Source organism: Echiichthys vipera (genome assembly GCF_963691815.1).
Source record: "Echiichthys vipera genome assembly, chromosome: 11".
Taxonomy (NCBI): Eukaryota; Metazoa; Chordata; class Actinopteri; order Perciformes; family Trachinidae; genus Echiichthys; species Echiichthys vipera.
The window spans coordinates 5086162-5218047 of record NC_139836.1 but is presented as its reverse complement, the minus strand read 5'-3'; the positions used below and the strand labels follow the sequence as shown (position 1 = coordinate 5218047).

Sequence of the window (131886 nt, the reverse complement as noted above, 5' to 3'; positions counted from 1 at the left end):
TGTGTGTGTGTGTGTGTGTGTGTGTGTGTGTGTGTGTGTGTGTGTGCACAGGGAAGCCGTTATACATCAGATATTTCCCATCTGTAAATCTTCTCTTAACATTCCCACTAACCATGTGTGTGTGTGTGTGTGTTTCTGCAGAAAAATGGACACGGCCGCGACTGTATCTTCACAGAGATTGTTCTGGAGAACAACTACACGGCGCTGAGGAACGCCCGCTACGAGAGCTGGTACATGGCCTTCACCCGTCGCGGGCGTCCAAGGAAAGGTTCAAGGACGCGCCAGCACCAGCGCGAGGTCCATTTCATGAAGAGGCTGCCGAAGGGGCAGCAGCCGGCCCACTCGAGCCACCACCGCCCTTTCGACTTCATCCACTACCCCTTCAGTCAAAGGACTAAACGCACGCGCTACTCGTCAGAGCGCTGAGGAGGGAGGAGATAGGAAAGACAGGGAGAAAAGAGGAGAGACTGACAGACTGACACTCCTCTGCTCTCCACCAAAACCTCTAAAGACATTTTATACTGAGCATTACTATATCTTAATCCGTAGGTTCTTTTCTATTTTTCTCAAAGTCAAAAAAAAGCTGTACATAGACAAAAATGTGAGAAATCTATTTTTGTATTCCAGACTTAGTACTGACCTGTGTAAAAAAACAAAAAGGTTGATTTTAGATGCACATGACTAATTGTCTGACTTATCGGGACATCTTAGTAGAGTGGGTTGTGTTTTTGTTTTACTTCATTTTGACCAGCGGAGTCTTTTTCTGGCTCTCGCCTGCTGCTCAAGGAGACTTGAAGGGCCCTGATGGACGCACTGCCAGGAACACAAAATGTCACACGCTGTGTGGCGCTAACACTGCAGCGTTTAATGCCTGGGATCATTCTGTATCTTCCTCACACAGTGATGGAACAATGTGGCAGCTACATTTGATAAACACAGGTTTCCTGTTCTGACTGTAATGTTGATGTGTACAAAATGCAGTGTGTAAGGAACCCCTCACCCTCTTGTGTTCTTGTTGCCCCCTGAATGTCTGTTTTTATACATATATAAATATATTTTTATTTGAGGATGTGTAAAATAATTTTAAGGATGGAATATTTATTTAAAATGTGTAATAAATGTACATTAAAATACTGATATTAAACTCTTGTTTGGTAAATGCTTGTTTTGGGCCCATTTGTGAGTCTGTAGAGGACGTAAAAAACAAACAACTTCTTTCACTTGATATATTTGTGCTCTTTTACTAATGGGATGTCAAAGATCACACGTTTGTAGCAGCAACATGTGACCATGGACAGCCTCATCTAAGTAAGCAGAGTACAAAAGTTCATATTAATAGTAGCCTACATACTTTCCAGTTACAATACCATTTCTTGACTATTTCTTGGCGAACATCCATCCATGCACACTTTTGCAGAATCTCCTGCTGTAGCGCACTTTGCCAGATATGGCTGCTGAGCCATAGACTGTATAATAGAGATGGACGTAGCTACCCTGACGTCACCCACTGATTTGTGCGCCACCATTTTAAAACCTCTAGTTTGGCTTTTCGTCCGTCACCATCTTGTTTTTTTTAAACCAGACATGACCGTATTTGGAAAAGATGGCGGAGCTGGGCGCCTAACCAGTGTCGTTTCAATGGCGCTGCACTTTGCTAAGCGTTAAAGAGAGAAACTGCGGATGTTTGACCAGCTGACGGGACTCCTGGAGTGGACTATTGCCAGCGGGTGAGCAGGGAGCTCTTTGTACTGTCCACACAGAGCTGGTTGAAAATAACTCATTTCCCTTAAGTTACCAGCTGAAGCTAGCACTTGTGTTAGCTGGTAAGGTGTTAGCCTTTTTAAATGGCCATAATGTTACAATTAAGTATAATCAAGCGAAAAGGCGTGAGAGGGTCAAAGTTTTGAGATTTTAACACCCAAAACAAGTTCACAGCTATTTTAATGTGCACGGCACAGAAATACGTTACCACAGTGACCTTTCAATTCGGGGTCATCCCCATATTTCCCTGGGTCCTATGTTCCCCGGTCACATAAGCCTCTGCCTCCGCTAATTTAATTCAGCATTTTGTTAGGGTTAGGGGTTAGTATTAGGGTCTACATAAGCCTATGTGCCGGGGAATTGGGCACTGATTGTGGAAAAAAATAACAGCCTGGGGATCATCAGACCCGTCACATACAAAGTGGGGGACATAGGACCTGGGGAACATAGGTATGCTACGGACAATTCAGTTAAATTCAATTCAAGAAACTTTATTCTATCTATCTATTCTATCACACTTTTCAGAGCCAGATGCTACGTCTGTCTCTATTTTACAGTCATGTCAGAAACGTGTAGAACGCTTGTTGTGGTCTCTGTACAGGATTGATGGTGCCAAACCTGACCACCTCACTGTGACTGCACACAGCCACTGTGCCCTGCTATTGTCTCCGCCAAGCGAAAGCCTGGTAGGAGATCGTATTTTCAGTCTTTGTGTGTTTGCATCTGTATTTCCATCCACACTTACTCTCAAATTCTACTGGACCCATCAGCCCAATGTTTTTTTGCACATTTATGACCACATACTCAAGGACCTCTTGTGGTTGTGGTGTGTTTTATTGACTTTTTTATATTGTCAATGACTGCTAATTCCTCTCTGTAGATGTATTCTCCTCACTCCCTTTAAAGCAGCTCGAAGGGGCTGCAAGCGAATCGACAACTGCTTCAGTAAAAGGCATTTCCAGATATCTGCTCTGATGAAAAAAAAAAAAAAAGCCTTACCTTCTCTGTCGCAGGACACATTTTGTTGTGGCTCAAAAACATCCTCCGAAAAGTTTGATCTTTTATGATATATGCTATCATCCACTAGCCAAATCTACACCAGTGATAATGCATGCAGTGTTGACATCATGTCAGCCTGCTTGTTAGTTAGCTGTATGTGGTCAGCTATCCATCACTGTCGTCTTGTAATGTCCACAGAAGCACCCTTTTCCGATTTGTAAATACTGTGCCTGAAAACTGAAGAAGCCATTAAAAAAAACAAAGCCAACTTGGACAGAGCAACATTATGCAGAGCATGTTAATGGGAGCCAAAAGAGCTCACAGTTTGCCGATGTTCTTCCTCCAGTGACTGCAGACTGAAGCACTCGATCCTCTGCTTGTTCGCTTGGAAAACCTTGAATTAAATGTTGGCTGCAAAGTACAATAAATGCACTCTCTTCCTCCAGTGGCATCTCTCCATGCAGATAGTTCACTCCGATTTGTTCAGGTTTTGAGATATCTTTCAATACAATGGAGATAAATGGAATGTGTAGTGCTCACAGTGTTGAAGTATGCCGAATGACCCTTATGGCAATATCAAATTTAACAGTGATGCTCGTTCAGTGTGCAAGATCTTGGTGGGTCTGACGCCCTTGGGTGTCTCATAATTAAGCTTTCTATTCTGTCTACTGTAAGTCTACAGTTTATCCCAGCTCCATGGCATTACAGACCCAGGTTGTGGTCTTACATTAAAGTGAAATTCCAGCGTAAAATCATCTCATGCTCTTTTTTGACACTTTTACACATCAAATAAACCATCAAGACAGTTTTTTTGTGTATAATCTATTTTCAGAGATATCCCAGAGAGTCGTTAACAGCCAGATGTGGCTAACAGTGATTAGCTCGGGGCATTAAAATGTCTTTTTTAACCACTAATACTGTTAAAATAACACCAAACCTCTGCAGTAGCATGAGAAGAGTCCCTACACAGAAAACACCAACAACCTACTGGACCCTGTACCAGCTCCTCTCATAGTAAAGTCCATTCAAGTAGATTAGCAAAGTCAGTCCAAAAGGAAGGAGCCCATTGGTGCTTTGTTTTCGGTGTAAGGACTCTTCTCATGCTGCTGCAGAGGTTTGCTGTTATTTTCAGCAGTATTAGTGGTTAAAAAAGACGCTTTAATGCCTTCATCGTACTGTCGTACTGTACTGTCTTTTGTGTAGGTTTATGGAGAAACAAATTTGCTCCTTGTCTTGTGTTGGCGTTCACCTTCTTACACCTCCTAACTGAACAGAAAGGAAACGCTGTGGCCTTTTGTGTCTTCCCATATGAAACCTGACCAGGGAAAGCTAACAGGGAAGGTATTCTTAGTCTGATCCTAACAGGGATAACAAGGTCACCCCCCCTTCCTTTTTAGTAGATAGCAGCATGTCAGTGTCAAAGCGCTTTGCTGTTGTGAGGATGATACCACTGTGTTTGTTTTTAGGATTTAGCTTCCATCAGGTTCTGTAACTCTCAGTATCTCCACTGTTATTCTTTCATCTCCTGCCTTTTAACACCCCAGCGTTTAATCTGATTGGACAAGGTAGGTTTGTGTTAAAGAGAGTAAGATCACTATATGGATTTGCCACTCTATGGGTCAGCTTTTGGCCTTGTATTTGTCCATTTAGCTTTGTTTATCTCTGACATGATGATGTGATGCACTTTGAGTGACAAAACACTTTTGTGTGAACGATCAAACGACATTATTATACTTTAAGATGATTTCTATAACAGTCTAACCTCTGCTGAATCTGTGTGTGTGTGTGTGTGTGTGTGTGTGTGTGTGTGTGTGTGTGTGTGTGTGTGTGTGTGTGTGTGTGTGTGTGTGTGTGTGTGTGTGTGTGTGTGTGTGTGTGTGTGTGTGTGTGTTTGCGTGTGTGTGTGTGCGTGTGTGTGTGTTTGTTTGCCAGCAGGAGAGCAAATAGTTCCAGCACTGTTGTTTGAAAGTTGGCCATATATTTCTTTTGAGAGGACATTTGTTGCAGAGTGTTGGTTCTCCTCTCTCACACTGTCAGACAGGAGTTCTAAGGAGCAGGAGACTTATGCAACTGGATGAACATGTTTCCACAATTAATTGCAAAATTTAATACAAAAACACTATCTACTAACTATAGATCAATTCAGAGCACCCGCAAAGCAGTTTGCACTGTGGACAACTATAATGATAGCCATGATACAGGCTGTTGAGTTGAATCAGGATTTAGATGATTTGTAATTAAAAGTTGAATATGTAGAATCTTTATTAAAAAACACACCCACGGGGCGTTCTGAGGGGTACAGAATGAAAGTATTGCTTTTCCATAAAAAAAATATATTTAGTCTGAATTAATATTTAAAAGAATGTTTTGCTGGGTTTGACAATGGCTTTCTGTCTGGTTCTGTTTCCATGGTAGCAGCCAATAGCGTTGGGCGTTGCTGGTTGCCATTGTTGTCTGTTGTTAGGTGCAGCTACTGTAGGCTGGCACTGGGTGAAATGGAGTTTGCCAATCCTGCAGCTGCTTCGGAGCCTCAGTGAAGGGGGCGTTCTTTGTCCCAGCAGCTGAGTGAGCGGAGACGGGCAAAAACCAGAGACACTATAGGCCGAGCATTCACTCCATGGACTGAGAGAAAGGAGAGAAACGCCATTCAAACGCACGCCCAGATGGCTACGCTTCTCCTTGATCGCTAACATCACTTTCATCTTTACTTAGCTGGAACGGCTAACGCTAACGGTTAAAGGTAACTGTCAGTCAAACTCCTCTAACACTTGTTTTTATGGTGCTATTTGTTGGAGGGGATGGGTTTCAAACGGGCTCAAACAGACTCCCGGTCTCCTCGCAACAAACCTGGCAACCCAACTGTTGGAATTATTTTTGTTGTCTTGAGACACTAGATGGCGGCATTCTGCTCATTCTTCATATTCAACCCTTAAGTGCATTTCCATCCAACTGTTTAATGCACATTTTCTTGGCTTAGCGTGAACTCAGGTCTCCCGTGTGAAGGTCCCATGTGTTTCTGACACAACCACCACGCCAACCTGCTGCTTCATTATTATTTCCTACCATCATTCATAATCACTCAGCGCTGTGGTTAAGCCCTTTGCAGCTACGTTGATGGTTGATCCAGTTTACAATTACAATATATGGTAACAGCCTTCTGAGGCAACTAGCAGGTAGAGTCGGGCCATACCGCCTCATATATAATGCAGTGATAACAACTAATAATGGCCATTCAATCAACTCACAATGGACGTATTTTAGGCATATTTAACTTCGGGCTCGGTCAACGTGGGCATCCACGTCGCTTCACCAGAAGTGTCAGTACGGTTTTATTTTGTGTTTTTTTGTGTGCCTTTCCTGTCTGAGATTGGTGCTCTCTCAGAGTGGCACCGGCAGCCAGACGTCTCTCTTTTCTTTCCTAGATTTTCTCCAAATTTGGTTAAAATTTGCCATTCATTTGGATGGAAACCCATATTGTGACTGTGCTGCTCATCCTGCGTCGCTCCAAAACATTGGTTGTGCCTGTTTTCATAAATGGTTGTCCGGCAGTATATCAGGAAATCAGTAGTAATTTCAGCAGAGAAGATATTAATATTGGACAGATGTTAGTTTCCATTTTTTTTCCAATACCAATGTCCTAGAAATTATTTTAAAATTGAGCAGAATGTGTTCTACATGCAATAAATACACTATGGCTAATGCCAGGTTCAGACTACACAATATCAGCCTGAGTGACATCACTTCAACTCTTCTCACCTAGAGTAAATCTTTGTAGTTTGTATGGGTTCACCTCCGTACTTCAAAAAGGTTCCCAGTGCTCAGTCTGAACTCACCTCCCAGCAGTCCTGAGGGCCCAGGGTGACACTAGAAAAAGCTAGCAGCGCAGCCAGAAGGGTTTTATCTTCTTGGACATATGAATGTTCACTGTAAAGTCAAAGGGTTATCAGCCTGATAGCTTAGGCTGCAGTGAGAGAGGACGAGAGCTACAGAACAGAACTGACCCAGGCAGAGGATCAAGAAGTTTAAGAAGAGTAAGAATCTCATTTTTCAGTACTGACTGACCTTAGCATACAGCTGATTAGGTCTGCACCCAACCGTTATTTTCATTATTGATTAATCGGGCAATTATTCTATTGATTAACTGATTCATTGATTAGTTTAGAAAATATCAGAAAATGACAAACTTCCCCCGAGCCCAAGGTAACATCTTCCAATGTCTTTAGTCTGACTGACAAGTCTGAAAGCCAAAGATATTCCATTTGCTACGACGAAAGTAAAAAAAAAAAAACTGCACGCTCAGCTTCATCTTTATTTGTTGTCATTGAAATCTAATGTCATGCCATATCCGTAAAATGATCTTTGTCACCGTTAAACCTTTTGTGACTCTGCACTTCTGGGTGAGTTCCTTCAGTTAATCCTGAGGGCTGTCCAACCCAAAGCACTGAATTAAATGGTCTTGACAATACTTGACATTAATCTCCTCAGCTCCTTCCACATTGGATTAACTGAGGGATCTGTCCCTAAGGACTTCCCATAGAAGCTCACAGACACCAAAATCAATCAACTAAAGCCAGGCCTTTGTTATAACTCAATGATGTAACCTGAAAGCAATCAAAATTACTGATAAAATACACTTTTCCAAAAGAGTATGGTTGTGCAGGTGATAGTGTTGCTTCTCAAATTGCGAAGCGTCTGGAAGGCCAGTAGACTTTTGTGTAAATTGATTCAATTAGGGCACTAGTCTGCCCTCTCTATTACAGCCCCCACCACTGCCTCCAGTGTCTGTAAAGTCAGAGTGAACCTCAGCGAACCTCAGAGAATCGGCTTGTGGGAAAAATCACACCTTCTGTGTCGCCAATGCTGCCATGCAAATGTGGAGCAATTCCAGTGCCGAAAAACGGGGGTAACATCGCTTTCATCCATTTTATTGAGCCGCAACCGTCATTCTTAACCCCGGATAAACAAACAGAGCTACCTTCTTCATTTGCTTAGGGAGCAATTTAACCCCTGCCTTGACCCCCCCTGTGGAGGCCATAGAATAGCAGGGGTGACCAGAGAACGTGACCCTGCCTCCCTAAGCAGCCTCGAATGCCACAAGCCGACACAGAAGCCGCCCAAATCAAAAAGCACTTACAACCTCGAGCCACTTGTATACCCTCAGAAACATTCGGCAAGATGAGGATTTTCCCAGGGAGCAAACATCTTGTTAACCCTCTGCACCGAGCGTCAGAATAGTAATTGGAACGTCTGTAAGGACCTTTGTCAGTAATCAGTAATCATTTGCTCATCAACTCTGGAGATACCTCCAAAGTTGCTGTTTTTTTAAAGTATATTTGGGACTGTTGTTGCCCCCTCAGAGATAAAACTATTGGGGTCTACTCAGACTTGGTCTTGAAGTATTCAGAGATTATTTCTTTTAAGAAAACAAGTCTATTAAAGTCAATCAACTGCTTCAAACTGGTTTCAAAGGAAATGAAGATACACTTTAAAATATTGAACAGGTTTTTAATGGATATCCAAGTTTTATTTGTTTTTTATCTGAGTCTGACTTTCATCAGTGCAACCTGAGTGACTTCATTCACTCACATGAATATGACCGACTGAATTAGAGTAACCTGAATCACTTTTTGTGTGTTGGATTTTACAATTTGTGAACCCTAAAAAGTGTTTTCCTTTTACACAGGAGGATTAAAACCACACGAATACAGAAACATGCTTTTCAAAGATGAATATTTGAATGTTACAAAAAATTAAAAAACTAGCTTTTTAGATAGGTTTAATAGATTCCAGATTTTCCTTTTTATTATTTGTTCCATTGCTCATCTTTATCTCCCTTTTACTGATGTAGTGTTGGTTTTCCTGTTCTTTCTCTCCCGTTATTACATTAGGTTTGTTAATCTCATTGTTTGGTGCCGTTCTATACCTGTGATCTCTACCACTTCTCATACATTTACACTGTGTAAAACATAAAGATGCTTCATTTACAAATAATAAAAAAATAAAGTAAATCATATCTGTATATACTCTCACAGTAGACATGTAGTTTTTGTGTCAAGTGTCTTGTCAGGCGGGCTATTGCCGGCTATAAACACGATATCTGAGTTTCAGTACAGTGCTTTTTACTACCTCATTTTGGAAAACATAAAAAACAAAGTCAAAAAAGTCATATCTTCTATATTTTTATTAGACTTTGGAGGTTTTAACAACATTTTACAATGGTACAGATTACACACGGTGTCTTTTTTATGCACAAAAAGCAAAAACAAAAAAAAACGTCAAATAAAACAAGGATTTCTTTTTTTTTTCTCCTGTGGAAATGTGATCCTGGCAGAGTAGAAGAGACTTTGAAACAACATTTAGACTGTCTTACAGAGATAAAACTTACAGGCTAGTTAGTGACTTGTCACACTTTCCTTAGGAGGCTGCAATTCAGCTGAGGGAATGTGCACTCCTGTCCTGACCTCAGTATTTCTAAAATCCTGACTACACCTCTGAATGTCAGACCCATTACAGCCTTAACTTGCTATACTGAGGTTGCATAGAGTTTTGACCAATGTTGTGACAGTTGTAGGGAATCAAGCAAAAAAAATGCGTGCTCAAAAAGGCTAGTCCTGTATGGTTCTTTCATGTCCATGACCCATGAACTACATGATAAGAGTAGAAATGAGAAAAAATGACAATACACCAACTGTAAAATTGGAAAATGAAGGAAAACTATACAGATAGTATTGGATATCGTATCTGATTAGTGACTGCCGGCAGTGATCTCATACTGTACTGCAGTGAGCTGCTAACAGACACATGCACAGATGAGTACAGAAGCAGTAAGGTGGATGGATTCTCTATCAAAAATGACAGGCAGCCCATTAAATCCAAGCCCCCATTCAGCAGTGCTAACAAAAGCCACCAGTCCAACCAGGCTGGATAATTGAAACGCAAACAACTGATCAAAGTGAAGCTCCAGCTCGACAGTTTCATTGTTTATGTACGGGCCTTATGCGAGACCTGTTGACTTTTCCAATTGGAGCTGTAAACTTTTGTTTGTCCATGCATTTCCAAGACTGATTGTCAGTCTGATCTGAACAATTACCAGCTAAATGTGTTTGCCAGCTCAGGCAGAGCCCACCCCCCCACCCCTTCCTCTTTGCTGCCCTTAAAAGATCAAAAGGGAAGATCCCCCCACCCATGCCCCCCCCTGAAACACCCCCGCCGCAACCCCCAAACGTCCCCTCCACTCCCCAAAACCCTCCTCCCAACCTCTTCATTTCCTTTTAGCCATGACAGTTCAGCTGGAAAGCCAACCATAAATGATTTTTTTCGACGGCCCAGTGTTTGGGACATGGCCTTTTAGAGAGCGCAGCTTTCAACGACGGGACATGTCTTTTAAAAAAAAAAGGGAAGAAAGAAAAACGATCTGCATATTTCAATTATGTGCGGTTGTGCTCAGCTGATCAAAGAGCTGCAGGGATGCCACTCCTAACTGAAGGCTTGAGGACCCTCATGATGTGAATGAGCACAAATTGATGCTACTGATGCTAAACGGTTAAGCGCCTCACAGAATGTCACAAGGTCAATCAACTTTTGGTAGTCATTTGACCGTGACACAACCTTGGCAGTTTTAGTGGCTAAACAGACCTCAGGGCTGTGCTGCATTCCACTTCGATTCTGTTGCACAATGCCTGTATAAATCACATTATGAGGTGAGGAGAGAGAGCTGAAGACATTTTGTTCAAACTGAATTTGGTGTCATTGTCTGGATTATCAAACACTGAAAAGCATCACACTGGCATTTGTTTTACGTTCAGTAATAAATTGCATAGCCATACAATCACTTCTCTCTTTCTCCTCCTTTCCGTGTACATAGCTTCTCTCCATTCCACCATTTCCCCATGTATGTAGCTTATTTATTGCTGTAGTCTAGTATTTTGTATCCCCTTTTAACTGTTTTGATTGTTATGTACCGTAATTTCCGGACTATAAGCCGCTACTTTTTCCCCTCGTTCTGGTCCCTGAGGCTTATACAACGGTGCGGCTTTTCTACGGCTTACGGTAACCAGGGGCGCGCACCACCGAGGATGCGCGAGACCGAGGCAGACATCTGGCGCCAGGTAACGAGAGCAAAACAAAGAGTAGGAGAGCTTCAGCGACAGTTTGCGCGAAGGAAGTGTTCATGCAAACACCCTCAACATGGAAAACAAACGGAGAAGTGCATTTGATGCTGCTTTTAAGTTAAAGGCAATCGATCTGGCTGTCAAAGAAGGAAATAGAGCTGCTGCACGTACCTGGTTGGTTATTATGATAACGTAAACGGCCGCGGGACTGCACTTTTACTGCCGTGTTACAGGCGAGCACTTTGTATTACTTTGCACCGTTGTATTATTTGTACTCTGCACGAATGCTGTTCGCCATGTCAAAGATGTGAAAGTTTGATTGAATGATTGAAAGATTTATTGTTAATAAATGGGACGCTTTGCGTTCCCAAACAGTCATCTCTGTCCCGACAATCCCCTCCGTGGTAGCAGGAACCCCTATATACTACGGTAATTACACATCAAAACGCCTGCGGTTTATAGTCGGGTACGGCTTTTATATGGAGCAATCTGTATTTTACCCTAAATTTAGCTGGTGAGGCTTATAGTCAGGTGCGCTTTATAGTCCGGAAATTACGGTAACTGTTTTTAATGCACTCCACATTTCGTTTTAATGCAATAACAATGATAATAAAGGCTATTATATTGATAATAAAGGGTATTCCATTCTAAATAACAATCTTTTAATTTGGGTGATTTTACCCTTTAAAACTTCTACTTGTCGTTTTTTACAGACCCATGTTAGAATGTGAAATGATGAGTTCAATGAATCTCCGGCCAAGTGCATGCTGAACTAATTCAGTTATTTGAGTGTGGGTTTCAACTCTCCTGGAAGCCATCTCTTTCTAGATTGAAGATAAGTCATGGTTGCCTCTGATAATTATTTCTTTAAAATACTCCTATCTTTATCACAATGCCAACCTCTATTTAGTACTTCTTGCTTGTTTTCTCCTGTTCAGATACCTGCTATTCTCCCACCTGCCCTGTAGCTGCCCTCAGTGTGTTCCACCACCTGTTCCCCATTAGCTCATTAGCTCCCTTGCACATATACCGGCCCTCTCTCCCTAGTCTTTTGCTGGATCATCTACAGTACAACCCAGTCCTATTCCAGTATTCGTTACTGTTTCTTACCTGCCTGTTCTGATTCCACCTCCCAGTGCCTTGCCTGCTTAGTTGGCCCTTGCTGATTGCCCATCTGTTGCTGGACTCTGCCTTGAACTCCTTATCAACTAAACATTTTTGTTTACAACAAAACGTTTGTGGACTGGTTACAGTATGACGTAGTCAGAATAGACTCAGCAGACTCAGCAGACAGAGCGCCCGGTTCGAAAAGTGCTCAAAGCCCAAGGGAGCAATAGTCAAACCTGCAGCAGAGGGCAACCATCACCTAGTTCTATTTTTAAGCCAGTGGTGGCGTGGAGGATCCATTGCACCTGGGCCGAGCCAAGTTGACAACTGAAAGTGTAATTCCGGTGTAAAATCATCCCATGGTCTTTTACAATTGCACATATCAAAAAAGCCATCGAGACAGTTTTTTTGTGTAATAAAGGAGAAATCCGGTAGGGTCGCTAACAGCCGGATGTGGCTAACACTGATTAGTTCGGGCAGTACGGTGAAGGCATTCAAACGTCTTTTTTAACCACTAATGCTGCTCAAAATAACAGCAAACCTCTGCAGCAGCATGAGAAGAGTCCCTTCACAGAAAACAAAGCACTGATGGGCTCCTTCCTTTGGGATTGACTTTGGTAATCCACTTGAATGGACTTTACTATGAGAGGAGCTGGTACAGGGGCCAGTAGGTAAGTCTTTAAAACACTCTTTTAATAAACTCCAGGTTCTACGTTGTTGGTGCCTTGAAAAAGACCATGGGATGATTTTACGCCGGAATTGCACTTTAACTTTTTGTCCACAATGTGGGAGGTAATATGTTTGCCAAACTTGACCTCAGAAAGGCCTATCATTTGGTTAGGAACCAGGAGGAGGCTGAGTGGAAGACAGCCTTTAACTCATTCAGTGGATAAGTATTGTGTCAGGCCATTTGGCTCAACAAGTGCCACAGCTGTCTTGAGGGGCTTTGGTCACTGAAGTCCTGCAGGACTTGTTGAGCGGCTTTCTCTCTACTTGGACTACATTCTGATCTTCTCCCAGAATGAGCAGGAACATACACTACATGTGCTTCTGATGAAGAACCGACTATTCATTAAGACTGAGAAGGGTGAGTTGCAGGGCGGGAGTGGCCTATGGCCAATAAGCTCAAGTGAACCGTCCGGTAGACTGCCATGCGCATGTGTGATGTTCATGACTGGACCATTGAGTTAAAACTCTTCAATATCAAGCACGTTCCTGTGAAAATCTCAGACATCTCTATGAACCATAGATATGGAGAGTCCAACCACTATATCTAACACTTGTTGTGTCTCTACATCTCACTCATGGTTGCTACAGTGTCACACTCACTCTCATTAATCCAGCCTACGGATTTTTGTTTAGCCTCCTATCTTGATATAATAATTTTGATTCAGACGTTACATAACTTTCATGACCACAAATATAAAATGGCCAATGATTGAATTTGTTTTTTTGTTCATAAATTAATGTAGAATAGTCGGAGCCTCTTGGGAAATAGGAACTGCTGATCGCTCCAATGATCGCTCCACGTTTATCCAATGAACGAATGGGGATGAATGAGCGGCTGTCAGACAGAGAGAAAGAGGGCATGGTTAAAGTTGTGGATTTTCTTACAGTGGAAAAGGAATCGGATTTGAGTGTTTGATTTGCTCAGTTCCACCTGATGGAGGGCAAGAAGAGAAAAGGAGGGGCTGAAAAGGCCAGAATGAAGAAGAAGCAGATGCTGGAGGCGAGTGCACTGGTGAGTTCCATATCCGGACAGTCTTCTTCCTGGGCTTCAACGTTTCTGCTGGCAGCCTCCAAATGGACTTTGCCAAGGAAGGCACCGTGACAGTCACCAAGCAGCCTACACCCTGCAATAACAACAGCTTTCTAATGTCTTTAGACTGTGTCTATAGCATTTGTAGCATCCTTACTCTACAATCGTGTTGCTGCCCCTTTACATTCCCTTACCCCTTGTAGCTCCTCTTTTCAGTATTCTCCCAAAGCCTAGGAAACTTTCCAGACTCTCAAGCTGCTTTACCTCAGCTTCCATCCTGATCCTAAAAGATGTCAAATGGCAATTTGTTGAAAAGGCCGACATTTATGATGTGGGAGTAGGAGCCGTGTTGTTTCAGTGCTTGGTCAATGACTAAACACTTAACCCGGGTGCATAACTCTCCCAAAAAATTCCAGCAGGGATGAGTTACCTTTTCTGGTATGGCTTAACAAGAAGAACCTGAAGTACATCTGGACAGCCAAGCAGCTAAACTCCCAGGACACTCACCTGTCATCCTTTCCTTCACCACACTCTGGGGTCTCTGAAATAGCAGTTCTGGTGGTCCGCCAAGGGGTCTGTTGGGGGAGTTCATCACTGCCTTCAGTGTGTGCCCAAAACAAGATCCATTGACACCTGCGGTTGGCCTGTCCAGGCTTTCGTCTGCAACTGGCTGACTTCTTGCTCTGTCCTGCTTCACACATCTGCCCGCTACTGGAGGACCACACTGACCAGTGCAGCACCCCAGCCAGGACAGAAGGTCACTTCCATTGAATGTAGAATCTTGCAAACTGGCACGCTGATTCATTGACCCTGCTGCGGACCATGAGGATTCACCCTACCCTACTTTAGTCAAGTCCCATTAGTAATTTCCTAAAACATTGTAGTTTTTATCCAAATAATATTTATTTATTATCTTCTCAGTGGTGGATTAACGCACATTAAGTGTCACAGTTATGCAGGCAGGTGGACCCAAAATCAAATAGCAGCAGGAAGACAACAGGAGCTGAAGAAAATAATAATTTATCTCCAAAATCTGGCAAACTCAAACCTAAGCAGGGCTACAGGAACACATAAGGAACACACAGAGTAAAATACACATGGAGCTAATAAACTGAACTAATAAATGGGATACAGGTGTGGTGGGGAAACACAAAGGCAGGAGATAAAACAAGACATGGCAAAGAGACGAATGGATTTTCAAAATAAAACAGGAAACAAACTAAACCAATGCCAAGGTAATGGCACCTAGTCAGTATTTGGGGCAGCAGGACGGTATATGAGGGATGAGGGATTATTGTAGTATAATACTGCGTGTGTGTTCATGGTAATGAAGCCACATGTCACACAGTGCAACAGTGTGGCTCATTGAAGTGCGTTTGAATGGTGTTTCTCTCCTTTCTCTCAGTCCATGGAGTGAATGCTCGGCCTATATTCACTCTGGTTTTTGCCCGTCTCCGCTCACTCAGCTGCTGGGACTAATAACGCCCCATTCACTGAGGCTCTGAAGCAGCTGCAGGATTGGCAAACTCCATTTAACCCAGTGCCAGCCTACAGTAGCTGCACCCAACAACAGACAACCCTGGCAACCAGCAACGCCCAACGCTATTGGACATTTTAAAATGTTAATTCAGACTAAATATTTTTTATGGAAAAGCAATACTTTCATTCTGTACCCCTCAAAATGCCCTGCAGGTTTTTTTAAAAAAAAATAAAGATTCTACATATTCAACCTTTAATCAAATACTCAAATAATAAAAAAGAAATAAAAAATCAGTCAAAGTAAAAAGTGGTCAGTCAGGGCGGCAGTAGCTGGTTCAAGTCCCTGTGTGGACCATAAATGGAGCGTGGACTGGTGGCTGGAGAGGTGCCATTTCATCTCCTGGGCACTGACGAGGTTGTACCAACTACTCGAACCCCCAACTGCTCAGGGCGCCGATCCATTTGGAAGCCCCCTCGCTCTGACGTCTCTCCATCAATTGCATGTATATAGGTCCTGTTTGTGCATGTGTGTGTATTTCGGGTGTGTGTAACATGAATAATAATAATAATAACAGAGTGGAAAAATTGAATTACCCTTGCGGGATAAATAAAAGGAATTCTTCTTCTTCTTCAGTCAGGATCCAAGGTACATAGATATTCATACAGATGTAGGGCTTTTTAAGTTTAACAATATTCTTCATAGTATCATCTCATTTATAAATACATCAAAAATATGCATCGTTTTGAAGAAACGACATTTGTACATAAAGTACTTTGTGTTCCGGGGTATTTGGACAGAAACAAGAGAGACTTCCACAGACGCAGAGAGAACCCAGCACATACGTCATCACGTCCAGTCACGTAGCGCAATCGTCATCCCTTGTCATCCATCATAGCTGGAATGGCTTCCTGTTGTCTGTGTCCTGCCTCTGCTGCTCTCTAAAGATGACACCTTTACCTCACCGTGTTCACCCCCCGTGTTTACAGAGGACCACCGTGTCGCGAGACTGCGGGTCAACACAGAACCGGACCCGGAAGCAGCAGCAGAGCTGTCATGCTGTTATACCAGCTGCCGGAAGATGTGCTCTACCATATCTTGGCTCATTTGGACTACAAATCTCTGAGTCGCCTCTCTCAAGTTTGCAAAACTATTTACCACTTTGTAAATCGGGACGCTGTGTGGAGGAAGATTGCTAAAGAGTTTTTAAACACCGGAATTACTCGGAATGGGACGGACATGTAAGATAACGGTAACACAAACATGACAAACATGCTTAGCCTAGCGTTAGCCTGGGCTGTGTTATGGTGACCATTAGGCAGTTTGCCTCCTGTGTATGGCCTCGGGGCACACTACACCCACAGCAGCAATGGTTCCACACCGCAGCCAACGCTGGACCTGCCCTGAAGGTTGGCTGCAGGCAGTCTGAATAGGTTGTGGTTGTCTCTGTAACTCATTTGGTTCAGTTGTTCACTCATTCATCAGTTGAATGAGTAGTCTGTTATTATTTTTTAGCATTCAGCACTATAAATGACATCCATTTTGGTGTTACCTGAGAGTTATAGTTTATATCAGGGGTGGGGAACCCTGCTCCTGGAGGTCCACTGTCCTGCATGTTTTAGGTTTCTCCCTGCTCTAACACACCTGAGTCTGACCATTATTAAACCCCTGACGAGCTTCAGCTGCGTGTTAGAGCAGAGAGAAACCTATAACATGCAGGACAGTGGCCCTCCAGACCCCTGGTCTATAGTGTACTGGAGCCTTCACGTCCTATGGGAAATACGGTAAATACCAAAAGCCAACGTGAAACTTGCACACGAATGCCCCCTCATGGGGTAATTTCCACTGGGAAGCTTGTAGAATATTTTGATACACGAGATAACCTTTGACCTTTTCAAAAACAACACTGTTTTTGAGCTGGTGGGGAAGATAATGTGCTTCAGATTAGTGTAGACCAAGCTTATGTAGCTTAAACGGAAATATAAACTTTCTCTTTTGTCCTTTAAAAGAATCCACTGTTCATGACCTATAACAAATACAGTGTATTATTTACCGTTTGTGTTTTGATAAATCCTCTTCTTTCTGGAGCTGATGAATTTAAAACAGTTTCCCCCAAGTAACAGTTCAGGATCTGTGGATCCGCCATGTTTCATTTCACTATGACAACCAACGCACCTAAACACAACGCACTGGTAATTTCCAGTTCACAAGTGGAAAGGACCATCTTTTCCATAGCACGTGAAGGCAGCATAACAAACCAATGACTACATAACCTGACCGGAGTTCCTCCCACTTTGTTTGCAGTATGCACATATTAGCTTCGTGTTCAAATTGAGGTTTTTTTTAAACTCAGATCTGTTCAAACAACAGGGAACACAGCACTGCTGAGTTGTAGAAGTACAAGGCTTTGGACCGGCTTACGTCAAGTCTTAATAGCCGTATAGACTCAGGGAGGAAGTAGGTCCTTATCTCGTCCTCTGGTACAAAATATCATTTTTCTGACTAGAGTGACTTGTATCTGAGCACATTTAGTCACTAGAGGGCTGCTAAAATCAGCCGGGATTTGAACCAGGAACCCTCTTGCTGTGAGGCCACAGTGCTAACCACCACACCACCGTGCTACCCTTCCAGAAACCATAAATGCTATATCACGAGGAAACTTTGACACAACACCGGCAAAGAAAGCTGAGACCTCCAACTCAGAGCGTCTCTCAGTACAGAGAGAAAACACACTGCCATCATAGCTGTCAGACACTGACAGTTACAACATATTCCTCGTCTGAGTCGGTCTGACTGACACCAGGTTCAGGACCCTGAAACCATAACTTGGGCTATTTGCAGATTGTCAATATTAGCTCAATATAGCTCAGGCATGTAGGTCTATGGCAGATGTGTTTAGTCATCTTGATGATCCGTCTGCGTGCTTCTCTTTCACCTCGGGCCTGCTCATCAATGTTGTCACTGAAGAGTCTTAACCGATCAGCGGGTGACAGGGTGGGGCTTGATCCAGAATTTACAGCTCCTTCCCTGAGTGTTTTATTTTCTATGTTTGAAAACTATGATAAGCAACATATTAATCATAGCAGAGTCATTTTTACACAATTTAAAACATGTCTGGAGTGGGACTTTAAATGAGCCCAAATCAGTTGAGAGACAAGAAGCCCGAAGCGTTCTGGCCCCTGGGGCTCTGGAGCCCTGGGGGTGTTGCATACTTTGTAAATACACTAAAACAAATCCTTTTGAAACGTGATGAAATTAAAAATGACTAATGTCTGATTTCTAAGAATATGTGCATATCAGTTTTGTCCTGACCAATATTTGAGTACATATGCTTCATAAATAAGGCCCATGGTCTCAATTATCCACAGACCTCAGTGTCAGCAGTTCGTCAAGGGGCTATTTCTTTAATGAAGTATAGTTCCAATGAGTTACAATTTTTCAATTATCTTGAATTAGGAACAAAGGTTTTGAAAGGAGGTGTTGTGATTTTTATGTCATTTTTCAATACTGTGAGCACCACGGATGAAATTCCATTCACCTCCATTGGACCGGAGTTGACCGATATCTGTAAACCTCAGAACTGTCCGAAAAAGCGACGTTAATATATGTAGTTTGTTTTTCATGTAATACTTTTTTTTAATTGAGAGGTTTTCCATCAGCACAATAACATCCAGCCTAGTAACGTTAAACCGTCACTGTCATTGCAGATATCCTTCCATCCCATTGAAGGAGAGAGTGAAGATAGCTCAAAACTGGTATGATGGAGTGTGCAAAAGTACAACTCCTCTCAAATGGAAAACAAAGTGAGTATTTTGCCTATATACTGTTTATTGGCTGAACTATAACACCTCTTCGTAACATGCAGCGAGCGAACTCCGGCAGATGGAAACGTGTCTGACGTAATTTTCTTAAGTTTTAATCAAAAAGAATGCTGTGTGGATCATATACGATGTGCCGCTTCCCATCCTCTCTTCATTCATCATGCCTGCCGACTGGAGGGTGAGGAGGTGAGCGTGGCTGGCATTCAGCTGCAGGATAGAGAGGTGTTGGGACGGTTCATGAGAGCAGTGCCGAGTGGAGCGGTTGTGCAAACCATTGCAAAAGTAGAACAAGGGTAACTGTCTTCAAACAAGCGACACATCACTTAGCCTGTTCGCTGACACACGGAACAACACTCGGTGTTCCGCAATTCCTCCCCCCGAGCTGGTATCGCCCTCCCTCGCCTCCTAATGACAAGCCCCCTCTGGCAGAGCAAGAAGCCGGCCGCCTAAATATACATGGCTAACGTGTTGGCATAGGCATTTATCAGACCGGGGACGTTCACAGTCATAAGCCAGCATTGGCACAGACTAATGCAGGTTATTTTTGTAACATCTAACACAATAAAACACAAAAGTGACCTGTTCAACAAAAAGTCTGCTGTCTCAGCCTCTTTTTTCAGTCCCAGATCTTGGCGTAGCCTTCTCCACCGCTCATAGGAATCCCTGATGTTGACTCGTCTTAGGTTCCTGTATAAGTCACATTTCCTCTTGGTTTCTTCCTTTTCCTCAGTCCACTTACGTTTTCTCTAACCTTCTTCGTCGGGGTGAGCAGAGGCAGCTTGTTGGTATCGGTCTTTTCCATCTCCATGGTAACAGAAGCTCTGGTAGCTGAGCTGCTAAGCTAATCACTAGCTGCTCAGAGTTTACAGAGAGGGAGTGGGAGTGGGAGGGGACGAGGGGATTGGATGGAGGGTACGAGCCTTCCAGACCGGTTGGCTCCCATTGGTCAATTTCTATGCAGGCCTACGGCATATAAACGATGTTGATAATAATTACCCATATTCCAAATGGTAGACCATAGCTTTAAGACAGTCATTAGATTAGTGTCTGTATCTTATCTAACTCTCCCAAAGAAAGCACATAAGCGTGTGTCTCTCCTTAAACAAACATAATTTCTTCTTCTTCTTTTACTGAATTCAATCATAGGGACTTTACTATCATCATTCCACTTACATCACTTGCGTTTCTCTTAAATCACATATCATGTTTTGTCTTCAGGCTGTTGCCGTGGTTGCAGCTGGAGAGGGACGCACTGTTTCTGTCTCAGGCCGCTGATATCAGAGCGTACCGTCTGCGCCAAGACTCCGGGAGGCTCCAGCGTGATCCATTTGAAATCTACTCGGGCCACAAGGACGATGTCTGTCGCTTTGTTCTGACAGACTCTCACCTGATCAGTGGTGGAAGGTATACCTTATGCCCAATTTGTTTTCCTTGTGACAACATGCATTAGTCATTACGTAACAGTCGGACGTACTGGAGTAACAATTGAGCTTCGTTCACACATAGTTATCAGTTAATTGCTGGGATAACATTTCAGGCACTGCTAGTGGTTTCCACTATTGACACATACACTACAGTCAGAAGTATTGCCGTCTTGCCACGGCAACTCACAAATGCAACACTTATGCATTAACCGTCCAAAAACTCAACAGAAGAAGAAGACAATTTTTGGGGGGAAATGATTTGATATCAAATCCCATGTAAAAGCATTGGCTTAAGTGCTAAATCGTAATCAAGTCAAAGATTTAATACATCATCAGAGGAGTCCTATGATTGGTTCACTCATTCCACATGTTTTTCATTGGATGTACAAACCCTTTCATACAGCCCAGTAACTATGGACCTGAACTGATGAAGGTCATGAAACATGTTTCATTACTTGTCATTCAGCTTTTTTGAAAAGAATGAGACCAGATTACTCACGCACATCCCTCATTTTTACGAAGCCCTTCTTAGGTGATTGAAAAAGAAGTTTTCAACTTGATATAAAAATGTCTATATATCTTTTTTATTTTTATATATATATATATATATATTGATTATATCCTCCTGTTAAGAAAGCAGCAGCTGAACTGTGTTACAATGATACTTATGTCATTTAGATGACGCTTGACATTCCAATCTTTGCACATTATATTCATTTTGCTCTAAAGTTTTAATACAAATTCAGTATTTCTTATTTATCACGTTTTAAATTCACACATCTATACAAAAATAGGCTTTACCATGTGGGTTTTGCATTTAGACTATGTATTTATTGAATTAACGAAAAACAACATGTCATGAAGATATGAAATTACCTTTATCGGGATAGAAGAAGAAGAAGAAGATTTTGGCCATATCGCCCAGCCCTACTTCAACATGTGCTGAAAGATGACTTGCAAATATAAACATTTCTATATATTTTCAAGAAAGACTAACATCCTCCTGATATTTTGTCCAGCTAAGGTGTCAGACTAGTCTTAAAATAAACCCCTTTTGTGTGCGTCAGTGATGGCAGGATCCTGGTTCACAGCAGGAGCAGTGACGTTTCGCTGGAGCTATCAGGCCATAACCAGGAAGTCAACTGCCTGGACTCTAAAGACGGACTCATCATCAGTGGATCCAGAGACCGAACAGCCCGGGTCAGAACACCTCTACATTCACACTTAATGTGATGCACAGTGCCATGACCAGGAAAACTGAAGGGCCTAAACCTCGTTGCCTTTTTCCTCAGTCACATTTCCCTTCAGTTCGTCACAAGCTTCATTGATAATTCAGCTGCATATGTTGTGCATAACATGGATGGATGAATGGTTAACATAGTATGTCTGTTTATGTGTACGTTATTAAATGTGCTTACCGGAGACGTTTGTTTCTTCAGATTTGGACTTTGACTTCCAGCTGCCCCAGAGACACCATTCCCATGTACGACAGAGTGTGGTCTGTTGCTATCAGTCCCACGTTGCGGTAAGAATTTTCTCAGAATCCCTCACAAGATCTCCAGGAATAAGGAGATGATGTCGTAGAGTAGTCTCAGGGTCCGATCACACCAAGGTGCGTTGCTAGAAACGCATCACCGGTAAAACCATTGTTTTCCTATGGTACAGGGTGCCTGGCATGTGCCCCTCTCTGGTTTCACACGTCCCATTTTTCCTAGCTGCTTCAAGATGTGCTGAACAGTTAAAATATTCTCAACTTTTCAGCGCTAGGCGTGGAGCAGCACCACTTATCAATATCACAATTGGCCCAGGCAGCCAATGAAATCAAGCCCTTCTACTCTACCTCTTCTTTCCTTTTTAGTTAGCTGTAGGACCTTTATATATATCTATATTTTGGACTGAGAGAAACTAGTATGTGAGACAGAAGCACGAGGGGGTTGTTAACGGGATATTAGTTTGTGTAATCTCATTTGATTGTCCAGTCACGCCTGCGGCCTCTTTCCATAGGCACACCACGTCGTTTTCCGCGACCCACTTTGCCATGATCTTTTTGAAGCAGCTGCGCCTGTAGTGATGCATCTCGGTCTAATCAGCCCCTCACTCATGAAATATGTGAGCTTTGCTGTGTGATGTAGCACCTCTGCTCTTTTGTTTTTGAAGGTGGAAGTTATAGTTCATAATAATAACTATAAGTCTTAGTAGCCGTTCTAGCAGGTAACCCACGTTTGGCTGCTAAGATATTTAACACATCACACACACACACTTTTCAGTTTATTTCATTCATATGCATTTGATGTATTGAAACCAGCCCAGTACTGGTGACTGATATTGTCACAGGTGTTTTTTATTGTCATATTAGTTTGGTTTCCTGTTTTTCAGTTTGGTACTAAACATGTCTTTCTTCATTCATTTAACTCCTTAAACTTCAGGGCATGGCAATATTTTCTCTCCAATCCAACACGATAGATTTGTAGAGTAATAGTTTAACATTTTGAGAAATGTTCTTGGCATTCCTTAGACATCTGTTAAAGGGCTCAAAGTGTGTGAGACATGGTACTGCACTACTAAAAGCCTGCTGTAGGCTTGCTGGGTTTAATGAAGCTTACCAGCTAACTTGTGTGATGAATGTCTGGGTTATTCAGCCAGTTCCACTCTCCAGTCATCATTGATTCAAATATACATTTTTCAATGCACGGTATGTTGTTCTTTGCTTGTTCAGTTGTCTCACTCTTGCATTGCACGTGCACTAATTTGATTTGTGTTTTAGATTTTAATTCTTTGTGTCAAGTAAGTTATAGTTGTATCTCAGTTTGTTTGTCAGCAGCATAATGAAAAACTAAATGTGCTATTTCCATGAAACTTGTTGGAAGGGGGTGGTAGCATGGGCTAGGGAGGAATTCATTCAATTTTGGAGTGGATCAGAATCAGGGAGCAGACACACAAATTATTTTTCACATTTGTTAACATTGCGAGATAGGGCATATGAGATTATATGCTGGGATACAGGAGCGGGAGGTTGTAACAGAGAAGGTGTAGAAACTTTGCTGTGGGGGAGAGCCAGAGATGATGTCGGTGAGTGGGAGGGCAAAAAAGGTAAACTGCAGTTCCCGTGATTTAGCCGGCGCTAACTGGAAGGATGGAGTCAACACATGAAGTTGAAAGGAAGATTAAAGCATGTCCTGGGGCTGGTGTCTATATGAGCAGAACTCTGTTGAAAAAAACTAGGAAAATAACAATTACCAACCTAATGTACCGCTAAAGTTAGATTCACCATCTTTCCTGAATCTGTCAAAGCTTCTCCTGTAATTCGACAAACAGATAATCCATTCAAACCCCAATTAAATGAAATTATAGTGTTAATTCTGTCCAGGTATTCACATGTCCTCTATCCGAAAACAACTGTACCACTGCACTGTACACGGTGCTTTCTGCACGTACTCTGGTGTAGTCCGGATTTTAGCAGCTTCCCCTCATCAACTTCTCACAGACTTTCATCTGACTTTATAATCATTTTGTGGGTTTTCATTTGGAATTCCTCTCGCCAGAGGGTGCTTTATTTTTTTTATATCAAACCACAAATGTCACTTAAAAATTATATAAAAATAAAATTATATTTTTGTAGGTGCACAAGCAAACCTGTCCTGTGCGGGGCTCTAGGGTATGGCCTTGGCAGAGGTCTGAGCTTCTTATTGTTTAATCTGGTTTTGTAGCACAGCATTTCTGACCTCCTAGTAGAAAGTTACGCCGTACAAGAAGACTTTGTCCAATAGAAATAGAGCACACATGTATAAGAGGGTAAAGCTTCCGCCACAGTGTCAGGTGTGAGGTGCTCAAATATCCATAGAGGAACTGACTGAAATGGGCCTGAGAGAGCAGAACCAAACTCTTTGTAGTGGTGGTTTAGCGGTGCCTTTGATTTCTCAGCCATGTTTACACCCAGACACTAAATAACACACACTCACCCACAGCATTAACACACCACCTGCTAGTCCAGCAGAGAGGCAGGGGATTGTCCATCTGGCTGCAGAGTGGAAACATCACAGGTCACAGGATTCAGGATTCATTCAAGCACAGTAGTACAGTAGTACAGTAGTTAGCTCTAGCAGGCTGCTCTTTTTCACTTAAAATATCTTCTCCAAAAACAGTTTCATAGACAAAGACAACTGTATTATTGCGGAGTTAAATCATTCATGCCAGGCATCTATTTTTGCAGCAGTACCTGTGTTGTCTCTTGGGTCCTAACACACCTAATCTTTGGCACACCTGCCTATGTCGATGGTGTAAGGCACAGCCTGAGAATTTGACTTTCTCAAAAGTCTTCAATGGTGGAACAAGATTCTCTGAAGGTCCACTGGATGGTGTTCTGGTTTCCCACAGCTCTGTCCCAGCTGAGTTGTTTTGCCAATATTTGTAGCAAATTGAAAACAAATTGTGATTTTGGTTTGAAAATAGGAGCATTAGTCACCTAATGTTAGGTTATGGTTAGGGGAATATGGTGGTAATGGAAAATAAACTAGACAACCTAGAAAGTGATTTAAATGAGACCGCTGCTGGCAAAGCGTGGAATCAAATCCATGCAAATGAACACTTCTGATAAAATGACATTGAAAGTTGAACAGTGTATTTCTCCTAGTGGGAGGACACGTCGTAATGTGTCACAGTATGACGAACCACAACATCGGATTACTGTTGGGAGGTGACGGGACAGAGACTCGGATGCACTGCACTCCCATCCATGACCCTGACCTCCACACCTGGATTTTCTTCTTAGCTACATAAAGCACACAATTCTTTCTCCTAGGGCTGCACAATAAATTGTTGTTTTTTCATCGCAATTTCAATGAATGCACTAAACACATCAAGACAGACACTGGGGAATTGTGAGTTAGTTGAAAGAGAGTAACAGTAGAAAAATGCACTTTAAATAGTAACTAACTTTTTTAATGGTGCCTTTTGAGTTCAGTTCATTATGTTCAATAAAATAAAGTTGGTAAAAACGATCCTTTCTGATATTTGAATTCAACATGTAATGTGTTGTATTTTTAGCAGCATACTGAAAGCAGCAGAAAAACTGAGTATACTTAGTATCGGTTTGTTTATCGCAAGTGAAATCGCTGCAGCATAATCAACAACGTTATTGTAGCTTTTCCTCATAATCTTCAGGCCCCCAGGAAGTGTGCCAGACTTTGAAGGCAGGTTGACATAGTGGTCAAATGGTGGAATAACAAATGCTGTATCTGTCATGTGATGCCCTATGGCCCAAAAAATACTTTTTCTCATTGATCTCTGTACATCTGTGGATATACTGTATTTTTTTCGAGCATTACAACACCTGAAAGTTGACTTGTGTTAATGTCAGAATTTGATTAATTTTGATAGTTAACAGTTAGTTGGACAAATGATTAAAATGGACAGAATGTCTATTGTTCTCAGCTGTTTTGGAATAGCTCTAACTCTAACCCATTGTACAAAATATCGAAAAAAACAACTTTATCAGCATGAATTCCCAAACCTTTAATCTAATCTGAATCCTTAAAACCCAATCGTAGTCCAGTTAGAGCTTGGTCCTTAAGTGTAATTCCTGCTTAAAATCATCCCGTGGTCTTTTTCAACACTTGCATACTTCAAAGAAGCAAAAGAGACAGTTTTTTTATGTAACAACTATTAACGGAGAAATCCCGGAGAGTCGCTAACACTGATTTGCTCGGGGCAGTACGGTGAAGGCATTCAAACGTCTTTTTTAACCACTAATGCTGCTGAAAATAACACCCAACCTCTGCAGCAGCATGAGAAGAGTCCCTACACACGAAACAAAGCACTAACAACGTAGTTAGTGAACCCGGAGTTCCCCCCTAGGGCGGGGGCATGTGTTGAAGGGGCTACAGGTAGAGGTAGCATCAGACATAGCTTTGGTAATCCACTTGAATGGACTTTACTATGAGAGGAGCTGGTACAGGGGCCAGTAGGTAAGTCTTTAAAACACTCTTTCAATAAATTCTGGGTTCTCTAACTATGTTGTTGGTGCTTTGTTTTCTGTGTAGGGACTCTTCTCATGCTGCTGCAGAGGTTTGGAGTTATTTAACAGTATTAGTGGTGAAAAAAAGTTGTTTTAATGACTTCACCGTACTGCCCCGAGCTAATCAGTGTTAGCTCCGTTAATAGTTGATACGCAAAAACTGTCTCGATGGCTTATTTGATGTATGTGTCGAAAAAGACCATGGGATGATTTTACGCCGGAATTACACTTCAAGCCCTAGAAATATGTGAGGAGCAGATAAAATGTCCTCATTTTCAGTCTAAAGTTATGACTGTCGCTGCACACAAGGAAAACATAAATCCAGTATTTTAGCATACAAGCTTGGTGGCCTCGTCTGTGTGATACAGGCCTGGCAGCGTCTCTGAGATCTGAGAGGAGCAGGCAGATTATCCACATCATTAATTCTCCAATTTGCTGGCTGAAATAGCAGGCCGTGCCTCAGCCCGCTGCCCCCTCATAATGGAAACTACCTCTCACTGACCAACAGCCTGGTTAATTAAAATTCTTCTGGAAACCAGGTGTCAACTCACTGATAAACCTGTTAAACTAACTTCTACCCCGTACACCAAGTATTTCCATCGTCCTGTTTTTCAGCCCAAATGTTTAGGCACAAACCCAGCTAAACATCACAAAGAACACAACAGAAGAAACAAACAGAACTCAAACAGTTGAGAAAGTGCTGTATAGCCAGGGGTGAAAGCCCCACCACGGGCTGCAAGACACCATTCAGTGTGAACGCAAACAGTGGGGTTGGACATCCACCAATGCACCTCATAGTTCTATGATATGTCATTTTTTTGCTCTGATACCGTGTTGAAGTAATAGCACTTTACATTGAATGGTCAGTTTCCACATTCAGGTCCTTCTCAGGGACATTATTTGTCGAATTTGTCTTAAAATATGGCCTGATGATCTTCATCGAAGTTCCAACGATGAATGACCACAATCTGTTTCAACTAATAATACTTACATTATTTTATTGTACTGGTCCATGTCGAATGCATCATTAAAACATTCAAAGTGTAGGTTGAAAAAGAGTGAAGAAGTTCACAGCATGCACATTCAGACAATACGTACTCAGTTCAGGACAGAAGAACATGTGTCTGCACACTAGATAATGATCTCATGAAACATACATTTATTACTGTGACGTTTTTTCAGCGTCCAACTCTTCTTCTGAGGAGAGGGAGAATGAAAGAGAATGCGTCTTTAAACTCATATACCATGTACCAAACCCACATGCTCTGTCCTGGTGTGCACATACAGTATAGGCTTGAATTAGTTTTTATGCATAATGTTTGTTTGTCTCATCCCCGTAGTCTTTTAGATACTAACAATACTGCTACAACAATAATACCATTTATGGAATAAAATGTTGATTTGTAATGTAATTCTAAAATTATGTTTTAAAGATCTGCTGGATATAGATATAGCATTAGCAGTGGAACCCTGGTCTCTAGCAGCCTACATGGTGTCCATTCAGGAGGCTGATTCTCTTCCCAGATGTATGACTGAAGGCAGGTGTCAAAATTCACTCTCTTTAACAGTTTGTGACATTTGTTTGTGCCATGTGCCACTTTGACAGATTTTGTTAGTTGTTTAAAGGTCAGTTCAAAGTGAGTAAGGTGAACTCTGATTGCCTCCACAGCATGCCTTCCACCAGCAGGTTGAGAGCAGCTTGTGTCAGAAATGTAACTGTCCCTGCTGCACACTCCTTTTCTGTGATCACTTACAGGGGCTGGATAGTCTTCACAGAAACAGCATTATTCCAAATGCATCCGATTCAATTAAAGTTTAGCCAAGTAATGTATAGAACATTGTGTGTGCTTAAGTTCAACAACCAATTCCAATTTAAGTAAACACAATGATTCAGACTCTTCTGTACATTGTAATATTTAAGTTTTGTTTTAGAGTGGTTCCCAACCCTCTCGGTCTGAGACCGATGAACATACCCCGTCTTCAGTTCCTAGCTTATGTTCCAAATGGCAAACATATGACACTATTTATTACATAAAAGTGGATATTTTTTATAATCCAACGGAACAGTGAATATTTAGGTTGATTTGGTCAGCAATCCTACTACTACTAGGCCTACTACTTGGAGTGAAGCTGAATGTTTTAGCTAGCTAACAGTTTATCCATTTTTGGCTAACTATTTGAACTGTCAGTGGGCCTACTTTGAACTAACTATCATTCATTTTGACTATTGCAACTGTTTATCCATTACTTTTAACTAACGATATCAACCATTACTTTAGCTAGTTAAGCTACTAAGCTAGCAAGTTCATTTGACTCTGACTGTGAGTAGGCCGTTACTGTTCTTTCCACCATCTATTTAAACTTCTTTGCTAGCTTGCTTACTAGTTTTCACATACTCTTCCATGATGTAGGTTTTATGTGTCATAGTTTATATAGACTATTCTTTTAATCAAATCTTAATTTTTATTTTTTCAAATTAGTTGCTACATAATCTTTCCATGTAACCCCTGGCAACAACAGAAGTAACCTCTGGGTTACAAGTATCCCTGGTTGGGAATCACTGTTTATAGAGGATGGTTGGATTTGATAATGACTAAAATGAATTGCACTGTTACAGTGGGTGCTACAGGCATTGTTGAATTGTTGAGAAAAATCAATTTGAGTACAACTGATAATCTATACAGTTAACAATATTTCCTCCACCACACACATACACACACATCTCAGCCCACCTCTGTTTCCATCCCTGTGTTTCTGTTCTTCCACTGGATATCATCTCAAGGTCTGTTAGTGAGGATTATTGTGACTGCAGTGAAATGCCAAGGCTAGTGCAGGATGGCTGCCCCCGTCCTTGCTGCCTCGGAAAAGATATTGATCCCATCAGTGGCCGTGGACAATTCAGATTGCTTTTCTCAATCATGTTTCTTTTTCCACACCATCTTGTATGCTCACACTCTATGCCCACTAGTGATGGAGCTCATATTGGACAAGTTCAATGAAATATTACGAGGCACTACAGGAGGTAACAGGGTTAAAATGTGGTCAGATACATTTTTCTCACACTGTGATCTGCGTTTTCTCTGTCTGTTTTAGACCCCCATGAGTAAATCTCTACAGGGTTTTCAGTGGTTTCTTCAACCAAATAGTTGAGTGACTCTGACCATGCCAGAAAACAATAATATTATAGATACATTTATAATTCTGATTTACTGTATAATGGTTGATATAGAACAGTTGTCTGAGAACTTTAAGCTCCAACGATTATTAAAACTTATGTCATTCAAAAAAGACGATGAAAACAAAGAGTAGGAAAGAAAACACTCCATCTTAAAATTTACGGTAGCTGTCAAAAAGTGTGTGTTAGTGACAGACACGCTTGCACCGGTGCAGAGGACGTTATATTGCCTATCTACATTCATTTTGTGCCCTTATTTGGACAGGGCAGTTGACAGGAAAATGGGAGAGAGGAAGAGGCAAGAGCGAAATGCAGCAAAGGGCCGCAGGTTGGAATCCAGTCCAGGCCGCTGCGGCACTCATTTTAACAATGCACATGCACTGGTTCGCGTGCGTCATTCGCACGCTCCGGTAGTAAAAAAAAACAAAAAAAAACAGTACGCCACTGGATAAAAGTGTCTGCTTCGCCGACTTCTTAAAATGGCCCGTGTTGCTGTGACGTCGAGTACCTCCTTCGTCATATCCCGCTTAGCATTATGTCCAATCAGCAACCAGGCTTTTTTTCAAGGGAGAAACAAGTACCTGCTTTTCGGCAGGGTCAACAGAATGGACTAAATTAGGGGTGTTTTGGCGAGGGAGACCAGCCTTATACCAGGTATTTAACTGTAATGGAAATGCACCTTAAAAGTTAAATTTCCACGGCAACAATTCCATCAGTACCACACCTCTATTTCAAGTGATGTTTCTTCAATTTTCTGATGTTTTAGGTCTTTCAACATCATCCAAGCCTCAGACCTAAACTTGTGTCCAGATGATAACCTAGCTAGTCCCATGGCTCTGCTCTTGTGCATCAGCCATCTCTAGGCTCTCTCTATGGTGTTGGCTGATCTTCTTCCTCCCTCGAAGCCCACCTTACTGTTGGCTCTAGGCAAGGATTGTGCTGCAAAGCCCCTGCATACATTATGAAGGAACGCTGTCAGTTTTCAAATGCCAAATTAACAGAATCAGCAACATAATACATCACTGTGTCATCTGCATACAGATGGGCGTGACCATTTACCAAAGATGAAACAATATTATTGATGTAAATAGTAAAAAAGGACTGGACCCAAAACTGAGCCCTTTGGAACGCCTTTTGTTACTGATAAAAACTGTTAGAGCAGACAATAATCTACAGTATACAGTGTCTAGAAGCTACAAAATGTTTATTGAACGCTGGACAAATATCTTTATGGTCAGACAATAAACAGTGCTTTTTAAAAGGAGCATGTTTGTTTATGACTGAGAGGAAGGTCTTGATGAAGTAGACTGAAGCCAACTCATTATCTGGAATTTCATGTTAGATGGATATCACTAGGATTGAGATAATATAAAAGGTCTTGTTCGTTAAAATGTCTAAAGTGACGGTTAACAATAATTTGGATTTGGGATCTCTTTAAGCGAGTGCTCTTGATACAGGCCACCGGGCAGTGATCTCTGCCTTGAGTTACCACTCCCACCAGCTGGCTTTGGTGCAGCCTAGTCTCTGCCTGTTAAATGGCTTCCTCTGCTGGTCATTTTCTACCAGTCGTAAACTTGATTCCAGCTTTGGCCACCTTTGGGGAACACCTCCCTGGCTCTTGTCACCTTGAATTTCTCTTCCAAGTATCTAATCGGCAGTTGTAGCTTTTGTTATGGCCATAGAGTCGGATGCACCACCAGCCATTTTCTGAGGTGAGAACTTACTTTCCTCTCCAAGCTTCCAACTCTCAAGACTGGCCTCTTGTAGACCATCTGTGGTTATGGGATTCTGGGCAGAATGCCATGCCGATCCAGCCATATTTTAAACTTTTGTCAATACTGACCAGTCCACTGCTCTTTCCAGCCAACTCCCTAAATCAATGCAGGTGGATTAGACTGATGATGTATGCCTGAGGGTGCTGTCAGTCTGTGACTGAACCAACACATGAAAAAGGCCACACCTTGGATCTAGTTTTATCATATGGCTTATCTGTTTGTGTAAATAAGATATGTGCTACATGTATTTCAGACCCTTTGACTGTTTTATTTACTGTTTTTTTTAGGCCTAACCCGTGTGCTCCCGTACACTGCTACAAGTGCATCGCAGTTCTCAGTGATTTTTAATGAATGTTTGATTCATACACTGGATGAAAACTGTGCTGTCAGAGCTGAGGAGCTTATAACTAGTTTTGACTATACATGTATGTAAAATGATCTTGGATTCTGCCGCTCCTCTTAGATTTAAACGCACTAAAGCACTTTCTGAGCCATGGTTAAAGGACTCCACCCACGCTCTCAGACGCTCATTTCGGCGTGCTGAGAGAAAGTGGAAGAAGGGCAAACTCCTCGTCCCCTTAGAAAGCTGAAAGGTTTGTTTATCTGACTATCAAATAGCTGTTAAAGAGGCTTAATTTAAGTATTTATCTAGCCTTGTCCTCTCTTTTTGATGTTTTTAATTATCTTGCAAATCCCTGTGAGGTCTCTCCCATTGTGCCATCACCTACTCTCTGTAAAAAAAAAATCTTACATTTTTTATTGATAACATTTTTGCTCTCAGTTCTGATGCTCACACCTTAACTGCCCCAGACCTTATTGTTTCTCCTTTGTGCCCTGCTGTCATCGACCAGCTTGAGCCTATATCACTTGCATTGCTTTCAGATGTCGTCAAGCATCTGCAGCCAACAAACTGCCCCTCAGATAGCATTCACTTACGTTTTCTCATAGAAGTTATTGATATGGTTGGTTCAAGTGTTCTTGTTCTTATAAACACTTGGCTCAGCTGCCTTTAAACATGCTGTAGTACAGCCTCTTATCAAAAAGAAAATGGAGCCTTGTGGGGTACCACAAGGCTCCATTTTGGGCCCTATCCTGTTTTTATTGTACTCGCTTGCCCATGGGATCTATCTTAGCGAAACACAATATTTCTTTCCACTGTTTTGCTAATGAGGTACAAATCTACCTCCCTCTGTCCTGGATGGACATAAGCTCTCTCAATTTAAATGAAAATAACACTGAGATAATTATGTTTTGGTATGATTTTACAGATTATCCCGCTGGTATTCTGGGCCTAATAACTTCTAATACCTGCTCTCCTGTCAAGAACCTTGGAGTAACTTTAGATAGTACCTTCAAATTTGACAAGCAGGTTAGGTCAGTCATTAAAACTATTTTTTTTCCAGTTAAGACTCCTAGCCAAGATTAAGGCCTATCTTTCTCCCAAAGACCTTGAGAGGGTAATCCATGCTTTTATTGCCACGTGGCTGGATTTGACTTCTCTGTATGTTGGTATCGACCAGTCGTCACTTTGTCGCCTGCAGCTTGTACCAAATGCAGTTGCTCGTCTTCTTACTGGTAAAAAAAAGTACAACCAAATTTCATCAGTTTTTGGCCGCTGGCTCCCTGTCCGCTTCATTGATTTTTAAGCTTTGAATGGGCTGGCCCCTCTGTATTTAGCCGAACTCTTACATACTGCAGCTGTAAATCCCCAGGACAAGACTCAAAACCAGAGGTTACCGAGCCTCTGTGGTGGCTGTCCCTAAGCTTTGGAATAGCCTGGCCTCACATATTAACTCTGCCCAGACCCTGGAGAATTTTAAGTCCTTATTGAAGACTCACCCTTTTTCCTTGGCCTTCAATTCAGGCTGCGCAAGACAACCTCTTATTGTATTTCTATTGTACTCTTCATTTGTATTGTATTGTTTGTTGACCTGTACATCCCTTTGGTCGGCCGTTGGTTGTTTAAATGTGCTTTATAAATAAAGTTTGAATTGAGTTGAGTCACCACAGCTTTTACCACATGAGCCGTTATAGCACACTTGCCATACTTCATTCGAGACTCAACCATTATTTGGATATCTGCTTTAATATGAGAATCTACTGTAAAGTCTACTAATGATGAGTCTCCCGCTTGTGTATACCTCTCTTTCCGTCCTCCCTGCCTCACTCTCCCTTCTCTTTGTCTCTCTCCTGCTGTATATATGGTGTGTGTGCGGGTCTTAGCAATAGGAAATGGGGCAGGTGGTTAGCTAATAGTTGACTGAGGTGTTTCCTGCAGACCCTGCTGTCATTCAAGCAAGACCCAACAGGTTGAAGTGTGGGCTGGGAAGCTGCAGATGTGTAGCGGCAGGTCAGCTCTCACACTGAGTCACGGCTGATTAGGTTTCTTGGACAAGGCTGGCTTTGAGCTCAGCGCTCTGCTGGGTGCTTGTCCAGCTCATAGTTGAGATCTGACATGAGATTTGTGTTTGAATTGGGAGATCTCGCATTAGCTTTTTCTTTCAGAATGTTGGTCTGTCGGCTGCTAGCTGCTGCTTAGTAGTTGCAAAGTATAACGGTTGGTAGAGATGAATTGTTTACAGTCCTGGAAAATAAGTAAAGGTGGATTTCTTTCTAAACATAATGAGGAAAGTATTTGCCTGTTACAAAGGCTTTGATGGTTCCTCATGCCAAGTAGTAAACAGCCAGAGTAGGAGGCTGCATCCACACTACTACGATTTCACTCTAAATCAGCGTTTTGAAACAAGAATGATCTCCTTCCACACAAGCCTTTTAGCGCCGTATCAGAAATCCTCTCTGTCCATGCAAACGCATATCACATAACCATACATATACACTGGGAGTGCACATGAAGGTGTAAAAAAGAAGCAGATTGTCTAGCATTACTCTGCGGTTGAAAATTATGAATGTATATGTTGACAATAGGAGACTTTGATGGCTGCTTCATGTTTCCAAAGGTCTCTGTTTTTACCAGACCAGACTAAAAACACAACCCTGGAGTTTTCAAACCAAAAAGGGCTCAGCAGTGTTTCCAAATGTCCTTGTTTAAGGGGTCCAAAAACGCCAAAGTAGTGTGAATGCAAGGTGTAAACATCGCAAAAGATATGCGTTTTTAAATGAAAATGCATACCTACCGCACCCCACCCCCCACCACATGACACTGCATTTGTTTCCAAACAAACTGCACAACATAGACGGTGATAAAGGCAGAGTGAAGCACACTGTATTAATAAGTAGGTATGTTTTGTTACTTACTGGTCTAGCTTAAAGAAAAGAAAGGTTCTAATCACTCTCCCTCTTCCTCTGTCAGCATGGCTGTTGCTGGGTATCCTTTCATTCTCCACAGTTACTCCAGTTGTTCCACCGTTTGTCATTTAGGCTAACGTTACCTGACGATAGCTTCTGTAGACTCCTGTGTTGAGTTGTGTCGTAGTGAAATGCTCTCTGGTTAGCAGTGATGCAGTTTAATGTAAAATGTAAGATGGCAGTAGTGAAGCTGTGAAGCGCTGCGGTTGCCCGATGTAGAAGGCGAAATAGTTTGCCGTCTTGATTCAGACTATGAACAAACATTAATTTTTTTACCTTCACAAGTACAGTTATACCCCAAGTGCTTTCCTCCTCCTTTGTGCCGTGAAGCAAGTCATCATTTTCCTGTGAGTTCATACCCGGACATATTTGCATAGTGAAAGTTAGGCTTCATCCGTTCACAAAAAAGTTATCTGTATGACAAGAAGCCACTACTTCAACAGATAGATGTAGACAACTATATTACAGGCCCCCCTCCTAAAAGAGGATATTTGGGTGTAAAATATTCTTTTTCACTTACAGTCCTGTGAAAAAAGGAACATTGAAACCCCTGTCACAATAAGAAAGCATGGCTTTGTCTATGAATTTAACTTTAATGGTCCCTCAAATAGCATAGAGCCAGTAATGTCGGCACGTTGCCCTTTGCCAATTTTCCTGACAGACTAGACGGGTACCCTGACTCGGAGCAGGGGTGGGGTTTGGTGTGGGGGGTACGCTACACTGACCACTAGTGTAGAGAAGGGGGGCTGGGCAGAAGCCAGTGAAGGGAGAAGCTACCCTGAAGAGAGGTGAGAACAGGGAGGGGGGTTACAATTGTTTTGTCTAGAATTCTTCAAGCACAACTACAAAGATGTTGCAGGGGCCAAAAGCGCTTTTGAAAGTTCCCAAAAGGAGAAAATGATTGTTGGATAAACCGTCCCCAATTCGCCACTTTCTCACCACCGCCGGGGGAGGACGACCTTTGACCTCCAGTATCAAAGTACAGGGTGACGCCACAGCAGCCACCCAGCCAGCCAGAGCCAGCCCTCTCCGACTGCACCCCCCCACCACCGCCACCACCACCCAACCTCACACACTCCAATTTCACCCCCACTGCTCTGCCCCACTCAACCGCAAGAAAAAGCCCGAAATTCATGTCTTTCTCTTTGGTCTCTCCCGAGCCGTCCCTGTGGCTCAGGAGTCAAGAATTCAATTAGTTAAAAAAAGAGAAGAAAAGAGCGAGGCTGCAACAATGCAGCGATAAGGGGGCAGAATGTGCGTTCCCACACGCTAAATACAGGGCGCTTTCCCTGGGGCCCACAGAGCCAGAGGACCCGCACCGCAGGAGGCGAGAATAATCACAGCTCCCTCTGAACCCCCTCATTACACACACACTCACACACACGCACCTTACATTCCTCACACACACAGATAGCTTCATGTAGACAAGCATTACAGGCAGACATTCCCTTGAAGAGAGACACACCTTGCAGACGCCCCCCCCCCCCCCCCCCCCCCCCCCCAAAAAAAAAACACACACACACATACACACACGCACACACCTCAGCACATAAAGACCTCTCATTACATGCTGGCCTCATACAGGTGTTCTCAGGTCTCAGGTTTACCAGGGAAGAGTGTTTTCATGCAAGACACCAAGACAATAAAAACACAAGCAAGTGTCCAAGTCCGCTTCCAAGTGTTCAAAACACCTCATGTGCAGAATATATATATAGATATATATATAATCTATCATAGATAAGCAGCCATGCCATCCAAGCATGTACAGATGACACTTGATTCTCAGCTGTTAAACTCCGATAATGAAAGCTTTTCATTAAAGTCAGATTAGTTACACTTGTATTTGAATATTCTGGTAGATCTTTAGCTAACTTATCATTATCTATTCATTTGTTGACTTGTTTTTTTTCCCATGAGATAGGATTAACGATTAATCGTAAAATGAACAACTTTAATAATTAATCATTTCAGTTATTCATAACTGTTAATTGACATTCTTTGTGCTTTTGATTGTTAGTCAGACAAAACAAGACATTTAAAGGTCATGTGGACTGACTACATGATTAATTGGTGAATGCGTTTACAATCACAATATTAACATGGTAAAAGTGTGAAAAATCATATGTACAATGACTGAGTTGATGCTCAATGCAACAAACGGTTCCATTGTTATTCCTTACATGTGACAAAGTAGAGCCTTCAGTATATTAACAAACTATAATGTAGTTGTAAACAGATAGAAGTGATTATTAAAATAATAGCTATAACACATAAGTAGAGGCTGCTGTATTAACAGATAAAACATAGTAAAACAGTTATAGTAATGGCGTGATGGCAATAGTTATGGCAAAAATCCTAGTCATCATTATTTTGGTCCATATAGAGATCATGATTATTTAACACAGTTACTGACTGACTTTGGAAACATTTTGCATTTACAGAACCTTTTTTTAAATTGTGTCTTTTTTAACAGTGAATTTTCTTGAACTTTATATATAATTCAACTGAAAAGCTAATAATACATTTAAAAAAAGTTTAAATAATATGAGGAGCTCTTTTCCAAAACGCTTTAAATCCATTTTAATAGTTTTCAGGAAAATGACATTTTTTTACCTAGACCCACACATTTGGTTAATATTCAATTTATCTTGTTTATGGCTCCGTCTGAACATGTTGAACGTACGGATGAAACAAAAAACTCTCCTGCTTCAGAGCGCCGCCATGTTGGATCTCATAGAACGCTCATTGAATTCTGATTGGTCGAGAGGACGTATCGCATTTAGGCTAAAAATAGGTTTGGCGCTGGTCGCGGTTTGGAAAGGAACTGCATCTTGAGACCATTTTAAACAAGGAAATATAGTGATTTGGCTTGAAACACTGATGAAGCAGTGAAAAGGTTCTGTATACAGCAAAGTAGCATGAAAAACTCTTTTTTTTTAAATTTGGCTTTTATCTCGTTTTGGAAAAGAGCTCTTCATATATAAGTATATATACATTTAAACAAATCATATACAAAATAAATAAGATCGATGTTTCCACAACCTGGTGAAAACTAAAACATAAATTCAATATTTAAAAAATGAAAATAAATTAAATTGGACCAAAGTGAATTATACAAAATTCAAATATGTTGTGGTGCACTGCCACACCCTACTGAAAACATGCTGGTTCCCTATATCAGTGAAACAAGTGAAAGCACACAGCTATGAAGAAAGGGGTTCAAGACAGAACCGGAGCATCGTTTTATCTTGAGTATCTTGTTTTCAGAATTGGAAGCCAAAATTGTATTCAAAAATAAAAAAGTATTTAATGGCCCAGCCCTAAAAGATACTTCGGTTTCAATCGTGGTGCACGCCTTCACTAAATAAACGATTTAAATGATTGTTGAACTACCAGATTTGTTGTAGATTAATTTTAGGGGCGGCAGTAGCTCAGTCCATAGGCGACTTGGCTGGGAACCAAAGGGTTGCTGGTTCAAGTCCCTGTGTGGACCCAGTATGGAGCGTGGACTGGTGGCTGGAGAGGTGCCAGTTCATCTCCTGGGCACTGCCAAGGTGCTGTTGAGCAAGGCACTGAACCCCCAACTTCTCGGGGCGCTGGTCACTGGCAGCCCCCTCGCTCTAACATCTCTCCCTAATTGCATGTATATAGGTCCTGTTTGTGCATGTGTGTATTTCGGGCCTGTGTGTGTAACTTGAATAATAATAAGAGTGAAAAAAAAAATTCAATTTCCCCGTGCGGGATAAATAAAGTAATTCTTCTTCTTCTTCTTCTTCTTCTTTCTCATTGTGTAATCAATGAATTGTTTCAGTAGTTATTTAGTGAATGTAGGTATCCCAGGTCATAATTCATAGTTCTTTTCCATGTGTTTAATATATTTCATTAACCATGTTTTACATTTGAAGAACTCAGTACCCAAAGTGTTAAAGCATACGTGTGTGTAGTGATGCGGGAAGCGTGGAGCCCTAACAGCGTGGGAGTGTGTGGTGTGTACTGGCGGCAGTGTTATTCATACAGCACATTATCCTAATGAGCGTCACTCCCACCACATTTTGAGCAGGAGAAAGCTCTGTGATCACTGGAGCTCTGCTTCTAGTGGATCCCAATATAAAAGTTGTCAGTCGCGCTCCTCGCTGACACCCGACCATACAAACACTTGTCACAGAGACCTCCTCACCGACTCACACCCGAATGTCACCAAACGATTGTGACTTTAACTTCTTGGCTGTTTTCTCATTAGTTTCTAAACAAATCCTTTATCGACATCTATTCATTGCTCTAGTTACTTGTACTGAAAGAGGGAAGTCCAAATAGTTTTGCTGTGCTCTGGTTCTCATAGTGCACTGAAGTGTGTTTCCTCCTGACGAAGGCCTTAGGTCAGTTCTAAGTATCCATATATTAGTAAACCAGTCAAAGTATTCATGATCCATCCCAGATGAGTCATTTATTTATTTCTCACTGGTTTAATAAAGCCTTTTTTCAGAAGAGACCTGTGATGCACAGAGTCAAGAGCCGTAAATACTGTAGTACTATAATCAGTTGTAGATTGTAGCATCGTCATCCAGCTGGCAAAAGAGAAGTAGAATATAGATATATAAACTTAGAGTAAAAACTCTCAAGATCAAAATAAATAATGATTATATAATGGAATAAGTAGGGCAAGCTGTTTTTACATAGGGATGAAGCATCTGACTTTTTCTGTGCTGATGAAGCTACATATACAATACCAGGGCTTTGGGTATTGGCTATAATACTGATCCCATACCAATGTTAAGTTATATCTTGGCAATTTTTGCACATCCTGCAAAAAAACTGTACAGCTTCCAGTTGTAAAAGTAGTATATAATAGTAGTATAAAATACTTTTTTATATATGTATGGTAATATTTCCAGTTGCAATACTTTTGCTTTATTGTTTATTGCCTTGAAATGTGTTAATTGTGCACACCAAACACCAAGGCAAATTCCTTGTATATGCAAACTGATTAATAAGCTACCTCACTATGTGGATGTGACTGGGATTTTTCTTTTATTTGTAACAACATCAGACTTATATATATATATATGTACATATTATTTTTGTTAATTAGTCAGCTGGGATAGGCCCTTGCAACTCTGAACGGGATAAGCGGTTGCAGATGATGGATGGATGGATTTTTATTTATTTATTTATATATATTATATTTTTTTATTGTTATTTATATTTAAATAATAAGTAGGAATTAAAAGGGCAGTATATAATGTATATATGTCGACTATCTGCACTGCCTTTGTCCCAGTTGAAGTAGAGAAATAGTTTTCTGTCTGAGGTCTAGTAACTGTCCTCTGTGTTGTTGTCTTATAATCATAATCATAAGTTAACAACACAACGTGATTGGTGGATGTCTCTATTTGCGGCGCTAACGCCCCGAAAAATCAACTTTGATCTGGAAAAAACAAACTTCTTTTGCCATATGATAACCGCGGTCTATGTGAATGCAGTCGGAAAGAAAACAACAGTTAGAAAAAACTATATTGACGTGCAAATTAAAAAACACGACCCCGGTTTGTAAAGACATGACTTCTGTAATCATCTCTCTCTCTCTCTCTCTCTCTCTCTCTCTCTCTCTCTCTCTCTCTCTCTCTCTCTCTCTCTCTCTCTCTCTCTCTCTCTGTCTCTCTCTCTCTCTCTCTCTCTCTCTCTCTCTCTCTCTCTCTCTCTCTCTCTCTCTCTCTCTCTCTCTCTCAACTGGATGATATTTAATAAAATTCTGAAGCGACACATAGAATCTCGCAGCCACCGCCCCAGGATGCATTTAGAGGAAACCCTGTTCAGTATATGGTTTAGATTTTGATATACCACAATGCACAAGTCATGATGATTACAATGTGACCAGCCCAAATAATAATCTCATCAAACTATGTTATCATGTACTACCCTGACATGTCTGTAATGCATTCATGACTCGTCCGATGATGATATGTGTAATTACGTCCTGCTGCAGTCACTTAAAGCACTGCATCCTGTAAATGGCACAGTGGCCACAGTTCACCGACAGCGACATATTCTCTCGATATTATTTTTACAGCGTTATCGCGGACGGCCAGCTAACATGAGCGTGTTGTTGTGTCTGGTGTGTGTGTCCGGTGTGGACGGTTGTGCTGGGTCTGTTCCAGCCGGGTGCACAGAGCTGAGGGGCCGGCTGAGGAATGTCCTGGTGACCCTACACACAGGAGACACAAACAGAAGCCAAAAGGACCACAGGGGGGTGGGGATGGGACAACAGGGTCCATGTGTGTGTATGTGTGTGTGTCCATGCATAACAGTGTGAATTTGTGAGAGAAAGTGCATGTTTGTGTGCATGCATATGTTTGCCCATGCATATCGGTGTGTAAGAAAGGGCTAGAGGGAGCAAGGCAGAGGAGGCTGGGAGTGAAAGAAAGCAAGAGAGAGATAGAGTGTGTGTGTGCATGTGCGTGTGTGTGTGTGTGTGTGTGTGTGTCAGCGGGGGTCAGCACTTGTACCCTTTGGCCATTGTCTCCTTCCCTGACCGACATAAAAGCATCATAACCCTTTGAGCTCAGACATATTTAGAAAGCAGATAAAAGCACTTTTTACAAACTAGATACACGTCAGGCACAAAGCCCGGGGTCAAGCGCAACAAATTAACAACCCTCATTCTGACGGGAGGTGGGGGGGTGGGGGGTGACGGGGCAAAGCTAAACCACCCCTGGAGTCCATAGCCAAATGCCTCCACATTCCCAGAGCGGGGATGTGGGCTGTTCTCTTGCATTCATGTGTAATTGGTCCTCGGGGCAGAGGCTGAGATAAATACTGACTTACTTTTTGTGTTTGTATTATGTCCTCTTAATAGAAGACTTGTTTGGAATTCCCTAATTCCAACAAAAGTCAAGACGGCCATTATTGAAAGAATTTAAATCATTTGTTACTCAGGGACACAAGCGTCATCACAGCTAGGTCCATTGAAATTCCAAAGTTTTTATGTTAAGCTGTTTAGGTAGGCTTTAGGCAAGCAAGTTAAAAGTGAAATCATCATCACAGCACATTCACATTAGGGTTGAGTGTAAAAATGTCCTAAACGGCCACCCTCAGCCCTGCATCTGGCTATTGCCGAAGTATTCGCCCAGGTGCGTTTCACCTGGGAGACATGTCCGGACGGTGAGTTTGCTACGCTAATAAATAAGCAAAATAAAGTGACAAACTGGATAAGACAACAGGACAAGACATATCCTTACACTAAGGGTCTACTCACACTTACCATATGTACCGTGCCCAAGCACGATTCACGGCTAAAGTCTAGTTTGTTTGACCAGTGCGAGTGTAACTGTATCGTGGTCAGGCTCAGCTTGCTTCCCGGCCATGGCCCGGTTGAGAGAGGTGGGCTTCAGCATTGCAACATTGCACATGTATGAGCACAATCATAACAGGCACTCCTGACCACTATCTATATACAGCTGTTCCCCTCAACGGACATGCAAAAAAAAAAAAAGCCAACAAAGGCTTCACGGTGGTCTGGTGCGACGGTGGAATGTTTACTGCAGATTTGGTCAGATGAACATATTCAAAAGCAGTTGGACATAACACACAAAAACTCAGAGGGGTGATGACGTATAAGCAAGAAGCACTCGTGCCGTGGCCGGTATCTTTTGGAGTAATCTGAGTGCAGGCCGTACTTGGGGAGTAGGGAGGGGGGACAATCTGGCTTAAGTACAGCACAGATCAACTGACGGTACGAATGTAAAGTGTGACCCTTATTTTCCGTATTAAACAGAAAAATACAACCATACACCTTCTGAATACAAGTTTCTCTTGTTCAACCAACTAAAGAATGTTAGCTTAATTACATCTTCAACTAATCAAAACACACTTCATTCAAACTGGACAGAAACAAAAGAGGCTAGCTGTCACTCAAGAGGCCCGGCCCCTAATTATTAAACTCATAAAAAACTTTAACCTCCAATAAAATAAAAACTAGGCTGGTACAGATAAATTCACCCCCTCAGTGTTGTCATGGAGATATGACCCTTAACATACAGACTAGAATGTTCTTTTGTCCTTAAACAGGTTTAATGATGCTGTGAAAACGGCCTGTTTAACATGGGGGTCAATGAGAAACTGCTCTATTATGAAACCTGCCCCTAGTGGACACTCAAGGAACTGCAGTTTTTGGCACTTCTCGATTGGATCAACCAGGAAGTCACTCTAGTTGGGACTTGGTGCAGAGCGGTTGCTCATTCTTCTGAGGCAGACTATCAAATTAGCAAAATAAAATTCTATCAATGGTTCAAAGTTTTCCCCTCGAAACTAATATGTATAGCTGATATATTCATCCGATTGCCCAACTCTAGTCCCCACAATAAATCTATGACAGCTTGAATGAATTTTTGTTCTTTTTTTTCTCTTTAACAGGTTGACACAATTAGTTTAATTTAATCCATCCATCAACAAAAATGTACTTTTGCACTGTACGTTCACATTTTTCAAACTACTGAATCAGTATAAAATGACAACAGAGTCATGAACTTTACCTACCAAGCAAGGCTATGGAACATTACCCTTCCCTGTCTTTGACGGCTGACAGTCAGTCTTCAGCCTTCTACCATCTTCACTTGGAAGTGTTTTTTTTATTCTTTGGATATTTTCATCAAGAATTTGCATTTGAAAAACAAATTCTGTGTTCCAAAATGCAGACTTAAGCCCCTTTCACACATGCACTGCAAACCACTAACAAATGTCTGAATCCGATGGACCACACATCAAACAGACTTTACCGTGCAAGCTACAAAGTACAAAGACTGTTTATTCTGTGAGCCCATGTGTTATTTCAGATGCTCTTTGTGCAGTGTATTCATGGCAAGCAAGTAGGCGTGTTGCTCGCCGGGCTGTAGTTAGCGCCGTCGGCTTGCAGCGAAGAGGTTCTGGGTTTGAATCCATGGACCAGCTGGGTCCTTTCTGTATGTGTCTGCATTTGTTTCCTTTCACAGTCCAAAGACATGAAGGTTAGGGTAAATGGCAACTCTAAATGGACCATATAATGTGTGTGAACGGTTGTCTGTCTGAGTCAGCCCTGTGACTGACTGGCTGCAGGTCCATGTACAGTGAGAAATATCAAATCAAATCAAACTTTATTTATAGAGCACATTTTAAACGACCAATGGTTGACCAAAGTGCTCTACGGTTCAGCAAAACAATACAATACAACACAACTAGAATAAAAAGTACACATAAAACACAGTAGACGTGTCATGCTCAGCCTGAATTAACAGCCACGAAGAACAGGTGGGTCTTCAATAAGGACTTAAAAACCTCTAGGGTCTGGGCTGATCTTATATGCCAGGGCAAGCTGTTCCAGAGCCCAGGGGCAGCAGCCGCAAAGGCTCGGTCCCCTCTGGTTTTTAGTTTGGTCCTGGGGACTTCCAGCAGCATTTGATCTGCTGAACTCAACCATTACCAACCCCATCAGGGGCACTGACGTGGAGGTGGTCACCAACCACACGTACCTTGATGTGCAGCTTGACAGTGAGCTGGCTTGGATGAGTCATATGGATGTGGTTTACAGGAAGGGACAAATGCAACTGCGTTTACAAGCACATCAGTAACCAGAAAATGGCCTCACCCCGGTTAAGGGACTAATCGGATTATTGAAGTCTCCCATAGATGCATGAAAGTATAACTCAGCCTCTGGTACAGTAGGTGGTGCTCTGCAAACATACGGCTTGTCGGAATACAGCTTTTTTCTGGTTCAGCTTTGTCAAAATCCCGGCCTACTTTTGCGCAGAATTACAACCAAAACGATTCTTCTTGGTAGTGATGTTACTTGCCGTTGTGTAGCCCTCCCTCGGTTTAAAGATAGCGCTCTATTGTTGTTGTTTTTTTCACAGTGATTTCGGCGCTGTTGCTTCCTGGTTTATTCTATTTCCAGGTCAAAAGCCACTGCAACGGAGTGGGGAAGGAAGTCATAACCCAATGAGCATGTGCAGACGCAAAACCCGATAGTAACCCGGAAACGCTGTTTACATGCACAAATAATCAGGGTACTGAAGGAGTTCTCTAGGTCTGTTAATCACGGTATGAAAACTCTGATTTAACTTCATACCGATAAACACACAACTACCCCTCTCTCTACCGAGTACTGCACACTTGCTAACAATATGGCAGAAGTCCTGTATACCCACTATGAAGAGAGCGGACGTTGTTTTGTGTACTGATCTGGGATCAGAGAGTGGTGGCAGTCTGGGGAGCAGAGTGTGTTGGTGGTGGTCTTGGGAAAGTGTGGTGCTCCCTGTGCAGTCAGCGTGTTGATTTGGAGCTAACAATGTTGGTACTGTTGGACTCAACTCCCAGCAGGGGTTCTCACACTCTGTGTGTATGTGTGTGTGAGAGAGAAAGATTGCTGCCTATATGAATGAGTGTTGTGAATGTGTGTAAATGTGTCTCTTCATATCTGTGATTTGTGTGTGTGTCGGGGGGGGGCTGGGTTCCCACTGAGGACTCAGTTAGTTTGTGTGACCCTGCCACACAGGCCCTTAGATAATACAGCCAGCTGATGAGGTTACCCAAACGGCAGCAGAGGCCCAGCATGCTGCTAATGATGAGAGGGGGAGTGAGGGGTCGGGCGGGGTGGATCTGAGATAGTCAGAGATATGACTGTGTGTGTGTGTTGGTGTGTGTGTGCATATGTGTGTGTTTAGGGGGGACACCTGCCCCACATTAGGCGAGAGAGGCTCTGACCTTAGCAGCTATAATATCAGTGCAAGCTCTGACCCTAGATCGGGCCTGGTCAGCCCTTCAGCGGGGTGAGAGAGCTAGGGGAGACGAGGGGGGAGTGGTTCTTTCATTGTATGGCTGGTGTCCTCTGTCCTGTCTCTGCCAGCGGCACGGCCCAGTGAAGGGTGAGTAATGTGAGTAATGGAGAGTAATAGGGTCCAGATAGTGAGTGTGGCCGTAACCCTATTGTATCCTGTGTCAGCAGGGTCAGAGGTCACCCACCACGCATACTGGTCCCGGCCCCACCCGACCCATTTGGGCCATAAATGAGTTTACCCAACACTAATTACCGAGGGCCTGCCAATGGGCCGCACTGCCTAATGGGCCTGACAGCTGCCTGTATGCCGCACTTAGACGTGCTCAGCACCCCCAACTCCCAGCTCTGTCCTGCCACTGCTTCCACCCTTCCCACCTCAGGACGCCATTACTCCATTATATCCTTATGTAGATATTGCCGTTTGTTGCTTTATTAATGTTCGTAACATTGAGTACACCTTTGAAGGGCTTTGTTGGGGTATTGTATGATAATAACTACAGCAGGGTAACTGAATAGAAAATGTGCAAAACGTTCACACAAACTTTTGCCCCAGGAGGCCCTGAGTGGATGCAGTCCAGGTTACATCCCCAGACCATTTCTGTTAAGGGCCCTTGGGTTCTGTTCAAGATTTTGCGGGCTAAGTAGTATCAGCAGATCTTCCATTTGGGCAAAATTTTATCAATAGGGGGCACCCTGGTTGCCTAGGGGCTTAAGGTACTGACCATGAACTGCAACATGTTGCATAGATGAGAGTAGCACATGAGGCCACGCCCCCATTCCGGTGAAAACAAACTGCCGGCTTTGACTGGCCGTAAATACAAACCCTGCAGTAATCTGTCCTGATCTCAGCTATTTTACGCTAACCGGCCCGAAAACCACCTGAAACGACTAACGTTAGTCAGGCAGACAGCTATATTACATTGTTGCTGAGCGATGATCAGCGTTATATGGGAAAAATTAAAGAGTTAGTGAATGTTTGTCCAGTTTACTGGAGGAAAAGTGGGTGAAGAAGCGGACACCAGTGTCCAGAGGTGACATCCCCACACATTTATTCCTACCTCACTGAATCACCCGGTAATGCAGAACTATGACAACCATCCCTTTCTCTGTCCTTAATATCCTGTCGTTTTAGTTTAGCTCTGTGAAAGAAAACAAACAGCAAAGGCTTTGTCCACATGAGGTTAAAAAAGGGTTAAAATGTACTGTCTCTCTCTCTCTGACACACACACCCACTGCATCTTTTTGACATCATTGTCATTTTTCTGCTATCATTCAATCAATAAATATGGAATTATTACTTGTATTTCCTCAAACGTAATCAGATTCATTTTTATAAACTGAGTACTCACACGTGTTTTTCGCCTTAGTGCCTAAGTTTGTTCTCACCGGCTAGGAGGTTGCCTTGTACGTGACGTAGGGTTACTGTCTTCTATGTCATGCCCTCACTCCCTAATTTCCTGTCAACTCTCTCCATGTAAAAAAAATCTAATAAAGGCAAGTAAATACCAAAAAATACCAATCAGAGCAGCCAGTATGTGGGCAGACCTCCTGATAGTAATGGTAATGTTATTTACATAGAGCAAGTTACAAATAGGTTCAGACCAACAATGGCGCCTCGTCCATGTCGCTTTAAAGTTGCAATGTGTACTTCCTGGCCACGTGCTCTAAAAAAAAAACTTAAACTAAAACTAGGGGTAAGCATTTCACCCTACACCTGCAGTGTCCTCTAAAATGTAAGTGATATTCCGCACTCAAGAATTTAAACCTGCTGTACCCAGTGACTTTCTTTCCAACACCGGCTCTATCGTCAACAAGCTGGACGACATGAGTCTGTGGATTACCACCCACAGCATGGATAGCTGCGTTCTGGTGCTAACGGAGACCTGGCAGTTCTACTTATTCGTCCGCTCATGTAGGCAGCCTGGATGCCGCAGTGTCTCACCACCACCTCTCCAGGTCCAAGCAGTATTACAAGACAGGGCAGGCCAGGGCTAGCTGGTTAGCATGCTTATTCCAGTAGATATGTCTGTAACAATTCAATTCAATTTTATTTTATTTACAGTGCCAAATCATAATAAAAGTTATCTCAGGACATTTTACAGAGTAGGTAAAGACCACACTCTATGACTTATTTATGATTTACACAGACCCAACAATTCCCCCGTAGAGTACGTTGGTAACGAAAACCTTCCCTATTACAGGCAGGAACGTCAGACAGACCCAGCTCTGTGGAGGACGGACATCTGTCTTGACAGAACACACCGACGTCCTTCACATAACGTCACAACTGCTACTTCCTCACACTCTGTTGATAATGTTGGCTCATTTCAATCCGTCCATATATAAGGGTCTGCTCACACTGTCCTCCCGGACCGAGACCCGGACTTTAGGGTACTTGTCCCCCCTCCCTCTCCCCCCCGCGCCCCAGCCCCGTTTGTACTCACACTGCCTGGGCCTCGGCCAATGCTTCTTGCTGTCCATACGCCATCACGCCGTAACACGTCACACGCATTGATCGCGTGTGTGTGGCTTTGTTTACAAATCTTTCCATAGACCTCTGAGTTTTTGTGCGTCTTGTCGACTGTTTTTGAATATTTTCATCCGACCAAATCTGCAGTAAACACTCCACCTCCGCACCACACCAACGTGAACCTTTCACCACCATTGTTGTTGTTGTTAAATGTCCGTGCATGGTCTGTCCTTCTATTTACATGTCCGAACAGGCGGACATAACGCTACTGCCGTAGGGCTCGTGCTCGTACACGTGCGCACGCTCGTGCTCGTACATGTGCAAACGGCTCCGCTAAAGCCCACCTCTTTCAAGCGGGCCGTGGACGGTCCGCTGGCCGCAGTTGAGCGCGGAGCGGGTGCACTCAAACTGCTTAAAGGTACTAGGCTTTAGCTGAAAAACCGGTTTTGGCCGCGGCCAAAAGCACAGTGTGATCACGCCCTTAGACACTGCTCCTTTTAAGAGCCTGTGAATATTCGATAGAGCACTAACAAAGTCGAGACCAACTTCCCACTAACGACTGCCACTCAAACGACGGCCGTTGGCACTTGGAGCACAAGGGTTCCAGTGACACCATCGGCCTTGTGAGAGGTTAAATACCTGGATCTCCACACCAGTTAGTTGGTTGAACTGATGAAGCCTCTTGGATAAGAGGTGAAACGTCTTCCTAGACAAATAACCAAGTCCAGTTGCTTTTGACTCAAATTGCTTTGAGGATCCTTTTAAGAGAATCGGCTTTATTTTTGGTACAATGATACATTTCATTATCACTATAAGTCATCGGCATCCGCGTCCCAGGATGGTGTCACAGTTTCTACACAGAGAAGACAACAGGACAGCAGCACTGGTTGTCGTGTTTAAATGAAGGGCCACATCCTGACCTATGCTCTACCACAGCTGGAGCCAACAGCTTCCTTCCCTTCACTGTGGTTTACAGGCGGGGAGTTAACCTTGGGGTCAACATAAATGTGGTTTCTGCACTGAATATATATACAGTTAGTGCCTGAAAGAATCTCTGGGATGCACATGACTTGATGGCATGCAGGCTAAATCCTCGGTTTTTGAGCTCTATACAAGAGATACAGACACATATCTCAGTGTTTTCATGTTGACTGGCCAATGAAATGAAGGAGCAGATTTGGATGTCCTATCCCTAAAATATCTTTGTATGTGTCTTTGTGTGTATCTGAGTAAGTCTTTATTTAACCACTTAACCTTCTGTTTAGTAGCACTGGAATTATATCAGTTAATGGTTCAAATTGAAGCAATGATCATTCTGATTATTAATTCATCATTCAAGTAATTTATCAAGTAAAAATCCTCTTGTCCTCTCAAATGTGAGCATATGTTGCTTTTCTGAATTTCATGTCATTTTAAATTGAAAAGGTTTGAAGTTTTGTTAAGTTTTAGAAACAGTTGATATCTCTCATTATACATTCATAATACAATGAGCTGTGTTTCCTATCTCATGTAGATTGCAAAGGTAAAGAATAAGTGGAGAACCATGTTTGTGTTTTCTGTCCTGTTATGGCATGATGGCTGAATGTCGGCCTGGCAAAGTGGTTCATGCTGGAAGTTCCAACGTAAATGTTGACTGGTTTCAGAGGTGTCAGTGTTTAAAGCCTGCAGTCAGAATGGCCCAGCTTCCTGCAAGAATTCAACAGATTGTCCTCAACAAAAACACGTCTGTAAGTCGTCTGTTGTTAGGCGGCGACCTCTAAGCCGTAGTAACTATGATTGGAGCAAAGGAGGAAATCAGGTGACAAACGCAGGAGACAGTTGTTGGTGTCCCATGTGAAGCCAAACGGAAGCACTGACTTTTTTAAGTTAACCAATGTGTAACATAATGGTAACGTCTGCTTTTTTTAAAACAAAAGTTAGGGTTTAGATTTGATTCAATTCAGGGGGCTGTGATAGATATGAGACAAAAATACGTCCATTAAATCAGTTCCATTTAAATGAACTCACGAAAAGCAACTGAAACATGATTTCACAATTTTCTGTCTGAGCTTTTCCAGATATTTAAATGAAAAGGAATAATGTCAACCAAAAAATGTCAAAATGAAGGCACATCTTAGATAAGACTGGGAGTAACTCACAATACTTGTCCACACTAACAATGTCATCACAAGACAGCCATTCTACAATACTCGATCCATTACACAACATCATGGAGAGATCATCTACGACACATAACATTATCTGTGTTACTGAAGAGGAAAAATAGCCGACCGCTGAAATAGCAAAGAGCAGGAATTATGTATTTATTCAGGTTTGGCAAAAGGCCAAACTGCCAGAAAGCAGAACAGTTTGGGGTTTCAAATGTTTAAAGGAAGATACAGCTATGTCTCACTAAAATCTGTTTAACCAGTGTAAATTAAATTCACCAAAAAAAATGCACATTTCTCACTTTAATTAAAAAAAAATCAATATTTGGCGTATGTATTGATAACATTGGTATTGGTATCACAAGAGCAAGTAATACAATGTATTGTCCCGCCCCTAATGTTAAAGATGATAATATCCATTGATATTTTCACTTTGCATTTATAGGATTGGATCTTTGAGGATTGAATCTATATATGGATCCAGATCGATGTAAACCAAAATCCAGGATCATTTTCAACCATTCAAGTAGTGTTGCCCTAAGCCGAATCAAATAATTAAACATGTTGAATGGAAGGGTCATAAATTTTATTTTGGGAGTCACTAGTGTGTCATTTAGGAGAGGGCATGCTGCCTTCTCCACCCCCATGATTCCACAGACATGCGGTTAAGTGTTTATTATTTCTCCCTGCTTCTGTCTCCTCCATCTACAGTATTCTCATCCAGCCAACAGCACTTCAGTAACTATCTCCCTGTGTGGAAAAGGTGGGCCCTCCCCCCTGTCCGTCAACCCTGTAGGAGGGCACTAAGCCCTGAGACCGGGCCCGGCCCAACAGAGGCCCCCCTACCACCAGCACCCCTGGTCACCACCCCACCCTCTACATAGCTTCTAACACCCAAACACAGCCCGTCAGCCCACTCCCACAGCGCTCCTCCCCTCTCCTTTCACTGCCCCCCCCACCTCTCCACATGCGTGGTATTCACCGTGCATACCTAGGCTGCTAATTCCAACCTGCCACTCCAATCAAAGGATCACGACTGTTGTAGTTTTCTTCTCTTTTCTTCTGCTGGGAAACAATGTTTGGTGGACGGAGGCAGGGACAAGTGTGTGTGTGCTGCTATAGTGACAGCAAGGAGAATCATTCTGTGTGTGTGTGTGTGTGTGTGTGTGTGTGTGTGTGTGTGTGTGTGTGTGTGTGTGTGTGTGTGTGTGTGTGTGTGTGTGTGTGTGTGTGTGTGTGTGTGTGTGTGTGTGTGTGTGTGTGTGTGTGTGTGTGTGTGTGTGTGTGTGTGTGTGTGTGTGTGTGTGTGTGTGTGTGTGTGTGTGTGTGTGTGTGTGTGTGTGTGTCCTCTGCATCCTCAACCACTGAAGTACATGTTTGTTGTGCTTTAATGGAAGGAGTCGACAACGGCGACAGATGGGACAAAAGTTGTCGTCTTCCAACATGATGATACAAAGTAGGGCTGTCCATAGATTCAAATATTTAATCGTGATTAATCACACGTTTTTTTTATCAGTTCTAAATGTACCTTGAAGGGATATTTTTCAAGTTTTTAATACTCTTACCAACATGGGAGTGGACAAATATGTTTGCTATATGTAACTGTGTTTTTATTCTTATTGCATAACCCAGAATAACCTCAAAGGTTCTGCATGCTCACAAATCTGCTGAGAGGGCAGATTGAATTTAGTAATATTACAACAGTGTAGTGAAACGATCCTTTGGCGAGGGGGAGGAGCCTCTCTGCATCAGCTGGATGTTTGTCCAGCAGGTGGTGTTTGAGACTGGACGTGCCCTGGTGGTAACTCATTTCACATGGACAGTAAATGCAGAGACCTTTGGTTTGGTCCAGAGAACCATCTGCCGTTCAAAAGAGCCTCTTTATTCATTTCTGCTCAAAGACGTTTGATTTTCTTGTTCTCCACCGTGTCACTGCTGCAGCACTTCAGGATTTCACAAACTACGGGGCGGGCCGAGGGTCATAATCACAGAACGTGCGCATGTTCTTTTCACGTTTACCCCCTTTTTCCTTTCTGAACAGTTATGACTATAGTGTAAATCGAGTCAATAAGGGGGTATTTTGAAACCGTAAGCATGAATGAATAAAGCAGGCCGATACGTGAAGTCTGATACTTTTAGTGTTTTGAATGTTTGTCAGTTTTATTTATTTTAGATCTATGGGATTTAGTTCGTTTAAAATTGAATTTATTGAATCGTTTGGGTGTTGGTGTGTTGTTTGGAAAAAGGACATGCAGTCGACAGTAGAGATGCACCGATCTGATACCCGGATCAGATATTGGCTCCAATATTGACTAATCAGCTAGATCAGATATGTGATGAATGAGGCCGATCCAGCATACTGATCCAGTCAAGTTAATTAAGCCATTGTTTGTTGGGTTTCAGGCAGCTGCTATATTGTATATTCAGTTTTAAAATACTGTTTGCAGTGCACTTTACATGGAAGTGTCATTTAAATAAACACAGCCAGTCCACATGATGATCCATATTGATCATTAGATGTTGGTGATGGGTTATTGATTGGTGGTAAATGAGGCTGGGACTTTTTCTGTTTGTTTTTAAAACCACTGTTATGCCTGTTTGAACATATCATATGCCACAGTGCCGTTCAGCTCTGGCTAAACTGACACCAGTGATATCTTTGTTAGCCAGTACATGGGTCATCAGTCAGTATGGGCTTAATGAAACCTGATTGATGAGGTCCAGAGGATCATATATTTGTTATTGTCATTTTCCTGAGTTCTGCTGCTTTAGGTAGTTTTTGTCAGAGTCTTCATTCTCCCCTTCTCTCTCTCTGTGGACAGATCCTTTGTGACGGGTACTGCATGCTGCGAGAACTTCTCCCCTCTTCGCATCTGGGATGTTGAACGGTAAGTGAAGAAGCTGCTCTGACTTGCTGCAGCACTGCTGTACATTGTAACACATGCTTCTGCAAGTCCCCTGCTGAATGATACATGAATGATGCGCTGAGAGTGTAATCCAAATTACATTACATTTCATTTAGCTGACGCTTTTATCCAAAGCAACTTCCAATAAGTAATTAGGTTGTTTTTTTTAATTCAAATAAAACATCATCTTCAAGGTGCAGTCAAAAGAGATGAGATTAGTTGATTTGCGATACAGAGCGGAGAGAATGGGCTGGGGTATACGGTTTAATCATGTCCTGGATGTAAGCTGGGCCTGATTCGTTAGTAGCACCATAAGCAAGTGCTAGTGTCTTGAAACGGATGCGAGCAGCTACAGGAAGCCAGTGAAGGGAGCGGAGGAGCAGTGTAGTGTGAGAGAACTTAGGTAGGTTGAAGACCAGTCGAGCCGCTGCATTCTGGATGAGCTGCAGAGGTTGGATGGCACAGACCGGCAGACCAGCCAGGAGGGAGTTACAGGACTCAGGGTGTGTGATTTACCACAGACTTTTCAAGGGTGATAGTAAGGTCTGTGATTTGGAATCAAATCTAGGAAATACCTAGGAAAGCCATCCATCATCTGCCCTAGGTCTCTAGTTTGTGGCTGTGAAGTTTCATGAGGCTGTGATTATCCTAAAGGTCACAACAGCTCATTCTATACAAAAACATGCTCTCAATACAATGAAATTACTAATATGGGGACTAACATCAATACATCACTGAATACAATTGGACTCATTGAATCCACAAGAGTCTCAGCTCTCCAGTCAGACGCAATTTATGACATTCCACACTTTTTTATGGACCCCAGTATGTGTAAATACACCATTTTAAAATAGATCAAATAACACGTTTATACAGAAGGAGAAAGACTGTCTGGATTATCATAAAGTGTCTGTAAAAACCATACTCATTGGTACCAATAGAACCAATCAGATATCTTGAGGTCAGAGGTCAAGGGACCCTTTTCTGACAAGTTAGCATGTCATGTTTGGTACCAATGGATTCCTTCGCGTGATCAGGTTTCATAAGATAAAAACATCTTCACTCACTGACCACCAGAAGGCCATCGGAACGTTGAGACTCTAAAAGGTTAAACACACTGTAATTATCTGTCATGGAGAATTTGTATACCCTAATGTTCCCACATGGCTCCTGTTGATGTTCATTTCTGTACAATATAACTGCATTAGTGCATCGATGCAGCAACAGTGTGGTCCCTGAAGCACAGGTTTCAAAACACCATGGGACACTCTAAGGAGCAGCTCAAAATGAGGGGCCTCTGAAAATTCCTGTCTGTGAAAAGCGAGGCTTAAACCTGATACATCCCCTCTGAGGCTGCTGTAATTCCCAGCTTTACCTGGGCCAATTAAAACAGGCCGACCCGACACAACACAAAAAGCTGCTTCCTGCTCTCAAATGGTCTGGAAATCTGAGGAGGGAAGAAGACAGGAGACACAGGGAGAGTGAAGGAAGGGATGGGTGGGCAGGTTGCGCTTGAGGTTGCAGGTGGTGAAGGAAATTGATGTGGATAAGGTTTAGCAGACTTAGGTAATGTGTGTGTCCTCAAAAGTCCAAGTGATTTCTTTGTTTTCTTGAGAAACTGATTGCCAGAAAATCTTCAAGAAGTGAAATCTTATAAAAATACTAATATTACTTTAATTCATATTCACTGAAGCCGACACTCTGCTCCGTTAAAACGTCATAAATCATCTGGTTTTAGAAAAAAAAAAACGTGCCTCTACGTGCACAAACAGCCTGTTGTTTGTTATGCAAAAATCCACCGCACCCATATCATCCTGCATCATCCTGTCCACTCCTTGATATTGAGAAACTTTTCACCTTGACGAGAAATATCTTCATATTTTAATATCCCCAGATCTCATTGGACGATTTCTCGTCACATTCTTAATATTTGATTTGTTGTCTCGGTCGTATTCAAGCTAAGGAAAAGCTTTCGACCACTGTGGGTTAAAGCTGGAGCTTTTCCCGTTGGATGAGATGGAGTCACGGGCGCAGTCTGCCTCGTCGGAGACTGCCAGTTCGGGGTTCATTGTATGCTCTTCCAAGCATGGATTTTCATGAACTCGAGTCATCAACATTCTGGCGCTAAAAGAAGAAATACCGACTTTATTTTTTGCGATAAAAAGTCAATTTCCCCGCGACCATGAAAAAAGCGTATTTTATAACATGTTCATGTTTGGCAACTGTAGTTTTTTAATAGTTGCGTTGAAATGGTCAGTATGTACTTCAGGATAAATTTCCCTTGATGCATTGCTCCTTTATGTCTAAATGAGACACACACTCGTCCTTACTAACTTTCGCAGAAGTGCGAATGGACTTGTTTTAACTTTGCACATAATCATTTTTAATGCCGAATGTGGAATGACTAGTGCCAATGGTGCAACACACACAACAAAAGCTAGGTCAACGGCCGCTCACTGTCAGCCCAAGTTCCACCGACGGTCAGTTCGGTGTGTCCCTGTCTTTGGAAGGCATTACAAGTCTGGAAAGGCAACGTGTGTTAAGCTTGTGAATGTTCTCATTTGTCCAGGTCATCGTTATCCCCAAAAGCAATTTTAGTCAAAAGCAACTGGACTTGGTTATTTGTCTAGGAAGACATTTCACCTTTCATCCAAGAGGCTTCACCAGTTCATGTACGCATCTGACCAGGACGTATCTGACCAGGGTGGGACGGTCGTTGGCACTTGAAGCACAAAGGGTTCCAGTGACATCATCATCCTTGTGAGAGGTTAAATACCTGGATCTCCACACCAGTTAGTTGGACCAGTCCCAGCCTGGTCAGATGTGTACATGAACTGATGAAGCCTCTTGGATGAGAGGTGAAACGTCTTCCTAGACAAACAACCAGTCCAGTTGCTTTTGACTGAAATTGCTTTGGGGATAACGTGTGTTAAATTAAAGAATGACGTCTTAGCAGCAGAAAAGGAAGTAGTATCTAAAGTCATTTACCTCTTGACTTAGCTTATCTTTAAAAAGATGTTCTTCCAAATAATAATGGCAGGTAAACAGGTTCTTTGTGGTCAGAGCAAGAGGGAGGAGACGGCTTTGCTGATATCATCCCTACATAAGTCCATGAATACAGGCACCTTGAGAGTGCCTCACACAGACACACACACAATCCCCTGTTGTGATTTTCCATGTGATAAACAGCTGACAGCAGCATACTGTACCAGGCTGTGTGTGGGTGTACAGATGGGTGATCAGGGTGAGGGTGATCAGGGTGCATTGTTCATATTTGCTCTTATCGTATACATCAAAGCACTTACACTGCTACCATCCAAAAACCAGTCATGTTTATTTAAAGGGTTTGCATAATGTAATGAATTTTGAGAATCAACTGACCCTTTATCACCTCTATCAAACTAGTTTCCATTCAACAGTAGGGTTTAGCTGTTATCTAAGCCAGTGACAGCGTGCTCACACTGTCCTTTTGGCCGCGGCCAAAACCGGTTTTTCAGCTAAAGTCTAGTACCTTTAAGTAGTGTGAGCGCACCCGCTCCGCGCTCAACTGCGGTCAGCTGGCCCTCCACGGCCCGCTTGAAAGAGGTGGGCTTTAGCAGAGCCGTTTGCACATGTACGAGCACGAGCGTGCGCACGTGCACGCGCACGCGCACGAGCCCTACGGCAGTAGGACCATGGACGGACCATGCGCGGATATTTAACAACAACAACAATGGTGGTGAAAGGTTCACGTTGGTGTGGTGCGGAGGTGGAGTGTTTACTGCAGATTTGGTTGGATGAAAATATTCAAAAACAGTCGACAAGACACACAAAAACTCTGAGGTCTATGGAAAGATTTGTAAACAAAGCCACACACGCGATCAATGCGTGTGACGTGTTACGGCGTGATGGCGTGTGGACAGCAAGAAGCATTGGCCGAGGCCCAGGTAGTGTGAGTACAATCGGGGCTGGGGCGCGGGGGGGAGAGGGAGGGGGGACAAGTACCCTAAAGTCCGGGTCTCGGTCCGGGAGGACAGTTTGATCACGCCCTAATTCTCCACCGGAGGTACTGGTACCCCAGCGGGTACTTTTGCAGTTACCAGAGGGTATGGTCAAAGATTGTAGAGGAACTCAACTAATTTGAAAAAATAGAAATTATGATTGCGTTTGAAGAATATATCAGCTGTAACACCTGAACACTATGTTGCATTATTTAACAGAATTGTTGACTAGTTGCACTCTGTTTCCATCTTCTGTCTGACATTGCCTGCACTCTTCCGGTCTGAGCCGGAAAGATTCCACTTTAGCTCTATGCTAACCTGAATAGAGCTAAAATAATTAAATCATGCAGCTCTTATAGAGGGTCAACTTACCCACGGTTTTATAGTTGCAAGAGTAGTGACCAGTAGCGACTATTGCTTGCAATGGAGTAGGCTTTATAGTAGGCTGGGCAACAGATTAGACTACGGACAGCTCAAATTCAAACAGCAGCACAGAGGAACTGAACTCAAGTTGATACAGCCACTCAGTTACTCCATCTCCAGACGCCTGCCGCCCACAGCTTTACTCCCCCTTCCGGTGAGGTAGTCTAGATAGCTTCTTAGCTTAGCTTCTTAGCCTTTGCTAGTTTGGAGCCAGGTTTCATTTAGCCTGCCAAGATGGCAACGGCCAGAGCCACCATGAGCCTCCCACTTTGAGCTTCATTTTGGCTCCTCAGAAACGCATTGATAACGATGTTCATTTTTTATACGGTATATCATTTCATCATGTTACATTTAGTATTTATTTAATTGTTGCTTTCATGAAAATGCCTATTCATTACACTGTACACAACATTTACATGAATGGAAAGGAGCGGATAAGAAGAATACAATTCTTATATTTGTCTACCACTTTTCAACATAATACAAACATGTGATGAGCTCCCCTGATTTCCCCCACCCTCGCACAGTTCTCACCAAATGATATGCTAAACCTATAGAACAGTTTATACAATACGTACATCCAGCTAGTCCTCAAGTTTATATGTACAATATGTTTAGTTCAGTACAATATTTTAAATTGAAAAATATTCAGACAACTTTTTAATTCATCCTCCTGGGAATTCCACAGTTTTACACCTTTAACAGATAAGCACATTTGTTTTAATGTTGTTCATGCACGCTGGTGTTTAAAATCAAACCTCCTCCTATGATTTGCATTCTCTGATGTAAAAAAAACAACAACTTTTGTATGTCCTCTGGTAGGATTCTGTTTCTAGCTTTAAACATTACCAATAACATCTGCAATTCTATGATGTGTTTGAGTTTCAACAATCCTGACTTAATGAACAGTGCATTTGTATGCTCTCGAAATGCAGCTTTGTGTATTACTTGCACTGCTCTTTTCTGTAATAATATTAATGGCTTTATGTTAGTTTTTTAGGTGTTACCCCACACTTCAGTACAATAATTGAAATAAGGCGGTGTCATTGAGCAATATAACATTATATTAGCATAGCACAAACAATACAAATTAACAGATTGTTTTCTTTTGGACAAATCCTGTTGATATTTCTCAGGGATGTTGGCGCATGTAAACATGATTATGACGGCAAGGAAAATATGCGTGCTACAACTATATAACACGTTACATTTAAGGCAACTCTTTAATATGTTATTCTGTCAGTTGTGAGGAATAATAACTTGCAGACACACCATCTACACCTTCAGCGACCGCAGACACCTTCTTCTCCCATGACACACCACCACGGTTAGCCCCTACACACCCACCAGCATCAGCCTTTACCCTGTGCATTAGCACAACTGCATCACCCTTTGATTCAACATCCATCTGAGCCAAAACACTGTTACACCTGCAGCACCAAACAACAGCCAGAAAAACAGCTGCTGCCACAGCCAGATGACAGACAGAGACCGCAAGCTAGGAAGAATTCCAGCACTCACTTCCTGTCTCTGGAAAAAAGTGGTGGCTCTGACTGACTGCCACTTTTCGCTGTGTCCTCATATTTCTTCTTTTGAATCAAATCAGAACAAAGACAAAAAGTTGTTTTTGACATGCTGTTAAACAAGTTGCAGTTGGGGCTCGGTGATGAGTAAGTGAAGTTAAACTTGTATAAATTGTTTTTACACTGAGATTCAAATAAGAGGAGACACCATTAACTTAAATATTACTGGAAGGCTGCTGGAAACCAACTTTAGTCAGGTTTACCAGTAAAGTGTCTTCAAACAGCTGATTTGAAAATAAACAACTAAAAACTTTTGCTACAGTAGCATTTCTATCAGTGATGAACGGACAAAAATAACGTTTTATTTCTCTGATTTACTGCTCCTCCCTCCCCTTATTTATTCTCTAGCTCGTTCTCGTCCCTCTCTCTCTCTCTCTCTCTCTCTCTCTCTCTCTCTCTCTCTCGTTTGTGGGCGGAAGTAGCTCAGTCCATAGGTGACTTGGCTGGGAACCGTAGGGTCGCCGGCTCGAGTCCCTGTGTGGACCATGAATGGAGTGTGGACTGGTGGCTGGAGAGGTGCCAGTTCATCTCCTGGGCACTTCCGAGGTGCTGTTGAGCAAGGCACCGAACCCCCAACTGCTCGGGGCGCTGGTCACTGGCAGCCCCCTCGCTCTAACATCTCTCCTTACTTGCATGTATAGGCCCTGTTTGTGCATGTGTGTATTTCGGGTCTGTGTGTGTAACACGTATAATAATAAGAGTGAAAAAAATCAAATTTCCCCGTGTGGGATTAATAAAGTAATTCTTCTTCTTCTTCTTCTTCTTCTTCTTCTTCTTCTTCTTCGTTGAGCCTCCATCCAAAACTGCCATTTCAAACAGCCGACAGTTTGTATTTGACTTGACTAGCTGATTTTGCTACGAGCTGATTGGTTGTTCAAACAGGTGATGTGCATTACATTCTACTGACACCATCAGCTGGTTTGAGTAAAGATGTGTCGTGCCAGTTCCCACAACTGCAACTTTATATGGTTGTGTCTCAATGCAAATCTTTGGTCTGAATGGGTTTAAGAGTGCATGTAAGCAAGTGCACCGAAGTTTAAACGGATAGCTAAAGGTAACAAAGAAATGAAAAGAAAACAATAGCTAAAAGTAGCCTAACCTGATCAAACAGTTCAAATGATGAGCTAAACCTATTGGATAAATAGTTAAAATAGTAAGCTAAAGGTAGCCTAATGGATAAATCGTTGCATTGCATTAAAGTGAGTACAGGTTTGGAATAGTTAGCTAAAAGGGATGGAGAAACAGTTGAAATAGTTAGCCAAAACTAACAAATTAACATTTTAACTAGTTAGCTAAAAGTAAAGTTAATGTATAAACGGTTAAAATAGTTAGCTAAATGTAGCCTATAGGATAAACCGTTGAAATAGCTAAACGTAATGGAGAAACAGTTGAGATAGTTAGCTAAAACTAAGGGATAAACATTTATAATAGAACACTATCGCTCAAATTCAAAACACCATCCCTAACACCGGGGGATCTTTACCCGAGATAATACACCGAATAAAATGTACTTGTCATCAAATTACATAAAAACATGAGAATACATGACAAATTTGAGTAGTGTTATTTTAAACTGTGTCATGTCTAACAAAATGAAAGAAACGCATCATGTGTGGACCATTCAAAAAATGTTAAAAAAAAAAATAACTGGGAATGTGGGAACAAAAAATTCCTTAAAAACATAATGAAGGTGGAAATTTTTTTTTTGGTCCATCCATTCCTGGTAAATGCTCAGTGTCTTTGGCACACAAATAACACTTTCCCTGGATAGAATTCACCAAAAACCTACTTTACCTTCTGTTACTATTGCTGGGTGAAAATCACCCAAAACATGTGCCTGTGTTTTGGATTGGGAAAACACCCATGCCATCAAAGATGTCAAAGACAATGCTGAAGCTACCCAGAGACCCAGGACACTAAGAGCGTGATCACACTGTGCTTTTGGCCGCGGCCAAAACCGTTTTTTCAGCTAAAGTCTAGTACCTTTAAGTAGTGTGAGCGCACCCGCTCCGCGCTCAACTGGGGCCAGCTGGCCCTCCACGGCCCGCTTGAAAGAGGTGGGCTTTAGCGGAGCCGTTTGCACATGTACGAGCACGAGCGTGCGCACGTGTACGCGCACGAGCACGAGCCCTACGGCAGTAGCGTTATGTCCGCCTGTTCGGACATGTAAATAGAAGGACGGACCATGCGCGGACATTTAACAACAACAACAACAATGGTGGTGAAAGGTTCATGTTGGTGTGATGCGGAGGTGGAGTGTTTACTGCAGATTTGGTCGATGAAAATATTCAAAAACAGTCGACAAGACGCACAAAAACTCCGAGGTCTATGGAAAGATTTGTAAACAAAGCCACACACGCGATCAATGCGTGTGACGTGTTACGGCGTGATGACGTATGGACAGCAAGAAGCATTGGCCGAGGCCCTGGCAGTGTGAGTACAAACGGGGCTGGGGCGCGGGGGGGAGAGGGAGGGGGGACAAGTACCCTAAAGCCCGGGTCTCGGTCCGGGAGGACAGTGTGATCACGCCCTAAGATAAACGCAGCAGAATGAAAATCACATACATTTATTTGCTCGGGTGAAACCACCCGGCAATGGTGTTCTAGGGTTAAAATAATGTTAAATGATAAATGGTTAAAAAAAGTTAGCTGAAAGTAGTCTAATGGATAAGTGTTTAAAGTATTCAGCTTCACTTAAAGTAACAGTATTAAGCCCAGTAGTAGTACAATGGCTCATTTTATTTATATAATGAATATTGAAGAGTTCAACTGACTGCGGGGCTGTGGGGGTACCTGAGACCAAAAAGCTTGGGAACCACTGATTTAGATCACAATCACAGCATTAGTCAGAAAACTGGAACATCTTAAAAAGGACTGGCTTCTGCTTTCTCTGATTTTTTTTTTTGTTGACACTGATAAGTGCAGGTTGAAAAATCCCAGGCTCCCTTTGTGCTCTTGTGGCTTTGAGTTTAACGTCATTTAACACTTTCTCTCTCTGTTGCAATTAATTCAGTGTCTTTTTTTCATCTCGACGGCACAATGAGGTCTTATGATCAGCCATATAGAGGGGATCCCACAGAAGTAGCGCCATTGGAGCAGCACCCCGACTTTTCACACCGTCTTCGCTCATGGCTAAACACAGAGGAGGAAAAAAAGCATCAAAGAGAAAGGACCCTGACCATCGCTCCCAACCCAAGATGCCCCTCTGTTTCTTCAGAAAGGGAGCCCTCCTCTTTTTTTACAATCAAATGGCCAGGCTCGGATTCCTCACATTCCTGACACTGAAAAGAGAGAGCGGAGTGGACTGTCTGCGTTGTGGTGGACGCTCTGTTATACTAATTGCTGCCGTATTGTCTTTGCAGTGCAAGCATGTATGCGACATTGTGAAGGTGGTCATTGTTGGTGCTCCCCTCCTCTCCGCTGTCTCTGCCAGGAGAGCTCACATTCCTTCTGCAGCGAGCTCAGAGGTGCGGGGTAAATTGGGTGGACGTGCAGCAGGTTGCGTGGCTCCCCTCTGTTTGTTTTAGCAAGTAAAAACCTCAGCAGGGCTTCTTTTCTCTACCTGTCTGGTGGCTTTTGACGAGAGGGCCTGTTTCTCAGTGCGTCCCCAGGCTCCTGTTTAGAGCTCAGCCTCCAGCCACTTCTGTCACAAACACACACACACACACTGTTCTTTAGCTGTCCCCACACTAAAGGATAATGCCCTTAGCTTCTATTTCTTTTTTCAACATTGTCAATTCATTGATGATTCCTTTCACAACTTGTGTGTGTGTGTGTGTGGCCCTAAAGCCAACCTGACTCCTGCAGTGAGACCAGACAGGCTTAAACAGGACTTAGAGCCTGTATGTCACACAGCCAGTAGCCCCTTCATAACAATCACTAAGTTGGTGCCCCCCAGGGCCACCAGTCTACCTATCTCACAAAGTAGCTGCCACACTGCAGCTCCAACTGCTTCGTTCTCAAGCAGCAAAAAAATTTCTCTTATGATTTCCATTCCAATCTTTGTCATATTCATTTTTTAAATGAGGCTTGACAGATCTTTCTCATTAGGTTACATCCTGGGTAACTACCTACTCGTTGGAATTTTGGTCTTTCAGTGGAATAGTATTGTGATAAAATTACGTCGGACAAATTGATAACAAGCACCAACTCAAATTTCTCCGAAGTCTGATGCAAAATATTTTGAGGGAATATCACTCTCTGCATACTATGTGTGGAGAATTATGTGTAAAGTAGAAGCCGCGATGTTTTTTGTTGTCAAAAACTTTTTTTTTTCAAACTTTATTGGACTAACTTTTGAACCTGAAGGACACCTTCTAGAGCAGAGGTAGCAAGCCCTGCTCCTGGAGGGCCACTGTCCTGAATGCTTTAGGTTTCTCCCTGCTCCAATACACCTGAGTCAAATGATGTGCTCGTTATCAAGCAGCTGAAGCTTGTCAAAGGGTTGATCATCGTTGGTTGGTTGGCTGCCCTGCTCTAGAGGAAGTTTTGCTCAACGTCTACTCCAACGTCAAGGACGCATGAAAGCACGAAGGTGGTGTAGCACGTTGATAACATACGTCTCTTTTTACGCACGAAATGAGAGCATAAATGAGCCTTAAGAACAACGGTTCTCAACGTACAATTGCAACATACACCCAGAAATACCATCAGCTTCTCTGAGCCCAAACTCATCTGAGATTGACTGAGGCAACGTGGAAAAGTGTGCTGTGGTCTGACAAGTTCACATTTTCAGATTGTTTCATGGGGTTGTTATTGTGTTGCCTACAGAAGATGGCAGCCGGCACACCTCCAGTTTGGAGAAGTAGGCATGAGGACAGGTACAGAAGCTAAGCTACCAGCTACTAACCGCTGTAGACGTGCCAAGCGATCAATATTCGTTTTAGTGTATGCTATATTTAGAATATATTCACAGCTTCTCCTTGCCGTCACACAGCACTGCATAAGTTTACACGGGGGTTTGCGGATTTGGGGTTGATGACTTCTGACACAGGCCGTCCAGCTCCGGGTGTGTTCTGCTGAGTACATCCCCAACCCCTTGAGAACGCACTGTGTGATGATTATGACTCAGCCAGTCAGCTCTGTTTTAGAGCCTGCCATGTGACACCTTCCAGTCAGGCATGCGCCGAGCCAAACCCAGGTATTCAACATCATGGACCCCGACAAGCAATGGAAAGGGTCGTCAGATCAGAACATTGTGCCGCTGCTCACTAACAGATACAGTCATTTTGACAGATTATATGCTTATGCCTCCATCCTGTAATCACACGCGGCCCATAAAAGCCAGTGACCTACCAATTTGAGAATCCCTGCTGTTTTGCACGGTGCACCAGCTCATCGCATGGTGCTATTACTGGCTTTAAAATCCCTGCGCAGATGTCAGGTCCATTTTATGGAAACCTAGCTTTTATTTTTCTTTCACATTTGGGTGTTTGTAACTGTTTTTGACTGTGGTTTTTTTCAGAATAGATTGTTTGAAGGATTTCAGAGGGTAGGGTTATGAATTGATGATCTCTTTTTAGTTTGAGTGGTCGTGCTGTGATGGAGACATCATTATTTAGTTATGAATGAACAGGCTCGTATCCCTTTGGCTTGAATGAGTTTCTTTTTGTGTGACATGTGCTAAGCTCCTTGGTTTTAGAGGTAAGGGGAAAATGAGGGGTCACTACCCACGCAGACACAAACTCAGCCTCATAACAGACTCCCCATTGGCCCAGGCTTAGTCATGAGACCCTGGCAATGAGAAAGCTCTCACCCAATAAGGTGCCCTGTGGGGAAAGCCCTAGTCCAATAAGAAGGCCCCCTGGGGTAAGGCTGGGGGATTACCAGCCCCAGCCCGCAGATTGAGCTCCAGGGCGAGGGAGGGGGGCACGAGTCGAAGCACAGGGCTACTCGGTCGCCAAGGCCAGCGGCCCCCTTTAAATGGTTGCTACGGAGCAGGTATCAAACGTGCGAGAGTCGCACACAGTCACGGTCATGGAGGGTATTAAATGGCAACAAAGAGACAGTTATTCTGCAATAATCCGCCCTGCTGAGTGCAAGTTATTCTCCAATAATCAAGAGGCAAGGGGCAGGCGGGACAGAGCTGTGATCACAAGAGCATGGTGCTGCATGGAGCTTGACTCGCGCACACACACACAGGTCACACTACATCAACCCAGACACACAAACCTTTATCACTTGTACATACACACAATTTATGTGTCCCCAGTCCCACACAATCACTAATCCAGGCTCAGTGACAGGCAGGCAAGGAGAGGGAAATATAACTTGTAATGGGGTAATACTGGTACTAAAAAACAATTAAGACAGAACTGATAACAATAGTAATAATAAAGAGATGACAAAATGATGCTATATAAATGTTCCCCAGAGTATGTGATTTAATTTGTATTGTACATATATTTGATGAAATGTGTCAAGGCTTCCACCCAGTGTATGAAGGGGTAGGCTCCAGCCATGTAATGATGACACATTCAGTAGGGCTGTGTATGAGCAAGGATCCAGTGATATGATACGTATCATGATTCAGGGCTTGCAGTTCAATATATCGTAATATATTGTGATACTGTAAGTAAGGCGATTTTAAAAATACAATTTTTAGGAAAAGTATCAATGTAAAGACACCTCCATTTGCGTACGTTGTTACGTTGGAGTGGAATAGTCAAATGGCTGAATCTACATTACAACACTGCTATCTAGCGGTCAGGGGTTGAAACAACACAAAATGAACAATTGTCTGCCACGAATAAAAATCGATGCTGTGTTTTTGAAAATCGATACCCCAAATTATAGTATCACAATACTCAAGTGTGTGGATATATCTTACACTCCTAATTTTCAGGAATTGTACATGTAAATACCGTAATTTCCGGACTATAAAGCGCACCTGACTATAAGCCTCACCAGCTAAATTTAGGGTAAAATACAGATTGCTCCATATATAAGCCGCACCCGACTATAAACCGCAGGCGTTTTGATGTGTAATTACCGTAGTATATAGGGGTTCCTGCTACCACGGAGGGGATTGTCGGGACAGAGATGACTGTTTGGGAACGCAAAGCGTCCCATTTATTAACAATAAATCTTTCAATCATTCAATCAAACTTTCACATCTTTGACATGGCGAACAGCATTCGTGCAGAGTACAAATAATACAACGGTGCAAAGTAATACAAAGTGCTCGCCTGTAACACGGCAGTAAAAGTGCAGTCCCGCGGCCGTTTACGTTATCAAAATAACCAACCAGGTACGTGCAGCAGCTCTATTTCCTTCTTTGACAGCCAGATCGATTGCCTTTAACTTAAAAGCAGCATCATATGCACTTCTCCGTTTGTTTTCCATGTTGAGGGTGTTTGCATGAACACTTCCTTCGCGCAAACTGTCGCTGACGCTCTCCTACTCTTTGTTTTGCTCTCGTTACCTGGCGCCAGATGTCTGCCTCGGTCTCGCGCATCCTCGGTAGTGCGCGCCCCTGGTTACCGTAAGCCGTAGAAAAGCCGCACCGTTGTATAAGCCGCAGGGACCACAACGAGGGGAAAAAGTAGCGGCTTATAGTCCGGAAATTACGGTAATGGCAATTTGACAGCACAGTGTATACTTTGAGACTATGTACATTTGCATCAATGTGAAAAAGTTTCTTTATTTGTTTATTTAATGATTTAATTCACTGGATTAGACACAAACTGATATTCCCATTTTATCCATTAACGGTTTCTCTTTTTTTCCCTAAAATTTATTTACTATATCACAATATGTTGATTTAACCCTAGAACACTCGCTCAAATTCAAAACACCATCATTAACGTCAGGTTATTTTTACCCGAGATAATACACCCAATAAAAATAGTCGAATCTGATTCATCACGTCTTGCCTATAGTCGACTAATCATTGAATCAGTTTGGGTTTTTTGCTCATGAAAAACCCTCTGATCCGGGGTGGCGAGCCATGGACATGAAGCAGACAGTGGCGGGTGCACGTGAGTTCAGCGCTGCGCGGTCACGCCTGTCGGGCAGAGGGTTACTGAGAGATGTGATTTCCGATAGGAGCATCTTTCTTTGACAATAGCTGACGGTATATTTAGAACTGTAGTTTCACTTTCACGGTGCTGTGTCAGACTGTGTCGGACTGAACGTCTATAATGAAAAACAACAAATGGGCAAATATTCAAAGGAAATGAGGCTGATGATTAAACAGGAGCAGACTGTTGTATTTCTGACGCCCAGATAGATTTACTACTACTATGAATCTATCAGTCAAAAGGACCATCTAATTCTCAGCAGTCCATCATTTTACCTTAAGCTTCTTCCACTTACACACAGCTCATAAAGAAATCAAAGAGTCATTCATCAAAGTGTCACGTTTGGAGGGAAAAATAAAAGCTGATAAATGGGTGAACATTTACTTATTCACTTATGTCACTGTCCATGTAATGTCACATGGGAATTATCATATTCCGCATGTGAAAACACAAGTTCACATGTTCATTTCTCCTCTGTTCCTCTCTCCTCCAACAGGTCAGAGTGTGTGTGCAGTCTGGGCTCAGAGTTTCGTCGCGGGGCTGGTGTATTGGACATGGTGTTTGAGTCTCCGTTCCAGCTCTACACCTGCAGCTATGATACCTTCATTCGACTGTGGGACCTCCGACTCAGCCCACGGTATGCCCCCAATTAGTGCAGCAGTCAGTGCTCTGGAGGATGTCCTCCAGAGACCATGTACGATCTGTTTGTTAAGTAGTGACACCTGCAGTGCACCTGTTATATAGTGCTTCAGCCCTTTACCCAGGGTTATCCTGGCTCAAAAAGAGTCGGAGGTGGTACCATCCTGATCACCACGTACCGTGCCTTCAACTGGCTCCATTAAACATATTTTACAAACAACACATTTAAGGAGATTATTAAAATAAAATCTTTTTAACTGCCAGACCAATGATGTCGGCACTGTTTTACCTGACCTCATGATTCTCCTCCTGCACGGCAAGTCATTTTTTACGGAGTAGTCTATGATGTGAATCCTGGATATTAAATGTTATGATATGTTTGGGACTGAGCAATGTTATATGTTTGAGACTAAAATATGACAACTTACATACTGATATAAAGCTATACTAAAACATCAAATGTCAGGGAAAGGAGATGTTAAATGACCTTATCTGCTGCCTGTGCTGACTGATCGCACAGTTTTTCCTTTAGTGACTTCTCTTTTGCAGTGGTGGAAACGAGCCAGCCTTTACCAAAACATGCTTGACACCAAAGCTACCAATGAGGACACTTCTTCTGGGAATTTGGGTTCTTAGCACTAAGGACTTTAGGGAGTTAACATCCGACAGCTAATAGAGGGAAGAACAGGGGGACTTCCAGCATAAGAGGTGAAAGCAACCCATATGCCACTCAACACCTAAGTCATAAAAGCGGTTAAAATGTAATTTGACAAGTGACCACTGAAAGCAGCTGATCTGTCATTGAAGTCCTAGTTCAGACCGAAGATTTGCAACGAGACAAAACCGTTTTAGAATGTTGCAGGAAAAGCTGCGGCAGTCTGACCCCTGTCATCTTGACTCAATCCAGCTGATGGTGTCGCCCGTGACCCAGTTTGTCAAGTTACCAGCAGTTGGCTTTAGAGCGTAAGGCATGTCACCTGCTTCAACAGCCAATCAGCTCAACTGTCAGCTGGTCAAAATTGGCAGAGTTTTGGATGGAGGCTCGACCAGTGCGAGAGAGAGGGTCGAGCGAGCTAGTGAATTAACCAGGAGAGGGAGGATCGAGATAATCCAAGTAATTAAGAATCAGAAAAATTCAAATGTTATTTTCACTGTATTTCATCACTGGTAGAAATGCAGCTGTAGCAAGTATCTCAATATATCTGTTGTAATTTATGTTTTCGGATTTCCAGCTACAAAAAAATCCTGACGGATCAGAAGTTAGAATGGAAGTACAGAGAGTCGTTGCTATGGAGATGATACACCGTCTCACCTTGTCTCACTGGTGTGAACTGGCAGGTTTCCGAACGGTGCAGACCTGCGCGTTGCAAGTAGTTACAAGTTTCAACACTTTCATTGTGAATCGTTGATCTGAACTTGGTTTTAAGATTAAGAAGGGAACGCAACTGAAATGCAAAAGATAAACATTTAAAAATGAAAGCATTACTTCTAAAACCACAATACAGTTAACCTAGATCTCCAAACACATACTTATTGTGACTAACGGGCCGAATGGAAGGATTTGAACCTAACCAAAGCTGATTTTGTTGTGCCTAATGATGCTGCTATAGGCCTAGTCTGCCGGGGATAATACTGATCGTGATCCTCTGAGCTTCTCTCCTCTCTGTCTGTATCATTCATGTCTCATCAATGCATGTTACCAATTCAACTCCATGTTTCCCACCATAGTTATTATCATTGCCATGTTCTGTTACTCTAGCCGTGCCTGTTTCTTGCTGTTCTACTTTATTAACTGCCATAACTTGTAAGTCATATTCACATTGAATCTCACTATAGTCCCTTTTCTGGTAGCTTGCATCTCTGGAAGTGTGTCCCTCTGTCTCTCTTTTCTCTCTTTCTCTCTCCTTTTCTTCCTCCCCAACCGGTGCAGACAGATCTCTGTCCTCCACAGAGCTGGGTCTGTCCCACGTTCCTGTCTGTTATAGGGAAGGTTTTAGTTGCCACCGTACTCTACGCAGGAACTGTTGGGTGTCTGTAAATCACAAATAAGTCATAGAGTGTGGTCTATACCTACTCTGTAAAGTGTCCTGAGATAACTTTTGTTATGATTTGGCACTGTAAATGAAATTGAATTGAAAATTGAATTGAGTTGAATTGAACCTGAATCAAACCCACAATACCAAGTAAAATTTGGACTCTGATCTCAAGTGCATCCATGGGATTATCTCAGGCCTTCCACCATATTACTACACACCCAGTTTGGTTACTTTAAAGCAAATATCTGCTATGTTTAAATGTGAAAACCTCCCCAGTTTCTTTCAACATTGTCCGCCTGTCAGGATGGAAAAGCTTCAGAAATGACATTCATTCTAAGCCTACTGTTTTATTTCCAGCAGTGTGAGCACAGGGAGTTAACCCGCAGCCCTCTGTGGTGTCCATATTAATGCAGCAGCCCTAACTTCACTATATGCCGGCAGGGTCCCTACCATGATTGGGGAGGGCAGCATTTATTTTGGACGACGGGGGTTAGAGGGGTTTCAGGTTGTGTTTTGAAGGGATCAGTCAAGTAAAACAAATCAGATGTGATTGGCAGATCGCTCTGGGGACTTTGAAAGAGGTTGGGTTGGGGTGAAGGTTGGTAGAGGGGGGTCCCTCTTTAGATATCAATAATTCATACGCCCCAAACCTAACTGGCCTCAAAAGGCTCCCAGGGTCATCCAGGAGGTTCAGGTTGTCTGGAAGTCGGAGCGCACCACCAAAGAGAAATGCACTGTGACAGACAGAAAAAGACAAATGTCAATTCTGAACGTCCCCATGGCGCTTAATTGATCTGATGATTGGTCAGTTTGGGGATGTGGGTGGACAGTGGGGCAGAGAGTTTGTTTATGTAGTTAATGTATTGATTGATTAGATTAGATTAGTATAGAATAGGATTAGAGTCTGCTCCTTTAATGGTCCTAAGCCTTTTCGGACGGGAAATGTTCATTTTAAAAGTGTTTCATTGTATCATTGTTGTTACTGGTTATGAAGCCAATATCGAAATTCCCTTCTTGACATAAATATCCATGGTCTGGAGAAACATGTTGCAATATCTGTAAGTGGCCACAATGTATAGGTGGTAAGCGCTAATATGCTAAGATCAATATTTCAGATCAATCAACTCTCGCTGATCAACGTTAATGTATGGAATGATGATAACACAGGCCTACATTTTGTCCACAACTGCCAAGTTTGGTGAGTTGGTGCATTTAAATCTACATCAAATCTAATTTTGGTCATTGTTGAAGTGCCTTGGTTATTTAAAAAAACATGCTAGTACAGCAGTGGTATAGACACAGCGGATATTCTATCACATTATGACAATAAGGAACAACTGTATTTCAGAATAAATCAAGTATTTATTTGCTCTCTAATTTTGATCTCAATAAAAACAATTTGCGTGCGTGTGTGTTTGCTTCACCTTCAGGATGCAGTTTCAATGGGTGACCTCTCCATTTGCTAGAATTAGAGTGTGTGTGTGTGTGTGTGTGTGTGTGTGTGTGTGTGTGTGTGTGTGTGTGTGTGTGTGTGTGTGTGTGTGTGTGTGTGTGTGTGTGTGTGTGTGTGTGTGTGTGTGTGTGTGTGTGTGTGTGTGTGTGTGTGTGTGTGTGTGTGTGTGTCCAGACGTCTCTGCTGCCCCATTGTCTGCCCCTGGTGTCTCTCCATCATTTATTGATGAGGCTGCACTAATGGAGGATCGATGTCTATTGGCAGAAAATACTTATCCCCAAAATACTTCCCCTCCTTTAACCACAGCGACCACCACCCTGTTCTGCTGCTTACTCAGCCTCCTGCAGCAAGAGCGTGTGCGCGCACACACACCTACACACCAGTGGTGGCTGCTGGTCTTTCAAGGAAGGGAAGCTCATTTTTACGGCCTACATCATAAATGTGTTTGTTTATTTATATGTAAATTCTACCCTTTGTTCCTTTTCAAGAAAATGATCTGTGACGTTGTCGTACCATCTTAGGCGTCTTTTCCAGGGACTTGACCAGTGTCCTCTCAATGGCCAGCAGAGCTAGACTGCTTAAACGGCCTTGGCCCAGCTGGAGCTGCTGCGCCAGGCTACTGTGAAGTGTGACTGCATGTGAGTGTGAGTGATCGTGACGGGGGGAGAAGTGATGGGCGGGAGAAAGCCCAGCATTTATCCACTGAGCGTCTAGTTTGGCTGCAGTGGAACAACCCGCTCTGCGCTTCCCCATTGAAGTCAGTAGAAGCTGAGCGTCCGACTGTGTAAAGAGCTGTGGAGCTGTGGGGATGAATGAGAAGGAAGTTGATCCGGTTACCTGTGATAAGGAGCTGATTCTGAACTAAAGATGAAGGCTTTCTATTTAGTCTGTACACACAGCAGTACATATTTCACCACTTTTTTGTTTTTTTTTGGTGGCATTTTAGGGGACACTGAGCTTCCCTTGCAGTCTTAGAACAATCGCCACTGCTACACACACACACACACGCACACACACAAACGCACAAACGCGCACTACAGAGATGATCTCATCTGTTGCAGTTCTGATTGTATGTTTTGATTTGTACATTTCTGGCATTTTTCCCTAAGACCCAGATTCCGACAAACTACTGGAGGCCTTTGTTATGGGTTGGAATCATTGAGTTTGTTTTTTTATTTCCTTCAGAGTGTTTTTCCTGTTACCCCAATGTACAGGTTTTATACAGGTTTTCTTCTAAAACCTTATGATTTTATGACTTATTTTTCTGCTGTGTGAATCACTCTGTAATGTCGATTTCTATGTTATCAATACACAAACTGCTTATCCGACCGTAGTGCTTTTTGCAGCTGTGCACTGATGTGGCGGTATATAAAAATTAATATCGTACAGGAAATTAATACCGACACTAAACTAAGCTACATTCACCAGTCATCTGACGTAGATGCAAACACCTTCAAAATAAGTTGACACTTTACCATTAAAGTCACAGTTTATGTGAAATCCAATGTGCAGCATCACAGAGATAATGGAATAAAACATATTAATCAGTTTGAAAAAAATAGTGTCCATAAGGTACACAAATTAGAAAATATTCTTTAGTCCTCAGAAATATATTCCTATGCTTCTGAGAAGAGCTGCTACATGCACACATCAACATACCTTTAATCTGCAAAAAGCAACAGTACCTCTGGACAAAAAGATGAAGTGAAATCAGAAGTACTTTGAGAATTCCAGTTGCCTTTGACTTCTTTGCACTTCTACATCTGTCTTTGACACAGTTTCAAGTTGAAAACACTGAAGAATCAGAGGTTTTGGTGCTTCTTCTCAACATGTAGGTAAACTCTCCCTTCCTTCCCAACAGGAAGTGTGTGATGGAGTGGGAAGAGCCTCATGACAGCGCTCTGTACTGCATCCAGACAGACGGGAATCACATGATAGCCAGCGGCTCTTCGTACTATGGGGTCGTTCGACTCTGGGACAAGCGGCAGACTGAGTGCCTGCAGGTATGTAGCCTAACGTATACAAATGTGATGTTTGTTCATTTAAAAGATAACTTTGCATGTCAAGCTAGCCACGCTTCGTTTGGTTTGTTGTAGTACCACTTTTTTTGTGTAAAAAACGACTCAGCTGCTGTGGCTCAGCTGTTAGAGTGGGTGGTCCCCATACCAAAGATCAGCTGTTTGATCCCCGGCTCCTCTGGTCCACATGTGGAAGTGCCCTCGGGACACTGAACTTTATTGTCCAGGCTCCATCGTATCTTAAAGACCTCATAGTACCGTATACCCGACTAGATCGCTGCGCTCTGAGAATGCAGCGCTACTGGTTTTTCCTAGAGTCTCCAAAAGTAGAATGGGAGACAGAGACTTCAGCTACCAAGCTCCTCTCCTGTGGAACCGACTCCCAAGTGTTGTTCAGGAGGCAGACACTGTCCCCATATTTAAGAGTAAACTTAAAACTTTCCTCTTTGATAAAGCTTACAGTTAGGGATTAGTAGCCCTTAACAATGTTGTTATTTTTATGCTGATTTTGTCAAGACAGATGTGCGTCCTCCACAGAGCTGGGTCTGTCTGACGTTCCTGTCTGTAATAGGGAAGGTTTTCGTTGCCACCGTACTCTACGGAGGAACTGTTGGGTCTATGTAAATCATAAATAAGCCATAGAGTGTGGTCTATACCTACTCTGTAAAGTGTCCTAAGATAACTTTTGTTTTGATTTGGCACTGTAAATAAAATTGAATTGAAATTGAATTGAACCCCTAAATTGCTCCCCATGCTGTGCATGGGTGTGAATGAAAGTCGCTTTGGATAAAAGCGTCAGCCAAATGAAATTGTAAAACTACATCTCTTGTTTCGCACAATATGTTCTCCTAGCTTGTTCGCTAGCTAGCTTACTTAGCTATGTTCCACAACGCCTGTAACATTATCTTAAATGCTGCGTATAGTCTGACGACTCTTTTCATCAACCAGAAAGTGAAAGAAAGAGCATGACTCGTATTTTCACTGCATTATACTTGAATAGTTTACGACAAACTGGTTTTCCGGTTGATAAAAAAGAGTTGTTGGACAAAAAACAGCAGGTACGATAAGGTTACTTGTGTTGCAGAACATAGCTAAGTTAGCCAACAAGCAAGCTAGGTGACATATATTGTGCGAGTCAAGAGATGTCGTTCACCGAGCGGTTTCACACAATGGTTCAAATTGACAAAGATCACTCACTCACTCATCACTCATCTTCAACCTCTTATACGGGGTCGGGTCTCGGGGGCAGCAGCTCCAGCAGGGGACCCTAAACTTCCCTTTCCCGGGCCACATTAACCAGCTCTAACTGGGGGATCCTGAGGCGTTCCCAGGCCAGTGTGGAGATCTAATCTCTCCACCTGGTCCTGGGTCTTCCCCGACAAAGATCATAGGCATAATTCCTTGCACAGTTCACAGGATCAAAAAATAATTAGTCTCTCCCCTTTTACTGCAATACATATTTTTTCTAAAATAAAGTCCCATGGTGGTCCACCGAAACGTGGGGACTTTGTCTCTCTATGTCAGATGTTGGACAATAAAGTTAATGCTGTTGTAATGTGGTTTTGTGTTTTGTAGTTCTTCCAGCTGAGCTCCCACTCAGTGAGCAGCCCGGTGTACTGCCTGAGGTTCAGCAGCTCTCACCTGTACGCTGCCCTGGCCACCTCCCTGCACTCACTGGACTTCAGACAGAACCCCATCATCATCAGATGATACACACATACACACATACACACAAACACAGTTCAAATGAATCTGTTCAATAAAGCTTTTATTTTCACAATAAACATTTTGAAAGAAACTGCTTTTTCTGATCCAGCGATGTATTTACCTAACCTGACTTTCGCCAGAGGAATTTCGTTCGGCCTTGCTTCCCTCACCCGGGAATTCATCAATTAAATATGCTGTACAACTGTACATATGGGAATTATAGGATTCAGTGTTTTTGGAGCTTAAATCACACTAGAGACTAAACGATTATCTCGGCCTCTGCTGCTTTGACAATACTTCTCTCTTATGATTCCTTCAACTTTATGGAGTACTATATCACTGTGATGTGTGGAAATGCTCAGTTCTTCCAGAACCAAAAGCAGTGCCCCATAAAGACAAAGCTTCAATTGTGGCAAATGCTAACCTCACTCTCGCCAGATGACTTTGGTTCCGTTATGCCCCTCAGGTGGATGGACATAACAGGGCCTGGGCTGCCTGTCCATGGAGCTAAAGTTAGTGATCTGCTACTAAGTTCTAGTTTCAGCGTCCTGAACCTGCCGTCAGTCAGACCCAGACTCAGATGAGGAGTCCGATGTCACTCACATCAGTGTTTAGCAGACGTATCAGAATGGTGAGTGTAGTTAGCATCTGTTATTAGTTTCTGTTCTTTGTTAGCTTGTAACTGTCAGTGTCTGACAGCTGTGATGACAGTGTGTTTTCTCTCTGGACTCTTCTGAGCTGGAGGTTTCAGGTTTCTTTGTCGGTGTTGTGTCGAAGTTGTTCCCCCCGTCAAATAGTGTTTCATGTATTACTGACGTACCAATTGAAGCTGCTCGGAATATTTCTGAATTTCAAAAAGCAGAGAAGTAGCACAGACATCTCCTCCTTCAGCAGAGGAATGTGAAAACACCTCTCTTGTGACAACATTTGCTCAGATACCACAATAATGCAGACCAGAAATGTGTACACAAAGTAACCAGCATGATGGTAAATTGACAAGTGAAATTTGGGAAGTGGTGTGCTGAAACACCACAAATATGACATAAGGGTTATTTATTTATTTAAGTTAAAGGTCCCTTTACTGTCATTGTAACACAGGCTTGAACAACTGAATGCAGTTGTAGTGCCTTTATGCTACACAAGAAAGGCAGTAGTGCATTCCTGTGGTGCATTTTTAAATTCCTTTAGAAGGAATGTAAACAGCAGCAACAAAAACACAGAGGAATTCTCTTGGCAGATAATATGACGAGCATCTTAACATTAAAAATCAGGGAAACTGTGGGCACCATGCATCACCTTTACACATACAGAGTCCTGCACTCTGTCAGTGCACCACACTATGATCCAGGATGCCACGATGGAGTCAAGTCTCTGCAAGGTGTGGGCATAAGAGTCATTGATCTCCCATTGCTAGAAGCATTGTTCAGCATATTTTTTAAATGTGTCCTATGGCAGCTGTTATGGCCCTTAAGTGATCTACCTTTGCATATGCCCTCGGTGATCTTACCAAAGTTAAACAAAGGGCAGATATTATTGTTTAGTTTGTTGTAATGTAATGTTGTAATTTGTTGTTAAGTTTATATATCATTTGGTAGCTGTAATATAACTTATTTATTCAAATCCAAACATTCACATTTTGGTCAAAGTAAGTATGTTTTTTTGGTGGTGTTTAGAGCAGCAGTCACTACATGTAAAGAGGCTGAAGGTCCTCGAGGCAGCGGCCGTGGATTCGACTCCGACCTGCGGCCCTTTGCAGCATGTGCCCCCCTCTCTCTCACCCCCTTTCCTGTCTGTCGTACTAAATAAAAAGGCTTGAAAACTGCCCAAAAAAATTTAAGTATGTTTTAATGGGAAAATGCTGTTTTCCCAAGACCTCCTAAAAAACCCTTTTTTCCCATGTGAGCTGACATAGGTTTCTGTATGAACATATAAACATGTCCATTGTCATTAGTCAGTATGAGTCAGTACCATAGACCTCTGGCTCTGTCGAGTTCCGTTCTCTCAACTTGATCCAATCGTCCTCGTCTACGGGAGTCTCCATCATGTCAGACTTTGACTCCGCCTCATTTCCTCTTACCAAAAAAGGGCATGTATGTGACGTTGAGGGGAGGGGCGTACGTTCATCTGGCTGACGTTTACCTCTGAGGAGAAGTGAGGGCCAGAGGCTAACTGTCACTCTAGAGGCCACGCCCCTAATTATTCATAAACTTTAACCTCCAATAAAATAAAAACTAGCCTGGTACAAAAGAATTCACCCCCCTCATTGTTGTCATGGAGATATGACCTAAACATACAGACTAGAATTTTTTTTTGTCCCAGGCCTTAAACAGGTTTAATGATGCTGTGAAAAAGGCCTGTTTAACATGGGGCTCAATGAGAAACTGCTTTATTATGAAACCTGCCCCTAGTGGACACTTAGATCAACCAGGAAGTCGCTGTGGTGGGGGTTTGGTCTGCACAGCACAGGAGTACCGGCATGGAAGATGATCAGTGTATTGCTTTGGACGCCATGTTAGTTTGGATCCAAAAGTCACACGATAACACAAACAACCAGCAATTCCTGTGTTCTCCCCCCTGTACATAAGTGAAGCAGAAATATCCTGGATAGGGGCGCTGCCATGTTGTCACTTTGTCACGTCATTGAATTCCTGTACACACGCCCGCCAGACCAATTGGCCGCCTGCTCAGTCACAGCAGTCAATCATGACGTTTTAACCCTCATCATATACTGATTAAAACTGAACATACAAGAAAAATGTATTTGACATATGTATAAGCTTTCAACTTAGTATGTATTTGTATTTTAAGTTTTGATAATGTCCCATCCATTAACATGGAGGAGGCGGGGTTATGACTAATACTGCAGACGGCCACCAGGGTGCGACTCAGACGTTTTGGCTTCACTTTTAGGGGTCTGTCAAGCCGCTCATCATCATGTTATATACAGTCTATGGTTTAAGTGCACACTATATTTGGAAAATTTTTACCACTATACCTTACGACAGCTCTTTCTGACCGGGAACTGAAGCTGCTCTATCACTCACATCAAATCCACCAGAGTCCATTGAAAAAAACATTATCTTTGGTCTTTTCACCTGGCAGAACACAGGATATGCTGGTCTACTTCTGTCTTATGTGGCGTCTACAGTAGCAAACCAACATTGCTGTTATTTCCAAAATTAGGACAGGTTGTGTTGATTCAGCTAGTGCTAGCATCCCCATTATTCATAACCTTATTGATTAGCTTAGGGCGCACTCACACTGTCCATCTGTACCGTACCCAAACAGGTTTTACAGGTAAAGCCTAGTTCGTTTGACCAGTGTGAGTGCAACCATACCGCGTCCACGGACCGTTTGGGAGAGGCGGGCTTTTTTAAAGCACGTTTGCACATATACAAGCACGAGTGTGCGTACGTGTACGAGCACGAGGACGAGGCCTACGGCGGTCCTGACGTCATTTTCTGTGCGCCTGTTCGGACATAGAAAAAAGAAGGAGGGACCATGCGCAGACATTTAAAACAATGGCGGTGAAAGGTTCACGTTGGTGTGATGCGGAGGTGGAGTGTTTACTGCAGATTTGGTCGATGAAAAGATTCAAAAACAGTCGACAAGACGCACAAAAACTCCGAGGTCTACGGAAAGATTTGTAAAGAAAGCGATGCATCGCCATGACGTCGATCAATGCGTGTGACGTGTTACGGCGTGATGACGTATAGGCAGCAAGAAGCATTCGCCGAGGCCCAGGTAGTGTGAGTACTAAGGGCCTGGGCCGCGGGGGGAGAGGGAGGGGGGGGGGGCAAGTACCACCAGTAGCACGGGGCATGGTGTGGACGGCCAGTGTGAGTGCACACTTAGTGTGGTGAGCTAAGTCCCTGCTTTTGTAAAGGCTGAGGCCCTTAAACAACACATCCTATGTTCCCTGGGTCCTATATTCCACACTTAGTATGCGACCTGGGAACATCGGACCCTTTTTTAAGAAAGTTACCCACTTTTTCACATAAAGGGTCCTATGTTCCCCGGTATGTTATTTTTTCCACAATCAGTGCCGAATTCCACAGCCAATACATCTATGTAGACCCTAACCCTACCCCCTAACCCTGACCCTAACCATAACCCCCTAACCCTGACCCTAACCGTAACCTCTAACCCTGACCCTAACCGTAACCTCTAACCCTGACCCTAACCGTAACCCCCTAACCCTGACCCTAACTGTAACCTCTAACCCTGACCCTAACTGTAACCTCTAACCCTGACCCTAACCGTAACCTCTCACCCTGACCCTAACCGTAACCTCTAACCCTGACCCTAACCGTAACCTCTAACCCTGACCCTAACCGTAACCTCTAACCCTGACCCTAACCGTAACCTCTAACCCTGACCCTAACCGTAACCTCTAACCCTGACCCTAACCGTAACCCCCTAACCCTGACCCTAACTGTAACCTCTAACCCTGACCCTAACTGTAACCTCTAACCTTGACCCTAACCGTAACCCCTAACCCTAAGAAAATGCGAAATTAAATCAGCGAAGGCAGAGGCTTATGCGACTTGGGAACAACGGACCCTTTTGGGGAAAAGGGGAGGAACATAGGACCCGGGGAACATAGGGATGACCCCATTCATTTGTTAGCATTCAGAAAACTCTGTTTGCATATAAAAATATCAGTGTGATTTAGAATAGCATTTTCATCTGGGGTGATGAAGAGTGTGAGCAGATAAAAACTGTAATACCCTGTGAAGGTAAACCAAAACAATGGACACGAAGAGCATGCTGGTGCCTGCCGGGGAAGGGCTAATCCGTTAGCTTGAGGCACTGTGAGCACAAATGCTCTACACATAAAAATCATGTGCACACTCTGTCGGTTGAGCCAATAAGTCCCAGTGAGGAAAACACAGCTCGGCCTTTCCTCCCCAACACTTTGGAGTGGCTGCCTGGATCCACCAGAAGCTTTTGAAGGGATTAAGGCACATTAGCCTCTTGACAAACCTATCTCATCACTGTGGAAACACACTGTTTGGGTTTACATTCATTTGACCCCTGCACCCGAGATCACAGCGGAGGGGATTGGAGTGTTTGACCCCTCAAATCCACTCCGTACAATGTGAGGATCCATTTGATGGACACAGATCAACTCTAAATCATCACACATCTGGATTATCAAACCACACATACAGTGCACCTGGTATTTCACACACACAGGAACAGAACAGCTGGAGTGTGTGTGTGTGTGTGTGTGTGTGTGTTCCTAGGCTACCTCCGGGGTCACATTTCAAACTAAAGACCAGCTAATTGGGGACAGCTTGTCCAATTGGGAACAAAAGCTGTGTCTCTAAATGGGAAAAAGATGATTTTTGGGTCAGTGGTTAATGTTAGGGTTCGGCAAGAAGTGCTCATAGTTAGGGTTAGGTTAAGGCCACATCCACACAACCATATGTAGCTCCATATCACAAATAATCTCTGTCCATATTAACCTGCACGAAAACACATTTGCATACACTGCGCATGCATGTGCCGCTGTAAACTAATTATTAAACGTTACTCTCTGGTTGAAAATACTTAGTACACAATGGTGAAAAGTAAGACCAGAGATTTATTTGCTTGGACCAACGATGAGGTGGAACTGTGACTGAAAGTAACACATGAAATCACAGATTGGTGGTTGTTACAAGGCAAACATGACCTATTGCACTTACTGTAGTTTAGGCCCCGGTTTTACATCCAACAAGGGATTATTAACAACATTTCAGTTGAGCTCACTTAAATAAAGTGGTTTAGATCATCTGGACGACCAGTTGGTGTGTTTTCATTCAGTCTGACCCATTGGACCAGCAGAGATATCACCACATTTCCAGATCTCAGAAAGTTCAAAGGTATCAAAACTGATGGACATGATGGACAGAATTATAAAAAAATATGACTGACTTAATAAAGAATGGCCCTTTAAGTGTCTAGTTAAAGTGTTCACTGTGAAGCTGTGTGTTAAAACTTAAAAAGCCAGTGTGTGTTGCTCTAGCACAGGGGTGCCCATACTACGGCCACAGTTGGCCTGCGGTCCATTTTGAATTGGCCTGCAGCAAATTCTAAAAATATAATAGGATTTGGCCCGCACATGAAACCGGCGCTTGACTGTATTGTACTTCTATATTTACCCTCTAGGTGGAGCTACTTTGCTACTGTCTTGAACAAGGCAGTGTCTCCACAAAACAATGTCAATAAAAGAAGCATTTTTCTACAGATGACCATGGCAGAACCAAAGAAACACAAGACGGCAAGTGAGTGCAGAAGATTTCAGACACGGTAGGAAAAGTAATATTTCTTCATAGAAATCAAGGGGAAATGCATCTGTTTGATTTGCAAATGATGTGCACTGGCAATGTGTTCTCATGAACAGTTTCATGGGACATTGTACCAAAACTTATGCCCAGAAATTTGTAAAACGCAGCACGAAAAAAGACGTTACGTGACTGTTTTTAGCCAACAAACGGTAACGGTTAGGGTTAGACATGGAAATCACTTGGTTAGGATTAGAAAAAGTACCCCAGCAAACACGGACGGACCCGGACTTGTTCGAGAGAGCCCAATTAGGTCGTTATCACGTCAAAACACAACCAGGCCGATCAGACCCAGTATATGACCCTATCACAACCAATTACTTAGGCACAGACGGACTAAGTCGGAGAGAGTGGGGTCGTGATCGAGTCATATAATGAGCAGCCACATCAGAGACTATCTCTATATATATCAGGCTAATGTATGCATTTATTCATGCAACACACAGTCTATGTATAAACTATAAACTTTGTTAACATAAACAAACATGAGTCGACATTATATAAACATGAAACATCAGCAAAGTACAGGGAGTGCGTAATAAAAATGACACAAGCGAGCTCACGACCGAGTCTTCTTGGTGACTGGTGAAAATAATACAAAAAGGGAAAAAAAGGTGAAGAGGGTGATCTGACCTACGACCCAGCACGTGATGCAATCCTCCAACAGGCACCCGCAGCGCTGCACAATCACGCCGTTCAACAGGACACAGAGCAGTGAAGTAGGTAACCTTTCCAAGATTTCAGAGTTTGAGTGAAGTAAAATAATACTGTTAAAGTGGTAGCTGAATTCAGAAGAGTATCTCGTAAACCAGGCCACACACACACAAAAGCAGCTAGGCCACAAAGGCCTGCCGCTAGCTGCATTTGACCGCACTCAGTCCAACACAGGGAGGCTGAGAAAATTGCTAAATTAGGCTAATTTTTATGTCAAATTAAGCCAAATAGCAGCTAAGATGGTACAGGCCATAATAAGGAACTTGTTGGGTAAAATACTGTTGTTAATGTTGTTGCTGTCGTAGAATGAAAGTTGTCAAACTCCGACAGTGTCGTTGATTTTGTATTAGAGATTCCACCAAACTGTGGGACAAATCAGCCAATGACAGCAGCATAAATGCTTTTGTAGCGGACTATTTAAAACATGCCCCAGGAAGGTCTGGGGGAGGGGGGTGCAATAAACAAAACCCTGCAAACAAGGTGGCATTTGATGCCCCTTCATTTTCATGCCTGTGAATGTTCTCATTTGTCCAGATCATCGTTCTCCTCAAAGCAATTTCAGTCCAAAGCAACTGGACTTGGTTCAAGATTCAAGAAGCTTTATTTATCCCGAGGGAAATTATTGTGCAACAGTTTCAATACAAAGGTGGGAAAGGATCCGAGTGACAATAAGCATAAAAACATAAATCAAATCAAAATAAAGCTAACGTCAGATAAATCAAGCAATGAACCAAGTGTGACAGAGTGCAACAGACGTCGTGGTTAAGCGTAGGTATACAATATACAACAATACGCACTGTTCAGTTTAGCAGCAGATTGAAATAAAATAAGTACAAACTAGATAAGATAGAAGGAGCGATAAGTGATAACAGTGTTAAAAATGTAGCAGCATTTCCTACAGAACTAAGTGACAGTATGGCACAGTGGAGTGTAGCAGCATTTCGTACTGAAGTAAGTTACAGTAAGTTACAGTAAACCACAGTGAAATGTAGCAGCATGTCTTAAAGCACAGGAAGTGTAGCAACAGATAGTTACAGTAAGTGACAGTAAGTTACAGTAAACCACAGTGAAATGTAGCAGCATGTCTTAAAGCACAGGAAGTGTAGCAGCAGATAGTTACAGTACCATTAATAAATAAATAAAGTGATGTAGTGGTGATATAAGAGACAGTGTAAAGTGTCGCCGCAGTAAGTTACAGTACCACAAATAAGTGATGTAGTGGTGGTATAAAGTGACAGTGGAGTATAGCAGCATTACTTACTGAAGTAAATCCAAGAGGCTTCATCAGTTCGGTTATTTTCAACCCTCTCCTTTCCCCATACTGCAGTGAAGGTTAAGTTTTTTCATGTTTAAGTGTTTTTTAAATCATTTTGAGTATTTCTAATTTAATTTGTCATTTTTAGTTATTTGTTTCATCAGTGTTGTGTTGTTCAATGTTGTTTTTTGGTTCATTTGTTCATTTGAAGTTTTGTGTATCATTTGTGTCTTCAATATTGTTTGTATGTTTCAAAAATATTGTAGCAACTAAAATGAATGAAATGCTACATTTTGTAGATGACATTGTATTTTTGTGATCACATAGCCTGTTGCATACTGCCTTACATTGGATAATGAAAGTCTTTGCAAAATGAAGTATTTGATTTGGCACTTTTCTCTCGCTCTGGATGTTTTTAATATGATGCGAATGTGAAACGTTTAGGAATGGGCCCGATCACAGCTGAATAAGGGATCATTTGGACGTCATTTCCAGGACGTGGTCACCAGGACATCCTCTCTACGACATACATTTGACTGGTATGTGGCTGGTAAGGGTCATTAAAAAGCCGTCGAGGTGACGTCTTGGTGAGGACGTCCTGGAAATGACATCTAAAACATTGCCAATATGGCCTAGTCCGGAACGTCACCGTATGACGTCAGGTCGACGGTAGCCGCACGTCATTTGGCTTGCTGGGACGTCCATGACAGGAACGACAGATGCGGAAACCCGCTGTTTTATACTACATCTGATACTTTCAATACACACGCAGTAAATACGTGAAATGCACATAAAATGACTTTTTGTTGTTATATGTAAGAAAACTTCATGAGTAGCCCTGCCGCTGACTAGGTGGCAGCTCCCTGCTGCAGCTCCTAAATCAAGCAGTTTTTGAAAGAGAAGGCCCGACCTCTTGACCTCTTTGGTTGTCAGACCTGGCTTTTTTAGTTGATCTGACTGGTCACATGAAAGCATTCTGTGTGAAGTTCTCTCTCTTTGAGACACAGCTACACAACTTCAGTATTGCAAATGTGCTTTCCCAAAGGCCAAGCTTTCTGCTAAAAAAAGTGAAATACGTGTCAGAATTCAGTGGGCGCTCCCAAGATTTGTCTGTCATTGAGAAAGAAATCCAGCTGTTCTCGACTCCCTTCCTGATGGATGCAGAAGAAGTGGAAGAGAGACTGCAATTAGAACTAATTGAAATGCAGTGTGATGATTATCTGAAGAATCAACATGAGCTCTTATCCCTGCTCTTCTACTGGAGCTTGGAAAAGGCCAAGTGTCCTCTGATGAGACGCCACGCAAAAAGAATGACAAGTCTCTTCAGATCAACATACCTTTGTGAGCAAACATTTTAACTCTGAACAAAAGTAGAGTGAGAACCAAAATGACCAACAGCCATCTCTGTGATGTCCTTCATATCTCCCCCACCAAACTTACTCCTGTCCTGCCAGCCACCCTTCAGTCCAAAGTGAGCAGTGATGCTGTTCCCATTATAGGTGAGTTCAAAATAGATTACACAGTACCCATGTGTTAATCAGCCCACTTTACTTTAAATTCAGTCACCAAATTTGATAACATTTTCTAACAAATATAAAGTTGGTGTGTTAACAAGCCCGATAACTTAATGGCTTGACAACCTTGAAATATACCTGTTCACTTTCCCACTTATTTCCCCCCTTTATACAGATCATGATCCTAACTAAGAAGAAATCTGAGGCTGCAGTTTTGAGATTGAACCAAATTATTGAAAACCCATTAATGGAAAGCTGTGATGTATTCTGTTTTTTATTTCTTTTCTTTAAGCGGTAAGCCTGTGAATGTTCTCATTCGTCCAGGTCATCGTTATCCTCAAAGCAATTTCAGTCAAAAACAACTGGACTGGTTGTTTGTCTAGGAAGACGTTTCACCTCTCATCCAAGAGGCTTCATCAGTTCATGTACGCATCTGACCAGGCTGGGACTGGACCAACTAACTGGTGTGGAGATCCAGGTATTTAACCTCTCACAAGGCCGATGATGTCACTGAAACCCTTTGTGCTCTTTAAGCATATTCAATTATCAAGCATTATTCACCTACATTTGATTTAGATCTAGTGAGTGGCCCAGCCCTTCGTATATTTTTCTGGATGTGGCCCTCAGTGAAAAAAGTTTGAACACCCCTGCTCTAGTGGCCACACATGTCCCATGATGTCCACTGTGAGTCTGCAGTGACCGTCCCTGCTGGCCATTAATGGCATATATTAGATCATATGTCGTCCATTAGCTAATATGCCGGGCCCACATGAGAGGAGTGGCCAGGGTGCGTACAGACATTGCACACCCATGCAAGAGATGTGACCCCCAGGGACTCCTACACTTGAATTAATCATAGAGGGCGGAGATGGGGCAGTCTCCACAACAACACGCCACACACCAGATTCTCTGGGTGGAGGATTTTACACTTAGTAGTTAGGCTTTAGGGCTAATTTGAGGAAAAATAATGTCTAATAAAGATTATAGTAATAGCATCGGTAGTGACAGCAGCAGTAATGGTCGGAGCATGGCCAGCCACCGAATGGTTTCTAACATGTTAATATGGTAAAGAATGTTAAAAAATACAGCTGTGTGGTTGACCTCATGGTTAAGACTGTGACTGCATTGTCCCTGGTTCAGATCTCACTACTTTGCCCCTCCTACTACTCATGAAGGCACAAGTGACCGACAACTAATGGGTCAGTGGGAAATCTCCTTTTACATAAAAGGTAGAGGGGTGTACAATGAAAAAGAACATGATTTATTCTGACAGAAAAAGGTCTCTTAAAGTGTAATTCCAGCGCAAAATCATCCCATGGTCTTTTTCTGCACTTACATACATCAAATAAGCCGTCGAGACAGTTTTTTTTACGTGTATGGACTATTAACAGAGAAATCCGGTAGAGGCTCTAACAGCTGGACGTGGCTAACTCTGATTAACTCGGGGCAGTACGGTGAAGGCATTCAAACGTCTTTTTTTAACCACTAATACTGCTGAAAATAACATCAAACCTCTGCAGCAGCATGAGAAGAGTCCCTACACAGAAAACAAAGCACCAACAACGTAGTTAGTGAACCCAGAGTTTATTAAAGAGAGTTTTAAAGACTTACCTACTGGCCCCTGTACCATGGAGAGAAGGTGGGGGATTCTTGCAGCAAAGGTCTGCAGGTCGGAGTCGAATCCACAGCCGCGGCCACTGCCTCAAGGACCTTCAGCCTCTTTATATGGGGCGACTGCCCCTACCACTCAGCCACCGGCCGCCGCCATGGGGTGATTTTGCGCCAGAATTACACCATAAGTCGTTTGACCTCCGGACAATGTCAGGAGAATAATATCTGGAGTTTCTCTGTCACATGTGCAGCTCACAAGAGGAGATTATCTGTGTCAGATGCGTTCTCGCTTACTGGAAATACTTTATTTGTTTTAGGCGAGGGCCGACACCTCCGTCATTCGGTCATAAACAACCAAACAACCAATCTCTTCCGGTTCTTTGAATTTGTCTGATGATTTCAGCATCGGTCCTTACATTACCAACAAAAGTTCCCAAATTCATTGTCTTTCAGTTAGACATTTTTGTTGCTGTCTTGTGAAAATCACCCTTCTACTTCACCCGCAGGGATTTGTTTTCTTCCTGTGTTGGCTGCAGCGTGATAGACTCATCGCCATTGCTCACCTGGAATACACCAGGCAATGAGCTGTCAGGATCCCTGTCCAGTCAGGCCCTTCCCTCTTCCCTTTGTGTCAGTTTGTCTCCCTCTGTCTGTTGTTCCCTGCCTGTGTCTTTCCCCTCTGTTTGTTTAGTTCTGAATACATCAAGCATTTATACATGGCCTTATACTCTTCAACAAACGTGTCAGGATCCCTGTCCTGTCAGGCCTTTCCCTCTTCCTTTTGTGTCGGTTTGTCCCCCTCTGTCTGTTTTTCCCTGCCTGTGTCTTTCCCCTCTGTTTGTTTGACTGGAGCTGGTAGGCGTGGTTCTGCCCAGCTGTGGCTGATCCCATAATCAACGCCTGCTGCATAAATAGCTGGATGTGGGACACATTTGGCGCCAGACCGTTTTTCTCATTTACGTGGTAACTTCTCGTCGGTTGGCTCCCATTCTTTTTATGACTGCATTTGTGCTCCCTGTAGATTTGTCTGTTAATTATTGTTCTTTGTTTCTTTTCGTTGTAGTTTCCCGAGATCCCGTTCCCTCATCTGCATCCCCGACTGTTCGTCTGTTATCCGTTCCTGCCTGCCCTCGACCGTCTCGTCACCTTTTGTACCTTTTCCCCTGTTTTTGGATTCCCTTGTTTTCTTTGTTTATTAAATATTTGTTTAAACCGTTCTCTGTTTCCTTGTCTGCATTTGGGTCCGGTTCCTCAGTGTTATTCCCTGTACCGTTCATTACATGAGCGACTATATGCACACATGGGCTCACTCAGAGATTAAAATACTATACTACTATTGTTCAGTATCTCTGTCTTAACTTAACACTTTGAGTTCTTTGTTCTACATGTTATCCGGTTGGACGTCGTGGCTCGACCGCTGAGGTGAGTCGAGGGCTTGCAGCTAGCTCAGACATATCTGTAATAACTGCAGGACACTGTAAAATATTTGTTATATCTCTGGATATGGACAAAAGTACCAGTACATTTAATTGGGAGCTGTAGTTTTTTTGTATGCTAATGCATGCAATTTATGCAATCACAACTTTTAGAATAAATATGCTCTCTCTATGGTAGATGTTTGGGTCCAGTGGATATGGGCCTGGTAGTGAGCGATGTGTTTTCTTGTCTGTACACGTCTTTCCTCCTCTGTAGTGTCACTCAGGGTTTGGGAGCTTAGACCACTGTAGGAGTAAAAAGGCTCCTACTTTGCCCTCTCATCCCTGATACCTGTGTCTTGGGTGACATCATCCATTTCACAAGGTGCTGCTACATCATGAAGCACAAAGCTGCTGTCGAGCGCCAGCCCTGGGAAACACGCCACGCTGTTCATCCAGACACTTCAAACAAGTCTTTGTTTTAAAAGCAGCTGCATCTGCTCTGTCTCGAGTTCTCTTTCCCAAGCACTGGGTTCACTCTTTTATGGTCACTGGAATATTGTCAAGCACTCTACCTAAGCTTCATTTAAGTTGAGTGCCAGCCATAAGCTTTAAGTGTATAATGCACATATGACGCTTCTGATTGGTCTTCACGTTGTAGCTTAGCTTAGGCACAAATAAATTAAAGTTACTACAGGTATTTGTATGTACGACATTTCGTCTACATGGCCTTCATTGGGTATATGGACAAAAATTACAACTTCCATTACATTCAAGCATGGATAAAATGGTCAAGATCCCACATAAAGACCTTGAGGAAAACAATAGGAAAATCAAAGCTGTGATTTGTTATCAAAAACTTTTGACATTTGGAGATTTCTGTAAGAACTGACATTTTTGACGATTGGACTACAAGCACCTCTGTTGGGTAAACTGCTCAGAAACCTCCTTATTGCCAATGTATCTAGGAAAGCCATCAGTCCATGAGGCTGTGATTATCATAGAGGTCACAACAGCTCTTTTTATACTGTGGGCTCAAGGTTAGTAAGAACTAACGTCATCACACATTAATACAAATGGCCTCAGTGAATCCAAGAGAGTCTGAGCTTTCCCTTCAGACCCAATGTATGCAAGTTTTGTCCCAAACTGAATGTGATTAGCATAACGTGGGCACGCCTTGAAAGACATTTGGGTTTCCAAAGATTCCCATTTTCATTCAGATATTTTGAGGTAAGGAGGTTAAGGTTTGAAAATAGCAATGCCAGTTTTTCCCCTACCAAAATTTAGCCAAACTTTTGGAGCGTGATTTAGCACAAGTGTGGTATTACAGGTGTCAAGGATGGGGGTTTGGACACATTGAATGTATAATATATTGTTTTAAACAATGTATCAGTATTACACAAAGCCAAAAAATCTTAATCTGCCATGGCTTAACCCAGATGATTGGCACTACTTCCACAAGGCCCATAGAGACTTCTCCCAGCTACTTTGAGTTTAGCGCTCCAGCTAACTTGAATGGGGATTAAGTGATTTAATCATGCAGCTCTTCTAGACTTTCAAAATGTTATTGGAACAAATTAATCTAATTCTGATATTAACACGAGTCATTTTGTGGAGGTTGTGACCCTCGAAAAAAAATTATCCATGGATTTACAGATGTCTCATTCACAATGTAAGTCAATGAGGAAAAGTATTTTAGGGCCCAATGGCATCATGTGACCGACACAGAAGTTGCAATTCCACAGTTGGCGTGAAATTGGCTTCACAGTCTATTGCACCTCCTGGGGGCCTGGTTTACAAACAGTAAGCAATATTTTATTATACCTTTAAGCAAAATGAAACAAACATATTTATTTTGATATTAATGAATAATTAAGTGCTGCCCAATTATTAAATGCAACTTTTTTTCTGATATAAGAGAATATAACAGTCACCTTCAAAAGCACTGTGCGGAAACATTTTACAGCCTTTGAATTTCTTTGCGGTTTAACATTATACAAAGCAGTAATAGGTTACAATACATGAATACCTGGGAAACTATACAGACCTGCTGTTTGTTTTCATGTTGTATAGCTTGATTGACTCTCTAAGCTAAACATATCACTTAGATGTGCTGAATGTAAAGGAAGTACACAGTGTGTTTTTGTTGACATAACCACACAGTATTAAAGGTTCTCTGTATAACGTTCAGAAAACCTTGTTTTTAAGCAAGTGGCAGTTAAGGGAACAGTCAGCATCCTGTTGCTCGCATAAGTCGGCTATCGTCCAAAACAGTGACACTAAACGTGATCGACCAGCGTCATGATGACTGGATCCTGTAAAATGATCATATTTTAGAATAATGCTAGCTTGTTGTTTACAAATCACTATAAATCTTGCTTTGCACCGAGTCACGGCTAGCTGGCCAACCTTAGCATAGGCTACGGTGAGCTAACATTAGCAAGCAAGCAAGCCAAGATTAGCCAACTAGCTGTAACTTGGCTACACTGCATGGATATGGCATTGGTTTCATAACGTTAGCACATAAAGAGACGCGGGAGTCTGGATGAATTAGCTGATGTTATCAATTCAAGGTAGTATACATAGACTGTATAAAAAATGGACGTAGCATCTCTGTCGAGGTCCGTTCGCTCATCTTGATCCAATCGCACTCGCCTACGGGAGTCACCATCTCGTCAGACTTTAACTCCACCTCATTTCCTCTTACCAAAAAAGGGCATGTATGTGATGTTGGGGGGAGGGAGATACGTCCATCTGGCTGACGTTTACCTCTGAGGAGAAGTGAGGGCCAGAGGCTAGCTGTCACTCGAGGCCATGCTCCTAATTATTCATAAACTTTATCCTCCAATAAAATAAAAACTAGCCTGGAAAAAAAAAATCACCCCACTCAGTGTTGTCATGGAGATATGACCTAAACACACAGACTAGAATGTTTTTTGTCCCAGGCCTTAAACAGGTTTAATTATGTTGTGAAAACTGTTTAACATAGGGCTCAATGAGAAACTGCTCTATGATGAAAACCTGCCCCTAGTGGACACTCAGAGAATTGCAGTTTGTGTCACTTCCGTACTGGATCAACCAGGAATTCGCTGTGGTGGGGGCTTGGTAGTATCTTGCTTCGTCCGCTAGCAAACAATTTGTCTGTATTAGCAAGCAAGCTAACATTAGCTAGCTAAAACCACAAAATACTTCATGTCAGTGTTTCCTCTAGGATTTTTTATCAGCACCGGGGGAAAAGGGTCTTGTTGTACCACCACAACGCAGAGTCCACACATGTTGTGCCTCTGCTACACCCACAACCTGCAGGCCCTCAGCCAATGCAGTTGCTGTTGTTACACAGGACAGCTGCCAACCTTATATTCATCTCTGGGTCGTCAGTGCCAAATGTATAAGATACAATCTCTCTATGATCTTCTTTCCAGCTAAAACACTTAGAAGCATTCAGGAGGGTAACTACCAGGGACCCCTGAGTCCTACTTTTGTCACCCCTTGGTTAACCCTCACCTCTGAGGGTGAGCCTTCAGTGGGAATTTCCACAGCCTCAACTCAGAGTGCTGCTCCAGCTAGCCTAAATAAACATAGTGTAACCACTGCAGGCACCTGTCACACATGGAAATCCACCATCCTGTGACTCATTCCCTTTCACACAATGGCTAACCTGTAATTTACCCCCAGCACTTAACAAGACCATCACTGTAACATGAGGAGATGTGAAGAATCGACCGCTGTTTTCTTTGGCCAAGTTCACTGGAGCTGAATGGAGCGGACAGCTTCTCTTTTCACTGGATGTGAGGCTTGTTTCCTTCGGCTGTGAGGCCTGGGATGACTCTTGGCTGCAAAGGTGGCAAATACAGCAGATCAGATTTCAGAAGCACCTTACTTCTTGAGGTTTGTGTGGTTTCTGGATAGATTATTGGGGTCAAAGTGTTGGTTCCATGAGCAGTCAGTCTTTTCTGTGAGCCTAGGAGCTTCAGTTTGGATTTGGAGTCCTGCTGAAGGCATATTTGTACCAATGGTGCCATCTAGTGTTCATACAGGGAAATTCATGATGCTCATAACAGTAGAGGCTTAGCTATTAAAGGGACAAAGATAAATACGCTGTTTACTTTGAGATTCTAATACAGATTATTTGATTTGTGCATGGGCTGTTTCTTTTTGGATAATAGATTCATTTGAATCCCCATCAAGCGTGTACAGTGCTGTGAAAAGCATCGACCCCCCCTTCAGATTTCTTCTGTTCTGTTGTTCTTCTCCTTTTTTTGTCACACTTACGTGTTTCAGATCATCAAACAAATTTTAATATCAGACAAAGATAACCTGAGTAAATAAAAAATGCAGTTTTTATATGATGATTTCATTTATTAGGGACAAAGCTATCCAAACCAACCTGGCCCTGTGTGAGAAAGGAATTGCCCCCTAAACCTAATAATGGTTGAGACACCTTTGGTGACAACAACTGCAATCAAGTGTTTGTGATAACTGGGATTGAGTCTGTGACATCGCTGTGGAAGAATTTTGCCCCGCACTTCCCCGGCAGAAATGTTCTACTTCAGCCACAGTGGAGGGTTTTCAACATGAACGGCCTGTTTAAGGTCATGCCACAGCATCTCACTAAGCCCCTTTAAAGCCACCCGGTGCTTTGGATCATTGTGCTGCTGCATGACCCAAGTATGCTTGAGCTCAAGACAAATTTCCCTGACTTCTACCTGTCTGGCACTGCACTCAGTGTGTGTGGTGATATTACATATTTGGGCCATATTATCTCAAATGAGTTGGAAGTTTAGCATGTGTTCTGTATCTGTGAAGGTCCCTCTCTTTAGAGCGTGTTGTACACCTTTGTGTACTGCCCAGCTGTGGTGTGGGTATAAACAAGGCAGCATTAGGAAACTCACAGTGGCTTATAATGCCAGCATGGGGCTCCTGCTGAAGCTCCAGTGCAGCCATGTTTGTCAGTGTCGGGGGACCTACCTGCCCTGCTGTTTACTGGATGTGTGGATTTATGTGTAGGGCTTCTGAGTCAGAAAATGACCTCATTGCTGTTTTGGCTGATCATTCACGTAGTTCTGTCAAACTGTGAAGTCACTGGCGGACATGTCTGTATGTTAGACATTGAAATGGTGCAACGTTTTCTATTTTTTGTTGGGTTTTTTTTAACTGTGCTGTTTTTTTTATGTGATATGGATCCACTGGATCTGAAATAAAAGCAAAAACAAACAAACAAACAAAATGATGGCCGTATATTTTCCTTCAGGATTTCCTCGTAGAGCAGAATTCATGGTTCCATCAATTACAGCAAGTGGTCCAGGTCCTGAAGGATCAAAGCAGCCCCAGACCATCACACTACCACCACCATGTTTGACTGTTGCTATGATGTACTTTTTCCGAAATGCTCCTTGTCAAACGTGAAACTGGTCGTTGTGTTCTTTTTGGTCAGCAGTGGTTTTGGCCTTTGAACACTTCCATGGATGCCATTTTTCCCCGTCTCTTTCTTATCATTGGATCATGAACTCTGACCTTAACTGAGGCAAGTGAGGCCTGCAGCGCTTTAGATGTTGTTCTGGGTTCTTTTCTCACCTCCTGGAGGAGTCGTCCATGCGCTCCTGGAGTCATTTTGGTCAGCCAGCCACTCCTGGGAAGGTTCACCACTGTTCCATATCTTCTCTATTTGTGGATAGTTGCTCTCACTGTGGTTCACTGGAGTCTTAAAGCCTTAGAAATTACTTTGAAGCCCTATCCAGACTGATAGGTGTCAATGACTTTTTTTTTTTTACAGTTAGTTCAGGATCTAACCACAAGGGGCAATTACTTTTTCACATGTTTCCGCCAAGGGTGGCTAAACCAATTATTAGTTTAAGGGGGCAATTCCAGTTTTTACACAGGGCCAGGTTGGTTTGGATAGCTTTTTTACCTTCAAAAATGAAGAAACTGAACTTTGTATTTACTCAGGTTATCTTTGTCTGGTATTAAAATGTGTTTAATGTTCTGAAACATGTAAGTGTGCAAATAAAAGTAAGAACAGAAGAAATCTGTAAGGGAGAAATACTTTTTCACAGCACTGTATGCTGCCTGTTGATGTGTTGAAACCTTACGATGGGAGCACATATGAAATTCATATTTTCACATGTGAAATAACTGAAAGCTACATGTGCTTGTATCAGGACTTTCTCTGTCCAAAAAGACATGTATGTATGCCGTAGACATGTAGACATGTATGTGTAATTTCTGACTTTATATCACTATATATTATGAGAGCAAATGCCCAAATGTTAAATTCACATGTAATGTGTGAGACAACCAAATGAGCATTAATGTATCGCTGAAAGTAACTCCCAACAAATGCATCATTTCTATTGGAGTTGATAAAAACTACAGTGACTGAATGTTGATTAAATAATATATCTGTGAGATGTTTAAAAAGCTGCACTCATCAATATTTTTTTATTTTAACAGTGGCTCAAATGACTATGTGTAAGGTAAAAGGGTCTTTCTGCTTTGTTGATTACCATATCTGTCCCATACATTAAATATCCCTATGCAACCACTGCCATAGTGGAATAGGATCAAACTACTATCTACTGAGAAGCCGCACATCGCAGGGGGGTGTGTGTCCCTGCACTCTGTCACATCAAGAATACACACACTCCTATAATCTACTATAGAGAAATTGTATAAAGCAAAGTGTAAAACTGTGCCACCCCCAAGCCCACACCCCAAGATACAAATTTCCCAGCCTCCCATACCAAACCCTCCCAGCTCTTACCCCTAACCTGTCAGTCATTCCTGGGTCCCTGGAGATCAGGGGACCACAGGCCTGTCAGACCTCCAGCAGCCCCTCAAAGAAATATCCTGCCTCCCGTCACAACCCACCCTCCCTCCCCTACCTCACCCCCATCCCTCTTGGGCCCGCCAAACAAAATAAAGTCACATTGAAGAGAGAGTGACCGGGGCTCCTGCTTTGCAGATCAGTCAGTGGATACCTGATTGTCACTCACGGGGTTGGGCCCTTAATCCTATTGTTTCTCCGACAGGATTACTCACTGTGGTCCCTCTCTCCCTGTGACTGCGCACGGGAGAAAGGCCAGATTAAGGGGATTAGCGTGTATCCTCCTGACTTGTCAAACTGGGATGTAAGGAACCATTGACTTTCTTGGGGACCCTGAATGAGGAGAGGCAGAGAGGTGCCTAAAGAAGAGGTCATGAAAGGCAGCGAACAAGCCAAAATTCCCGAAAGGACAATGTGATTTGTTTGCTTTTGTTCCCTTGAACTGGGCTGAAAAGTTCAAAGGGCCGGCCCCGAGGAGAGGAGAACGCCAAGACTAGAGAGATGGAAGGAAAGAGACCGATTTCATATCACTACAAAGAAATTCATGACAATCAACTGCTGCTTCACCAGGATTAAGGCTTTACGAAGGGGCATTTACAATTGTGGTTCATTTGCATGTCAGTATATATATATATTTTTTTTTTGTCATGAGTACTTTCTCCCAGTATGTGTGCAATAAGGCCTAATTTGTTTTCAGAACAAGGTAAATCTTTCTGAGTTTTCACATCACTAACGCATACCAGATCCACTCCTGTTCCAGAAGTGTTCAGAGGTTTCTTTATCTGAGCTGCAGAATGAGCATCCAAGGCTTTCAAAGTTAAATGTTCCTGGAAGGAACTCACTGCAAGTATAAATATCATTTACTATTTTAAAAGGAATTTCTTTAGCAGCTGCTAAAAGAAATAGACCTGGACTGAAGGGACATCTTTGAATAATGGCCTTGTTTAAATCAAAGCGAGTTGTAGTACCAAATGGTAATGCAACTGAACTATTTCTGTTAATATAAAAGGTTTTTATTGTCTTTATACATTTGGGTCCATACCCATTATGTTGTAGTGCTTGGGTTTTTTTTTTTTTTATTTGCAAATTTGAACAAATATATTACAAACAGAACAGTATGGCATCATGCTTGACAAAGATCGAGGTATGTAAAGACAGTCAGTTCTCCTTTCAGTAAACAATACACATTAAATGACATTACATTACATAAGAATACTTAAATACTTAATAAGATACAGAGGTATAAAAAAGACAATAAGTAAGGCAAAAATAAATTGTATTGTATTGTATTGTATTATTCATTTATTTCAGACGTGTAATCCAAAGATGAGAAAAAAAACAAAAACAAAAAAAAACAACACATTGAGAAGAGAAAAAAGAAGAATTAACAATTTACACATACAGTCTGAAAAGGGGATGGAAGGAAGCAACGCTTATAAATTTCCAACCCCTCACCCAGCACCACCCAACCCAAAATAACATATTATAACAATACAATATATTGTAGTGACACAAACAGATATACATGACAAACAAAACAGACATATAGACAGACAAACAGACAGACAGGCCCAAACTTGTACATGTAAAGAACTTAAATGAATAGAATAGAATAGAATAGAATAGAATAGACTTTATTGATCCCACAGCGGGGAAATTCACGTGAGCAGTAGCTTACACACACACAGACAGCACAGACCCTTAGTTTACATAAGGTAAACAAAGATAATTAAAAATAAAATAGAAGATAAAAATAAAAAATAAGAATAGAAAATATACTATATACAATATACAACAATTTACACTATGTGTCATAAATATGAAGTGGAAAAACTACAGTGGATGGAAATACTAAGTACAGATGTTACAAATATGCATTACAAAAGTGACTTGTGATGATGTGGAAGTGTAATTGCACATGGGTGAATTGACAAAATAAACATAACAATCATTACAACTTATTATTGCTCTGTTGCCTATATGTTCTGGAGGGAAGAGGGGGTGTAGAAGCAGGAAAAGTTTGGGCCTGTCTGTCTGTTTGTCTGTCTATATGTCTGTTTTGTTTGTCATGTATATCTGTTTGTGTCACTACAATATATTGTATTGTTATAATATGTTATTTTGGGTTGGGTGGTGCTGGGTGAGGGGTTGGAAATTTATAAGCGTTGCTTCCTTCCATCCCCTTTTCAGACTGTATGTGTAAATTGTTAATTCTTCTTTTTTCTCTCCTCAATGTGTTTTTTTTTGTTTGTTTTTTTTCTCATCTTTGGATTACAAGTCTGAAATAAATGAATAATACAATACATAATACAAAATTATTGTGCAGTCTGACTGCGGTCGGGATGAACGACCTGCGGAAGCCGTGAAGCCGTGGGCTATACTGTTATAAATCTTCTTTTTTTTTAAAAGTCATGTAACTTCTCTGTGGTACAATTACAGTTCTTATTATTGTGCTGGGATTAAATGGACCCAGCACCACCCAACCCAAAATAACATATTATAACAATACAATATATTGTAGTGACACAAACAGATATACATGACAAACAAAACAGACAAACAGACAGACAGGCCCAAACTTGTACATGTAAAGAACTTAAATGAAGCCGTGGGCTATACTGTTATAAATCTTCTTCTTTTTTAAAAGTCATGTAACTTCTCTGTGGTACAATTACACTTCTTATTATTGTGCTGGGATTAAATGGACCCTGCCTTCACGGTGACACATGATGCACACGTCACCGAAAGCCCCATTTCAGAGTGACAACAGAAAGAGCCAATCGCTGCCCGAGAAACGACACCATTTACGAATCGGACCAATGGCTGCGAGTCAGGGCGATGTGAGGAAACGCTGGCTGAAGTTGAGCAGGACTTGTTTTGTTTTGGTTAGCCACCGAAACGTTTTGGAAACAATGCGGCTTTTAATTTACACTTTAGCGGTTAAGAAAAATTAACATATTTTTGATAATGGGGTCACTGAAGTTCAACGGTGGACAAGTAGATTCATCGACGGCGGCTACAGTCTCCGAGGTAACGACGTTCTTCTACGGTTAACCACACAGTTAACGTTAGCGGAGTTAGCTAACGTTAACTGTGTGGTTAACTAGTTAGCCTGTTGGCTCAAACGTGTAAGCTCGAGTATCGACTGACCAGGTCGGCTTATTTTTTCATTCTTTGGTCGCTGGCTACAGGCTGGTGGGCTCATACTAACGTACGCTGCCGTGTAACGTTAGGCCAGTTTCCGTGTTGGCCCCGACAGTCAAACAAAACGTTACTGAAGTTAAAGTGAGCAGTGAAGCAAGTTAGACCAGGCTGGGTAACTTCACGTTAGGTAACAGCGTCAACAGGGATGGGCAGTGAACGTTACACAAGTTCAGATTTCTGTTTACATCAAGTTAGACGGAGGGTCAGCTGGCATTTGAACGTAACTTTACTTAACGGTAGCTATAACGTTACTGTAGCAACTATAACGCTCAGTTTTATGACTAAAATATGATTGGAAACTTTAAAAAAAGTCATAGACATTCAAAGTAACGTTTGTTTTGGCGCGACACATTTTACAAACTCAGTAGTTGCATCCCTTTAACTGAAGACGTACAGTAAAGAGGTTTTCCTGTTGTGATAGCTACATGACTGTTGTTGTCAGGGCTGCAGTTCCGATGTCAGGACTGAGGGAGACACCAAAGTGACATTTGTTTTCTTGATGCCCGTATGTTACTCATACCATCAGAGGCGGATTGATACACAGGCTGGCCTAGGCTTCAGCCTAGGGGCCCTAGGTGTGCAGGGGCCCCGGATTGGCCAGACTATTTATAAAAAAATGTTCATTTACTGCACTGGGGAAAAAAAACTTGCTTCCTATAGTGGAAGTAGTTCCATATAGTAGTTAGAAACATTGACTTTGATTGGGTAGATATGCGACACATTTACCCAATCAGCTGCCGTCATGTGGCCGGGTTCAGAAGGTCAGTTTTGTTGTCAAATGATACGTCCCTCACTGTTACCAGACAGTACAGCGGCAAAATGTCAGAAAGGAAATGCGATAGTGGAGCACGGAAAAGAAAAACACAACGACTAAAAGATCAATGGGACCAAGATCTACTATCGCAAATCCCTAAATTGACAGGACTTTTCAAGGTTGTGGACTATTCTTTTGTACTAGATTGGGATTTTTTTCTGATAAAGCATGATTAATAATGTAGGGGGCCCAAACTAATAGTAGCCTAGGGGCCCATGACCACCTTAATCCGCCACTGCACACCATGCCACCATAAGTAACAACTTGGTAGAGGCTCCTCATATCATTCAAACAGTACTGCACATGGAATCATTGACTGTGCTTACCTTGTTTAAACAGCCAACATATCACTGCTTACTTAACTGTTATATTAGTAAATCATCATTTAAGGGTCTATAAGGTCATCTAATGTCTACTCACCCTAGTTCTTCTCATCATCTCCCTTTTCTCCCAGTGTATGGGACTACTTTATGCATTACTCATTGGTATGGATGAATATCAAAATACAAAGCCCTAATCAAGGTGTGTAAACGAACTGATCATGTTTTTACAATGCCAGTTATGCTGGTAAAAAGTTCTAAAAAACCCAGTTCTAGAGAACATTAAACACAACACAAGTTGACCCAACAAAATGATTTGTCCCACAATTCCGATCATTTTACATTACACGTGAATCTAAAATGTGAAGACTGTGAAGTCTGAAAATACATTTGTTCAATTCTGAATAATCTAGGGTATTTTTATTGGGGGGCAATTCATGTTTTTCAGAGGACATGCCTCGTCCCCATAGAAACAGAAATGGAAATTCAATGTACTGAATGAAAATAAAGTGATGGCCTATTTAATGTATTATGGCTGGACTATTATTATCCACTGGAGATCAAAATATATCAAAATATACCACTGCTGTACTAGCATGTTTTTTTATTAACCAAGGCACTTAGTGATCGAAATTAGAGAATACTCTCAGATCCCTCCCAGTTATTGGTGTTAATCTGCACCTGGTCACAGTTGACTTCATTGTTGGACACACCCTATCTATCTGCAGCTCTCCTGGTTACTTTGAAAGATGGAAGCTGCTCTAAGGAGACTGAAACCCTGAGACAGCAGGTTGTCCAGATGAAGGCCAAAGGGACGACCCTCTCAGTCATCAGAGAGAGGTTGGGCGTTCACAGTCAGTGTGTATGGTTGTTTTTTTTACACAGCAGGAGCAGGTCCCTACTACATCGCAGTTAGACAGTTAATAATTAATAGCCAATCATGTTTGGGAAAGACATCTAAATTATGACACCCAAGAAAGTGACATGCAAACTTTGCAAGAAAAACTTTGCCTATCACTAACGTTAGACGAACATGACCTACCACCTTAAACATGTAAGTAAAGTTAGACGAACATGACCTACCACCTTAAACATGTAAGTAACATTAGACGAACATGACCTACCACCTTAAACATGTAAGTAACATTAGACGAACATGACCTAGCACCTTAAATATGTACGTAACGTTAGACAAACATTACCTACCACCTTAAAACATGTAACGTTAGATGAACATGAACTACCACCATAAACATGTAAGTAACGTTAGACAAACATGACCTACCACCTTAAACATGTAAGTAACATTAGACGAACATGACCTAGCACCTTAAATATGTACGTAACGTTAGACGAACATGACCTACCACCTTAAACATGTAAGTAACGTTAGACAAACATGACCTAGCACTTTAAACATGTAAGTAACTTTAGAAGAACATGACCTACCACCTTAAACATGTAAGTAATGTTCGACAAACATGACCTACCACCTTAAACATGTAAGTAATGTTCGACAAACATGACCTACCACCTTAAACATGTACGTAACGTTAGACAAACTTGACCTACCAACTTAAGCATGTAAGTAATGTTCGACAAACATGACCTACCACCATAAACATGTACGTAACGTTAGACAAACTTGACCTACCACCTGAAGCCTTGCTTAGTTGACTAATCGCTCTAAATGACAACCACTGGTTGACCAAGGGAATCCTTGGTCGGGGCAGCCCTACATTTAATTTACACAGGAGTATCTAATATAGGCCTTATGTTATGGTTATTTCATATAGACTATTGATTTATTGAATAAACTAAAGACATGCTATATGGTGATATTTTCTTTTCGAGATATCAATTGACCTATATCGTGTTAAAAGATTTTGACTCTGGCAGAAACTGGTATGTGAATATATTTTTTACCCCTGTATCACGTTTTTAGGGGCATTCTGAGATTTCTTGGGGCATTTTTGTTCTTTGCCACCTTCATTTTGACCCTGATTGACATTCCTAATCAGGTCACACAATCCAATGGGTCACAGAATATGGTGTAAAAACAGTATGACAAAAAAGGAAAGATCAGGATGGGCTGGATGTATCTCTTCAGCACTCTTGCTAGCATTAGCTGAGTCAAACTCATGCTGCTTGTTCAGACTGTGTCCAGCAGGTCTGTAAGCACCATTTACAATCTGAATAGAAGTGACATATTGGAATCTAATCATACCAGTTGGTTAGCTGTATTACGTATCAAATAATTAGTCTCTGCTCAGAGACAGTTAGTGTTGCTGCCGATAGAAGTGGTAGTTTAATGTGTCAGCCCCTCGACAGTCGTGGCTGCCTGACGCAGTTCCACTGAGGTCAGAGGGGTGCAGCAATGTTTACTCGGCCAACGTGATATCTGATTCCAGAGGATCTGCTCCGACAGTTTCTGAGCAGCTGAGCTCAAGTTTGTTTTCTTCAACAAGAGAAGCAACAATGTGGAAAGCACAGGCATGAGGGTTAGAGCTGCAACCATTGGTCCATTTATCGATTAGTTAAGCCACAGAAAATTTTGACGATCAGATAATCATTTAAGAACTGTATTTTTTCCCCTATCCTTTTATACCTGCAGTTAATTTATGCATTACTTATTTTATTACATATGATCCTATATTCATCCTCAACCACCGTTGTTAAAATAGTGCTTAAAATAGTGCTCAACCGTATATTACAAAGTGGCATTGTGAGCCGTATTGGGTAAGATGTATTCTAAAAAGTAGTAAGGTTGTTATGCTTACATCGTGTGTGACAGTGTGTGGCCACTGTAGTGCCATGGTGGTTAATTTAGTTTGACTTTCCGGGATTTACGAGAATATAAAATGTGCTTGCTTGCTATGACGTTTTATGTTTATTTTTATTTAGAAAATGCCCAGCTAAATCCGAAATCTATATGTGGGTTTTAGTAGCTTCCTCAGCCCAATGTGTGTGACAGAGTGGTATGTTTGTGTATTTACAGGCAAAGCTTGTGTGCCAGGGAGTAAACAACCAGAGCTACATCTGCGAGTCAGGTCACTGCTGTGGAGAGACCCAGTGCTGCAGCTACTACTATGAACTGTGGTGTGAGTTACCTACCTCCTCTTTTTTCATTCTGAGTGTGTGAATGGTTCTCTTCATGACACTTAATATAGCGTTTGCTATATTTTTACTTTAATCTATGAATATTAAGCTTTAAAGTAAAGGAAATCTAAATGCAACAAAGGGAGGAAGCAGAATGAAAAAACTGTTTGATAAAGGTCAGGAGTGGTACCAGTGAAAGTGTAATGGTCTTTTTTGGCACTTGTATACATCACAGTAGCATAATAAGAGTCTCTACTCATAAAATGAAGCACCAACAACGTAGTTAGTAAACCTGGAGTTGTTTTGAAGGACTTACCTACTGGCCCCTGTACCAGCTCCTCTCATAGTAAAGTCCATTCAAGTGGATTACCAAAGTTAATCCAAAAGGAAGGAGCCTATTGGTGCTTTGTTTTCTGTGTAGGGACTCTTCTCATGATACTGCAGAGGTTTGCTGTTATTTTCAGCAGAATTAGTGGTTAAAAAAGACGTCTAAAGGCCTTCATCTTACTGCCCCGAGCTAATTACTGTTAGCCACGTCTGTCTGTTAGCGACTCTACCGGATTTGTCTGTCAGTAGTTCAGACACGAAAAAAACTGTCTCGATGGCTTATTTGATGTATGTGAGTGCTGAAAAAGACCATGGGATGATTTTGCACTGGAATGACACTGTGGTTTCAAACTGTCACTTGCAGTCCGCACGTGTTTAGCTGTGCCAGTTAAATAACCTGGCACTGCACACTGTACTGTTGAATACAGTCGTTATGCACTTACCGGGACCACTTCTTCGTCGTCGTCTTTTTAATGGTGAATTGCATTGGGTGGAGCATTACCACTACCTGTTGTCACCTGCCAAAAATATATACAGACCAGGCCCCCAGGAAGTGCACCAGCTTTAAATCCAATTTGACATAGTGGAATTTCAACTATCAGGTCTGTCACATGAAAAAACTTTTACTGTCTTACTTATTTTCTTACAAGGCAAAAGTGACGGAAATCTTTGGATACATTTTTACATAGGAATGAAAGGAGCTCTGCCTCGAACGCTGTATCCAGTTATTTTTATACATCCATGATACTGGCTTGTTTTCACACTATCTGACCACTGTATAGTGGTACTCAGTGGATAAAACACATGTATAACTTAAATTTGCATAATTAGGTGTCGGCTGCTTTAATCGCAACTGCTGCAACTTCGTCGTCCGCCATTTTCATTTGAATGAAATTTGGTGAATAGTGTGCACCATCCAGGTACTGGTAGTGCACTGCAAGTTGCTGTTTTTCGTCAGTGTAAACACACACTATGCACTGAACATGCCTCAATTTTAGGAGCTCAGAAACACCGAAGTGTAGGTGAGGTGTAAACGTAGCAGAAAATATGCGTTTTTAAACGTAGTATTGTGGATGTCGTCCAAGTACAGAAGAGTGTGAACTGAGACACAGTGTAAGACAGGCTGTCAAATCTCTTTTTCAGTTACATGGTGTTGGCACAGTAAAGTAAAAAATAATTCTTTGTTCTTAATTTTTTTTAAATGGATACACTTAACGGGTTTTGATCATTTATTGATAAGAATTTAGTAAAAACCATATTTGGTCGTATTTGACAGTTTTATTGAAAAAGACAATTTCGTGACATTTGTCAAGAAATGTATTGAGTGTGTTCTGGTGCATGTACTGTGGGCTCTCTGCAGGGTTCTGGTTGGTGTGGACTCTGATCATTATCCTGACCTGCTGCTGTGTTTGTCAGCACTGGCGCTCCAAGCAGCGCTTCCAGCAGCAGCGCCGGCAGAATGAGATCAATCTCATCGCATACAGAGAGGCTCACAACAACTCTCAACTACCCCTCTATCTCAGTGAGTAGCTGTCAGGCATGCTGTCACTCTACACATTCAACACATGGTTAGTGTCTACATCTCAGACATATCACCAGACCCACATTATACGTGTTTGTAAATCAAATGGGGAAAAAAAGATTCTAGCTTTCTGAGCTAGAATGGCCACCGCTCCAACCAGTCTGATGACTGATAAGAGATATCTGCAGTGTTTCTATTTCCACTTTACTTAACACTACTGAAAGCTTTGTAAACTTAGTAATGTTCAACAAGTGTGCAGATTTCTCTTTTATCAGAAGTCTTTTCTAGTACAATATTCAAATGTTAATGTGTGTAGCAAAAGTCTTACTGGTCCTTAGTCCATTACAAAAAAAAAAACAATAGTATGAGGCTTTAGCAGTTTAAGTAAGGCCAATCAAGTGGAACCTTTTGAGGTGGTCATACGTCTAAATGAAGTTACTGAAGGCACAGTGTATTTTCAGGGTTGAGCTTGCAGGGACTGTCACTGATCAAACACTGACGGTGCAGCTGTTCCAACTCATCTTGTGCTTCATTCTCAAAACAAGGAAGTACTCTATTATTGATTTATAACCGTTTTAAGACAAGGGGACTCATTTTTAAAAGCCAGAGAGAAAGAGAGATCACATGATCACACTAACATCTGGCTGCAGAGACCTGGGCAAGTGACAGAGAACAGTGTGGGGATGCTGTGACTGAAAGAAATCCAAATCTAAAGCACAAAGAAAATGATCAAACACTCAACAGATGGTGTACTTTGGAGACAGAAGCTCTTTGTTTCATTTTCCTCCTGCATTTCATTCATTCCATCCAACGTGCAGCAGTTAATGTCACAGTGATGGGAATGACTGACATGATGACATGACTTGTCATCTTTCATACTTGTCTGTATTGTGTTATTCTCCAGGATTCTTGCCAACCTACCTGCTGCCAGCCTATGAAGAGGTAGTTGACCGCCCAGCCACGCCTCCTCCACCTTACACCCCTCTTCAGTCAGGACCTTTGGACACAGACCCACCTGAAGTATCTCGTTGCCCCGACTCAGCTATCTCCGTCCTCAGTGATGCTGATGCAGCACTCCCTGCTCCTCCAGAGATCACGCAGACCCACCTTCATAGTGCTCACAACCCCAACAAGGACTCGACACCGGGCAGGTACCGGCGCTTCACAGGGGATTCTGGGATCGAAGTGTGCGACGGCCAGGAACTGTGGGATCAGCACAGCTTTTTAGAACGAGAAGAAGAGACAGAGGAAGAGGGGGCGGGGGAAATGGAGGACCCGTGTGATGGCTGTGGTCCCGAGACCTTTGAACACAGCCGTGTTAGTAGTGCAGCCATTCATGAAAACACAGATGGACACACAGTTGAAGATACAGAGCCACAGTCTCTTAGGTAATCCAGAATAATGTCTTTGATATCTGCAGTCATGAAATGAAACTCTGCGGCAGTCACAGATGCAATATATAGTACTTTTAGTGCTCAGGGGTTTGGTCTGTTTGTACAGCGTGTGTTTGTGACGGACCTGAAGACAAATGAAAATTATGACTTTTAACAATTTCCGAAAAATGTAAAGTTACATTATGCAACTTCTGGTTAGAAGCAAGAAGTATATTTTTGGCCACGCTCCGCTCCTCCTCATTTTCATGTAGAAGTTTGGACAGCTGCCCATGCTTTGAAATGCTCTTCTATTCAGTCAGGTGGCAGCACTGATATTCATGTTTACCTACACAGTTCTTTATGCTTTGTTCAATGGTTCTGAGTCACAGTGCCCCATGTGACGTATGTAAAAACACACTAAGCTGACATCATGAAGGCAGACTGGTAGGTCTTCACATGTTGGTGTCTTGCTCATAAAGTGGCTCTTGAACACACTGTAGACAGCCAACTAGCACGTACATTCTGCACCTATGTGAGAGGAAATAATTTCCCATACAAGCAGGCGGCGGTAGTCTGTATTTATCATTCAAAAAGGGAAATCGGAAGGCCAACAGGACGGACCCAAGAAGACAACCCAATGTTGAAAGAGTAACATTTACTATGCACGGGCGAATAGTCACACAAACAATTATGAACCGCTTCTGCGAAAAAGCTCAATGGATAAAAAGAGTTTGTTTTCCACCTCAATGCCTCTTTACTTTCGTCGTTTCTTCATTTTTCTCACTGACGTAACTGCCAATCAGAGGGATTTCACTCACGAGTTCCGACGCTGATTAAACATGCTGTGTCGGCAGAAATACAGCCCACGAGGGCTGACTAGTAACTACAGTGCGGGACACACCTCAGAAACTAGGCCAACAGCCACTCACCGTCAGCCTGACTTTGACCAGCCGACTGTCAGTCTGGTGAACCCCAGCCTTAAAGATATAATCCGTAAGATTTACAGCTATGTTATTGTCTGTTTAGTTCCTGTCTATCATGGAGTGATGCAAAAGAATGGTGATTGAACATATGACCCACTGAAAGCACTTGTTGTGTCTGTGGATACATTCCCTCCATGGATGCAAATGCACCGCCATGTTAGTGGCGCTGTTTAGTCAGTCAGAAGCAGTATGCTGTGTTTCATTGTTATTGGAAATCAGGAACATCAAACTTCCGAGTCAGGCTTGTGCGTGCGTGCGTGTGTGTGTGTGTTTTAGGTAATATATAGGGGATGGAGTGGAAGTAGAGAAGTAAATGTGTTTCAATAAAGTTTACAAAAAAACTAAAGTGAAAAAAAGAAGGCAAGACACATCTCAACCACGACAAGATGGAGGCTCTGAAAGAACAGGCTCACCGGCAATTACATCTTACCGCCAAAGAGTCCGCTAGAAACAACGCATCTCAAATCTTACGGATTGCGACTGTAAAGAGGCTGATGCTCTGTCACTGACTGTAGCGTTAGACTAGTCCAGCTCCAAGGGTTCAGCTATCTGACATGAGGCATATACCTGTTTATACCACGGTAGCTAGAGCTTGACCAATACTGAAGTTTTGCAGCTGTTGATACTTGAAAGTGTTTTTGAATCCAATACCCATATAGCAAAATATGTTTTTTTGAAAAACCTGACATGAACACTTTGATTAGGATCCCTTGCGTTTATTCTGAAAGCATTGTGACCAAGATCTGTACCAACCAGAACATTTTACAGTGTAAAAATAAACATAATGTAACGCAATGTAAACCACCTCAAACACTTGTTTTTGATTCTGGCTAGTGATAAACTGAAGTCAGCCTGCTGTCAAGTGGTAGCATTCACTTAACCTTTCAGCTTACAGTAGGCCATCCATGTGAGTAAGTACCTCAGGTTGTCAGGTATTTAGCCAAAATGTTTCTGGACAGATTTTGTACAAAAATGACTGTTTCCTGGGATATAACTTTATAATAATCTAAAATGACAAGTATTACACCGGGGGACTTTATCCATTCCACTCACTCCTAACAGCTGTGGTTTAGAACAAGTGCAGTTGGGCTGGTGCTTTCAGCTCCATGCTGGTTGGTTTGATTGCCTCGTCCACACAAGCACAGGTTCAACTCATTTAAACTAAACTGCAGTTGAGCTTGTGAATATCCAAAATATTAGTTTTCTGCTCTGGTGAGGATCATTAGGTCTTGTGTGAGTCTTCAGTTAGCTGTCACACTGGTGCACAGTATATGAGGTGCCGTAGTGCCATAATGTGTAGCCTTGTATAGCATTTGTGTAGAGAACATTAAGGTGAACTTACTCAGCTGTGGGAAACTGAGGAGCCCTTCTGTGTACTCAATGATACACTGCCTATAGTTAGGCACGATACTCTTGAAATAGTTATTTTTTGTCTTATAAGCTGAAATAAGACAACAAATCCACATTTCCCAACTTTATTTACACATTTTGCCTGATAACAAGTGGGGGAAAATAAATCATAATTTCTGAAAATTAATAAAAACTGAAAAACTAGAACATCAGTGTTGTAACAGTGATGAGTCCTCAGATGTAATCCTTTGTGGAGGCTCCTTTTTCTTTAATTCCAGCATCAGTCTGTTTGGATCTGTCTCTCCCAGCTTTGTGCACCTAGAGTGGGAATATTTCCCTGTTCTTCCTGCAGAACTGTTGGAGTTCAGTCAGATTCTGTGGTGAGCGCTGATGGACTGCACTCTTCAAGTCCATCCACAGATGTTCTGTAGGATTCAGGTCAGGGCTCTGACTGGGCCTCTCTAGGACCTTCACCTTCCTGTCCTTTAGACACTGGGTTGTTTTTATGGAGGTGTGTTTTGGGTCGTTGTCTTGCTGAAGGGGAACCACCTGCCCTTTTTCAAGTGTCTCACAGAGGGACAAAGGTTTTCCTTTGTTTTTTTCCAAACGTGGCTCTTGGAGTTCAGCCCAAAAAGTTCAGTTTGGTCTCATCTGACCATATAACCTTTTACCTCATGGCATCAGAATCTTCAATATGTTTTTAAATGAGACTCAGTGGGACATTTTTTCAGAAGAGCCTTCTTTCTCTCCATCCTGCCAAACATGTAGAACTTGTGAAATTGTTGTCACATGCACAGATGCACCAACCTCTGCCATTAACAATACTCTGAACGGTCCTCAGATGGAGAGTTAAAGCCTTTGAAATCTTTTATATCCTTCTCCTAACTTGTGCTTATCCTATCCATCCTGGAGGCCTATACCTGAGAATGTTTAGAGTGGTTATTCTAAAGGGGGGGGAATCACTTGATTGTTGTAAGGCAAAATGTAAATCAAGCTTGAAAATAAGAAATGTAATAAAATTTCAGCCATAAGATACTTTCAAAAGGGTATGACTTTCTATAGGCAGTGCAGGAAGTACAGTAAATGATGAATCTCCAGTACTTCCTGTTCAGAACACATTAAATTTGGTTAAAATACTGCACAAACATATATATATATATATACATATCTGAACATATTACCACAAGTGTGTTTATTCTGAAAGCACTCACACGTGTGTTAGGGAGTGTTGCTTGTGTGTATACAAAGGGAATGCTGGAGGATGAGCTCCATGTGTGTCGGTGACAACCCATCCCGTGCACCGAGGACACTTTATAGTCAGTGGACATTTTTTTTCTACGTACAGTGTGCAGCATTGAACAGTGGTCTTCAGCACCTGTTCTTACACCATGTGCATGTGCTCTCCCTTATCTGCTGAATGAAATTATATTTTTCTGTCGCATTTTGTATAAATATGGTCATTAAAAGTTATGGAGAACACATGGCTACTATTGTTTTTCAGTTCTTTAAATTACAAAACAAGATGATTGAATACAATTGTAAAACTATATTTATACAGCACATTGTATTCCAGTTGAGATGTATTGAGCCTCACAGAAATACTATATAGAATTACAACTTCCGTGTTAAGAGGAAAACTGTCATGTCTGGATAATCCAGAGCCTCATTTTTAGATTGTATTGCAACAATGCAGACTTTTCCATAACTTATCTAAGACTAGGCGTAGACTCAGGATTGGACTGGGCTGTACTGTCTGATGGTTTGAAAAATATTTATTAAACAGATCATAGTGTGTCCAGACTGAAGCAACCACCCAGGATTCGTACAGGTGCTTGAAATTCTTTGAAAATGCTTGAATTTGATTATGTTGTGTTTTCGAGGTTTAAAAAGTGCTTGAATTTTATATAAATTACTTAAATACTACTGGGGCGGTAGTAGCTCAGTCCATAGGTGACTGGGCTGGTAACCGGAGGGTTGCTGGTACAAGTCCCTGTATGGAGCGTGGACTGGTGGCTGGAGAGGTGCCAGTTCATTGCCTGAGCACTGCAGAGGTGCTGTTGAGCAAGGCACCGAACCCCCAACTTCTCAGGGCGCTGGTCACTGGCAGAGATGTTAGAGCGAGGGGGCTCTAACATCTCTCCATTGGTTGCATGTATATAGGTCCTGTCTGCATGTGTGTGTTTTTCAGGCCTGTGTGTGTGTGTGTGTGTGTGTGTGTGTGTGTGTGTAAAATGAAAAATAATAGCGTGAAAATTGAATTTCCCCATTGGCGAGACTCATAAAGGAATTCTTCTTCTTCTAAAAATGCTTGGCATTGCATCCACATTTCTTACACAGCAAAAAGCTATAGAATAGAAATATAATTTATTATCTTATCCTTGTGCTATTATTATTATTATTATTATGAAACAATTTTAGTTGTTTATAACATAATACCATCTCTTTTAACGTGATTTTAATAACACAAAAACAGTGTAAGTCTAGTGTGTGATGATCCGTGCTCCGGAGCAGAAGGTGGCGATAATGCGCCAATGAACTTGTCAACAACCGTAAAATAGGAAGAAGAAGAAGAAACGAAGACGCTAAGAAGGAGAAGAAGAAGAAGAGGACGTGAAGGTGAGCGGTTGTTTTTGTCTGTCTGGCCGCAGTAAAACATGTATTGAAGTCACACGGAGAACCGCTTCAGTTGCCTATTAACACGCTGTCCCAAACGGTTAACAAAGGCAGGGAAGCTGCTCAGCAGGTGGGCGTGTTAGTGAACACGTCGGGGCCGTTAACGTTCAGCTGTCTCCGGTGTCACAAACACAACGGAGCAGTGTGTTGACGTTAGCATCTGAAGTTACACGGAGCTAACTTTAGCCCTGGGTCCCTGCTGCTGTTTGGAACAAGCATATTCTGTTACTCTGTTCTTACTGGTCCACTTGATTCTGTTAGTTATGTTAATTTATGGTATTAATGCACTACTCCACTTTATTGTGTCTATCAGGTCTTATATTGTATCCATCACAGCACTATGGTCACTTTATTCTTCAGTATGCATCTGTTACACAGAGCTAGCATATACTTAGACTGCTGTTTTCCTGCCATGCACCACTATCACTTTATTATTCACTTTATTATTTAGCTTATAGTTATATATTATATTTATACTCTATTACTGCACTATAGTTCTGTTACGTCTGCTCATTACACACATGTATCATGTCTGAACTCAACTGAACTGACTGCACTACAGTTCTGTTTATACCTGTTTCAACAGTCTACTGCATGTTTACACTGTTTACATCATATACACCCGCTCACATGTCTGCTTACATCATATACACACATGTCTTTCTACATCTCACGCCGACGATGTTCTCTGTATCTAACCTGTACTAACACACTAACATCCTGACACTTATTCTACCTGTACTAACACACTAACATCCTGACACTTACTCTACCTGTACTAACACACTAACATCCTGACACTTATTCTAACCTGTACTAACACACTAACATCCTGACACTTATTCTACCTGTACTAACACACTAACATCCTGACACTTACTCTACCTGTACTAACACACTAACATCCTGACACTTATTCTAACCTGTACTAACACACTAACATCCTGACACTTATTCTAACCTGTACTAACACACTAACATCCTGACACTTACTCTACCTGTACTAACACACTAACATCCTGACACTTATTCTAACCTGTACTAACACACTAACATCCTGACACTTATTCTACCTGTACTAACACACTAACACACTTATTCTACCTGTACTAACACACTAACATCCTGACACTTATTCTACCTGTACTAACACACTAACACACTTATTCTACCTGTACTAACACACTAACATCCTGACACTTGTTCTACCTGTACTAACACACTAACATCCTGACACTTATTCTAACCTGTACTAACACACTAACATCCTGACACTTATTCTACCTGTACTAACACACTAACATCCTGACACTTATTCTAACCTGTACTAACACACTAACATCCTGACACTTATTCTACCTGTACTAACACACTAACACACTTATTCTACCTGTACTAACACACTAACATCCTGACACTTATTCTACCTGTACTAACACACTAACATCCTGACACTTATTCTAACCTGTACTAACACACTAACATCCTGACACTTATTCTACCTGTACTAACACACTAACATCCTGACACTTATTCTACCTGTACTAACACACTAACATCCTGACACTTATTCTACCTGTACTAACACACTAACACACTTATTCTACCTGTACTAACACACTAACATCCTGACACTTACTCTACCTGTACTAACACACTAACATCCTGACACTTATTCTACCTGTACTAACACACTAACATCCTGACACTTATTCTACCTGTACTAACACACTAACACACTAACATCCTGACACTTATTCTAACCTGTACTAACACACTAACATCCTGACACTTATTCTAACCTGTACTAACACACTAACATCCTGACACTTATTCTACCTGTACTAACACACTAACATCCTGACACTTATTCTACCTGTACTAACACACTAACATCCTGACACTTATTCTACCTGTACTAACACACTAACATCCTGACACTTATTCTAACCTGTACTAACACACTAACATCCTGACACTTATTCTAACCTGTACTAACACACTAACATCCTGACACTTATTCTACCTGTACTAACACACTAACATCCTGACACTTATTCTACCTGTACTAACACACTAACATCCTGACACTTATTCTACCTGTACTAACACACTAACATCCTGACACTTATTCTACCTGTACTAACACACTAACATCCTGACACTTACTCTACCTGTACTAACACACTAACATCCTGACACTTATTCTACCTGTACTAACACACTAACATCCTGACACTTATTCTACCTGTACTAACACACTAACATCCTGACACTTATTCTACCTGTACTAACACACTAACATCCTGACACTTATTCTACCTGTACTAACACACTAACATCCTGACACTTATTCTACCTGTACTAACACACTAACATCCTGACACTTATTCTAACCTGTACTAACACACTAACATCCTGACACTTATTCTAACCTGTACTAACACACTAACATCCTGACACTTATTCTACCTGTACTAACACACTAACATCCTGACACTTATTCTACCTGTACTAACACACTAACATCCTGACACTTATCCTACCTGTACTAACACACTAACATCCTGACACTTATTCTACCTGTACTAACACACTAACACACTTATTCTACCTGTACTAACACACTAACATCCTGACACTTATTCTAACCTGTACTAACACACTAACATCCTGACACTTATTCTAACCTGTACTAACACACTAACATCCTGACACTTACTCTTCTTTTACACTTTATTCTTGTGTTAGGTTAAAATGTTTTTTTGTATAATTGCACTGTCGTTATTTGCTGCTCTGTGTGCCCTGAATTGCCCCCCGGGGACAAATAAAGTTTTTTGAATTGAATTGAATTGAATTCACACAACGTGTTTACACACCCGGCATGTGTGTGTGACATGGTCCTGCAACACGGCGCACTCAGAACCGTCCGGCTCCGTGGGACTGTAACTGTAACAAACTTTGTTCAACAGTTTCACATGAACAACTAATCAGACTTATGTACTCAACATAACATTGGTGATGCAAAACATTTGAAAAACCAAATGAATAGATCTGGGTGAAAATACACTTCTGTATAACAAACATATATGTGTGTGTATATATGTATATACTCATTTTCTCTGAAAACATTAAGGACTTCAAGAGTTTTGATACTGTTTTTAGATTCCATAAATTTGAGAGCCTTTAGATAATTCTGTAATTATTTTAGTGAACTGAAGTAGGGTGTAGTTCACCTTACATCTGTGCAAATCAAATCTGCCGTATAAAAGGGTAAAATACAGATTGCTCCATATAAAAGCCGCACCCGACTATAAACCGCAGGCGTTTTGATGTGTAATTACCGTAGTATATAGGGGTTCCTGCTACCACGGAGGGGATTGTCGGGACAGAGATGACTGTTTGGGAACGCAAAGCGTCCCATTTATTAACAATAAATCTTTCAATCATTCAATCAAACTTTCACATCTTTGACATGGCGAACAGCATTCGTGCAGAGTACAAATAATACAACGGTGCAAAGTAATACAAAGTGCTCGCCTGTAACACGGCAGTAAGAGTGCAGTCCCGCGGCCGTTTACGTTATCAAAATAACCAGCCAGGTACGTGCAGCAGCTCTATTTCCTTCTTTGACAGCCAGATCGATTGCCTTTAACTTAAAAGCAGCATCATATGCACTTCTCCGTTTGTTTTCCATATTGAGGGTGTTTGCATGAACACTTCCTTCGCGCAAACTGTCGCTGACGCTCTCCTACTCTTTGTTTTGCTCTCGTTACCTGGCGCCAGATGTCTGCCTCGGTCTCGCGCATCCTCGGTAGTGCGCGCCCCTGGTTACCGTAAGCCGTAGGAAAGCGGCACCGTTGTATAAGCCTCAGGGACCAGAACGAGGGGAAAAAGTAGCGGCTTATAGTCCGGAAATTACGGTACTTTTATGTTTATCATTACATTTAGTATTTCTGATTTTAATACCATTTATCATCAGAAGCGGTTCAATTATCAGAGCTTCTTGAAATTGACGATAGGCTTTCATTGTCAGAATTTCATTCAGAATTAAAGTCTTTGCTTGTTACCGGAAATGATTTGAAGAAATAGTAGTATTAACAGTGTCATCAACATCCATCCATCTTCGACCGCTTGTCCCTATCGGGGTCCTGGAGGGCTGGAGCCGATCCCAGCTGACATCGGGCGTGAGGCGGGGTCCACCCTGGACAGGACGCCAGTCTATCACAGGACACATAGAGACAGACAAACATTCACATTCACACCTACGAACAATTTAGGTTCAACCTGCGTGAACACGCAGAAGAGCCCAGGCCGGGACTCGAACCTGGAACCCTCTTGCTGTGAGGCGACAGTGCTAACCACCATATCACTGTGCCTCCTGTGTCATCAAAAGTTAGTTAGTCAGTAGTTAGTTAGTAATTCTCTTTTGGTGGAAAAAGAGTGCATAAATTAGGCAACCTCATTTTAAAATGTTGGGTTTTCATTAAATAAATGTTGCTTGGCGTGTCACATGGCTTGTTTGTTTGTTTGTTTTTGTTGCTATAGTTTAAAAGTCTGTTAAATTTTTGCAGCAGTGTTGCGTAACGTCAACAGTGTCACGTTTGAGTTGAGAGGTGAAATGTTGCTGACTGCAGTGTGTTTCTGTAAATCACTGTTTTCAGCTGTGGTTCTCCTCACAGGGCCAGGACACTATCTGAAGAGAGTCTGTGTCACTGTTCAGCACAATCATCTGATCTTACATAAATAAAGAGGAGTCTCCCAGGCTGCCTGACTGTGTGTGTGTGTGTGTGTGTGGTTCTGGCTTTAATAAGCAGCTCTTGTCCTCCTCCAGAGACAGTTTTTACGGTTTAAGATGACGACTTCATGGAGTGACCGGCTGCAGAACTATGCGGACCTGCCGGCCAACATGGATGGCGTGGCCATGAAGAAGTATCGACGTGAAGCTCACCACAGGTACGTGTTGGTCACACTGCAGCACAAAGTACTGCTTAAGGGCGCCCTCACACAGTCCATCTGTACCGTGCCTCGTGTACTTGTCCCCCCCTCCCTCTCCCCCTGCAGCCCAGGCCCGTTTGTACTCACACTACCTGGGCCTTGGCGAATGCTTCTTGCTGCCTATACGTCATCACGCCGTAACACGTCACACGCATTGATGACGTCATGGCGATGCGTGGCTTTGTTTCCAGATCTTTCCGTAGACCTCGGAGTTTTTGTGCGTCTTGTCGACTGTTTTTGAATATTTTCATCCGACCAAATCTGCAGTAAACACTCCACCTCCGCATCACACCAATGTGAACCTTTCACCGCCATTGTTTTAAATGTCCGCGCATGGTCCGTCTTTTTTTTCTATGTTCGAACAGGCGCACATAAAATGACGTCAGAACCGCCGTAGGCCTCGTGCTCGCGCACCTCTCCCAAACGGGCCGTGGACGGCAACCGTTGCTCTTACACTGGTCAAACAAACTAGACTTTACCCGTGAACCGTGCTTGGGCACGGTACGGATGGACAGTGTGAGTACGACCTAAGTCATAGATGCCCACCAGTCCTGTACCTGACACACAGGTTACAGCTACAACAGTGTTACAGTTAATTTGCATGTGTGTGAGTTGTTATGTGTTAAGTATTTGCAGAGCATTGTGAATGCTACTTATTACTGATCTATGATAATAAAAAAAAGAAACAGACATTAAGCAGAAATAGATCCAGCGATAATAGATGTGTTGGTCCACTAGAAAGTAGTAGAAATGAGTTCCGCTCCGTTCAAGGAGACATTAGTCATCTTGGTTGGTTTGTGCCGTTCTGACATGAGCCTGGGTTTACAGTAATTCTGAAAATAAACCTGTAAACTGATTCAAAGTGAGCGATAATATGGCTGAGCCTTTTAAGTTTACCCCAACCATCTGCCCATGTTCAGATATGGCAGCCTCTTTCCTCAAAGGCAACTGCAGAGCTGTGTTTTCCATTAAATAAAGTATAGGAATCAGGAATGTACTTGGTTTGTGAAGTTTATAGGAATATCACAGTTTAATTTTTTCTATAAAAGGTTTTTTAAATTCGAAAGGTAAAATGTATACCTGAACGCAATTTTTACTCTGTAGGTTTCCATCTTGTACAGTTCAATTTTATTTATAATGCCAAATCATAACAAAGGCTATCTCAGAACACCTTATGTATGTGAGGAGGACTCGATGACTCCAGTACACTCCTTTCCTCCTCCTGCTTTTGTTAAGTTGCTCTTTAGAGCAGTTAAAGTTTCACGTGGGTGCTGTGTGTTGAGGTTTCTGTTATGTTTAATACTAATGTATGTTTGCTGATATACATTAATAAATTAAGTTCCACTACAAGCTTGAGCAAAAGCTTTCAATACAACTCAACAATACAACTTGTTGGAGGCAAACATTTAGTTTAAACTTTAGGACTATGAATTATAAATGAAAATGTTTATCCTCAACTACTGACTAGATCCTAAATCCCCCAAATTAGCATTACATGTTAGCACACCGCATATCTGTAGCTGCTAACCATGGTAATTATTTAATGACCACTGTTTTTTAATACTGTTCTTGTGAAGAAGGGGCCTGACAGGACAGTACACAGCTTTTAGGGTTAACATTGAGGCTGTGGCTGCAGTCAGCTGTGTGCTAATACCGGAAAGATTTACTCACGGCAACAGGAAACCAAACGGGAAGTCAGCATCTGATTGAAACCTATCAGGCAGTACAACTACAACTGTTGTTTACTGATTATTTTGTCACATAACTGGAATAATGTGTAAAAGTAATTCCAATTCTGGATTACTGACTTTAAACTTGTACTGCGGGTGACTGTAAGCTCTGGTTTGGTCTCCTGAGGTATGAGAAAAGTGTCTGTATTGAGCATGCTCATAGGGCTGACATGGAACCTCACGTGTTTCCATCACATCAAGTATCAAAAATGGACGTTCTAAAAAATTCCCGATCTTGGTGACTCATTCTTAAATGAAATATTAGCTGATTTGACTCAAAATGTGTCTACCGTAATTTCCGGACTATAAAGCGCACCTGACTATAAGCCTCACCAGCTAAATTTAGGGTAAAATACAGATTGCTCCATATAAAAGCCGCACCCGACTATAAACCGCAGGCGTTTTGATGTGTATTTACCGTAGTATATAGGGGTTCCTGCTACCACGGAGGGGATTGTCGGGACAGAGATGACTGTTTGGGAACGCAAAGTGTCCCATTTATTAACAATAAATCTTTCAATCATTCAATCAAACTTTCACATCTTTGACATGGCGAACAGCATTCGTGCAAAGTACAAATAATACAACGGTGCAAAGTAATAAAAAGTGCTCGCCAGTAACACGGCAGTAAAAGTGCAGTCCCGCGGCCGTTTACGTTATCAAAATAACCAACCAGGTTCGTGCAGCAGCTCTATTTCCTTCTTTGACAGCCAGATCGATTGCCTTTAACTTAAAAGCAGCATCATATGCACTTCTCCGTTTGTTTTCCATGTTGAGGGTGTTTGCATGAACACTTCCTTCGCGCAAACTGTCGCTGACGCTCTCCTACTCTTTGTTTTGCTCTCGTTACCTGGCGCCAGATGTCTGCCTCGGTCTCGCGCATCCTCGGTAGTGCGCGCCCCTGGTTACCGTAAGCCGTAGAAAAGCCGCACCGTTGTATAAGCCTCAGGGACCAGAACGAGGGGAAAAAGTAGCGGCTTATAGTCCGGAAATTACGGTATTTAGATTGTTTTCTATTGAGGCAAAGCTGCTGGTGTCTCGACACGTTAATGAAAGGGTCCAAATATTTCTGCGACATATTTCTCAAAGTAAGCCATCGATAAAAACCATCTGTTAGGTGTTGTAGTTTGCCCGGCTGCTTTGATGGTGGGCGGGGCTTGGTTTTGGCTCGACTTGGACACAAACTCTCAGTAACAGTACAGTAACAGAATGTTGATTCCTATTTTACCAGCGCTGCCTACTTTCCCAGTTTGATTAGAGTCCAGAGCAGTTATTGACACTGCGTCAGAGAATCTGAGTGGTTGTTGGTTCACATTGGTGGGTCAGGCGTGGTGGAGTCTGGCAGATACCATTGGAGCACACAGAGTGGGCTCTGGGAGCGAACAGTTGGAAGCAGGGAAGGGTCTGTTTCATTGTGCCGTCAGGATAGAGTGACTCTGTATTTTCCATAGAAAGTTACCAACTTCAGCTCGAAGCCCCACTCCCAAGAAAGCTGTACATTCCAATGAGCTGCCTGAGACAAAGGAAGAGGAGACAACTCTGAATGGCTTGTTGAAACCCATGTTTGACAGTTTTTTTATTCCTATTAAACCTTAATTTAACTTGGTAATTCCCATTAAGATTACAAAATGTCTCTGGCCAAGGAAGCAGCAGTGCAGAGTAGTTTCAAACAAACACAAAAACAGTTTTATGGGTTGGTAGACACTCCAGATACCCAAACGTATACGCACAAGCACCATCAGAGTGACTTTCTCATGGTAGGTCCCCTTTAAAGCATTTCAAACAATCCCCCGCCCTGCATAATGGAAGCTCCACTTTGGTCACCAGTTACTTGTTTACTTGGGCTCTCTGTCATTTCATGCCGCTTTGCTGGATGGTAGGGCGGGGCCTGTTTGTGCATGGGTCTTATGCTGGTGGACTTTTGCTGGCAGGTGAGCAGGGAGCTCCATGCCCTGGCAGCATGAAGGCAGGCTGGGCACCGTTCAGCTGTAAACTGGGCCCAGTTTAATATACAACGGTCTGTCAGCGTAAGAAGCTACGCTCCACCTGAAAAATGTTGAAGCCCCCCGCCTTAATGCATGAATGAATGCAGGATGTGTCACGAATTCCTGTTGCTCACCATTAACAACTGATCGAGTCCCTATGACTCTAAATGATGAGTTCATTAGTTGTTGAAAGCAGTGGAGCTTGAGCTTGAGTTTGTCCATTTGGAGATGTTCTTGGTTTTAGTTCATTCTGTGCTACACTCCACTGATCCTGAAATAAACTTTGATTGTAAGAGGAATCCAACTCATTTGGTCACATATCAATTCACGTATGAAGGAAGTGTGAATTAACATCCCTTAACTGACGATCTACCAAGAGTGATCAAATCCCATTAAGTCATAGTGACTTCTAATGAGGCATTAGTTAATGGTGAGTTACAGGAATTCAAGACACATTCAGCAATAATTTATGCATTTACCCAATATGACTCATACATTGGTATGATTAAGTATATGATATGTACCCCTATTATACAGTGCTACCACTGTTTTAAATCAAATGTTCACACTGTTATTAATGTATATTTACCTTACTTTAAAGGTTGAATATGAAGAATCTTTATTTAAAGCTTTATTTAAAATAATAATATTACACCCACGGGGCGTTTGAGGGGTACATAATGAAAGTATTGCTTTTCCATAAGACATATATTTAGTCTGAATTAAAACCCTTTTTTAAATTTGACGTGTTTGACAATGACTTTCTGTCCCGTACTGTTTCCATGGTAGCGGCCAATACGTTGGGCGTTGCTAGTTGCTGGTTGCCAGGGTTGTCTGTTGTTGCTACGTTAAATACTGTTGTAAATGAACTGATGAGTCCAAATGAGTGGTTCCCCTGTTTGATTCATCACTGACATGGAGCAGGCTGATCTCTGACACACTCTGCAACAAACCTGGCAACCCGACTGCTGGAATTCTTTTTTGTTGTTGTGACTACGATCTTGAGACACTAGATGGAGGTGTTCTGCTCATTTTTCATATTCAACCTTTAATGTTGAGTTACAGTAATTCATGACACATTCAGCATTAATTCATGCATTTAACCAATATGAAGAAACGCTGCCATCACCCCACCCTAAAAGCACACCTTTGTCAGGAAAGACTGATCAAATCTAAGTATAGAGCAGGTACTGGAGTCAGATCTTTGATTTGATTTTTGTTTATCTGGAACAATCCATATACTGTACAAAAAAAATCAGATAAAAAACAAACAGATAATCAATTCTGATTAAATCCTTCAAAGAACAAAAAAAGTATGTGTTTGAGAAAGAGCAAGCTTCAACAATCTATAGTGCTTAAATAGTCCTACCCGCACTTTACAATTTGATATAATTATTTAAGCAAAAAAGATCTGTATATATACAGGATGTATGTATACTGCATACAAAAATACAGGTCATACAACAATACAACATCTTACTGTTTAACAATACACTGACTAAATTGCAAAAACAATATATTCAGCTTTCCTCCTCACTGTATTGGTCAAATATTGAGCCAATACAGAGCCATGTAGCATAACATGAAGACGAGCAGCCATGAGTTCAGTGGTAATACTACGTGTATTCTTTATTACAAAGCTTTCCAAGGGATCTGGGTCAAAACCATCCTGCAATGAGGTATGCCATCCTTTTGTTGTTACAACCAACTGCGACTACTGACTAAATGACTTCCGTTTTGATGTCCGTGATGTGAATTGATTCTCCATCCAACCGTCATGGAACGTCATCCATACTGACACTGATTGTGAGCTGGGTTTCTCCCCTGTGGAGACAGCAGGTGGTGGTCATTGTGATTTCCTAGTGTGAGCTCCTTCTGTTGCATTTCCCTTATTCCCGCATCTTTCCTTTAATCCACATCCGTTACTGTCAATCTGATGTCATCTCTCACACCATCTGAATAGAAACTCAAGGCCAGGGTGCAGTGTAAGCAGTCGCAGGTTATATCTTTACTTTGTACAATCTGTATTTCTGCATAAGCAATCAGAGATGTCTTTTTTTTTGTGAGATTTTACTGTTGATGTGTGACTCTTCCGAGCAGCAGTTATGTAGAGCTGATGAAGATTAAAGGGACAGTTCAGCCTAAAATCCAAAATGTATTTCCTCTTGCATGTAGTGGTGTTATCAGTCTAGTTTTGATGTGAGTTGCCCAGTGTTGGAGATATCAGCTGTAGAGATGGAACTAGATGACACTCAAAGTGCCAAAAAGACATTTGAAAAACTCAACAGCAATGGACTCTAACAATGTTGGCAACATTTAGAGTTTTAAATCCAACCTAGTGTCAACATGTGATCACATTAGCTCACCATTTGAAGGGAAACCGTAGGTTATTTTCAGGGCTAAGAGATTTTAATTTCAGATGCACCCATCACTATATATAACCAGTAGGATTGCATGTCTGTTGGTGTTGTGGTTGTTACGTTTGATTTCAGTGATTCATAGTAGTTCACTCAAAAACAGTCTGCCCTGAATCAAACCTGACCTCCAGGAAGTATTGCTCAGTTAATGCTGCGCTTACGTTTCTTCTCCTGTAGCTCTAAAATGTTCCACCGGACTGATTTGTCTACTATTCACTACGCATTAAAAGTGTGCTGAAGGAAGCCTGGGCAGGTCAACATTTCATTTGAAATGCCAGCTTTGGTGCATTGATTGACCATACATTGTTCTCTCCTTCCAGAGTGTTTGTCAACCGTAGCTTGGCCATGGAGAAGATCAAGTGTTTTGGTTTTGATATGGATTACACTCTGGCAGGTAAGTGCAGTGAGACTTGTTGTATCAGCCATGATAAACACATGAAGCTCAAAGAGTAGTGGCTGGGGCGTACACCAGCTGCACATGTCCTCACATACTCCTCACGCCTGGAGATATTTTCTGTAACTTACAATTCTGCATTTTTATGTGAAGCGTATCAAATACACATTTGACAATAGTTAAACTGGGATACATTTTTTTCTTTTAATCATTTTTTCCAATAATCAATGGGTTGCATATCCAATCCAATCCAATATGGAACCACTTTTATGACGAACCCAGCTTCAATCTCAACCAACTTGATGGTGAGTCAGACTTTGTGTCGCTGGAGGTTTGCTTCTCAGCTTTTACACTTAGGCTATGTATCGCTGTGACCAATCTTCTCCAATTGCGCATTTTTAAACATACCAACACGAAAAGGTTCAAATGCAGTGATTCCCAACCTGGGATACTTGTAGCCTAGGGGTGCTGTTGCTAAATGATTAGCTTAAAGTAATGGAGAGTAGGTTGAAATAGTTAAAAGTAATGCATAAATGATTGAAGTAGTTTGCAAAAAGTAGACTAAACCGTTCAGACAATTAGCTTAACTAGCTAAACTAATGGATGATAAAGTTAGGTAAAGTAACATTTGAGGATAATTTGTTTAAGTACTAAAAGTGGAATGTTTAAAATAGTTAACTAAAAGTAATGTAGTGAAGATGAGATGAGATGAATAATTAGCTGAAAGTAATTTAGAAATGGTTAATCTAGTTAGCTAAAAGTAATGTAGAAATGGTTGAACTAGTTAGCTAAAAGTAATGTAGAAATGGTTGAACTAGTTAGCTAAAAGTAATGTAGAAATGGTTGAACTAGTTAGCTACAAGTAGTGTAGAAATGGTTGAACTAGTTAGCTAAAAGTAATGTAAAAAATGGTTGAACTAGTTAGCTAAAAGTAATGTAGAAATGGTTGCACTAGTTATCTAAAAGTAATGTAGAAATGGTTGAACTAGTTAGCTAAAAGTAATGTAGAAATGGTTGAACTAGTTAGCTAAAAGTAATGTAGAAATGGTTGAACTAGTTAGCTAAAAGTAATGTAGAAATGTTTGAACTAGTTAGCTAAAAGTAATGTAGAAATGGTTGAACTAGTTAGCTACAAGTAGTGTAGAAATGGTTGAACTAGTTAGCTAAAAGTAATGTAAAAAAAATGGTTGAACTAGTTAGCTAAAAGTAATGTAGAAATGGTTGCACTAGTTAGCTAAAAGTAATGTAGAAATGGTTGAACTAGTTAGCTAAAAGTAATGTAGAAATGGTTGAACTAGTTAGCTAAAAGTAATGTAGAAATGGTTGAACTAGTTAGCTAAAAGTAATGTAGAAATGGTTGAACTAGTTAGCTAAAAGTAATGTAGAAATGGTTGAACTAGTTAGCTACAAGTAGTGTAGAAATGGTTGAACTAGTTAGCTAAAAGTAATGTAAAAAAATGGTTGAACTAGTTAGCTAAAAGTAATGTAGAAATGGTTGCACTAGTTAGCTAAAAGTAATGTAGAAATGGTTGAACTAGTTAGCTAAAAGTAATGTAGAAATGGTTGAACTAGTTAGCTAAAAGTAATGTAAAAATGGCTGAACTAGTTAGCTAAAAGTAATGTAAAAAAATGGTTGAACTAGTTAGCTAAAAGTAATGTAGAAATGGTTGAACTAGTTAGCTAAAAGTAATGTAGAAATGGTTGAACTAGTTAGCTAAAAGTAATGTAGAAATGGTTGAACTAGTTAGCTAAAAGTAATGTAGAAATGGTTGAACTAGTTAGCTACAAGTAGTGTAGAAATGGTTGAACTAGTTAGCTAAAAGTAATGTAAAAAAATGGTTGAACTAGTTAGCTAAAAGTAATGTAGAAATGGTTGCACTAGTTAGCTAAAAGTAATGTAGAAATGGTTGAACTAGTTAGCTAAAAGTAATGTAGAAATGGTTGAACTAGTTAGCTAAAAGTAATGTAAAAATGGCTGAACTAGTTAGCTAAAAGTAATGTAAAAAAATGGTTGAACTAGTTAGCTAAAAGTAATGTAGAAATTGTTGAACTAGTTAGCTAAAAGTAATGTAGAAATGGTTGCACCAGTTAGCTAAAAGTAATGTAGAAATGGTTGAACTAGTTAGCTAAAAGTAATGTAGAAATGGTTGAACTAGTTAGCTAAAAGTAATGTAGAAATGGTTGAACTAGTTAGCTAAAAGTAATGTAGAAATGGTTTAACTAGTTAGCTAAAAGTAATGTAGAAATGGTTGAACTAGTTAGCTAAAAGTAATGTAGAAATGGTTGAACTAGTTAGCTAAAAGTAATGTAGAAATGGTTGAACTAGTTAGCTAAAAGTAATGTAGAAATGGTTGAACTAGTTAGCTACAAGTAATGTAGAAATGGTTGAACTAGTTAGCTAAAAGTAATGTAGAAATGGTTGATCTAGTTAGCTAAAAGTAATGTAGAAATGGTTGAACTAGTTAGCTACAAGTAGTGTAGAAATGGTTGAACTAGTTAGCTACAAGTAGTGTAGAAATGGTTGCACTAGTTAGCTAAAAGTAATGTAGAAATGGTTGAACTAGTTAGCTAAAAGTAATGTAGAAATGGTTGAACTAGTTAGCTAAAAGTAATGTAGAAATGGTTGAACTAGTTAGCTAAAAGTAATGTAGAAATGGTTGAACTAGTTAGCTAAAAGTAATGTAGAAATGGTTGAACTAGTTAGCTAAAAGTAATGTAGAAATGGTTGAACTAGTTAGCTAAAAGTAATGTAGAAATGGTTGAACTAGTTAGCTAAAAGTAATGTAGAAATGGTTGAACTAGTTAGCTAAAAGTATTGTAGAAATGGTTGAAATAGTATAAAAGTCTTGGGAACTATTGTAGGAAGCATTAAGGTTTCCTCAGAGCAGTGGTCTCAAACTACCAGCCATATCCGGCCTATTTCACATTTTCATCATTTTTCCTTTTTGGTTATTTATTTATATATTTTTGAATAATGTTTACATAAAAGGACCACAATGCAACCAGTGTCAGAAATTCAGGGGGACCCAAGAAATCTCAGAGCAGAATGCCGCTAAAAACCATGGTTGAGGGGCAAAATTGTCCCCAGGCAGGATCGGAGCGTAAACATAAAGGGTTCACCCACTGTAACCAATGCTGCTCTTGCTCAGCTGTGTGTGAGGATATTCTTGGCCTGGAGAAAGTCAATACAGCAAATCTACACACCACGGCAGGAGGAGGGGTCCGGGCTGTGAACGCAGCCTTAGAGCCATATGGGGTTGTAGTGGCCGATACCAATATGTGTCAAATAGGGGTGACCCCGGATAGCCGACTATTCGACGGTTCGCTCCGAGGAGCCTGATTCGACTTCGAATCGTTGCAAAATGTGATTATGAAACAATGGATTATTCCATTGTGGCTCTGGGGGTGCTGAAGATCTGATTTAGATGCTTGGTTTCTCCCAATAAACCATGATAAAAAGCCTATTTGGGTATAAATATAAGCCTATTAATAAATACAGTTGCTAAAAAAGTGAAAATAACTCATGTGCTTTTAATCTATCCCCTTAATGTGCAGAAATAACCCCCTACCCCTCGTACACTAAGTTGTACTATCCATGATCAACAGGTCTGCTCCTGTTTAATCATCAGCATCATTTCCTTTGAATATTTACCTGTTTGTTGTTTTTCATTATAGACGTTCAGTCCGACACAGTCTGACACAGCACCGTGAAAGTGAAACTACAGTTCTATTATTATTGTTATGTTCTAACGCACATACTTTTAATAAGATGCTCCTATCAGAAATCACATCTCTCAGTAACCCTCTGCCTGACACACGTGTGACCGTGCAGCGCTGGACTCACGCGCACCCGTCGCTGTCTGCTTTACGTCCATAGCTCGCCACCCCGGATCAGAGGGTTTTTCATGAGCAAAAAACCCAAAACAAAACAATTTGATTTGACGATTAGTCCACTATAGACAAGACGTGACAAATCACTATCATTCCACTATGAAAAGTTTTAGTCGAGGACACCCCTAGTGTCAATATTCATCATCTGTAAATCAATCAAAGAACTAGTCATCCATGGTTATTTGCTGGTTGACAGCTTCGTCTCATCTGATACATGATACTAATATTTATGCGCTAACAAATGATAGAGAGAGTAATGTTTCCATCGCCGCAATGTATTTGAATGCTTCACTCTGTCTGGCCTTAAAGAGTCTGTGGTTACAACTGCAATTCTAAGCAGACCTGAAAGTTCTAAATAATACAGATTGTTTTAGAAAGAAACTGTTGAGCTATTGCTGCATGGTGCAAATAGAGCCTCTGTATAATGTTGTTGTAGGACCAGTGTGTTTTCATGCGCTGCCCTCAGATGACAGATGTCTGTCCTTCTTTCTGTTCTTCCAGTGTATAAATCTCCAGAGTATGAGTCGCTGGGCTTCGACTTGACGGTGGAGCGCCTGGTGTCCATTGGATATCCACAAGAGCTGCTCAACTTCGTCTACGACCCCTCCTTCCCCACCAGGCTGGTTCACAAAGCCCTGCCTTTTTCCAAATCAGTTTGAATACCAGTGCAACAGACCCTCACTCTCAAGTGTGCTTTCGGTCTCTGACTGTTTTCTCCCCCCCCTGTCTCCATTCTTCTCAGAGGTCTGGTGTTTGACACAATGTATGGCAACCTGCTCAAAGTGGATGCGTATGGAAACATCCTGGTGTGTGTGCACGGATTCAACTTCCTGAGGGGGTGAGGGCCACTACTCCCACTGAGCTGTAAACATAGTCCATCACAAAAAAAACACACAGACTGTATATAAAGATGAACGATGTGTATCCACTTTCATTGAACAAAAAGTCAGCCAAAATATCCAGCATACGGGAGTTGTCATGTTGTGATTTAGGAGTCCCGTCTATGCATCCGCCTGACCTGAAATCTATGCAGTAGATGTTGAGATATTTCACAGAATAAGTGGACATTTCAAGACAAATCTGAGGATCACCAAAGTCAATTCAGCCTCAGTGCACTATGAAGGTCTGGTTAAGATTTCATGGCAATCCATCCAATAGTTCATTCACATAAAGAAAATACGCTAAATAGACTACAGGGGAAGTCTAAAGATATCAAACATTGCATACTGCCTTATCATAAGTCTGTTGCCTAACATACTGTATGAGTGTGTCTTTGTTGACAGGTGAATAGATTTCTAAGCATCCGTTTCATAAGTCTGTTCAATCCCAGGAGAAATGTGGGCAGGGAAAGTGAAAAAGCACCACACATGAATATCTGTTTGTTTATTTAATTACCCCCCAGGTGTTTTTGAGTGCCCAGGTGATGAATCCTAATGACTGTGGAGATCCTCTGACGTTTCTCCTAGCGTAACCATGACACCCCTGTGTTGTTAGTATGTCATTCTAATAACACGTGCAACGTAGACATTTATGAACGCTGCAGAAAGAGCTAATACAAATGCAATGTGCGTTTCCTGCTTGACCTTCTTCACTCGTTCCCCTCCTGTGTCCGTGCTCCCTCTGCACAGACCTGACATCAGAGATTTGTATCCCAACAAGTTCATCCAGCGTGGAGACACTGATCGCTTCTACATCCTCAACACACTCTTCAACCTGCCTGGTAAGAACACACAGCAACACAACAACACAACTTTTACAATCCACATTCAATTATTAAAGTATTAAAACCTGATGGACTCAGAAATGTGAGATTGGAAGGTATTTCATTTATACAAGGTCAATCAGCTGAGGATGAATAGAGCTGCCATTAATACCATCAGCCTTCAGGCATCATTTTTGAGTTAGGGAGAATAATCAGTGCATCATTTAGTCTGCAAAATGATAGATCTGAAATTTAAAAAAAAGATGAGCCATGTTGTCAGAGCCCAAAGTGTTTAAAAAAAGTGTGATTTGTCTATAGCCCCTACAGCTATTTAATTTCCAATCATTTAGAATTCAGAAAAGTAGGAAGTTGTCTTTCAGGAGAAGGTGGAGTTGGTAAAGTCAAACTTATTATGAATGAATGAATGAATGCTTTATTTCAAACATATGAAAAAAAAAAGAAATTACACTTGAAACACGAGTCATTAAAAACACTTTGTATGTTTGAAAAGGAGCAGGAAGAAGCTTAAGCTTATTAATTCCTACCCCTTCTCCACTCAGTACCTATACTATAGGTTTTCTTACTTCCTGTGTATCCTGTTTCTTTTATTTCTTTTTTTACTTTTTTTTAAAAATGTATTTATTTATTTATTTATTTTAATAACTATATAATTATCAGTTAATCAACTAATTTCACACCTCCTGCTTTCATCTCAGTTTGTCTGTCTGATAGAACCCAGTGGATTTTGAGGTGCATCCCACTCACAGTGCAGATAGACCTATTACTTGTTACCCTCATTAACACTGCGAGTTAGGGGGACTGCATTGGTATCCCGCGGGACAACACAAATTGTCAGTGAGTTGTGTTATCTGTTGATTATGCCGATTTTATGATATCTGAGCTATTGTAATTACAAGTTTCTGACTGTGTGACTGTGTTTTTCTAGAAGTGCCAATATATCTGACTTCACAAAACCGATGGGAATACATAAGATTTTATTGATACCAATGTCAGTATCGATTCTGCTCATCGAGCCGATTCTTCATCAATTCCCTTATTGAGCCCTCATCTTGATCTGTTTTCTGTGAATGTATCTGTGCGTGAACACAGTGTAGAGGACATGAGAGAATATCTGTCCAGCATTCATTTCATTTAGGCTTTCTTAGTCAAACATGGAGTTATTGTTATGGAGTTAACACTCGTGTGTAGAGGGTCAAACACATGTCATTCCTGGAAGTTAAAGGGTGGATGTGTAGAATCAAGGGATGCAAACAATTGATCAATTCATTAATTCATAAGGATTAATCAATTAACAATTCATTGATTATCGATTAATTGTAATAAAAATAAATAATTAAATAAATGAATTGCGTTTTGAACCCTTAATTTCCCCCAGTCCATGTGAGGGCGCGCTTGAAGCCAAACGTACACGCAGGAACACAAGTGAAGCAGTTCTCTGACGACAACAACAAGACAAACGAGAAGCTGTACACTGTCAGGATGAAGAGGCCAAAACGGAGCGCGGTATGGAGCCACTTTAAGACGTGAGCTCCCGCAATTTCCTTAACACCCGCCTGCAAGTTATAGTCACAGTGTCAGGACCTGACACACCTGAAGCCTCCGTATGTAACGAGCTGTCTGCAGCTTCTGAGCCGAGTGACAGCAGAAAGTTACTAAACCAAAATAGTTTTCATGTCGGCTCTATGGGAAGAAATCAACGGTGTTTAACTGATTCATTGACTCTGTTTCTCCGCCCTCACGCACAGACTGATTATAAGCTCAGGGGCAAACGATTCAGACTCCAGTTTGGTACTGGTTTTTAAGTGGAACCTGTTCTCAATTGAGTGCGTGAAACCAAAACAAATGTGGACGCCTCACGTCAGACAAACACTGTGCAGTGTTACCAATGTATGTAGAGTCCTCTGCTTCTCACGCAATCAACTGTAGTCATACAACCCTCTTGATGGTGGGAACACGTGTTTAGCATCCATGAATGCAGGCCACACTGTATGACAGAAGGTTGACAGTGCATCTCAAGGAATGTAGTCACATGTCAGTCATCTGGTGCCCACTCTGATGCTCCAAGTTTGGCGCTTTTGCACTAAACTGTCAAAAAACGGTTTTATCTTCTACTGGAAAATGAAAAAAATAGCTGTAGGATCATATTTCCTAACACAAAAAGTCAAATGACTTTAATTCAGTTTGACTTTAATACGACCTAGGAAAAGAAGACTTTAGTTAAACTGGAGTTCACTGACCAGGCTCCAAAAGTCATTCCACTGTTTTCTTTAAATTGTTGATGTGTCATATTGAATGCATGTTGATTTTCAGGTCTACAGTCAGCCTCCTGATCCTACTCTTCTTTCTTCCTCCTCAGAAACCTACCTCTTTGCCTGCCTGGTTGATTTCTTCAGCAACTGCTCCAGATACACCAGGTACTGCTTCCAGAATCCTGGCTTTCTGTAAGACGTGAAGCTGGTGACATTCTGAATAAGCGCCTGTTTGAGGATCATGTTCAGAGTTGCAGTGGCATTTCCACTTTTTAGTTTTCTGTCTTAACATCAAGTGGTTCTGGGGGAAACTGCAGAATTCCATGTTACGCCGGATCTAACGTCAGCATGATTTGAACTCTCTGTAGTTGTGAGATGGGCTTCAAAGATGGCGACCTTTTCATGTCCTATAAGAGCATGTTCCAGGATGTCCGCGACGGCGTGGACTGGGTTCATTTCAAGGTGGGGTCCTTTGCTTTTCCACATGAAACCTGTTTCCAGGCAGCTGTAGAGCACCACCTGCAGTCAGCCCAGCTACAGCCAACAGTCCACTGTTGTTTATCTTCACAGGGCTCCTTAAAAGTAAAAACGGTCGAAAACCTGGAGAAGTATGTGGTAAAGGATGTAAGTAAACCAGCATAATACACGCACACCAACGATCTATCAGCTTGGACTTTAATTGTACCGTATTATTGTGTAGTAGTAAAAGAGCTCATTTTAGCTCCGTCTCATCTGTTCTGCTGTTGAGTTTTCTGTTGTTGACGTCGGTTCTGTTTTCCTCCACCTAGCCGAAGCTTCCTCTGCTGCTCAGTCGCATGAATGAAGTAGCCAAAGTATTTCTGGCCACCAACAGTGATTATAAATACACAGAGGTGAGAGGAAAGTTTGTATACACTCCCATATATTAATGAATTTCTAACGTGATAATGCCAGGTGATGTTAATGATGGAATATGTTGTTCTGGGCCAGGATGGTAAAAACAAACTGTCTTTTTCCAGAAAATCATGACCTACCTGTTTGACTTCCCTCACGGCCCAAAGGTAACTGGAATGATTCAATAACATTCGTATTGTCAGGAATCTCGACAGATTTGAATTGGACCACCTTGCTTAGAAATTGGTGGAACAGATATTGTATGACGTAGGGGTAGGGTCGTGCCATGTGACGATAGAAAAACGTCTGTCGTTTCATATTTTGCTCTATCCTTTATCACGCGGTGTCATGAATCATGCACTTTACAGGATGAGGGGTGTGTGAAGATGAAGTGAGTGGAAGGATCTGAAAGGAGTCTCTCCATGCGTTATTAGGCCTAGGCACAGCCATAACTGTGTTTCTCTCTTCATTAAATCACCAGAAAACATCTGTAACACACACACACACACACACACACACACACAGACCTCTATACACACCAGACTCACGACACACACTTGGGCATAATGTGACTCCCTGCAGTGTTTCAGTGGAATTGATCATTTAGCGACTTATTAAAGTTGTGCCGAATATCATTTTTGTGCTTTGGATATTCGGCAATAACCAACAGTGAACATCTGCTCATAACATGATGTCATCAACAGAACTACGAACACTTATCCTGCCGAAAATTGCATCCACAGCAATGCTCGTTATAGACACTCAATCTGACACAGCTCAGTGAAAGTGAAACTACACTTCTAAATATGCCGTCAGCTATTGTCAAAGAAAGATACAAATAATGTTATAAAAACAAATACTTTTGATTAGATTCCATATCAGAAATCACATCACTCAGAAAGCGCTATGTGAACGCGCAGCACTGGACTCCCGTACACCCACTGCTGTCTGTGCCAGGCGGTGCCTCCAGGGATCAGAGGGTTTAATATTTCCACACCTTCACAGTGCAATTAAAAAGAATAAAGAGTCCAAAAATGTCCTGGGAAAACGTATTTTACAGTTTGCCTTCACTGATAGCTGACATTAAGCAAAAAAAACAACAACAAACGAATAGGTGTATCTGAATACTGAAAATGAAAACCAAATACCCACCCAACGAAATTACATGTGAATATTCTGGTCCAGCCCTAAATCTAACATGAGTATCTTTTTTTAGTACCGTAATTTCCGGACTATAAAGCGCACCTGACTATAAGCCTCACCAGCTAAATTTAGGGTAAAATACAGATTGCTCCATATAAAAGCCGTACCCGACTATAAACCGCAGGCGTTTGATGTGTAATTACCGTAGTATATAGGGGTTCCTGCTACCACGGAGGGGAT

At 41.9% G+C, this 131886-nt stretch overlaps 4 protein-coding genes across 4 annotated transcripts in view; all 4 read left to right on the top strand.

Annotated features, from left to right (window-relative positions):
• The window catches only part of fgf8a (fibroblast growth factor 8a), a gene marked incomplete at both ends in the record, with an annotated part of 6202 nt that extends 5776 nt beyond the window's left edge, over positions 1-426 (top strand). Inside the window, one exon of the mRNA XM_083923142.1 lies at positions 142-426. Coding sequence (XP_083779268.1) covers positions 142-426 — 285 coding nt within the window. The remainder of the gene's footprint in view (positions 1-141) is intronic.
• A 15737-nt stretch (positions 427-16163) lies between these two features.
• Positions 16164-74925, top strand: fbxw4 (F-box and WD repeat domain containing 4). Its single transcript, XM_083922840.1, has 9 exons — positions 16164-16455; positions 18922-19017; positions 20254-20439; positions 21527-21659; positions 21899-21984; positions 52972-53037; positions 67558-67698; positions 73051-73192; positions 74783-74925. Exons 1-9 carry the CDS (start codon positions 16271-16273, stop codon positions 74915-74917), a joined length of 1170 nt encoding a protein of 389 aa, XP_083778966.1. The 5' UTR covers positions 16164-16270; the 3' UTR covers positions 74918-74925.
• A 22513-nt stretch (positions 74926-97438) lies between these two features.
• Positions 97439-109011, top strand: wbp1la (WW domain binding protein 1-like a). Its single transcript, XM_083922841.1, has 4 exons — positions 97439-97608; positions 101915-102017; positions 103703-103864; positions 104769-109011. Exons 1-4 carry the CDS (start codon positions 97546-97548, stop codon positions 105254-105256), a joined length of 816 nt encoding a protein of 271 aa, XP_083778967.1. The 5' UTR covers positions 97439-97545; the 3' UTR covers positions 105257-109011.
• A 6070-nt stretch (positions 109012-115081) lies between these two features.
• Positions 115082-131886, top strand: part of nt5c2a (5'-nucleotidase, cytosolic IIa) — a 29453-nt gene continuing 12648 nt past the window's right edge. Inside the window, exons 1-10 of the mRNA XM_083922838.1 lie at positions 115082-115199; positions 121694-121767; positions 126160-126277; positions 126401-126496; positions 127287-127378; positions 129738-129795; positions 129999-130092; positions 130201-130254; positions 130419-130502; positions 130629-130670. Coding sequence (XP_083778964.1) covers positions 115099-115199; positions 121694-121767; positions 126160-126277; positions 126401-126496; positions 127287-127378; positions 129738-129795; positions 129999-130092; positions 130201-130254; positions 130419-130502; positions 130629-130670 — 813 coding nt within the window. The 5' untranslated portion in view covers positions 115082-115098. The remainder of the gene's footprint in view (positions 115200-121693; positions 121768-126159; positions 126278-126400; positions 126497-127286; positions 127379-129737; positions 129796-129998; positions 130093-130200; positions 130255-130418; positions 130503-130628; positions 130671-131886) is intronic.

Excerpts from the sequence above, each read along its gene's own strand:
- fbxw4 (XM_083922840.1), top strand. The coding sequence starts at position 16,271 with ATGCTGTTATACCAGCTGCCGGAAGATGTGCTCTACCATATCTTGGCT. Across the intron at positions 16,456-18,921 it reads ACTCGGAATGGGACGGACAT|ATATCCTTCCATCCCATTGA; the intron begins GTAAGATAACGG and ends CTGTCATTGCAG. Across the intron at positions 21,660-21,898 it reads CCAGAGACCGAACAGCCCGG|ATTTGGACTTTGACTTCCAG; the intron begins GTCAGAACACCT and ends TTGTTTCTTCAG.
- wbp1la (XM_083922841.1), top strand. The coding sequence starts at position 97,546 with ATGGGGTCACTGAAGTTCAACGGTGGACAAGTAGATTCATCGACGGCG. Across the intron at positions 97,609-101,914 it reads CGGCGGCTACAGTCTCCGAG|GCAAAGCTTGTGTGCCAGGG; the intron begins GTAACGACGTTC and ends GTGTATTTACAG. Across the intron at positions 102,018-103,702 it reads CTACTACTATGAACTGTGGT|GGTTCTGGTTGGTGTGGACT; the intron begins GTGAGTTACCTA and ends GGCTCTCTGCAG.